At 36.0% G+C, this 144,179-nt stretch overlaps 4 protein-coding genes and 1 long non-coding RNA gene across 16 annotated transcripts in view; 2 read left to right on the plus strand and 3 right to left on the minus strand.

The window, feature by feature from the left end:
* Positions 1 to 240: 240 nt before the first annotated feature.
* On the minus strand, positions 241 to 6,529 carry cav4b (caveolin 4b). The gene is made up of 4 exons (NM_001080694.2): positions 6,296 to 6,529; positions 3,793 to 3,975; positions 3,513 to 3,700; positions 241 to 792 (listed from the first exon to the last, which is right to left on the minus strand). The coding sequence occupies exons 2-4, from the start codon at positions 3,967 to 3,969 to the stop codon at positions 642 to 644; spliced, it is 516 nt and encodes a 171-aa protein (NP_001074163.2). The 5' UTR covers positions 3,970 to 3,975; positions 6,296 to 6,529; the 3' UTR covers positions 241 to 641.
* A 5,766-nt stretch (positions 6,530 to 12,295) lies between these two features.
* On the minus strand, positions 12,296 to 85,523 carry arhgap4b (Rho GTPase activating protein 4b). Of its 8 annotated transcripts, none has more exons than XR_015523429.1 (25): positions 85,213 to 85,523; positions 66,665 to 67,186; positions 66,228 to 66,399; positions 60,121 to 60,283; positions 59,902 to 59,964; positions 56,755 to 56,928; positions 56,510 to 56,638; positions 53,291 to 53,512; positions 49,661 to 49,762; positions 49,392 to 49,577; positions 47,257 to 47,341; positions 43,841 to 43,868; positions 43,396 to 43,492; positions 31,884 to 31,911; positions 31,613 to 31,673; positions 31,342 to 31,419; positions 28,993 to 29,121; positions 26,178 to 26,283; positions 25,858 to 26,088; positions 25,659 to 25,714; positions 25,281 to 25,407; positions 19,747 to 19,845; positions 19,482 to 19,667; positions 16,748 to 16,826; positions 12,296 to 14,428 (listed from the first exon to the last, which is right to left on the minus strand). XR_015523429.1 is itself a non-coding variant. In XM_087306939.1 (24 exons), exons 2-24 carry the CDS (start codon positions 66,729 to 66,731, stop codon positions 14,213 to 14,215), a joined length of 2,787 nt encoding a protein of 928 aa, XP_087163065.1. In that variant the 5' UTR covers positions 66,732 to 67,186; positions 85,213 to 85,523; the 3' UTR covers positions 12,296 to 14,212. The 8 variants fall into 8 exon arrangements, 6 of the variants coding, with proteins under 6 accessions (XP_087163065.1, XP_087163064.1, XP_087163063.1 ...); XR_015523428.1 differs by having other exon boundaries at positions 25,281 to 25,452; XM_087306939.1 differs by lacking the exon at positions 43,396 to 43,492.
* A 307-nt stretch (positions 85,524 to 85,830) lies between these two features.
* Positions 85,831 to 90,379, plus strand: LOC137491296 (uncharacterized). The gene is made up of 5 exons (XR_015523441.1): positions 85,831 to 86,394; positions 86,676 to 86,756; positions 87,115 to 87,178; positions 87,457 to 87,584; positions 88,544 to 90,379. It is a non-coding gene; the product is annotated as an uncharacterized LOC137491296 (long non-coding RNA).
* A 10,120-nt stretch (positions 90,380 to 100,499) lies between these two features.
* zgc:103759 lies at positions 100,500 to 105,521 on the minus strand. 3 transcript variants are annotated; one of them, NM_001006008.3, is made up of 4 exons: positions 105,299 to 105,521; positions 105,118 to 105,158; positions 104,782 to 105,007; positions 100,500 to 101,197 (listed from the first exon to the last, which is right to left on the minus strand). In NM_001006008.3, the coding sequence occupies exons 1-4, from the start codon at positions 105,428 to 105,430 to the stop codon at positions 100,991 to 100,993; spliced, it is 606 nt and encodes a 201-aa protein (NP_001006008.2). In that variant the 5' UTR covers positions 105,431 to 105,521; the 3' UTR covers positions 100,500 to 100,990. The 3 variants fall into 3 exon arrangements, with proteins under 3 accessions (NP_001006008.2, XP_087161729.1, XP_087161728.1); XM_087305603.2 differs by having other exon boundaries at positions 100,502 to 101,197; positions 105,237 to 105,421; XM_087305602.2 differs by lacking the exon at positions 105,118 to 105,158 and having other exon boundaries at positions 100,502 to 101,197; positions 105,299 to 105,421.
* Positions 105,522 to 120,713: 15,192 nt separating this feature from the next.
* The window catches only part of myh7bb (myosin, heavy chain 7B, cardiac muscle, beta b), a 34,493-nt gene continuing 11,027 nt past the window's right edge, over positions 120,714 to 144,179 (plus strand). Inside the window, exons 1-31 of one of the 3 annotated variants that reach the window (XM_087306879.1) lie at positions 120,714 to 120,741; positions 120,862 to 120,998; positions 121,287 to 121,390; positions 122,139 to 122,282; positions 122,399 to 122,555; positions 122,639 to 122,666; positions 122,870 to 122,966; positions 123,477 to 123,569; positions 123,666 to 123,729; positions 123,917 to 124,015; positions 125,111 to 125,214; positions 125,313 to 125,451; positions 125,520 to 125,638; positions 125,729 to 125,878; positions 128,268 to 128,438; positions 128,522 to 128,701; positions 128,998 to 129,130; positions 129,210 to 129,286; positions 129,573 to 129,660; positions 129,753 to 129,870; positions 131,019 to 131,142; positions 131,229 to 131,365; positions 135,621 to 135,876; positions 135,984 to 136,226; positions 136,307 to 136,483; positions 137,216 to 137,361; positions 139,908 to 139,998; positions 140,079 to 140,468; positions 140,583 to 140,709; positions 140,854 to 140,972; positions 143,778 to 143,974. In XM_087306879.1, coding sequence (XP_087163005.1) covers positions 120,899 to 120,998; positions 121,287 to 121,390; positions 122,139 to 122,282; positions 122,399 to 122,555; positions 122,639 to 122,666; positions 122,870 to 122,966; positions 123,477 to 123,569; positions 123,666 to 123,729; positions 123,917 to 124,015; positions 125,111 to 125,214; positions 125,313 to 125,451; positions 125,520 to 125,638; positions 125,729 to 125,878; positions 128,268 to 128,438; positions 128,522 to 128,701; positions 128,998 to 129,130; positions 129,210 to 129,286; positions 129,573 to 129,660; positions 129,753 to 129,870; positions 131,019 to 131,142; positions 131,229 to 131,365; positions 135,621 to 135,876; positions 135,984 to 136,226; positions 136,307 to 136,483; positions 137,216 to 137,361; positions 139,908 to 139,998; positions 140,079 to 140,468; positions 140,583 to 140,709; positions 140,854 to 140,972; positions 143,778 to 143,974 — 4,172 coding nt within the window. In that variant the 5' untranslated portion in view covers positions 120,714 to 120,741; positions 120,862 to 120,898. Of the gene's footprint in view, positions 120,742 to 120,861; positions 120,999 to 121,286; positions 121,391 to 122,138; positions 122,283 to 122,398; positions 122,556 to 122,638; positions 122,667 to 122,869; positions 122,967 to 123,476; positions 123,570 to 123,665; positions 123,730 to 123,916; positions 124,016 to 125,110; positions 125,215 to 125,312; positions 125,452 to 125,519; positions 125,639 to 125,728; positions 125,879 to 128,267; positions 128,439 to 128,521; positions 128,702 to 128,997; positions 129,131 to 129,209; positions 129,287 to 129,572; positions 129,661 to 129,752; positions 129,871 to 131,018; positions 131,143 to 131,228; positions 131,366 to 135,620; positions 135,877 to 135,983; positions 136,227 to 136,306; positions 136,484 to 137,215; positions 137,362 to 139,907; positions 139,999 to 140,078; positions 140,469 to 140,582; positions 140,710 to 140,853; positions 140,973 to 143,777; positions 143,979 to 144,179 lie in introns of those variants that run through there. The other 2 variants (XM_087306881.1, XM_087306880.1) reach the window with 2 other exon arrangements.

The following is a 144,179-nucleotide window of genomic DNA, read 5'->3' on the forward strand; positions in this document are numbered from 1 at the left end:
CTAATTTGACATTCTGCACCTACATTTTGTAAAATTGTTAAGAATATCTAAAACAGAATTAAACTAAAAAAATATATATATATATATATATAAATATATATATTTTTTTTATTTATTTATTTTTTTTTTATTAAAACTGATTTTCATGGTTACATTATATTTCATAAATAAATATAAGAGCAATTTCAAAGAACTGTACAAATTTTTTGTTTCAATCTTTTAATCAAACTTGGGTCCAAATTATTTGGTGTTTAATCCCTCTTAGTGTTTATTGTAAATTTTGTAGATACAATACAAATGTGTGTTTGTTTCAAATAATCTGGATTCATATATAATCAATGAACATTTCACATATCAAACAGCAAAACAAAACAATCAGAACATATGAAAAAAGAGGCTGTTATTATCTGCATGTTGGACATACTTTAAAGCACATGCAAATTTTATCACACAAAAATGTGTACCAAAGATCATTTAACATGTAATAGATTATCAAAAACAAATCTATATAATAACATGTAATCCCCTTCTTTGAATGGTTTAAACAGTTGTTTTGTAACTTCACAAAAGCAGGGTTGATGTTTTGTTTGTTTTTAAGTGATGGACAGTTTTACAAGCTTCCCCAAACTCCTCGTGTTTGTTCACTCTTTGGAGAAAAGCACATAAACTCCACTGCAACAGTGAGCCACAGATGTTAAGAGCGGAGCGATGAAGATGTTTACTAAACTCATCCACAGTGACCTCACACAGGGCAGGCAGGAATGGCACACCTGAATACACGGCATTACACACCTGCAACAGACACAATTACACATTTTACACACATTATTCATCTGCACTATGATATATATCTATAAACAGATAGTTATAAACAGCTGATAGTATCCAATAGATCAGGGGTGCCTAAACTTTTGTCGATTATAGGGCCAAAAACCAAATATCATTATGAGCCATGGGCCGAAGGTAAATAAACCAATATATTACATTAAAGTTGCCATGGGTAATTTGCTAATTTATCATAAAATATTTTAAAATAAAATGAAAATGTTACTTTAAATCATATAAACTAATGCAGTATAACTTTTAAAATGATAACTTATTTCAACAAAAACAAACAATCACATTTATATCACAGTAAAGTTTAATGCTGAAATGCTGAATACACTAGTCAAGCAGAATCTGCCTTTGACTTGATTTGCTCACCGAAGTCTCCACACACCATTTAAATGAATCATTTAATTTCTGTTATCTTTTAACAATAAAACAAGCAATCAAATGGTTTCTTTACAGTTTAAATGACCATTTCAAAACCATCCCCATCATTCTCCCTCTCTTCTCAGATGGGATGGTGGGCTAAATCAAAGGTTACCACGGGTCAACTTTGGCCTGCGTGCCCAAGTTTGGGCATCTCTGCATTAGAGTAATCCATAAAACAGACAAAGGTGGGGGCAAACGGCAAAGAATCAATAATCCAAAAACAGTCCAAAGGTGCAAAACAAACAAGGCAATGACAAAAAAAGAGTACCGGGAGCATGGAGAAATGCTCAGAAATTTCCAAATATATGCAAACAAGACTTTGCATGATGTATGTGTTAAATGTGTGTGATGTGCTGCAGCTGTGTGTCTGTGTAATGTAACTGTGTGAACATAAACAGCATCTTTGAATGTAAAATGCTCAAAGTTCAATGCAAAGGGAGACCTTGGCTTGTACAGAGTTAGCTTAGCAAAGCCTACAATGAACGAACTTTGGGGACTACAAAAAAATACCTCTGGGCCAGTAAAATCACAAACATACTTTTGCACACACACTGCACAGCTAAGCTACATGGCCAGAGGCACTGTAATGTTACAGTGAACAGAGAAGGCTAAAATGCCATCCAAACGCTGCTTTTCCAGAGCTTCTTCTGTTTCTTTAATTAGGCTTCCAAATGACACGACACAAAGACAGAAGTTCTTACAGTTTAATATTAATTATGTTCCGGAGAATTATAAAATACATAGCAAGCATGACAAAACACAGCTTCCAAAATCTTCCAAACCTCCTAGTTCTGTGCTGGATTTGGTTAAAATGTCCTCAAAGAAGAAGCAACTCTATAAAGCAGCTAAGAAGCGTTTAACAGCTATGTAAGTGTTTTTATTAGTTAAAATTGATCATGACATGTACAGTGTCTAGTGTTAATGGTATGCTGTAGCAAAGATGTAAACAATGAGAAATGCTGTTTGGCACCGCTAACGATTTAGCTACAAGTTCATATCAGTCAAACCGCTGTTAACACACACACACACTCCTCACCAGCGCGTACAGCGTCTCTCTATAGGCAGCTTTTAAATGCGTTCTACATCTCAGATAATGAACTTGCAAAAGATACAGTATGTGGACGATTCATGTTACTTACACCTGCATATTCTAGATATATGTGAAAGACTTCGTGTAATGCGTTGAGTTATAAATAAATCCAGAAGAGCTCGCATAACTTGTGTAGCAGCAGAAAAATAAATCACACAGATCTCATCCCACATCTTGTGCTTTATTCTTCTGTCAGCAGTCTCACGATAAATTACAGAAAATAACTTAATTCGAGGGCGAGGCAGTGGCGCAGTAGGTAGTGCTGTCGCCTCACAGCAAGAAGGTTGCTGTGGTTCGAACTTCGGCTCAGTTGGAGTTACTGTGTGGAGTTTGCATGTTCTCTCTGCGTTCGCGTGGGTTTCCTCCGGGTGCTCCGGTTTCCCCCACAGTCCAAAGACATGCGGTACAGGTGAATTGGGTAGGCTAAATTGACCGTAGTGTATGAGTGTGTGTGTGAATGTGTGTGAGGATGTTTCCCAGAGATGGGTTGCGGCTGGAAGGGCATCTGTTGCGTTATAACTTGCTGGATAAGTTGGCGGTTCATTCCGCTGTGGCGACCCCGGATTAATAAAGGGACTAAGCCGACAACAAAATGAATGAATGAACTTAATTCGAGCATCAGAGAAAAATAAAAATCAGTCCCGCGCACATGCGCTTCTCGTGTTCCACGCGTCTATAGACTGACTCACTCACTCACTCACTCTCACACACACATACACAATGGCGATTTCTCTTAAAGGAGCCGCACCCCATTTTCACTCGTTACAGACACTTGTCAGATTTAGAGAGTGGGCATGAGGTTGACTGACTGTTTACACAGCACGAAAGCGTGTGCTTGTACGGGCGTGACGTGGAACCGATCCGCGAATCACAGCACATCATGATAGATGACCAATCAGAGCCTCTTGAGGCGGGCTTTTCAGAGGAACTAGGAAATATGACATTCATTTTCATGTTGGCAGATTAACTGTATATAATCAAAATAAGATTTATGAAAAAGTAACGTGATTTCCTTCAAGTGAAACATGAGCACACATTGCTTTGCATCTTTGCATCTGAGCCTTAAAAATACATTCTGGACCACCCCTTTAAAGTACAAACTTTTAGGTCCCATAGCTGGAATTGCTTAGAGCCCCCAAATCACTAAATCCACCTCTGGTCTTACCAGATGTGCATGCAGGCCAGCAGGGCGAACAGGCAGCCGCAGAGACAGGAGAGCGGAACCGCACAGATCGCGCTCAGGCAGCGGTAACTCCACAGCCGCGCGGACTCGAAGCCGATGCCACTGTAAACCCACACCCGGTCATAGCTGCGTGTGGATGCGGGCTCCGCCAAAACATCGCTGAACTCTACCTGGTTTCACAGTTTACAGAGTTAGCACCACAATTTTAATGTTAGAACCAACTGTAATTGTAAATATGTCCAGAATGAGAAGTGAGAGTCACCTTCAAGTGTTTGTTGATGCCGCACGGATCCCTGATGTCTACTGATGTGCTTGAGGAAAACTGTGGAGGAGGAGGAGGAGACTCGTAGATCTTCTTCACAACGTAATCTTCCTCTTCATCCTCCTCCTCATCGTCGTCATTAATGTTACATTCCACCAAATACTCGTCTGACATCATATTGGACTGCAAAGCAGATAAGCAACTTACATTAGTAACAAAAATGTATTTGCAGACATTGGAGTGGCTTATATTTATACTTTAGACATTGTTTTGGAGTCCAAATCCATAAGCCGTTAAACTTCACAGTTGCTCCACAGTTTATTTAGCTAGATATTGAGGGATCATCAAAATAAATTGTTAACAACCCTTATTATAACTATATATATTGAGCACTTTAAGATAATACATCCGGAAAGTATTCATAGCGCTTCAATTTTTCCACATTTTTTATGTTACAATCTTATTCCAAAATGGACTAAATTCATTTATTTCCTCAAAATTCTACACACAATACCCCATAATGACAATGTGAACAAAGATTTTTTGAAAGTGTTGCAAATTTATTAAAAATAAAAACCTGAAAAATCACATTTACATCAGTAGTCACAGTCTTTGCCGTGAAGCTCTAAATTGAGCTCAGGTACATTCTGTTTCTGCTGATCATTCTTGAGATATTTCAGCAGCTTAATTGGAGGTCAACTGTGGTAAATTCAGTTGATTGGACATGATTTGAAAAGGCCTGTCTATAAAAGGGTTGACAATGCATGTAAAAGCACAAACCAAGCATGAAGACAAAGAAATTGTCTGTAGACCTCCGAGACAGGATTGTCTGGAGGCACAAGGCTGGGGAAGGTTACAGAAAATTTCTGCTGCTCTGAAAGTTCCAATGAGCTCTTTCTCTGGTCTGATGAGACTAATATTGAACTCTTTGGAGTGAATGCCAGGCGTTATGTTTAGAGAAAACCAGGCACCGCTCATCAACAGGCTAATACCATCCTTACAGTGAAGCATGGTGGTAGCAGCATCATGCTGTGGGGATGTTTTTCAGCCGCAGGAACTGGAAGACTAGTCAGGATAGAGGGAAAGATGAATGCAGCAATGTACAGAGACATCCTGAATGAAAACCTGCTTCAGAGTGCTCTTGATATCAGACTTTTGACCCAAAGCACACTGCCAAAATATCAATGGAGTGGCTTCACAACAACAAGGTGAATGTCCTTAAGTGGCCCAGCCAGAGCCCAGACCTAAATCCTGTTGAACATCTCTGGCGAGATCTGAAAATGGCTGTACAGCATCGCTTTGTATCCTGATGGAGCTTGAGAGGTACTGCAAAGAGAAATGGGCAAAATATCCCAAAGACAGGTGTCCCAAACTTGTGGCATCATATTCAAAAAGACTTGAGGCTGTAATTGCTGCCAAAGGTTCATCAACAAGGTACTGAGCAAAGGCTGTGAATACGTATGTACATGTGATTTTTCAGGTTTTTTTTATTTTCAATAAATTTGCAACAATTAAAAAAATATCTTTTTTCACATTGTCATTATGGGGTATTGTGTGCAGAATTTTGAGAAAATAAATGAATTAAATCCCATTTTGGAGTAAGGCTGTAACATAAGAATAGAAAAAGAAAAGCGCTGCACTGTACCAGTACAAACCCCATTGGAATGAACGCCCTATAAGACGTTTAAGCAGTTGTTTATGGACTGGTAGTTACAGTTACAGGTTGGCAATTCACGATACATATCGCCATCTTGTGGACGTTTTGAGTCATTATTCCAGTGAAGCAATGTAATGTGTATTTTTTATATAGCGCATTTATTGTGGATGGCCATACACCCAAAGCGCTTTACAATCATGAGGGGCAGCTCAACCTTGCGACTTATTCAAGATGACAGCATTTCCTTCCCCGTTCACTCGACAGGTTAATAGCTATAATGATCCAGGTTGTAAATAAATAAATAAATAAATAAATAATAATAATAATAATAATAATAAACAGCAATAATGATTATATTAACTATTAGAAATTATAATAAAATAAAGACTTGCAGCCTCATTAAAAGTGTGCATAGAGCTCTATAGTGGGTCCTGAGCCACAGTTTATTAAAAACTGATGGGACAATGTGAGAGAAAAAGGCACATACTGTACTATATTTAGTCATTTTAGCCTACTGTACATCATACTGTAACACATGCTTGTATGCAGGAACCCATCGGGGCCTATTGTGGAGATGCAGATGTCTAAATCTGACACTTAATTAAATAGAAAAACAAATTCAGAAAAAAGCATATAGACAGGAAACAGAACGAACAAAAGGCACTGTGTTTAGATGACTATTACTATTAATTACACACACACACACACACACACACACACACACACACACACACACACACACACACACACACACACACACACATATATATAAATATATATATTAATATTACATTCAGGAATACTAATGCTAAATATTTCTTCAGCAATTTAATAATGAATACTTACCCTATCCAACAGCTCCGGTATACAAAACAAAAAGTAATCCTGTGCAAGTCAACAAAAGTAACTTCAGCAGCAATGTATGTCTATTCAGATCTATTTGGCAGACACCATCAAACGCCATAAACTGTCATGTCATCCACATCTAACAATTGAATATGTGCTCTGTATTAAAGTATTACTGGACATCAGAAAGCGTGAACGGGACGTCTGCACCTCACTCTGTGTCTGCACCAACAGAAGAATCAGTAGGCTGAGCACAGAGTTATTTTGGGGAGAGGAATGGAGAGGGAAACACTGATCGGGTTACTGGACAGAATGACCCTCTTCACGCACAGCTAATATTTTCACAGAGCATCTAAAATTTAAGTCAATTCGTTTGTAGATATTAGGAAACATAAATTCAAAGACATGTCGACCTCTGGGAGAAAAACTACTTTATATCACTGTTTTGCAATGATGGATGACTAAAGTAAACTGACTAGAATAATTTTATTTAAGGAATAATATTGATAATAAAATTGATATTTCCTAGCCATTCTTGAAGGATATGCCTTTTTTCTTTTAGATAAGCATATTCTGTCATAGAAATGAATTGTGCCTGAGTTTTCAAAGATTCAATAACTGAATCAATCTATTATAAAAGTAGTCCACATGACTCCAGAGATGCTGTCAGCAGGTATAAACAAAGCACACACAAGCACATGTTTCAACTTTGAAGTTATATAGCCTACCATATACTGAGAACCATAACTAACTTTCAAATATATCACTATTTACATTACATATATAGACTATTGCAACATGGTCATGCCATTGGCCCTTAAACAATTCCTGATGTTATCATACTATATCGGGGTCACCAATATGGTGCCCGTGGGCACCAGGTAGCCCGCCAGGTACACACAAGTTGCCCGCTGGCCTGTTCTAAAAATAGCTCACCAGAGCCCACATATGAGTAAGCTGCATCTAATATTTTCATAGGTATTCTTTTTTAATCACACTTGCATTGTTGTAAATTTAAAAACTAATTTAAGTTATAAAATAAAGAAACTTAAAAAAAAAAAAATCAGACAAATGAAGTTTTGCATATTGATATTTATCTACCTTGTAAAATCATTGTTGACAACTACTGTGAGAAATCATTAACATGATCAATGTCTTCACATAGATGAATATTATTAATTATTAAAAATAACATATAATTAAAAGTAAATTGAAAAAAAAAATTATTTAATACCTGGTAGCCCTTCACATTATTCGGTACCCAAGAAGTAGCTCTCAGTTTCCAAAAGGTTGGTGACCCCTGTACTATATCATAACTGTAACAAGTGGCAATTCAATCATATTTTCACGTTAAAACAGCTTTCATAATGTTATATAGAGGTCAAGTTGGTTTTATATTCGCACATTCAAACTTTTTACTTAGTAGTATAATTTCAGAAAAGTATTCTTTGCAAATTTTACATGGTGTAATTATATTATAAGTCAATGACTATCAAAGTACAGCATTGTTCACAGTTAATTACATAGTGCTAATATTGTTTTAAAGTCACTCTTGCATGCTATTTCAGACTTAATATTCAACTTAGTGTGGTAAACAGTGTATGGGCCATTAAATGAACAAATGTGTGAATATCAAACCTACTTTACCTCAATTAATGTTATTTATTAATATGTGGACCTTTTTGGATTCTCGGAAGCTATGGAAATTAAAAATGTAAAACAGGAACTACATTAGGACCATTGTTATTGTATACATTCCTTAAAATGGTCTAAATTACAATGTTTATTAGACACTCAGATTGTTTTTGCACACATATATGCTGCCTGAGCAGTCAAAACTTGTGTTTATTTTTTCAATACATATTTATTTACTATTTCTGTTTTTTTACAGGTCAGTTGCTTAAAGAAGCTGAGATAAAGGAAGACCCTAGCATTTTTGTGCATATTAAAGATGAAGACGGTGCATCAGGTTCTTGATAAAAGACTACTGGAACAGTTACACAGGCGTCAGAAGAACAGTAAGTTTTTTTTTGTTTTTTTTTTCAGTGTAAAACAATTTAATATTTAATTAAAACAAATGCTAATTTCAAAAGCTAAACATTAATCCAGTTGTTACAATAATTCAGCATAATATAATATCTAGTCATTTGTGAGGGTAAAAAAATGTTGAAATAATTTGTTAAAGTATTTTCCTTTTGAAGAATAAAAAAAACTCAATTTGCTTTGCCAGTTGCTTTTAGTTTGTACATGTACACAATATATGCATTCCAAATATAGAAGCCAGTGTAATATTTACAGAACAAAAAAAAATATTTATGTTTTTATTAGAAATGAGCCAACCTATGATGTAAGCTACAAGGTCTTCTCTGAGAGAGTCGTCCACCATCGAATGATTGTAAACCAAGGGGTGTCAACTATGACACGGCTAAGAAGAATATGGTAAAGAGCCATGAAGATCTTGATGCTTCAATCTACAGGTAATTGAAATACCCTAAGTTTATTTTGCAGCTTTGGAATGAACATTTATGCAACCTCTTTTTTCTCACAAAATAAGTAATCATCATATAATAACAATCCTCTTTTTATCATAAGTTGACAATGTGTTTTGATATTTTATGATTGTGATCAACATTTACTGTATTTTTTTTTTTTTTTATTTCAGGCAGGATAAATTAAAGTGGAGGCTGTCCCATGATTTCCCCCAGCTGGTGTTTTACTCTCCTAACCAGAGCAACATCAATGAATTGTTTTTCATTTCTGAAAAAACCCTTTCTGCAGATTGGTAGAACCAATACCTCATCTGGTAGAAAGAATACCTCATCCATCAGGTACAGAAACAACTGAGTCAACAGACATAACTAGTCAAAGTATTGGTGAAAGAACAGCAAGTAGAATAGCTGGTACTGCAGAGAACACAAGGACACTTCATAATGTGGCATTGATACTAAAGAGAATTGTGGATAACTCTCCTTGAATGACATGTCCATGGTCACCCACATCTAATGATTTAAATATTAGGGCAGCAAAATCTGTTGTGCCATTTGAACTGTTTAACCTACTTTCATGGATTATTGGTGCAACTGAAGAACCAACACTGGCCCATTGTGTTGATATTCCAGATGATTTGAACCTGAAAGTTATCTCCATTTGCCACAGCCATCGTTTATCTTGCTTCTAAGGGCCCGGAGGCAGACACCTAAATCATTGTTTCTGGGTGTAACTGTTTGGTAAGAAAGGATCATATAGTGCTAGTCTTTAATCAAGCTATATGCCAAAACTTGTAGTCATTGAATTAGGTGAATTTTCTGGGCATTCTGGGGAAAAGGTTTGGAGATGCAGCACTGCAAGATATACTCATTGATTCAGAAGTTGTTGATCTACCAATGGAGTGATGAGTGGTCATCCCTATAACCACAGCATGAGGGCACACAAACATCTGTATGAGAGTCTGCAGTTTCTTAGGCTCATTGCCACCAGAAGACTGAGATGAGTGTATGACTGTAATAAGTGAGATCACATGTGCATTCCAGAACAGGACAGTGGATATTTTGTATGAAAATGAAAAAATTGTCAAAATGTGTGTTTAAAATGTAGCTTTCAGATTCTGATTTTTGTGATAAGGATAGTAGTGATGAGTAAAAATGATATGTGTCACATGATAGTTCAATCTGAGCTGTTATAAAGTTTCTGTAAAATTTTTACATTTTTGGCGTTATTGAAAAATTTCTGCAGCAGACCAGCATTTCATGTCATTTTAGCCAACTTGGACCAAAATTGATTTTATTTTTTAACTTTGTGTGATACCTAAGTGCTTACTGAACATTTTTGAAAAATAAAACATAACAAACATGTTTAGGTTCAAATATCTTCTTTAGTTTTATTTGGTGCCAATCCGTGAAGTTATCCGGTGGGTTAATTGTAAAAAAAAAAAAAAAGCTTAATTTCATGGTCTTCATTTAAAATTGAGTAGATTAATGCACCAGTACTTGTCTCATATATGTAGCTACATGTATAAAAGTGGATTTGACACATATTGTGTGTTGCTAAAATGCATATTAATAAAGTTACAGGCCAAACTAGCAGCGTAAGATTTTCGTTTTTTGTAAATTCCTAATTAAACATATTTATGCATCTTGACAAAAAACTGCAGTATTTTTTTATGGAGAACTTTTAACATAACATCCATAAGGGTGCTGTCTATCCAGAAATGCATTAAAAAAGTAGTGCCCAGACGTGGGAACGAAAATCATTTTCTAGCCACTTTTTCTAGATTCCCCTTATGGCCTATTAGCATTCTTGTATTTTGAATAGTGTTATTCTCCAAAAAAGTAAATGTGTGTGTTTTAAACAGAACTCATCATAACTGCACTTAAATTAAGTTTAAACTGAAGTATTAAAGGGGACCTGTTACAAGATGTAAATACGTCTCTTATGTCCCTAGAGAGTCTATGTGACATTACAGCTCAAAATACCACACAAATAATGTTTTATAACTCTTTAAAACTGGCCTTTTAGGCTTTGTGCCATTTTGGTGACTGTCGCTTTAAGTTTCACAGAGGGTGGAGCTACGAATGCCTATGTGTCAGCATAGTGGCAAATACAAAATGTGCGTTGACTTCATGCAGCGCTGCACAGACTAATCGAAATCTGTCCTAAAGCAGTTCATGTGGGTTAGAAATTTTGTCCGACTTAACGCTGCACTGACGCCACATGACATCAAAGTACAACAACAGCACTCCGAGATGAGATGCCGGACTCAGCCAGAGCAGCTTCAGAAGAGCAACTGCAGGAGCTGCGATGACGACACAGATATTACACGATTGGCTGGATTCCCCGCATGACAACAGCCACGTGTGTTTTGGGTTTGTTATTGGACAACTTCCATCTAACAAATTTCCAAACAATTAACTTTTTATGCCATCACTATCTTGTACATATTATGTTTATTAAAAGATCACAAATATTTTACTGCAGTAATGATCTTTTTTTGTGGAATAATTTGTTTATAAAGGATACTATTTGCATAGGTTTATTTTCGACCTTGTTTTCACAGACCTACTGTATTCAGCGCCATAAGCTATTTAAATTACATTTTAAATGTAAACCTCGTTTAAACCAATCTTAATAGCCCAAGAGTGTTTTAAACTCTTTCGTTTTCCTCTTTATTCTCAAACTTTAGTTATAGGCTACTTAAATGTATTTAATAATTGCCTTGTTGTTGCAAATAAACTATTTGTTTGTATAAGATATTCCGTTTTATTTGTACTGTAACTCCTTTGTTGTTATTGCAGTAGATAAATAAATAATCACACCATGTGATCTCTCATGACTGCAGCAAACCATGAGCCCCGAATTGTCCGACCTGACGGCTCAACTCCGCCCCTATCTGCTCTAATCTCGTTGATCGCCAGCTGTAGCCGTGATTCATGTTGAACACACCTAAAAATAATGCCTATCAACATGTCAGTGTGCAGAGTGTCAAGTGTGATTATAAAAAATATTTTTTATAATCATTTTGACAATTAGAAGCTGGTTATATTCACAAACTGTTGCCACACAACTGTGTTTTTAACCCCTTATAAAAGTGATTTTTTTGCATTAATAGACCCACTTTAAATCACTAAATCAAAGTTAAAGCTAAATATAAACATAAAAAACTATAATACACTATTACAAAAGCACAAAACAGTCAACTAAAAGGTGACCACTGATATTTAGCTAATTGTTAGAAACACTGGCATATTGACTAGCACACCAAACCAGTAACATATACTGCTACTAATTACTATTATAAATAATTTGATTATTCTACAATTAACTAGCTAACATACAGTGATGATTATTAAAAAAAAACATTCATTTATTTTATTGACAATTTAAAAAAAAGTGAGAAAGTGACAAATATCTGGTATTCCGAACGCTGATATTATGAAACAAAACATCAAACCAACTAGCATTTGAATCATTAACCATGATGAAGTATTCCGCAGAGCGACAGTATTTCAGAATATAATTTATTTGGATAATATTGAAATCCACACATCAATGACATGATCTACCAGAGACACACACTGCTAAGGAATCTGAATAAGGGACGGGTGGAGGTCGAGGGACACCAGTGAACGAGGCGTTTATGTGCAGCGAAGAGGAAGTGAGAGCTATAGTACTTCCTGCGACTATGTGCAGATTCACAGTTTGATCGTTTCTGCCGTCAGTTCTCTGGCTTCTGTGTTGGACAGTTCCTGAGCTGCTCCGAGTGGCACTTATCTTCACAGTTGTCTTTACAGTTTTTGTATGTAGAGAAAATGGAGCCAGAGGGGTAAAAATGGCCACTGAGCTGTGCTTATTTTGGCCGCTCCACCTGTTCCCACGCGAGACCAACCATCCGCATCAGTGTTTGCATGCATGTGTGCTGGTTCCTTTCAGACTGAATGCTTTTAAAAAGAACAATCCAATGTTAAGCAAAGAGTTGGAAAATAATTCAATTAAAAAGTAAAAAAACAACATTAAATAGCAAATTATACCAAAAAAGTAATCTAAAAAATGAAAAACTAGAGCAATTTATTATTCATTGTGTTGTAGCTTGAACTACATTAGCTAGGCAAAATATCTAAAATGAAAAACAAGGAGCATTTATAGGTTAGTTCAGCAAATAAATGCTAAATTCTGTCATCAATTTCTCATCCTCATGTTAATAAAAATGGTTCATCTTCAAAACACAAATGCAGATATCTGATCTGAGAGAATTCTGTCCTTTTATTAAGTTCGTTCATTCAAAACGCCTCAAAATGTTTGTAAACAGATATAAAAAGAAATATTCTTGAGTCAAATCTTCAGAAAGAAACCAAATATAGCACATATTAACATTGATCAGTCAACATAAACAGAACATGCAAGCTCAGACCTTATTGGTCCTTGAGGAAGCTGAAATGTGCCATGTGAACAAGCAAGAACAAACCTTATTGGTTGTTATGGAAGATCAAAGGGGTGTGGCACACAGTACTGAACCTCATTGGCTGTTGTGGATAATTAAAACGAGTGTGATGCAAGAACAAACTTCATTGGATCTTGCAGAAGTTCAAAACTGCTATGTGGCACAGTCATTGGCTGTCACAGTTCAAGCAAGCACACTTAAGCTTCAATGACTTCTAATTCCTGTATACATCGTAACGGATCAATGTTTATTTATAAATAAATTCCTTGCATAAATCTGTTCTTCATATAAAGCGGTTGTCTTGTCTTAAAAAGCCTGGGATTAAAATGCTTGATTTAAATGGGTTTATTTTTTATTCCTTTGGGTGAACAACTTAAACAGAGAATCAGAAATCTCTGAGATCTTACTAAAAAAAACCTTCATGTGTTTTCTGAAGATGAATGAGGTAGGTGAGCACACAAGGACAGAATTTTGTGGTGAACTAACTGTTTAAAACTCCAAATGAAGTAGAAATCAGAGTGAGTGTGATGTCGGCCTTCATGAATCACTTGCTACATTCAGGGTGACACGTCTAGATCTAAAACAATAATGTGGACTCTGTCTGTCACGGACATCATTCCCACAATTCACTTGTCGATCAGAATCATCTGAGCTTTTGTGGGACTCGACACTTTGTCTTCCAGTACATCATCGGCAGATATTAAAACAGGGTCTACACACTACAGTCAAAAAACGACAGACACGTTGGACATCACTGCGATGGGAAGAATCTCGACTTGAGGACCTGAATAACTGTCAAAGCTAAAACACAAACACAACCGATAATAGGATCAACGACTTGGTCTCACGCGAAACAAAACCGAAATCAGTCACTGTCAACAGAAATCCATCGGTCAATAAGGCGCAAAAAGAGACAAATATATTGTATGTCTGGAAAAATAGATTCATATCTGTGATGAGCGTGCCGTTCCCACAACACTCCTTCAGTCCTGTTGGTCCTGGGGTTTGAAGAGGCCTCTGCTGCGCAGGCCAAAGCCTCCCTTCTTCACCGGAGGTCGAGCAGCAGCAGAGGAGACCGATGGGATGGATGGGACAGAAGCAGGAGGAGAGGATGGAGAAGCGCTCGAACCCAAGGCCTCTTGAGGAGGCTGACGAGACAACAGCTCCTTAAACACGGAGTTCATCTGACGACTGACCTCCTGTTAGAAAGAGAGAGAGATGTTCATCAGTACAGCAGGATGTGTCACCCAAAAAGGAAAATGCTGCTATTTATTACACATCGTTGTGCCATTCAATCCCCTGAGAAAGCATGTTCTGAACGCAAATTAAGATATTTTAGATAAAATAAGAGAGCTCAGCTACAGCAAGTGTCCAGAGATGTTCAAAGACCAGAAAAGGAACTTCAGTGGTTCAACTGCAATCATATGAAGCTCCAAGAACAATTTTGTGCACCAAAAAACATAAAAAACTGTAAATATGGCTCTGCTTGCTCTCCTGTGTCAGATAATAATGACTACACAGACTATCATGCAAATCTGCTCATAATAAATGCTCCAGTATTTTTAATTCCAACACATAATTTCTTATGTCTTTATGATTATTAACAGGGCTTTACATTAACACCCGCCAACCCGCCAAATGTGGGTAGATTTCAGCTCTGGCGGGTTAGACGGACTCCTCCACTAGCCACTTTGGCTGGTTGGTGATCTGGGACTTTAGGCCAGGACAGATTACTGTGCATATTTTAGACTTATGACAATAATTCTTTTTTTAAATGTAATGTTTTTTAAAGAAAAGTTTTGTTGAATTAAAAAGTGTACCTATAACGCTTTATTTTCCTTGTTTGGACACATTAAAAATTTGTGGCTAAGAAATACTTATTTGGTGTGGTCAGAGATAAATTTGGTAAATCCTTAATTTTGAGCCCTGAAAAGTCATGTGAAATAAAAACCGATTGCGTTGTGACACAACCCATTTGCTCATGCACACTGAGCAAGCTAATACACAATAGACACAAGAAGTTAAATGAATGAGAAGGCATGTGGACATAACACAACATCTAAATCAAGTCATTTTAGCATGTCAAAGTCAGATTTATGCATATAAAACTTATTTTCCCAACAAGAAAAGTGTGGCTAGTGAAAATGGCGAGTGGCTAGTAATGTTGGAAATCTACTAGCCACAGTCGCTGGTGATCAAAAAAGTTAACGTCAAGCCCTGATTATTAATAAAGTTGTGTGTTTAAGGGCCTAGATTGTATGATGACCGTAGTGTCATCCCTCTTCAGAGTAAATCTGGAATAATATGTGTGTCGCTGCTTTTTTTGTATGCCAAATGATTTGTTTTCTCAGGATCTACCAAGCTAGATGAGAGGTCATGGAGACCTTTTGTGTTGAACTGGAGTCATGAAGAATTGGAAACAACTGTTTCCTGAGTTATTTGCCATTTTGTGTGTTAAATCTTTAATTTCTTTTGTATGTAAGCCGCCAGTTTTAAATCCTGATTGTATCAGTTTTTAACCAGTGTGATAAAACGGCTGAGAGAACACAACACAGCCTTGAGTATTAAACAGATAGTACTTTATGTGTGTGTGTGTCCGGTGTGTGTGTGTGTTTGTGTGTTCTATAGATTTGTGGATCTGTATTATGATGCCTAAGTAATCATTGGAGAAATGGTTTGCCACAAACACACACACATGGAAATTTTCCAAGTCTGTTTGTGTTTTTAACCAATCAGATTAAACACCTATATGTATGACAGTTTATGACATTATACAAAAGTATAATTGTTGTTTTGTGATTGTAAGCAGAGCAGTCTACGAACTCTACAAGAGCATTGAAGTTGGCTTCTGTTGATGAAATCTTCAGTAAACGTCTTTCTTTTTACTGAATCTCCGACTCCAGCTCTTCTTCATTTAACTGACTGGTCATTTTTGGGTTCAAACTGTTGGTCTCCCCTACAACGCACACCCTGATCTGTCGTGAAAGACATGAACAAAATAATTTTTACAGTTTTTCGGTAAACAAAAGTGTTCTTGGAGCTTTGTGTGATTACAGTTGTACCACTGAAGTCACATGGAATGTTGTTATTGGTTCCTTTTCTAGACTTTGAATGTCTCAGCACCCCTGCTGACTACGGAGGGTCAGAGATCTCTCAGACTTCATCTAAAATATCTTAATTTTTGTTCTGAAGATAAACAAAAATCTTGGAGGATTTTATTAATATCAAATGCTACTTAAAATGAGTCTTACATTTCACTGAAACACTAATTTAACAAGTGGAAATGCATTATATTTTATATTATTAAGCTGTCATGTGACAACCTAGAACATCAATTTAGCCAACGAGTTACAAAACTGTGCTTTCATGGTTACTTTATGATTCATAATTTGTCAAGCCTTGTGCGTCACGAGGCTATGCTCATTTAATGCTTTTAGTTTCACATTAGTTTTTCAAACAAAATTTTAATCTCAGAGCAACATACTTCATTAACTGAAACATTAAAATGATGATCAGACCTTGTCGATATGTACTGTCTGTCTGTCTGGAGCTCCTACTGGCCTCAGAGAGTCTAAAGTGTGTCTGCGCTCCTGATGACTGAAGAGAAAGAACAAGAAAAAAGTAAAAAGCTGAAATAAAAACGGCCACACTTTACAATAAGGTTAATGTATTTACTAACATCAACTAATTATGAACAATATTTATCCAGTATTTATTAACCATAGTTCAACATTTTACTAATGCATTATTAAAATCTAAATTCATGCTTGTTAACATTAGTTAATGCACTGTGAGTTAACATGAACAATGAACTTATTTTCAATAACTAATGTTAACTAACACAGAAATATTGTAATAAATGAATTGTTCATTGTGTGTTCATGTTAGTAAATGCATTAACACAACCTTATTGTTAAGTTTTACAATAAAAACATACTTACAACAGCAGCATACATCTTTGTTGATGTTAATAATATGCTGCTATGTCTAATAAGCTTAATTGTAAATGTAGATTTCCCAATTGAACAGATATTTAGGAGTTATTAATGTTATTAATATTTACAAACTGTTGTCATTCTAGAAAGAAAAATGCTCTATTCTGTATCATTATTCCAGTGTTTAGTCTCACATGATTCTTCAGATATCCTTCTATGGCTGCATTTACACTGCAGATCTTGATGGTCAATTCAGATTTTGTGACTGTATCCGATTTTTTTGCTGACCTGCTCACATCATCTTTTAAAAGTGACTCGTATCCGATTGTCTGCATTTACACTGCACACAGCAAAGGCGCAATGACCAGGTAAAAAGAGCAGGTGCTGACTAACAGCTGATAATTTAAGAGTGCTCTTTTCTCTATTCCTGTATGTAATCTGTTCGCAGCTTTTGTCAAGCTGTTTTACTATAGTTTACGACAGAAAGGTTCTCGTTTGTCCATCTTTTTTTTATATATAGGCTTTTTGAAACCTTTAGGCATCTTAATGTAATGTCCATATCATTTTAGTAATCCAAAACACTTTCATTATCTGCTACCATTAAAACAAGTCCTCCTGTTTTCCCATTAAGGAAAACGTAATATAAAACGTACAAATAGCGGAAAGATGTGTTTATGGAATTTTTGTATTTGATATCTTTAATTTCTACAATATTCTAGATTCCTATGTTTGTTTGTTTTTGGATACCCAATGTGGAAAACTTGATGTACCATTCATCTGTATGGGTTAGGTCTAGGGTTAGGGTTATTTCTGAAGCAGGACCATACCTCAAAGTACATGTCTCAAAGTTGACTCTGATGTTGTGCTCTTTTAACAGTTGAACTTGTTTTTAAATTTATTCACAGTTTGTTCTGCAAATGTGCCCATATGCACTTACATGGAAAACATGATGTAATGTAATGTAAATCCAGTATTTAAAATATTTAAAACACTATAGGGTTTTTGAACAATACAATAGTGAAATAATACAAATACTTGCTTATATATCACCCTATATTGTTTTATATTTATATTTTTTCCCTTTTTTTTACTGTAGTAACATAGTAAAAGCTAAAGTACACTATGTTAATTACTATTAGTTTGCGATAATTATTAATAATACTATATTATGTAGTAGAATTCATAATTCATTAACAGATTTGTAAATCATATATTTATAGTGTATGTATGTGTATATATATACACACACAGTTGAAGTCAGAATTATTAGCCCCCCTTTGAATTTTTTTTTTCTTTTTTGAATATTTTCTAAACGATGTTAAACAGAGCAAGGAAATCTTCACAGTATGTCTGATAATATTTTTTCTTCTGGAGAAAGCTTTATTTGTTTTGTTTCTGCTAGAATAAAAGCAGTTTTTAATTTTTTAAACACCATTTTAGAGACAAAATTATTAGCCAAATATTAAGCAATTTTTTTTTTTCGATTGTCTACAGAACAAACCATCGTAATACAATAACTTGCCTAATTACTCTAACCTACCTAGTTAACCTTTTTAACCTAGTTAAGCCTTTAAATGTCACTTTAAGCTGTATAGAAGTGTCTTGAAAAAGATCTAGTAAAATATTATTTACTGTCATCATGACAAAGATAAAATAAATCAGTTATGAGAAATGAGTTCTTAAAACTATTATGTTCAGACGTGTTGAAAAAAATCTTCTCTCCATTAAACAGGGTGGCAAATAATTCAGTGGGGCTAATAATTCTGACTTCAACTATGTATGTATATATATATATATATATATATATATATATATATATATATATATATATATATATATATATATATATATATATATATATATATATGTGTGTGTGACACACACACACACACACACATAAACACACTATAATATATTCCCTTTTAATAAACATTACTATAGTTTTTTCAATGTGCAATACAGGATTTCTTGAATTTTTTTGCTGTCAAGTAAAATTTTTATATTATTTGCAGTAAATAACTGAACTTAACAATTACCCTGCAGTTGCTTTATTGGCACTAGTTGGTTTTATTGATCACTAAGACAGAACTAACTTGGATTGAAGTTGCTTCTATTAAAAAATAGCTTAGATGTAGCTAAGCTACTTTTGCCATGTAGCTTATAGCATAGCTTGCTACATTTCTTAGGGGGTAGCTTTTAAGGTAGTTAAGCTACATTTTAAGTTGAGTAATTAATTGCTTTGCTCACTACATTTTACAAATAGTTTGTGCAACACTGTGTGCATATTTGAAAACAGCAATAATGACTGTTGTCATACCCTGAGAATTGGCGTGCGACTGCAGTGGTCTGAGGAGGAAGCATGAGCCGTCCCTCAGGCACCTGCAGGGTGAGCTTTCGTACAGGGCTCATATTCCCACTGTTTCCTCCACCAATGCTGCCGCTGCTTCCACTGCCGGTCCTCTGCCGGCCGGGCAAAGATGCGCTGTCGCTGTTCACTCGCATACTGGGGGAACCACAGCAAAACATGTGAGATCTCATAAAGCCTGCATTGGACATTCATGATGCAATATAACCTGCGGTACCGAGTGCTGTGTTCAGACTGTTGCTGCTGCTCCTCTGCTAGGTTTCCTGTGCTTCCCCCTCTACTGTCCTCCTTCTTTCCCCGGTCCTTACGCTCCATCCTGTGGATGACCAGACATTGACATGAGGCTACAAGTAAGATTATTGATACTAAGATAATATTTACGAAATTAAGCAATGTTTCTGGAATGAAAGCAAACATTGGCACAAGCAACAAATAACTTCTACTCTACTGATTGATTGATTGATTGATTGATTGATTGTTAATAATTTTATTTATCTTTCACAATGAAGAAGGAAAAAAACTAAGCAAAATATTTAATGCAACAAGTAATGAGCCAATAAATGCTTTATAATATTTGCTGTTATATTTTTCTTCTGGAGAAAGTCTTATTTCTTTTAGTTTGACTGCAATAAAAATATATACATTATTTAAAAAAAAACTGCTAATGTCAATATTAATAGCACACTTAGATTTTTTTTTTCAATGGTCTACAGAACAAATCATCGTTGTCCAATGACTTGCCGGATTAATTTGAACTTAAGCCAAGTTAACTTTAGCCAAGTTAAACTAATGAAAATAAATGTAAGTAATTATTAATAAAGTTAAAAGTTCATCCTCAACACTGTACTTTGAGCTAATAATTCTTAATAATAATAATAATTCACAGACATGATTTTTTTTATTTATATAAAAACATTTTTTTATTAAACTATGTTTTAAATGGGCTGAAATATCTTTTCTCTGTTAAACAGCACATAAGACATTTTTGAAAAACAATTAATCTCATAGGAGTACTAATAATTAACAATGAATTTCATTGGAGGGCTACTAATTTGTACGAAATAATTTGTAATAAAATTGTACTTCAAGCGATAACATCATTTTGAAGAAAATTAGGCAGTTAACAAAGGTTGTTTGGAGTTCATTTTAAACAGTTGGCCATTAATTTCCAGACACTTGAACTGTGGCAATTATGCAATAGATGGGTGAGGCTCTGAAGCTCCACCTTCTTCAAATGAAAAATGCTCTCAAGGCAAATTTCTTGTTCAATTCATTGAATTCCAACATCCAGGAATTATATAAATGTTATTAATTACAGTAAAATCAAAGTGCAATTACAACTGGAAGCACTGTCAATTACACTGTTCGTGTTTAAAAATGTAAATCTGTTTGCTTAAAGTGCTATTTAAATAAACGTGGTGAAACTACAAAGATTGCGCAAATGCTGTCATCAGATGCTTTCCTAGGTGCTGTTTTTTTTTACCTCTGTCATTTTAGCTGTTAATTTACTTTTTATTGACCAGAAAAAAAGTACAACAGTAAACAATTTTTCATCTAAATGACAAGAATGCTGGTGTTTTTTTGTTTTTTTTTACTGCTTATTTAAGAACAGCTTACATGCTTGTGTAAACCGGCTTTAATCATTTGTCTACGGCATACAATGGCTTCCATAGAGTTTAGTCAGCTTAGACTCTGTATTTGTTTAGATGCATATAAAAACTGGGCTGTGAGAGATGTGTACAGTGCTCTCAATGAGTCTCATTCATAAATCTCAAGCAGAACAAATTTCGTTAATCTGTTTTTATATAAATGCTGCAGTGAAGAGAATGTGACGATTTAAGCAAGGAGATTTAAAAAATGTGTGATTCTTCCATTTCATGAATGAAGCCCATTATGTTTGCATACCTGGTGGCTAATTGTTCTCCTAACAGAGAAACATTAGATATGAACTTGGACTGTATTTTCAGCGTGGCAATGGAATGTACTTCTGTCCATCAAAACCTTGTTTCTGTTTAGTCAATTAAATAAAGCACCTACTCTAAGTCTATTAGTGACACAACTTTTTTTTTTTTTTTAATGATTCCGTTATTTTTGCAACATGGTGATATAAAAGTAAAGCAATTAGTGTTAAAATAATTAACAACAACTGTTCTGATTAGGAAATTATGCTCAACAGCTATGGTAATTCAATGCTGACAACACTGAAAACACAAAGATTTCACAATAACAGCTTATTTTATACAATGTTTGTGTATGTTTATGTATTTTAGCTTCATTAGAGACCGCAAAGTTATTCAAAACTATGAGTAATAAGCTAAAATCTAAAGCTATTGAAAACAATTAGGAGTAGACTACAGAGTAGAAGTGTGCGATAACCGACACTGAGCATTTTTCTGAGCACATATCACTCACAAAGCGCAAGTGTAGCCCAGCAGAATGCTGAAGACAGGATCAAAAATGGCCCTGTAAAATATATATACATATTAGGGGTGCCTAAATTAATTGTTTTTTCGATACACCGTGAGGCAGAGGCAGACGCGAACAATTCAGTATTAGTTTAGTAAAAATTACAACCAATTATTTTGTACTGACGTCATTTATCACATATGCGTTATATGGCGGTAGCTTATGGTGAGTGAGAAGACAGAGAGTAATTAAAACGCTCCAACTACTTTAAAAGCAGATAACTGTGTGCACAATTCACTACTTGTGAGATGTTGGACAGTTTTTCACTTACAGGGAAGTACATCAGAACCCAGCTAGAAAAAAATGACAGCTGTAAACTCCCTCCCTCCCTCCCTCTCTCCCTCCCTCCCTCTCTCCCTCCCTCCCTCCCTCCCTCTCTCCCTCCCTCCCTCCCTCTCTCCCTCCCTCCCTCCCTCCCTCTCTCCCTCCCTCCCTCCCTCCCTCCCTCTCTCCCTCCCTCCCTCCCTCTCTCCCTCCCTCCCTCCCTCCCTCTCTCCCTCCCTCCCTCCCTCCCTCCCTCCCTCTCTCCCTCCCTCCCTCCCTCCCTCCCTCTCTCCCTCCCTCCCTCCCTCCCTCCCTCCCTCCCTCCCTCCCTCCCTCCCTCTCTCCCTCCCTCCCTCCCTCCCTCTCTCCCTCTCTCCCTCCCTCCCTCCCTCTCTCCCTCCCTCCCTCCCTCTCTCTCTCTCTCTCTCTCTCATTCTTTCATTCTCATGTGTCTGCAGAGCAAGTTTTCTCCACCGCATCGCCGTCTATAATGGATCATCTGATCGCTGTGGCCGCTTAACATCAGTGTCCATGTCAGTGTTTGCTGAACAGCGCCAGAGCCGCGCTGACTTGCAGCCTTTCTGTTGAATGTGTGATCAATCATAGGCATTTAAGACTTAGCTCAACAAAGCTCAAAAAGCAAGTGGGATAATATTAACATTTGTTTATTTGCTATAAATGCTTATGTTGTTCTATACATGTACTTGAGTTTTTTATTATACATTCAAAAGAGTGTTTTCTTTAGAGGATAAAATTAAAGGTACAGTACATATATCTGACTGCTTGTATTAAAGGACAAATTTGTATTACACATAAAAATCTAATCCTAAATTATATATTTTAATACAAGAATTATTGTGTTGCTAAGTGAAATTTCAAATAGGAAATTAAAGAATCGAAAATGCACCGTGATGAACCTAGATATCGAATTGAACTGAATCGATGGCATGATAATCATAACCAACCTAAACCGTGAGACCACTGTATATATGTATATATACAGTTAAAGTCAGAATTATTATACACCCTGAATTATTAGCCAATAATCTGTTTAGCCAATTTATGTTTAACGGAGAGAAGCTTTTTTTTTTAACACATTTATGAACTTAATACTTTTAATAACTCATCTCTAATAACATCTCTAAGATTATTTTATCGCTGTCATGATGACAAAAAATAATAATTTAATAGATATTTTTTTCCAGACACTTAACACTTAACTAGGTTAATTAGGCTAACTAGGCCGGTTAAGGTAATTAGACAAGTTATTGTATAGCAATGGTTTGTTCTATAGACTATCAAAAAATATAGCTTAAAGGGGTGAATATTTTTGTCCTTAAAATGGGTTTTAAAATATTAAAAACTGCTTTTATTCTAGCTGAAATGAAACAAATAAGACTGTCTCCAGAAGAAAAAAATATTATCAAACATACTGTGAATTTTTTTTTTTGCTCTCTTAAACATCATTTGGGAAATATAAAAAAAAGAGAGAGAGAGAAAAATCAAATGGGGGCAAATAGTTCTGACTATATATATATAAATACAATCAAAAAATGGCATTTGCTGTTTGCCAACTATTTATATATATATATGTGTGTGTGTGTGTGTCATATGGTTAAGCAGTTAAGCAATACCACATGAGCAAGAGTGCATACAGCCATTCAATAAACAAAATATATATTCTGTTTGCTATATTTTGCCTGTGAGTCTGTGATTTAATGAAAACTGCTGAATTTAGAACTACTCTTACTAATTTTACTATATTTTTCTATTGCAGAAAGAACAAGAGAAGTAGGTTTCCTGAATGTGTAAAAGCCAAATAAATAAAGACCATGGGGTTTAAACAATGCTGCACAAAATGACATTTTTCATCTTTTTTTTTTTTTACATTTTCATACTAATTTAACAAAGAAAATTAGTAGCTAAAACAAATAACCAGAACAAAAAAAAATTATAAATCAATGTAAAAAATTCGTTTTACTCCATAGTGATCTGGGGTCTGTTCTTCGTACCACCTTTAAATGATCTAAGATGATTTGGCAGATCCTGAGTCTTTTAATCTTGATAACAGATTTCTGGTTAATTTGGTTCTTCAAATAACTTCACGAATCAGATTAAAATGTTTGGACGAACTGATCTGAGATCGCTGCATGTGCAGTGCAAGACAGATCTATCAATCCTCAAAATCATGATCAGCAATGCAACGATTGGCTGACGGCACAGCAGCGTAATGACATCATCTGATTAATATTCAATTATCCATGAATTACATAAAGTTATTAGGAAACAGTTTGTTAAATATGAAATGCAAAAACTTTTCAGCTTTGTTGTGAGCTGCAGGCTTTACACTTTTATCTGTCAATAGTATTTCGCAATTTATTTAGTTTTACAGTTAGAGCGGATTTTCTTTATTATTGTAGTCATAGTAGTATTCATAGCCAGTTTCCTTATCAGTGTAAAAAATAACTGGATGTTTAAATAAATTTTGCATCACAAAAAGCATTTTGATATTTGTAAAGGCGTCTGCAACTTTTGTGAAGCATCAAATCACCGTCATATTAACTGTCAAAACATGTTCATGGCAGCATAAATGTGTTATTCCTTAAAAAAAAAGTAGAATATCGTGCATGTCTATTATCAAACACAAATTGTACCAAAGCAATTGTACGTGTTTGTATCTAAAAATCCCATATCAATAAATTTACTCTTAAATTTTCTATAATTTCGGAGTGCAGATTGCATAAGTTTTGTTAATATATATTTTTAAACTTACATACTTTCAGTATTTGGTTTAAGCTACCAGAATTGTTGCTATGACAACAACTCTCTCATGAGTTTTGAAGAACGAAATGATCCTTGATCGTGTCAAACCGTCAATAACCAAATCCAGCAAATTGAGTAACCCATGTACGAAGAAGGACCCCAGAATACATTCTGTGCTTCAGTAAGCAATGAGGCAGTTCACTAGGTTTAAAACAGAGCTAGCATAACATCATGTAATTTATGCAAATAAGGTCTCACCCTTCTACCACACTGATGTACTTATGGGGGATCAAGCCTTTCATTCCTCCCACTTCCCCTCTCCACCAATCAGCTGAGGCCTTGCTGTGCAGTAGGAGGTGCTCACCCTGCTTGAATGACAGCTCGGCTGCAGAGCGTGCAACATAATCAAACATGGCCACAGCCTCCCACTCTACACACACACAAACCCACAGCACAAAATGCAAACACACAACACAAAGCATGGCAACACAAATGCCACATTGGCCAAAATCCAACATGAAAGATTGGAAAAGCACACAAAAACCCAACACAGAAGATAACATGAAAGGTTAGCAATACTCCAAACGTCTAAGGAATAAATGAAATTTGCATGATGTGATTTGGGTCTTTTCTTACCATCTTCACTGGGAAGATGTTCAGGGTCTCCTTCGCCCTCCTCTGTGATGGGTTCACTGAAAAAGAAAAAAAAAACAGATTTTGAAATTATTTATAAGACATTGCATTACAATCAATCTAGAAATCTCTAAAGGTTTTTTAAATGTGTTTTTACTCCCAAGCAATTTTTTTAATAGTATATCAAAGCTTTAAGACTCACCAGTACTCCTGCTCCAAAGTCATGCACTTCTCATAAACGGGGCCTGGAAGTTCAGAAGGTCCTGGGAAGATGTTCTCATGATGAAGGATCATGGTTTTGACCAGCTCATTGATCTGAGGAGCCAGGGTCACCTCGTCACCACCCATCTCTACGCCTCGGAGCAGACTGGGCCCGAAGCAGACAGCCAGATTATACGGCTGCATCATGTTCTCATCACTGTACTGAGAGACGCTGAACACACAAGCATACAAACAAAACAGGTCACACACTGGATCAATGTGGTTTGGAACGGTCTTTGAGAAAAGGAGAGCAGGACTCACTGATGAAGGAAGGCGAAGAGATACCGCATCACTATGATGACAGGTCTGGGATAGGACGACACTACTGACTTTATCTGCGCTACTTTTTCGGTCATGTTTTCCATTTCTGAGAGAAAGTACATAAGAAATTAGTCAGCACATTGTATTTAAAACTATTTTCATATAAGCAACTTATTAAATTTGCCATAAAAATTACATATATGGTAATTCTTAAAGGGAGAAATATCCTCATCATTTACTCACACTCGTGTGGTTATAAACTATAAATTACCCTCAAGGTGTTATAACACAGGGCTGTTCAAACTTATTCCTGAAGAATCGGTGTCCTGCAGACTTTAGTTCAAACTTGCTTCAACACACCTGCAAAGATGTTTAGCAAGCCTAGTAAGAGCTTGATTAGCTAGCCCAGGTGTGTCTAATTAGGGTTGGAACTAAATTTTGCAGGACACCAGCCCTCCAGGATCGCATTTGGGCACTCCTGGTATAACACAAATGAAGATATTCTTAAGAATTTCAGCCATTGACATCCACAATAGGAAAAACAAATACTTTGGGAGTCTGCATTCCAACATTCTTCAAAATATCTTCTTTTTCAGTCAACAGATAAAAGAAACTCTTTACGTTTTGAAAAAAGTGGAGGATAAGCAAATGATAATAATTTTCATTTTTGGGTGAACCATCCATTTACAGCAGGGTTCTGGAGGGCCAGTGTCCTGCAGATTTTAGCTTCAACTTGCCTCAACACCTGCAAGGATGTTTCTAGAAAGCCTAATAAGAGCATGATTAGCTAGCCCAGGTGTGTCTAATTGGGGTTGGAACTAAACTTTGCAGGACACCGGCCCTCCAGGACCGAGTTTGGACATGCCTGATTTAAAGGTATGGGGTCTGTACTATTTTGTCTGTTATGTTGCGTTAATATTTACAAATATAAAAATCAATATTAATAATCATTCATCAGTCATCATCGATACTCCAGTGACACGAGATGCTTTTCAAAACCTTCTAATATGCAAATTTGGTGCTCAAAAGGTATAAATTACTATCAATGTTGACTTAATTAATAAAGGAGTTGCTTCATTTGTTTGTGGAAACTGCATTTTTGCAGGATTCTTTCAAACTTTTCCTCATGGACATAATTGTTTCTTTTAAAATATTAATTAATTATTTTTATAATATTTATAATGATTACTGTACTGTAGAATAGTAAACACATTTGGAATAAGCGGAAGTGCACAGATCTTATGGACATTTTTGTCTTTTTAACTGTATTTTTTGAGATCTTTTTTAAATATTGGCAAAAAGATTCATTTTTATATAACTTCTAATATTTAATCCTCATTTCCTTTAATAAATCTATTATACCAGTGGTGTCAAACTCAGTTTCGGGACGGGGCAGTTTAGGTTCAACCCTGCTCCAACACACTTACTTACAACCAGTAAGTTTCAAACAAGCCTGAAGGAATCAATTAGTTTAATCAGGTGTGGTTAATTAGGGTTGGACACGGTGCAGATCTACGGCCTTCTAGAAGTTTGACACATGTGTATTATACACTCTGTACAAAAATAGTAAGCCTCAAGAGTTTCAGAAGAAAAACTGACTTGTTAAAAATGTTAACAAGTATAACCTTCAAGTATAAGATTAAAAATATTTAATCTCTTCAATTTTAATTTGTAAGCAATTAAAATTCCAAATTTTTCCTAAATATATGCAGTTGAAGTAAGTTATTAGCCCCTTTTCCCCCTTTTTTTTGAATTTCCCAAATTATGTTTAACAGAGCAAGGAAATTTTCACAGTATGTCTAATGATATTTTTTCTTCCGGAAAAAGTCTTATTTGTTTTATTTTGGCTAGAATAAAAACAGTTAAATTTTTTTAAATTCGAAATTATTAGCCTCTTAAAGCTATATATTTTTCGATAATCTACAGAACAAACCATCATTATACAATAACTTGCCTAATCACCCTAACCTGCCAAGTTAACTTAATTAACCTAGTTAAGCCTTTAAATGTCACTTTAAGTGTCTTGAAAAAATATTTAGTAAAATATTATTTACTGTCATCATGGCAAAGATAAAAAAGTCAGCGATTAGAAATGAGTTATTAAAACTATTATGTTTAGAAATTTGTTGAAAAAATCTTCTCTGTTACACAGAAATTGGGGAAAAAATAAACAGGGGGCTAATAATTCTGACTTCAACTGTATTTTTATATTTTTTTAAGGTTTGATAATAATCACTTTTTTTCCAGTTTTTGTTTTGAGGACTGCAGGCTAAATAAATGACAAATATATCATTATAATTATGTGGGTGTGCTGTTATGAATATTAGAGCCTGTTTTGTATGTATTTACAAAGAAATGTGTATGTGTAGTATGATCATAGTATGATTTTTGACAATAAACATAACATAATCCATTATCCAAAAAAAAATTCTGCTTCTAACTTATCCAAAGCATTATTAATGTTGGCAAAAAAATCTAAAATCTGTCATTGAAAGTGATTTTTTTTTTTTGTGAAAGTTTATTTGACTAATATTTAGTTAGCTAGAACAGCATTTATTTAAAAGTTATTTATTTACAGTATACATATCTTTATGGTTAATTATGATCAATTTAATGCACTCTTGCTGAATAAAAGATGCCAAATTTTTAAACAGTTTTACTTTGTGATCAGTTGATTAAAATGAATTGTAAAATGTAAAGTTCTAAGAAATGCATTAGCATCATTATTTATGTTGTTTTCTAATGCAGATGAAATGCTTTTCTTGGAGTCTGAATATGCACACAGTCACGTGGAAGCAGATGAAAGGCCTCTTACGGACACACTCCATGAGCTGGCTAAAGCTCTCCTCAGGGAACAGAGGTTTCTCCAGTCCTCTGAAATAGAGCTTCAGGACCCCCGCCACTGAATCAATGTCACTCTCGCTGTCAGTGAGTGGGTCTTCGCCTGCAAACCCAAAACACACAAACAAGAGCAGTTGGCGGGAGACTGTAAGAAAAGGCATATCTGAATATAAAATATACAATTGTATACACACTGCCATTTTACAACGGTATGGTACATTCTTATTCTTAATTCACCCGGGGTCTGTGGCATGAGCATGGCTAAAGAAATTAAAGTTAAAGGATTCGTTTTGAGCCGACAAAATCAATGCAATCATTCTTTACTTTACTATGGGATTCTTCAGCAAATCTCTCTGTTGACTTTGATCTTGAATTTATTTAAGTGTGAAAGCAAGATATCGGTAGCGGGCAGCCAATCATGTGACTTTCAACACCGAGTGACTGATTCATTTTTCAAGATTTACTACTTTATTGATCATAAGGAGATAAAAAAAATATGAAGAATATTCATTTACATGAATGAAATTCATTTACATGGCAAATTCAAACATGTTGCCATGTAAGCAGTGAATATTTGTACAGTGATATTTTTAGATAGCTTTATCCATTTTAAAGCTTTACCTGTTGAATCAGAAGTTTATTTGTATTACTCTTATCTATATAGTTTTCATAATTAATCATTTTAACCAAATGCTTAATTATGAAACTAAACTTACTCACAATTCATGTTTGTCCCCTTTAAATAGCTGAAAATAACTGAAAATAGTTTGACACTAATCATAAAAATGTAAAATAATAATAAAAAAATAAGTTAATATGAATTTGACTAACCCTATTATGGTTCATTACATTGCAGATGGATAATCACACCCTGCAGAGATCCAGGAAAATATTCGGCCTGAAACTGGCAGATCTAGTCTTCTACCAACTGAAGCCATAAGTGTTCAAAAGACACTTTAAGGCTATATGTAAATAAAACACTTATTTCATAAGAAAATGTAAGTCAATATTAGACTAAGATGGTTCTATTCTAACTAGGATTACAACTTTTGATACAAAAAAATAAGGGAGGCATACTGCAGCGGGGGCCATAACCCTTGGCGGCCTAGACCACAGTGATCACAGGCCCAATAGCATGCCAGTGGTGAATTTGATTCAGCTTAAACAAGTAAGGCAACCAGAATTTTTTTTCAGTGTCAGCCAAATCTAATTCTGAGATAAAGTTTTATTGTAGCCATTAATTTCCCTTTGATTTGAGTTGTTGACATTGTTTTACTCAGTTAATATTAAATACATATATTATTCATGTAGAAAACAGTAAATTACAAAATGACTCCAGCTATATTTTCACAAACTTAGTCACATTTTTAGCATTATTAAGCAATTACCCTAAATATTGTTGATAATGATTACACTGTCATTACCATTTCTGCTTCGGGAGAGACTTGGAGTACGAAGAACTGTCTGACTGCTTTGATTTTTGCAAGCTCTTTCATTGTGGGAATGCTGCTCTCAAGAGGCATGTTGTCCAACAGACCACCATGAACCACAGAGAACGCTCTCCGACAAATCGTGCAGTTGGCTTAATAAAAATGTCTAACACTCTGCAGCAAGGTATTTGTTTCCTCCCACTCTCTGCAGTATTTTTCAGTCGCTTGCTTTTAAGCTCTGAAAGATGCGGAGGGTTACCTGGGGAAGCATCTGCAATTACTCTCTGTCAAGACTTGACCGACTCTGCTTAGAAGACCTACCCTCAACAGTTAAAAAGTCCAATCAAACTAACGATGACATCAATTGACTAACGATTGCATGAAAAGCTACCTTAAAAATTTTTTAAAAATACGGGACAAAACCCATCCCGTAATGATTCAAAATGGGACAATTCAATATTTTAAAAGACAGATGTCAACCCTTATTTTAGAGTTATAGGTCCTGGCACATGGTCTAACAGGGCTGTGCTTATTCTCTTAACAAGTTATGGGTGTGTTTTGAACCAATTAGAGTCTCATCTCCCACTGCCTTTAAGAGTCAGTTGTGTCGCGCCATGGATATGTTATGCATTTACATGGTGGACTTTGTAAAAACTTAATATATCACTATTGAGAAATCAGTTAAACAGAGCATCTGCAGCGCCAGGATAAAGAATGAGCCTCCTCCATTTTGCCTCTTTACTTTCTTTTTACTTTACTTTGACTTTTTACTTTACTTTATTTGTTCCAAAACTATTCAGTTCCCAGGACTAGTGCAAACTTACTGAAATATGTACCTGATTAGACCAATATGGTACAAGCCCAGGTATTCATTGACTTAAATACACTCATACCTCTTTCAAAAGCATCCCTGATATGATTAACTTCAGTCTGTGATCCAGGAACCCTAAAAATGCCTTCATGATGAAGACCTGTAAAAAAAAACATTAGCATAAATAATTAGTTGTTTAATGTTAATTATGCTACTGGTATAATTGCAGTCTGAATTGCATGTTAACTGATCACACTTTAAAGCCAAATAATTGTGTACAGAACTAATTTAATAATTAAAAAAGCATCTATAATAATAATATGATAATGAAGTCTTTCAATTGTCATTTTTACCATGCAGGTTGATGAAGCGAATGCAGCTTTCAACCACCAGGGGGATCTGCTGCCCTGAGCTCTGACAGAAGGAAAATTGAATAAAAATAATTATGCACATCTGAAAGGGGATAGAATTGTATAAGAATCCCAAAAGTCAAAAAACAAACATATATAGTTAACATATTGTGCCAAGAAAGAGGAAGAAGTCACAAAAAAAGAGGACAGAAATACATTTACCCATACAAAGAGACGCAAACGGATGCATGCATGACAGGGGAAACAGCTGTACCTGCGTCCTGGACATCCGCCTTCTCCTTCTACAGTCACAGCCAGCCAAGCAAGGAAAGAAAGAGACAGGAGCCACGTATAAAAGGAAGAGAAGATCGTGTGGCATGACCAGAAAGGGGCATAACATGAAAAATGGGGAGAGGATGATGTAAAAGCAAACAAAAGCAAAAGCAGTCAGAAACGGGGAGAAAATTGGAGGTGAGGGAGAAAGACAAAAGCAGAGAACAAGGAGTTTAGATGAAAAGCAACACAGGGATGGTCTGATTGCATTTAGATCTGGCTAGACAAGAATAATGTGCTTAAACACTGGATAAAATGTCATTCTTTTAGTCCTTTTGTGAACACTTGGGGTACCCATTTGTGCACTCCCTCAATGGTTCAAAGTAGCACCTTAATGTACTTATATGCACCATTTAAGGATTAAAAAAAAAGGTACAAATATGCTTCCAGCTGTCAAAGGGTCTATGTTTGGACCATTTATTTTTTCATATATTTATATGTTTTTATATATTTACATATTTTATATATTTATATGTTAGTGCACTCCTAGATCAATAAACACTACCCTTCTAATGTTTGGACAAATTTTTTATGAAATTAACATTTTATTTTGCATGAATGCACTCCGTTGTTCCAAAGTGAAAGTAAAGACGCTTAAAATCAAATTTTAATTACCTAAAAATAAACGATGTTATTTATATTCCTCAAATAATCCTGTGTAAACGTATCACTGTATTGATGATTAAAAAAATCAGATGCCATTATCAAAATAAACGGAAACTCTTTACAATAAGGTTGCATTAGATAATGTTTAAATATGAACAATGCATTTATAATAGTATATATTCATCATTTTTAATAAGAATAAAACTGTTCATTGTTCATTTATGTTAACTCACACTGCTGTTTAACCTAAAACTTTCGATTTTAATAATGCAATGCTAAATGTTCAACTATGATTAATAAATGCTATATTGTTTAAAGTATGGTTCATTATTATTTCATGATAGAAAACACATTAAATAATGAAACTTTATTGTACTGTAAAGTAAAAAAGAATGAACAATTCAAAGGGCTAATAGTTCTGACTTCAACTGTATATCCATATGAAGTTAGAATTAATAGCCCCCCTTGAATGTTTTTTTTTTTATATTTCCCAAATGATGTTTAACAGAGCAAGGAAATTATCACAGTATGTCTGACAATATTTGTTTGTCTGGAGAAAGTCTTATTTATTTTATTTTGACTAGAATAAAAGCAGTTTTTAGTTTTTAAAAATCATTTTACGGTCAAAATTATTAGCCCTTTAAGCTATAAGCTTTTTCGATAGTCTACAGAACAAACATTCGTTATACAATAACTTGTCTAATTACCCAAGCCTGCCTAGTTAACCTAATTAACCTAGTTAAGCCTTTAAACGTCACTTTAAGCTGTATAGAGGTGTCTGAAAAAATATCTAGTCAAATATTATTTACTGTCATCATGTCAAAGATAAAATAAATCAGTTATTAGAAATGAGTTATTAAAACTTTTGTGTGACTATTGTGTGTGTGAGTGTGTGTGTGTGTGTGTGTGTGTATATATATATACATATATATATATATATGTATATATATGTATATATATATATATATATATATATATATATATATATATATATATATATATATATATATATATATATATATGTATATATATGTATATATATATATATATATATATATATATATATATATATATATATATATATATGTGTATGTATATATATATATATATATATACACATATATACATATATATATATACATATATATATATATATATATATATATATATATATATATATATATATACACATATATACATATATATATATACATATATATATATATATATATATATATACATATATATATATATATATATATATATATATATATACATATATATATATATATATATATATATATATATACATATATATATATATATATATATATATATATATATATATATATATATATATATATATATATATATATATATATATATATATATATATATATATATATATATATACTTTTGTTTTTTCGCACTTTGGAGAACAACATTTAAATGTAAGTAGCGCAGGATGAGTCATACTGCACTACCAAGAATTCTATCCAATCAATCCAACAATGCCCCTTTACCAAATCCACCTGCCATAAATTAGTAAACAGCCAAAAATAGTTCATGCCTGTTACACAACTAAAGCCCTAATCAAATCCACACAACCAATTTCAATAAAAATACATCAGCAAAGAACTATGCCTGTTAACAAATTAGGCATCTTTTAGTGTCAGAAACAATGTTAAAGTAGTACAGCTCGATCTCAACATTGCTCCTAAATCTCATTTCACCCCACTTAGACAAAAAAGTCCATTTTACAGGGCTACACGCATTGATCAATCAATCAAACAAAAGTATTGTTGGCAAAGCAGTTCTTTGGCACTGACTGCATTATCCAATTATTAGTGGTGTAATGAGAGTGCATGCCCAATAGATTTACTGTCCACTTAAGATGAAGAGATACACCAGCCATTGCTAATGCAGGATGCAGCAGACACTGTTAGACACTCCTCTACAACAAACAGAAGCTAGTGTGAGAGAATGGAGGTGAATGGACGGGGAAGTAGTTTACGGTGGCGTATAGAGAGAGCCAGATGGCAGAGCAGTGCTCTATAGGCCTGAGCTCCCAGGAATAGAGAGGGACAGAGAGCCTCACGGTGGGGATTTCAGAGAATAGAGACACCATGCGGAAACTACTAGCAGGACTGCTCACTAGCATATGCTGTCTGCTGGAGGCTGACATCCCTGTAGGCTTCCTAAACAGTTTAACTAGCAAGATTAGCATCCCTGAATAGCTTCAACATACTGGTTGATGGTTGACAATTTAACCATATATGCCTTTTGTCACGCTCAAACCAACATTAAATCACCCTTGACTTGAAATGGAAAGTATTGCTTTGAGTACAAGGTCGAACTGATGTTTGAAAATGATGGTTTGCTGTTGATTTACTCACCTCACCACTCATGATGTAGCAAGTGTTCATTTTGTCTTGCCTTTATGTGACCCTAGACCACAAACCAGTCTTATGTTTTGCAGATTTATTTGTGGCAAGAGCCAAAAATAGACTGTATGAATGAGATATTTTGTACATTTCCTACAGTAAATATATCAGAACATTTTTATCAGAAATATGCATTACTAAGAACTTAATTTAAAAGTTTATTTTCTCAATATTTAGTTGTTGTTTTTTATCTCTGACTCCAGATATTCAAATTGTTTAATCTCGGCCAAACATTATTCCAAAACATTAATGGAAAGCTTACATTCTCAGCTTTTAGATGATGTATACATCTCAATTCCTAAAACAAAACTTACCCTTATTAGTGGTTTTAATTTTATATTGGATTTAATGTGACTCCTTTAATACTCAACTGAATAAGAAAAATACATCTTGTATGGTCTGACGATGGTTAAAATAATAGCATATCTACATTTTAGGTTGGACTATTCTTTTTACTTGGAGACTAGGTGAATGTCTGAAAGCTTAAATTGATTTGCCACACTGCAATGAACACTAAAAATGTACAAATGATTATTGAAAAATGTGGAAAAGTGTCTATATGTGAAATGTTTTGAATGTTTATGAATTTTAAAACGTTTTAAATATAAATGAATAAATAAATGTAATGTCCAGTTTGCATGCTGAACAATAAGGAAATTACTGTCATTGTAAGACGAAATGGGCAAAGATGTTCGAGCACTAAATTCTTGACTGGATGACCATTACTGACTGATGAGGACACTACTATTGTGAACACTATATTTATATTTATATGATATATTTATATTTCAAAATTTAAATATTTTTGTAATATTGGTAAAAAAAAATGCTTTTCATTTTGAATAGTTTAAAATGCAGATTTTTTATCATGACTACAACAAACATCATTGTCACGTGATCACTGAGAAATCATTATAGTGGCTTGAGAAAGCCAACACACGGTCATACTACATAAACTTATTATTCTTCCATCTTCTTCTTCTTCTTAGACTATTTTAAGAACACATCTCCTCCAAGACCGTTCATACTACAACCACCAAAATAACACCAAACCTCCAAACTGGTCTGACTCATGTTGCTCTATCTTTTCCAACTGATCCAAAAACTGACCTGGAAAATTCAGAAAACTCCCATTGACTTAACATTAGACCAAACTTTATGACCTTATAACTTTCCGCCAGACTGTCATACAGACTAACTTAAAGTTGGGCTAATTTCACTCAGACTACCAATCTGTCAATCACTGATGACCTTTCAACTCACTAGCCACACCCTAGCAACCACTTACAGCACCTTAGCAACTGTCCTATAGACTTCCATTGTTAAAAAAAAAACCTGCCATTGACTTTACATTGAACAAACTAACAACATGCCAATTCATACTAACAATATAACCCGCATTAGAAACACACTAATCATACTAGCAGCATGCTAATTCATATTATAAACATACTAGCAACATACCAATTCATACTAACATACTAATCCATACTAGAAACATACTAACAAACATGCTACCATACTATTCCATACTGGAAACATACTAATCATACAAGCAGCATGCTAATTCATACTATAAACATACTAGCTACATACCAAATCAAACTAACAACATACTAATCATAGAAGCAACATACTAGCAAACCTGCTACCATACTAATCCATACTAGAAACATACTAACAACATGCTAATTCATACTATAAATATACTAGCAACATGCCAATTCATATTAAATTTATAACAACATGCTAATTTATACTAGAAACATGCTAGTGACATTAATCTATCCTAGAAACATGCTAACATATATGTAGCTATCTATCTATGCCAACTGTTTCAGTTATTTAAATTTTAAAACTACTCCAAACTTTCAGACTAGGCTTTCTCAAGACACCATAAAGTTTGTCTGTGAGCTAGTTCTGATATGCTATTTTGCTGCTCAAACTCATTTCTGATTATTATCAACTTTATTTTTGCCACATCACATTTGTACAAATTTCACACAATTATTATATTTCTCAACACAAAAATTGAGTTTTGTTGAGCATCAGTTTCAGAAACATCAATAAATCATTCCAACCTATTGAGCAGTAGTGTCTCTAAACCCTTAAACAACACATTAACTTAAATGCATCATGTTTAAAGCACATATAGTGTCACTGATCTGAAAGCATGCTGGTCTTTTCAGCAGGGTGTTGTAGAGTCTCTGCACTGCTAAGGACACTAATGAGCCAAGTACATCATAAGTGTAAATAAGGCAGACAGTTTAAGTAGCAGCTGATGCAGACTTTAGCAGTGCACCAACTCTTGATAATAGAAGCTCAACAGACTTGCTAGTTTGAAGTCCGGAGTTCCCCATGCAGTGCTATCAGAGTGCCAAATCTTGAAACCGCTCTGAGCCTTAATCTTAGTTTATTAAACACTAATGTCGGCAGAGCAATGGCTAAAAGAAGCCTCGTATGATTCTACAAAACTCATTGCCTTGCTCCAAAACGACATTTCCTTTACAAGACACAAGTTTAACTTTAATCATATGAAAATAAATGGAACAAAAAAAGCTCAATAACCAAAGACCATATAGCATAAATAAAGATGCACTTGGTCTTTGTATACTATATATATATATATATATATATATATATATATATATATATATATATATATATATATATATATATATATATATATATATATATATATATATATAGTTATGTTATATATGAAATATTTAGTTTATTCAAAGAGTGCACCTCAAAAAAAAGTAATTTTCTCCCCCTTTAAGTGGTTTCAAACTTTGAGTTTTTTTCTTCTATTGAAAAACAAATGAAGATATTTTAAAGAAAGCTGAAAACCAGTAATTACTGACTTCCATAGAAGTCAATGGTTACAGGTTTTCAGCATTCTTCAAAATATCTTCCTTTGTGTTCAACAGACAAAAGAAACTCATAAAGGTTTAGAAGAAGTAAAGTGTGAGTAAGTGATGACACAATTTTCTTTTTTAGGTAAACTATCCCTTTAATTATGTTACCATTATAAATTAAACGATACAATATATCAATACAATTTAATTTCATTCATTATTATCATATTACGTAATACATAAACAAAAGGTGGATGAATAAATAAAATCTATTTTAAAAAACTATAAATACTCATATATGTGCATGTCAGTATGTTATTATGATATTATTAATGCAGGTCTTTAAACACAGCTCCTCTGTAGTATAATTTATTTTAAAAAAAGAGTCTCCATAAGCTGCAGCTTGCATACAATTATTGTTTGAGGATTCTTCTTTAAAACACAGATGGTGTAGTGAAAGTTAATTATTTTGTCAGATAAGATCATTTTGTGCTTTGATGAGAAATTTGATCCATAAGTTTATCTGTCCATTAGAGAATTCTCAGAGTAGCATTTTAAAGTTGTTGATAAATCTTTACTGAGTTGCGTCATCAGTCACCTTTAATGAAACATTGGCATTACTGTCTTTTTTGAGGTATATTGTGTGGTTTGATATTGTTTTGTCTGTCTGTTGTACTATTGGAGCTAGTGTGGATTAAAGAGAATATATACTGTATTATTAGTATATTATTATGGTCACTTGAGAAAGCCAACATACTGTTATACTACATAAACGTATCATTCTTCCATCTTCTTAGACTATTTTAAGAACGCATCTCCTCCTACAAATAGACTTCCATTGTAAAAAAAACTGATATTTACTTTACATTGGACAAACTAACAACAAACCAACACATACTAGAAACATACCAACAAACATACTGATCATGCTAGCAACATGCTAATTCATACTATAAAATTACTAGCAATATGCGAATTCATACTAAATTAATGCTAACAACAAATAGTTTATACTAGAAACATGCAAATACCTAGCAACGACCAAGAACACCTTAGCAAACGCTGAGCAACACCTTAGCAAATACCTAGAACAGCTTAGCAACCACCTAGCAACACCTTAGCAACCAACTAGCAACACCATAGCAACCACCCAGCAACACATAAGCAACCACCTACAAACACCTAATGAATGACCTAGAACACCTTAGCGACCACCAAGCAACACCTTAGCAACCACCTAGCAACACCTTGGCAACCACCTAGAACCCTATCAGAACACCCTAGCAATCACCTAGCAACACCTTAGAAACTACGTAGAACACCTTAGCAACCACCTAGCAACACCTTAGCAACCACTTAGCAATGCCTTAGCAACCACCTAGCAACAATTCAGAACTCTTTAGCAACCGCACAGCAACACTTTAGCAACCACTCAGAACACCCTAGCAACCGCCTAGCAACCCCTCAGAACACCCTAGCAACACCTTACCAACCACTCAATACCATAGCAATGCCTTAGCAACCATTCAGAACACCCTAACAACCACTTAGCAACAACATAGCAAACACTTAGAACCTCCTATCAACCGTCTAAAGAGAAACATGCTAACATATGTGTTATTATCTCTCTATGCCAACGGTTTCAAACTTCTTAAAACTACTTCAGTTATTAAAACCTCAAAACTACTTCAAGCTTTCAGTCTAGGCTTTCTCAAGACACCATAAAGTTTGTCTTAAAATGTTACTTTTCTAGTTATATGCAATTTTTTTTTTTATCCAGTAAGCAACATTCAAAATGCTTCAAGTGACTGGATTTCTTCCCCAATGGAAAAAAAGAACACAGCAAAAAGCAATACCAAAGACTATTGAGAATCTGACCTGTCCCTATTGCTGACTTTTGGCAGTATTTTGAAAAGCACAACACGTTTTTTAACAAGTCATAAATTGAACGCAACATTAAATACAATCCTCACAGCATCGCATTGTCATGTAAGAGGCTTGGGTAGTGACGACTGCAGTATTCAGAAAACAGTACTATGACTCTCACAAACACACATGCACACAAAAATACGCATGCTTCTGCTTTCTCTCACACACAAACACACACAGGTGAGCACACATTCGTGTTGGCTAGAACATGGATTATTAGGCTGCACAGATGCCTGGAGAGAAATCTGTCTCCCCTGATTTAATAAGCAGCCATGTCACTTTATGGAAATAGCGTAGCATGTCATTTCAAATAAGAATCGTCACACCATCATGCAAACCGTGCCAGTGTCTCTAACCTCACAAGAGAAGCATGCAGAGTTCATATTATCTCCATACATGTTCTCATTATCTAACATTCCCATGAAGATTTACAAGCTACTGTAAATTAACGCACCAGAAGCGCCCCTGTTATGCATCTTTTATTTAAGGTGTTTGAGATTGTAAACGGTCTGCAAAGCCTCAGAGATCAAAATGAACGTCTCTCAAAAGAAAGAACTGAATCTGAACTGCTGAAATGAGTGGTTAGAACATTTTCAGTTTCATTTCCATAGCTGATCTATGTAGATCTATAATAACACATTTGCATGACGTCGTTCTGTGGTCTTCATTGGCTGCCCACAAACAGCGTCTACTTTGAGCCTCAAATACAGTATTCTGGAGGGGTGTGGCTTGTGAATTCATGACAGTCTCTATTCAACTGTGCTATAAACAGTACAGTGCACAGCATTGAGTTCACCCCATTTTGAAAATGAATATTTTTATCCATTTCTCAGTGAATACAGGTTATATATTTTGGTGCATTAGTACAAAACAGATTTATTAAATGGATATATTTATTAAAATAATTAGTCAATGAACATCTTTAGAAATAGAAGGATAATACAGTTAGATTTATGAGAAATATTGGGAAAAATTACAAACTATTTGAAAAAATTTCAACCAATTTTATATATACAGTTGAAGTCAAAATGTTTAGTCCCTCCTTTTTTCTTTCTTAAATATTTCATAAATGATGCTTAACAGATCAAGGAATTTTTTCACAGTATGTCTGATTATTTGTTTTATTTTAGATAGAATAAAAGCAGTTTTTAGTTTCTTAAAAACTATTTTTGGGACAAAAATAATATATATATTCAGTACTGTATGTCGGTGCCCTGACCACTAAGTTATCGGCAGCTATGACCAAAACATATCCTGATAACGGGTATAAACAAGGTCTCTGTTTAAGATTTTGGAGATGAAATTCAAATAAGACACTGAGTTTTTTTTTCTTTTCTGACAGGTAATGAAAGTCGTAGATCAATCGCAACACACTGGGCTATTGACCAATCAATTTTCACGTCCAAATATCTAAAAACTCTTAAATCAAGAAGCATTTACTAGACAAAATATTATCTTGTTTTCAGAAATAATTAGCCAGAATTAAGTGAGTTTTTCCTTAAAGCAAGCAAAATGGGGTAAGTAAATTAATCTTAAATCAAAATGAAATAGGAATACTACGATTATGTTTTTGTTTGTACAGTTATAGTCTGAGGAATAATCACGGTTTTAAGGTTATCACGATTATTATGTATTCATTAATTTTAAAACAATACTAATCACAAGAAAAACTTATATTTTAAAGTCTAATTAATTGCTGCTCAGTAATCAATTAACACAGCACATAACAAACAAACAATAGTCCAGTTCTCTTAGGACTTAAAAAAAGTGAAAAAGGTTTTGGTATTTAAAAATAAGTAATAATTTTACATTGAAAATAAATGACAGAACAATGAAAAAATAAGTGTATTTGTCTAATTAAAATCTAAGCTACATATTAGCTAAGTAGATAACCCTTTAACTGCCCCCCCCCACCAAGAAAACATTTGGATTGCTTTTTTTAACTCCTAATGTTGCTAAGCACTTGATGCATTCTTTTTCAACACATCCCATAATTTCTAAAAATATAAGCCTCTACCAAATGGTTGATATGTTGGTTTATGGTAAAAACACTCAAATTAATACATATACTATGAAAACGTCATCATTATTTTTTTAAGTATGCCATGAAATATTTCAGATTCTCATTTAACATGTTTTCTTGTTTTTTACAGTTAAACCAAAATCAAGTGTAGTAGAGCAACAGGTTCGATTATTTTGTAAACCAACAATGCAGTGTGTGTAAACCATTATTTAAAACAGTCATTCATCCTTTAAACATCTTTTTATTATTTTTTTATTGACTTTAAATGAATTTTTATTATTTAAAATGTCAACCATTTGGTATACCAGGCAGTTAAAGGGTTAGAGAAAACAAATAGTCAAAGGCTGCTGAACCTCTGTCTGAATGATACTTTTGATCAATTATATTACAAAATTGCTTAGTATTTTTCATTTTGTATTTTTGTTTTCTCTTTGAAATAGAAATGTGTATATTCCATACAAAATAGCTGATCGCTCCAGTTCTTGTAACTTGACTCGCAGTGTGCTCGCAGCATTCTTTTAACTAGGTGCACCTGGCAAATGTGAGCATGCTGATCCTAATATATGTACATAAGCCACGAGCCTCCATTAGAAATAACAAATTTGCAAAAATACTCAATATCTGCTTGCCCTTATTTATTTTCTGTAGTTTACCGCCTGTTATTTTACGGTAAATGTTTGTAATTTACCACTTGTTATTTTATAGTAAATTTCTGTAATTTAACAGCGTTATTTTACAGTAAATTTCTGTAATTTACTGCCAGTTATGTTACAGTAAAGTTCTGTAATTTACCGCCTGTTATTTTACGGTAAATTTCTGTCATTTACCGCCTGTTATTTTACGGTAAATTTCTGTCATTTAACTGCCATTATTTGACTTTTTCTACAGTTTAACTTTAAGTTGCAGCAGTTTTGTTCCGTGCAAAACACAGGGTTGAGAAGCCTTTACGATTTATTAACCGTGATGAATAAAAGCGTGATTAATAGTGAAATCAGTTCATCTTTGCATCCCTAAATCGAAAACCACACTAATTTTGCTCACCCCATCGCATTATTTAGCTTTTTTTAAAGGAAAAATGCTAAACTAATTCTGGTTATTTATTTAAAAAAACAAGACAATATTTTGTCTAGAAAATGCTTTTTGATTGAAGAATTTTTAGATATTTAGACAAGAAAAGCATTTTCTTCAGTGGCAGAAAGTTGGGAATTTAGAGAGACAATATTTTTTTAACTAACCATTTCAGAATATACTGTATACTATGACAAAAAAAAAACTTTTGTTTGTGAATGGATTTAATCCTACTACAGGACCACCCCAATATCATCAATAAAATAGCACAACATGAGCTATCAACCCACATTCTTACACCAGATGCATTAATGACTTCCGAGCAATAATCAGACAGAAGGACAGCCATGCTCAAAGCCATATCAAATTTAAACAAACGCAACACAGCAGAGCAAAAGCACAGTGAGAATGAGGCAGCAGTGTTAAGGAAGCCACGGAGGGAATGGAGTTAAAGGAAGACGGCAGGAGCATTACAGAAGTCTATCTGTGACATTGCAGGACCGTCAGCCCCAGGGGCTATACCTGAATGAAGGAGAGCATGTCTCCAGAGAAGAGTTTGTGGTTGTACTGGGAGCAGGGCCTGGCTTTCCGCACACGCACTGCCCTACCAGGCTGCATTCTGGGAAATATATACACCGGCACTCCACTGTGACACTATGGCATCAGTGAACTCATGCAAACATGCTAACATCACAGTAATTCACACAGAACAGACAACAACACTGTAGAACATGCAAACACAGTCAGCGCACACTCTGTTTATCTAATCCCGCACTGAGGCGTTTGTTCAAGGTGTTTAAACTGATCCCAACATTTCTCAATGGATCCGTCTCAATTTGTGCTGAGCACGCAAAGACCGCTGGCCAGGAAACAAGAGCAGATGTTTGCTGGATGGCGGCCAGTGTTGTCAGCACACGACTGTGAACAGCATATAGCTACAGAGAGACAGATGGGAAGGGAGACGTACCTGGAGGGGTCGCTATCAATGGCCTCAGCTGCGAAACAGAGAGAAAAAGAGAGGGGAAAATGAGTTGACTGTTAATCCATCAATCACTTTCTGCAGCATGCTATTCAGTAAAGATGCTACAATTAAAACGGTAGTAACTTTTTTTTGTGGCAAGTCAATTTAAACCATTTTTACACCTGGGCCTGTACCATAATGGTGGCTAAACAAGTTCTGGAATACAGGATTAGTTTTAAATTGACAAAACCAATCCTGTGCAATCAGGCTTTGTTGGTTCCATGATGCTAATCATCAGCTTTCTCTGTTAACTTTGATCCCGAGTTCATGGGCACTTGCAGATGAAGGCAGAGAGACAGCCAATGATTGAAAGACTGAACAATACAAAGCAATTTTTGAAAAAGCTGAAAGAGAAAAGCTTGTTTTATTAGAGTAACTGAAGGCAATTAGCATAGTTTATAATGTGTAGGTAGTGAAAGTCATGATATGTGGCCAAGTATGGTGACTCATACTTGAAAGTTTTGTGCTCTGCATTTCATTTAATCAATCCAAGTGCACACACACAACGTCAACATACACTCGGAGCAGTGGGGAACCTGTGCCTTGCTAAGGGACTCAACTTAGCCATGGTATTGAGGGTAGTGAGAGCGCTGGTTATTTACTCCCAACACATACAATCCCAGCCAGTACCAAGACTCAAACTTGTGACAGTTCCATCTGCCCTCAAGCTATAGAAAAACTCAAATATCTAAGCACACGGGTAATCCTTTTTTAAGCTTTATCTCATTATTTTTGTGGACTGCAATTCGTCATTATTAAGCTTTATGTGGACTTCAGTGTGGCCTTTAACCTTCCTGTCGTGGTATGGTCAAATCTGACCGATTTACAACTTAAATCACTCTTGAACTTTGTGTTTTACATCTGCTTTCCTCAAGGCATAATGATACCATCCACACTATATGCATTTGAACATATAAGAGTGATGATCATCTCTTTCATTGAAGTTTGAGTGTTTTAGTTCAATCTTGTTACACCTGCGAAGTTCCCGGTCAAAAGTGACCACCATAGGAAATGAATGAGTATCCTCACTATAATTCATCCATCAGACATAAAACATCCCCATTTACTGTACACCATGCCAACTCACTCACTATTTGTATAATTTCGCTGTAGTCTGCAGTTTATGACTAATTCTATAAATTCATGTTATACACTGCTTTGAGGCATTGATCACAGCTAAATTATGTGGAATAAAAATGTGGAATAAAAAATGCTTTAGTGCTAATATAACAGCAGTTAAAGCCATTGGTCAATTTTGACCGGGAACACTAAAGTAAGGGGCGGGAGGTGAACACGACAGGAGGGTTAATACCGTCTGTGGATTGCCAGCTTCCTGAAAGGCATGCATCAGCTAGTAAGGCTGGCTAAACTTGCACACAAACCCTCACTCTTTGTGATCACTAAACTAGAACATAACCTGCCACAGAGCTGGTTGTCTGCCCAGCAGAGAATACTATGGTGACTAAGGCCCAATCCCAATTCTATTTTTGTACTCCTAAAAATATACCCCTTAAAAATGGTACACCACAACAACACCGGCACACATCATCATATGTCATCATGATCTCTTGCTTCATATGAGTTCAACGATCGCGACTGCTGTAGTTATTCTAGTTTCATTCTTTTTTTGGTATTTATCTTCAGGAAATCACTGAAGGTAACGATATCATGTTATCATAACCATAAAATGCGGCAATAAGATCATAACTGTAACATTCCCAGCCACTAGACTTTTCTGACACGGTATTCCAGTGTCATCGAGTGTCAGATGTGAAAGTATGTTGTGGGACTGCTATACATGAGTTATTATGGATTATAGATAGCAAAATTTAGCATTTTTATGATGGTAAAACATAAACACTGTAATGAATGTATTAAAACAGTTGTAGCTGGTGTATTCTGGGAAATTTTCTTACCCCTTGATTTCGAGTGTGGTCCTAAAAAAATCTCAGTTTCAAGAGCTGTCTAGCCTCTTCCCCTTAGCCCTACGCCTTCAAGCTAAAGAGAACTGGGACACCCCTAACCCTTCATGTGAATGTGCAAAACGAGGAATAGGGGTAAGGGGAAGTGCTAAGGGGTAGAATTGGGATTGGGCCTAAGAGTGATTAAAGTAGAGCTTCTTCATGGCACCTAAATCCTAGAATTGGTGAAAACTAAACTGAAACTCAGCTGGCTAGCCAGCTAATATCCAACCTCATGGTACAGGCCCCTGGTACTAAATGAGATTTTGTCAATGGGATCACAAGTAGATGAGGTAGAAACATTATTGTGTTCATTTGAGTTCAGTCAACTTAAACCATTTACCGCAATCAGTTTCCAAATACCATTTTGGTAGCTCTACAGTTATTCAGACTTAATTCATTTAAGTTAGCTGAACTCATACAGATTTATTAACTGAATTTAAAATGTTTAAGTTACTTATACTCTAAATGTTTGACGATATCAACTCAAATAATATAAGTGAATCTGATTTAATATTTATAAGTTTACATTGCTCAAACCATTTGGTTTCGCAATTGGTTTGCTTTAATGGTTTAGGTTAATTTAACTCAATGGGTTTTACAGTGATTCTTGTTTATACTTGGTGTATTAATCCATCTCTTTTGTCAATTTTAGCCCAGTTCTCTATGGAGGGTGTATGTACAGTATAGGCCTTTTCAGATCTTTCAGTTTAATATTGTGAAATAAAACTTGTGCAATTTACATATGAACACAAAATGAGACGGCAGAAAACAATAGTGAGAGCAGAAGTTTCCATTTCTGCTTATAGAGCTGCAAAACAACACTGAGCACCTGTGGTTTTGTGCTAGAATCAGGACTTGTAAGATAACATTGCGCTTTTAACTTTTCATTTCTCGTTTAAATCAGACTTACTAGAGCGCCAAAAAAGAAAACTTACTGGCCCTTAAGGGATTTCAAGCCTTTATGAGTGGCTTTCTTCTGTTTAACATAAAAGAAGATATTTTGAAGAAAGTTGAAAAGCACTGACATCCAAACACATCCATTGTGTTGGACAAAAAAAAAACTTAACTACAACAAGTTTGGAACAAGTGTGGGGACAGAATATCCAGTTTTTAGTGAGCTGTCCCTTCAAGAAAAAGTCAGTGAGCAGAAGAGTATTTTGATGGTGTGTAGTCGATTTTAATGGACTAGCTCTAGAAATAGTTGAACATTGACACATCCAAATTATTAAAGATTTATTTTGCACCCCAATTTATCCACTTCTGATCAGTTAGAACAAAATATATCTCAATATTAAGTTAAAGCAATGTTTTATTAGGACAAAAGCCACTTTCACACATGCATGTATTTTCTTAGATTTCTATTTCTTAGCTGTGAGCTGATTAGCTGTGGTTACTTACCTTTCTGTATGGCCTCTTTAAGTAGGTCATGCTTGGCTTGGAGTTTCGAGATCAGAGAGCTGCCACTTACATGCTCCTTCACTTTCTGAAAACACAAACACATCCAATGAATGAATAAATGAATGAACATTCTATCTTCAGTCATTAGAGTACTTATTGTTTCTTGCTATTTGATTTCAATGATCACTATCTTGGCAAAAAGAGTTACTCAACCATATAAAAGTTCAGTTATTATTTTAATGGCTTTTTTTTTGTGATAAGCTATACTATTTAAATCATACATCTCAAACTCGATTTCTGGAGGGCCACAACTCTGTGCAAATTTCCTCCAAGACTAATCAAACTCAACTAATCAGGGTGTTCAAGACTACTAGAGTCTATTAAGCAGGTGGAATTGGAGGTGGTTGGAGCTAAGCTGTGCAGAGCTGTGGCCCTCCAGGAATTAAGTTTGAGATCTTTAATTTAAATGATTGTGGTAGCTTTAATAGTATTGTTACTGTTCAAAATGGTTTCGATGCTTTCAATATAACCATTTTACAGTAATACATTCTCATATTAACTAGGTGTACATTTATGAGCTCATCAGCCAGACTGCAGTGAAATGCAAAAAGGTTAAACATTTCATTAAATATATTAACTACAGTTCAAAAATATGAATAGATTTTTTATGTGTAAGGCTGTATGTCTTAACAAAAAAGCAATGATATTTATCATATACAGTAAAATTAAAACTAAATAAATTCTATTGTAATATATTTTATAATACAATTAATTCCTTATATGGTAAAAAGTGACATTTTTAGCAATTATTCTTCCAGTTTAAAACAGTTTCAGAATTCTCTAGCAAGTTCAAAAATGTTTAAAAGAACAACATTTATTTGAAATAGATACATGTTGTTAATTATAAATTTCTTTACTGTTACTTTTAATCAATTTAATGCATCCTTGCTGAATATAAGAGTGCTCACATATTTCTGGTACAAAACACACTGTTTATATACAGCTTGATTCTGCAGTCTGGTCATTTTTATAATATTATTTTAGGCAAGGCAAACTTTATTTATAGACCACAATTTTAACACAAACATAGCTCATCCAAAGCACTTTACAATCAATAATAAAAACGACAAATTCAATTAAAATTTGAAATAGAAGGGAAAAAACACAAGTAACATATGATTATTTTAATGTACTCTCATAATTATAAACACATAACTTTGTAGGACAAAGTTTTATTTTATTTAACAGCACTTTTCTATTGTTCTGGTTATTCACATACACTGGGGGAAAAAGACTGTAAAACTGTAAATAAAAACAAACACATACATACAGGGTTTCAAAGACCTAGATGGAAGACATTTTTATTTGCATCATCAAAACAAATATATAATTTAATACATTTGATAATGCAATGATAAACTAATAATAAAATATAGATATTTTAGATATTTCATAGCAAAATATTTTAAATACTGTGTAAAAACAAGCAAGCTCTACTTGTATCCATACACTTTTTTCCAACATAAACTTTCATTAAAATACATTTTAAACAATGAAAAATTTAGTAAAAATTTTAAAAACTATAAAAAGTAAATCTACTAAATCTATCTGTCTAGGTCCATGTTCTCAGACATGGAGCACTTTTTGAACAAATGTTACTGTAAGGAAAATAATTAAACCATTATAATAAATATTAAATTTAGGACTCAAAATTTAGGACTTTTTAAGGCATAAAATTTAGATTATGGGATTTAAGACCCCGCGGAAACCTTATATATAAAACCATTTCTATAAAAAGTCACATGCTGCAGACCTCTTGGACAGGTCACCCTTGTAAATAAGATCTAAATATCAATGTTTTTTAAACCTTGTTAAATAAAGAAACGTAATTGGAATTTTACAATTTTAGTTTTCACATTAAACATGATTAAATCTTCAGAATTAATTCAATATTTGCTTGCAGTTGCTTTGTAAGAGCTTGTAAAAATGTGTTTGCAATTTCTAAGTAAAAAAACGACTTTTTCTTCAATGCGGCAAATGAATGGGATGTCTTCAATATTAAAAAAAAAACAAAAAAAAACACACAGCTAACTTCCACATTGTTAAATGAGGTGGACAGTGCTTGAGTTCCTTACCGTGAAGTAGAAAGTCTCGGTGTCCTGCTGATTGGCTCTACGTTTGGCGAGACTGGGCTTTGTTCCTGTGCCGTCCGCAGTGCCCTCCACTGACGGGGTACTGGAGGCATCTGGAGCGGGGTTGCAGTCGTCATCACAGACGCTCTCCAGCAGGTTTGAGTGGGTTGCTTTAAGGGTCTTGCTGACCTGAAGGAAGTTCACAGGGATGGGATTTGCCACAAACATCCACTGCATAAATTGAGATAACAGTGTGAGGGGCACCGGTTTACCTCATCAGTTTCGAGGGTAACAGATGCCAGTCTGGACTGCAGCTGCTGGAACCTGGTATCGAGCTCATATCTCACCTGGCCTTCAGCGCTCACCTCACACACCTGGCGCACACACACACACACTCAGGATGAGGACATACACACAGAAGTGTTTTCTTTTGTAATATAACATAGCAAGCCATTTCCTCTTGTGATTCAAAGCTTTTTTTCATCAATTTGTAGCAATAGTATTCATTGTCCTATGACACTTCAGATGCGGATTGGATTGAGGAAGAATTCGATTCTGATGAATTTGTTGATCAATTGTGATACTTAATGGAAACATTTACTTCAGTTATTAAGTTATTAGATGAATAAAATTAAAACCAAATGAAAAGTAAATAAATTGCAACAAAAATCTTAGTAAAATAGTTAAATCAGTGGGGAAATATTAATCTAACTACTACAAATGTCAACAAAATGACTAACACATTGCTAAACGGTTTGATTTTAGTACAGTGTGCTCAATGTACTAATATTCAACAGAATACGGACTGACTAGCTAATCAGACATCTTTCCAAAACAATGTTTCTTCAGATAGAAACTAGGGCTGCACAATATTGGGAAAATCTGACATTGCAATATTTTGTTTTGCTGTGGTATATATATGCCTATATGAAAATAATATCACCAGATAACTTGAATAGCTATATTTTGGAAGGTTTCATTCATTTAGATCAACTGGGATAATTAAATCTTTTCTATGAAGTGGATTGGCATAAAATATAATAAATTACAAGCATGTATAAATACTAAAGAGCAATAATAAAAGTAAATAAACAGTGCTTTATGGTTTTCTGGGGAGTGTAACAGTAATCAAGTGCATTGAAATGTAAAATAACATGGTCACCATTGTATAAATAAAAAAAAAAAACCTTTAACCTTAAATCTTTATTATACATTCTAATTTTGAAATGCAACTAAATCACACATTGCGATATTGATACTAGAATTATATATTGTTCTGCCCTAATAGAAACCAGTGAAAGTTCATACAGTGGATATCATTGAAGTACTCTAATGCTCACACTAGATGCAGAATACGCCAATAAATAGCGCTATTTGTGCATAAATGGACACGTGAACATTTTGACTTTACTCACTCATTCATGTGACAAATTCACTTCACAATATACACAGATTCGCATCATGAGCAGGGCTTCTGTCATTGCTAAATGACTAACATGGAATTTGTTGAGAGAATAGCTGTGTTTATGAAGGCTGAAAAACAAAATGTTTGAAGTTAAAATGTTGTGTTAAAATGTTTGAAGCCGTGTCTGAGCCCACTAGATCCATTCAGAGGTGTACCCAATTCTAGGAGTTCATAAACTCCTCCAGAAACTGTTCCTGGATGATGGAAGCGTTCAGCGGTGTTTTCGACTGAGCCGAGCCCAGTTGAATGAACTGTTGTCGGTGTCGGCAGGAGGATTTTTCCCCAGGACACCAACAACAGGCGCTACATCATAATCACTACCCTACAAGAGAAAGCTCCTGATAGGTTAATGCAGTGCAAACGTCCGATGAAGTTCAGATTTTCAAATTTAGCACAAAATTGAGCACAAAACGCTCAACTCGCGCCACTTCATTTGCGTGAATTGCGTCATTCGCTCCACCTTATTCGCGCTTATCACACTACAGGATGTCTATTCACGTCTTTGCAGTGACTTAACATGTAAATCACTTGTGACTGATGTTTCTTCATCTGGTGTGAATGTGGCATAAGTCTTCCAGTCAGTTTTGATCACAGTAAATGCATTTTTCCTCAAACATCAGTAGTAACCATAGTAACTCCGTGACAGTTGTCGGAGCCTTCATTCATCTGTGTGATCTTGAGGACACTGCAAGCTCTACGCTAAAGATCTTTGCCCGAACCCGTCAGGTCCCGTCGGGTTCAGGCAAAGATGGGTTCGGGTTTAATTTCTATAATTTTAGACGGGGTCGGGTCGGGCTTGGCTTGCGCAGTAAATTAACATTCATGTGATGCATTTCGATTAGCGAGAGAAAGTAATCAAATCGCTTGTTACAACATTAAAATCCCTCCCTGCAAAGGTGAAACAAAAGATGACGGACAAGTCAAAAAGAGCGAATTTGGACTGCGATCAGGCCAGCCGCCAGTCCAAAAAGTACGGTCACAGTAGAGCGCTAAACAGTAATGTATGTACAATAAGCTGACAGGGAAGATGACGAGGTCACTCGCTACATTAAAACTGCTGTCATGGAAAAGTAAATGGATGTTCTTGGCTGGTAGAAGATGAACAAACAATCCTACCCAAAACTTGCAAAATTAGCCAGATCAGAATTCTGCATCTCGGCCTGTAGCTGCAGAAGTAAAAGTGTGTTCAGTGCTGCTGGACGCAACATCCTGAGCGCAGGACTGCGTTAAAGTCATTTACAGTGGATTTAACAATGTTCCTCCACAAAAAAACGTAGCCTAATTTTGGTGAGTAAGGGTTTTTAAATTATGAACAAATATTAATTAAACCATCAAATCATAATGTAGACAGAGTATTTAGGCTAATGTTGGCATTAGGCTATTCTTTTATTATTCAGCTTCGCTGTCGCCTTAAGGCCAGATTATGAAGAGACGTGGTGAAACAAATTTTACAAAGCCTTTATCTTAATTTCGATATTGCCAAATACCCATCATAATTGATCATTTATTTTAATTTAACTTGTTGAGAAAGACTTGTTTTAGTGGTGTGGTGGCCAATTTAAAGGCTAAGTGCATGCATCCAGGTCTATTTAGTGCTGAGATTTTACGATGTTACAGAGGACTTATTTTATTACTTGTTCCAACTTTCAAGTGGCCTACACCCTACATTTATTACAAATAAATTATGTTAAAACATATAAATGACTCAATCTTGAAAAGAGGCAAAAGAGCTGTGTGCCTGTGCACATTTGAATAATGTCGGGCTGTAAACGGGTTCGGGCTTTATAAAGCTATTAATCAAAATGTACCTCTCGAGCCTAATTTTTATGGCTCGATTTCAGCTCTAACTGCAAGTCCTTCACAAGGGAGGGGATTCTCCTACTTACAGATATGCTCAAAAATATTTGCAAAGAGGTAGTTACTATAAGCCATTCGATATGCCCCTGTCATTTACAACAATGTCGGTCAAATAATTCTGTCAAATATTGTGCTGCAATGAACAAAACTAATTTTAACTTGTCTATAACTTGGCAATTGACCATGGAATAAGTGGGATAATCAACAGCTTGCCATGCATTAAAGGATTTTGAGGCACTACAATCCAATGATTATTCCTTATAAAAATAATAATGGTATGGGGATTAAAGGAACAAAAAAAGTATTTTAAATAGAAATTTTAAAGGTACCAAATTTATTTGTAAAAGTTTTTCAGTAATTTTGCTTTTAATACATAAATTCATGACTAACCTTAGGCTAAATGCTTGTAAATATAAAACAGTTTCTTTTATTTGAAAACATATCAATCGTGTAATCATAAATTGTGTAATGTGTATGTGCATTATATTTCAACAATAGGCATTGCATCAGTAAAGAAATATTTCAAGGATTTCCTTCATTCAAGGCCTACTGCAACTATGCACTCCTTCTGGTCCATTACCTGATCTCCTTCATGGGGCTGGTACTGAAAGCGGAAGGGCAGGCAGAAAGCGATGTTGTGGGCCTGCAGCAGAGAGTCTCTATCCTGACCCTGGTTGAGTCCAGTCACCGCAGTGTCCAGCTGCTGAAGGCCATTCTTCATATTCTGGACGATTCGGTTTTTGTATGAGAGGTATCCGCGTATAACCCGCGTCACAGACAGGTGGTACCCCAGATCTGTGCACTGCGTTTGACATCAGCCAGACAAAAAGACAAAGAGAAGAGGAAAACACAGTCATTGTTGGAGCGATTCACACTCGCTGACTGAACCTGCTGTGATGATCTTCTTGACGTGACATGTTTCAACAATCAGCCTCAGGGCAACGGAAAATACAAACGCTTCTGAGAAATGAAGATATCAATGCCACAGAAGATACACAATACCAGTCAAGAAGCAGAAGTGCAAGTATGAAATGACAAAAGGGAGATATTATCTAATAGCTGTAGGGACAAACTCACTGAATTCTATCTGAAGGTACTGAATGAGTTTAAATGTATGAAAACATGAGTAGGGTCTTCTCCTTGACTTTTCCTTGGTAACATTCATAATGAACTGAACTGAATCAATTTTGAACTAGCTAGTACTACAACAGCACTTGATTTAGCTTTATTCTGAACACGCCGGGTCAAACCGGTTCTAGGTTTTCATCCCTCACTACTGTTGCTGATAACGCTAAATGTCTCCGTTTATTGAACATTATAGTCTTGTAAACAAAACAACAACAGCAAATCATTATATACATTCATTCATTTTCTTTTCGGCTTAGTCCCTTTATTAATCCAGGGTCGCCACAGCGGAATGAACCGCCAACTTATCCAGCACGTTTTTAAGCAGCAGATGCCCTTTAAGCCACAACCCATCTCTGGGAAACATCCACACACACTCATTCACACACATACACTACGGACAATTTAGCCAATCCAATTCACCTATACCCCATGTATTTGAAATGTGGAGAAAAGCGGAGCACCCGGAGGAAACCCACGCGAACACAGGGAGAACATGCAAACTCCACACAGAAATGCCAACTGACCCAGCCAAGGCTCGAACCAGCGACCTTCTTGCTGTGAGGCGACAGCACTACCATCTGCGCCATTGTGTCACGATTATTATATACATATTGTTTTAAATCATTTTTTTTTTTCATAAACAATGATTTCTTCATAAACTTCAGTGTTGTTTGAGGGAATTATGAGCAAAAAGAAAACTCCGGCCCCTGCTTAATATTCAGTTTTGGTTTGGTTACCTGTACATTAACATAACTGAAAGAAAAGTCTCAGCAACTTCCAGCTCACCCTGACTTTAAAACAGATGTTGCCAAAGTATTCCTTTGGTTATATAATTCAAAGCTGGAAAAAGGTAATAAATTGCAATACACGTATAACAAGATCATATCAAGGGGAAATTTCCAACCCCTAGCTAATAATATAGAAACATAAAGCTCTTGGTTGTGATATAACTTATACCATATCTTACAAATATAAAAACAAAAACTCCAATAGACTTTTAGCTTTCATATCTTGAATTAGGGGTGACACGGTGGCTCAGTTGGTAGCACTGTCGCCTCACAGGAAGAACGTCGCTGGTTCGTGTCCCAGCAAGTGGGCATTTCTGTGTAGAGTTTGCATGTTCACCCCATGTTCATGTGGGTGTCCACCGGGTGCTCCAGTTTCCCCCTCAGTCCAAAGACATGCGCTATAGGTGAATTGAAGAAACTAAATTGGCCGTTGTGTATGAGTGAGAGTGTGTATGGGTGTTTCCCGTTACTAGGTTGCGGCTGTAAAACATATGCTGGAATAGTTGGCGGTTCATTCCACTGTTGAAAACCCAAATAAAAAAGGGACTAAGCCAAAGGGAAATTAATAAATGAATGAATGAATATGTTGAATTACAGTTTAGGCTTCATCACACAGTCTCAAGAGGTTTGGACTCTGTGTTTTTGGTAAAGTTAGTGACATACTCAGATGGTGTATCAGTAAAACAACAATTACAAATTTAATGTAAATTTATAGATTAGATCTTGTAGCAAACTCATAGTATACACTCTCAGAAATAGAGGTACGTGAGCTGTCACTGGGGTGGTACCTTTTCAAAAGGTACACATTTGTACCTAAAGGGTCCATATTGGTACCTCAAAAGTATATATTAGTACCTAAAAAATTTAAGAGGAAAAGTTTTCTACTTTTTAGGTACTAATGTGTACCCTTTACATGACTATCAAAAGAATGTGAATAAAAGACTAAAGGCATTTACAATCTAACACTACATGGTTTTACACTTTGTTTGTTTGCCGCTGCAATGGGGCATCACTAAGGCAACATTACCACTGTTCTGGAGGAGGGTTTCATATCCCTGCCCTGAAGTTTTAAAGAGGAATTTAAAACAGCAACAATAACCTGAGGTTGAGTTAAGTCAGGGGTGGATTTACTGAATTGGGGGTCTTAAGCAATTCCAGTCAAGGTGCTCAAAAGTCCTAAAATGCACCCTTTCTACTTTTAATTTTTACTAATAGTAACTCAGGGGGGGCCCAAAACTATATGAGCCCTTGTCAATCATCCTAACCCATAACCCCCCAGCAGCACCCCTGTCTTAATGCAATCTACATTTTAATTTATTTGTTTCCTTAAAATGAATTCACAAGTAAAAATAAATAAACTTTTTCATTTTTAAAACAAGATTTTTATCTGGTTTGGCTGCTGGACTGCTCCATGATTGGGGATAGGGCACAAATTTGATGTAATAATTAAAGTTAAAAATGTATTTGTTAGACCCTCACCCTATAAAATATAATAGAAAACAATGCTTTGTATAATTTATAGGTACAATTTATACCTCTACACTTTTATTAATGCCCCCCTAGACTTCCTGGGGCCCCAAGAGGCCGCTTACCTCGCTTATTGTTTAAATCCGCCCTTGCAGTGTGAAAAGTCTATGAGAGTCTATTAAACACTATGAGAAGCATAAATCAGTCAAGGCTTTCCACCGGCAGTGTATCGCTTTCTGTGGTGTTCTCTCAATGGACACATTCTTTATGCAGTAAATACATTAGATAAAACGGTTTGTGTGTTTTGTTTTTTTTTGGTCAGAGGTCAATTCAAAATGAAAAGGGAACTAAAGCATAAGCACATCCTAGAGAGCGTCTAGACAGATGCTAATGGGACAGTGCTGTTTTAGACTCACATCAATCAGCGTGCAAATGTCCTGCAGATAGTATTTATTCATGGAGGCATTAGCTGCTGCCAAGTTGAGCAAGTAGTCGTTGCGAGCTTTAGTGCACTTCAGCTGGGTTTCCTGTACTTTGCCTTGTCTCTGTGAAGCAAGCACACGTACAGAGATAAAGTGAGATGTTGCTCTTCCTGTGCCATCTTCACAGAGCAGAGCTCCGGATGTTACCAGCTTTCATTCTCGCAAACTGATGCGTTTACCTTCTCCATCAGTCTCTCCATTTTTTTGACAGAACTGCGTCTTTGCCCTCCTGATTGGCTGAGGCCGAGATCAGCTGACTTGCCCGTCTGCTTCTCTTCTAGTCGCGTGGCTTCTTTGAGCTTGCCTTCTGCAGCCAGACAGTCGATGTGGTATTGATGATAAGTTTTCAAAGCCTGCAAAACATTCAACACTTTTACAACATGCAAGGCAAAAATTCTTTTTGATGCTAAAAATAAGCTTTTTTATAAAACAACAGAACTATCTGGCTAGGGAGAAAAAACAGATAAATGATTATATAAATGATTATTATGATTATTATTATACTAGTCATTATATAACAGATTTGTGGTAAAATAATTTCATTGTAGTTTAATGTAATAGCTTATTTTGCTAGATTAAAAATGACTTATTAGATAAAAATAACAATAATACTTTTATTATTGTCATTATTATTAACATCATCATCATCATCATTATGATTGTTATACTAGTTAACATTAGTTATTGTATAGTGATGGTTTGTTCTGTAGGTTATCAAGAAAAAAATATAGCTTAAAGGGGCTAATAATTTTGTCCCTAAAATGGTGTTTTAAAAATTAAAAACTGCTTTTATTCAAGCCGAAATAAAACAAATAAGACTTTTTCCAGAAAAAAAAATATTATCAGACATTCTGTGAAAATTTCCTTGCTCTGTTAAACACCATTTGGAATATATTTAAAAAAGAAGAAAAAAAATTGAAGGGGGCTAATAATTCTGACTTCAACTGTGTGTGTGTGTGTGTGTGTGTGTGTGTGTGTGTGTGTGTGTGTGTGTGTGTGTGTGTGTGTGTGTGTGTGTGTGTGTGTGTATATATATATATATATATATATATATATATATATATATATATATATATATATACGTTATGGTATAACAGTGGTTTGCTACAGTATGTAGACTATCGAGAAAAAAATAGCTTAAAGGGGCTAATAATTTTGACCTTAAATTGTTTTTAAAAAAATTAATAACTGCTTTTATTTTAGCTGAAATAAAACAAATAAGACTTTCTCCAGAAAATAAATATATTATCAGACATATTGTGAAAATTTCCTTGCTGTTAAACATCATTTAGGGAATATATATACATATACATATATACATATATATATACATATATATATATATATATATATATATATATATATATATATATATATATATATATATATATATATATATATATATATATATATATATACACACACACACATATATATACATATATATATATATATATATATATATATATATACATATATACATATATATATATATATATATATATATATATACACACATACATATATATACATATATATATATATATATATATATATGTATATATGTATATATATATATATATATATGTATATATATGTGTGTGTGTGTGTATATATATATATATATATATATATATATAAAATTTCAAAGGTCGGCCAATAATTCTAAATTTAACTGTATTTACAATTTATTAATTACATTAAGAATAATTTTAGTGATTTTTAAAGACATTATATGAGCAATATCACATGAGTAGCAGGCTGTATGGCTGTATTTCTGCACTGGTGGGAGGTGTGCGTTGGCAAGAAGTGTCCCAACAGTGACACGATAGAGCTGTATCGCACTGCTATGAATGCAATATTGTGTTTATACAACAGTTTAATAGTATAATCGTGTATATAAAAACTTAAATAAAAACATCAAACTTTCTTTCGTCATTCATTCACATCTGCAGCTGACATCAGAACAGCAGAATCCGTTGCTACTTTACAAAAGTCATTTAAGAGTTAGTATCTGAATGATCCTCTAGCGCAGGGGTGCTAAATCCTGTTCCTGGAGAGCTACCTTCCTGCAGATTTTACTTGCTACCCATATCAAACACACCTGCCTGTAATTATCAAGTGGTGTTCAGGTCCTAATTAATTGGTTCAGGTGTGTTTGATATGAATAGCAACTAAAATCTGCAGGAAGGTAGCTCTCCAGGAACAGGATTGAGCACCCCTGCTCTAGCGTAATGCCTAAAGTGATGGCAAAACAGGTGATTTTGCTCCCATGTTAAGATTATAAGGCTGAACAGTATGAAATGCCATCAGTCTAGAGACATTTCCCAGTATTTCTCTGTTGCAGTCAGGACATCGCAATAATTAACCTCAAAAAGCCAAAGCAAAGCAAACACTATTATTTTAATATGGTATAAATACAGCACTACAATATGGAAAAAGAGAGAGATCGACTTAGAAAGTCATTTACCAGATTAATAATGATTTGATCAGCTGCAGTTAGAAATTACGCTGTTTTTTCTCCTCTAAGGGCTTATTATACAGTTTCTGTTGCCATCTTGTGGAGGAACGTCAACCAGCTTTGCTCTACTCAGTATGACAGGCTAATGGATTCCGACGCGTATGCCGATACTTGAAATAGGCACTATTCTTATAAATAAACTGCATAGTTGCAAGTTAAACAACTACATTTTTACCTTAAAAAAAGCCTCAAAAGTACATTATGTTGTCCAACAGCTGCAATATTTGTCAAACTATAGAGAGTTTATTGATCTGTTGTCACTCTATGTAGACCTAGTAATCCAGAAGAGTGAGGAGGCTGTACGAGCACTGTTATCACACAGCTATCAGCCAATCATTTTCGAGTACCAGACAGAACAGTTGCATAAATTTATTTAAAGAACACACCCACACACTCCCACGCGCACACACAAATGCTTGAGCCAAGACACTTAGACGGTAGGCAAGCTGTTTGTTTACTGGAGGGTAGAGAGCACGCAGCTGCTGTGGGCCAGGGTCAGTGGGCTTGATCTCACAGCTCTGCAAAGCTGGAGCGTCGTGTAGGCTTATTTTGTGTGCTAGATGATGGACCAAAAAACGTTCTGAAACCTAAGACTCTATAGAAGGCCACGCAAACACAATCAGCTGTGGATGCATGAGCAAATACGTGCATGGTGAGGTATTTAGTCAAGTTTAATCATGCTTTCTCTGACCGCAGTGAGATGATGCAACTCGAAGCTGATGCCATTTGGACTATTTCAGTTCACTAGAGCGTGTTCTTCTGTGTAAATTTAGCACGTTCGCAGCAAGACAGCCTTTCCACTTACCGTCTGCAGCTCTGTGGTGATTTTCAAAAGCTCATCCTGCATCTGGAGTCCAACCTCCTTGCTCTGAAACAGAGAATACGAGTCAGTTTGAAAGGAGGAAGATGGTTTGGCTGTGTTTTGTGTGGGAGTGTGTTATGTCGGTAAATAAGAGAGGAAGAGAAGGAGGAGGGGGAGAATTAACTGTCGGAGCTGGTAATAGAGTGGGAGAGATTTGTATACCCGCTTTGCCAGGCGGTGTGTGTCCTCTATGCAGTGTGAGAGGCGCTGCGTGAGTGTGTTGCCACAGAGCTCACTGAGTGAACTGTGATCTCGGCTCTCCTGCCTGGTTTGGGTCAGAAGAACAGACCAGCACTGAGCCACCGACAGGTCCAACTGCTCCTTTCTAAAGATAGAGCAGAGTAAAGGAGAAACTGGGTTAAAGATGTGAAGTAAAAGGAAGTACAGACAGATCTTTACTGTATTGTGATGTACATTCAAGTTAAAGAGATTATCTAATCTTTCTCACTTGCAGTGCATCCGGAAAGTATTCATAGCGCTTGACTTTTTTCTGCATTTTTTTTTTTGTTACAGCCTTATTAAATTCATTTATTTCTTCAAAATTCTACTCACAATACCCCCTAATGACAATGTGAAAAAAGATTTTTTTTTTAATTGTTGCGAATTTATTAAAAATTAAAGCTGAAAAATCACATTTACATCAGTATTGACAGCCTTTGCCGTGAAGCTCTAAATTGAGCTCAGGTACATTCTTTTTCCGCTGATCATTCTTGAGATATTTCAGCAGCTTAATTGGAGTTCACCTATGGTAAATTCAGTTGATTGAACATGATTTAAAAAGGCATACACCTGTCTATATAAGGGTTGACAGTGGGTTTCAAAGCATAAACCAAGCATGAAAACTAAGGAATTGTCTGTAGACCTCCGAGACAGGATTGTGTCTAAGCACAAGGCTGTGGAAGGTTACAGAAAAAATTTCTGCTGCTCTAAAAGTTGCAATGAGCACAGTGGCCTCCATCATCTCTAAGTGGAAGATGTTTGGAACCACCAGGACTCTTCCTAGAGCTGGCCGGCCATGTATGCTGAGGGAGGAGATCAAAACCTTGATGGTCACTCTGTCTGAGCTCCAGCGTTCTACTGTGGAGAGACGAGAACCTTAAAGAAGGACAACCATCTGTGCAGCAATCCACCAATCAGGCCTGTATCGTCGAGAGGCCAGAAGGAAGCCACTCTCCGCCTGAAATTTGCCAAAATGCTCTGAAGGACTCTCAGGCCAAAAGAAACAAAATTCTCTGGCCTGATGGTGGTGGCAGCATCATGCTGTGGGGATGTTTTTCAGCAGCAGAAACTGGAGTACTAGTCGGGATAGAGGCAAAGATGAATGTACAATGTACAGAGACATCCTGAATGAAAACCTGCTTTAGAATGCTCTTGACCTCAGACAGGGGCGACGCTTCATCTTCCAGCAGAACAGACCCAAAGCGCACTGCCAAAATATCAATGGAGTGGCTTCACAACAACTCGGTGAATGTCCTTGAGTGGTCCAGCCAGAGCCCAGACCTAAATCCTATTGAACATCTTTGGAGAGATCTGAAAATGGCTGTACACTGCACTTCCCATGCAACCTGATAGAGTTTGAGGGGTACTGCAAAGAGGAATGGGCAAAATTTCCCAAAGATGGGTGTGCCAAGCTTGTGGCTTCATATTCAAAAAGACTCTAGGCTGTAATTGCTGTCAAAGGTGCATTAACAAAGTATTGAGCAAAGGCTACAAATACGTATGTACATGTGATTATTCAGGTTTTTATATTTAATAAATTTGCAACAATTAAAAAAAAAATTTTGTTCACATTATATTTTGTTGTCATTATGGGGTATTGTTTGTAGAATTTTAAGGAAATAAATGAATTTAATACACTTTGGAATAAGGCTGTAACATAAAAAAAAATGTGGAAAAAGTGAATACTTTAAATATGAATACTTTCTGGATGCACTGTATATATTTTGTCTTGTTTTGAGTCCAATTATCTAAAAAATCTTAAATCAAGAAGCATTTTCTAGACAAGTAAAGCATATGTCATGTTTTCAGAAATAATATGCCAAAATTAAGTGAGTTTTTACTTAAAATAAGCAAATAAATCTGCCAATGAGGTGAGCAAAGTAATCTTCGTTTTTTGTTTTAACATAAGATTAGTTTGCTTACCTTACTGGCAGATTGTTTTGCCTGTTTTAAGGAAAAACTTACTTAATTTTGGCATATTATTTCTGAAAACATGAAAGTTTTTCTTGCTTGTCAAGAAAATGTTTGTTTGATTTAAGAATTTTCAGAAAATTGGACTAGAAAAGTAAAAAAAAATCTAAGTAATAAAAGCATTTTTGCAATGCATTGTGCATTAAAATACAAGCTTATGATCGATTTTAAGAAAGAGACAGAGTTCATGTAGACTAAATGATTGGAAAAGGTCTGGACACATGAACTTTTGTTTCAGCAGATGGTGATGAAAAACAATATGCATGGATGAATCAATCCTTAAGAGGTGGAAAAGTTGTTCATGAAGCACATTCACATGAGAAAAATCAAACAAACATTTATTAACTGAGCTCCATGTAATAAAATAATTCTGAATAAAGCCCGAGCTGTTGCATATCTCTGAGGCTGTGTTTACACTATTGCTTTTTCATTTTAAAATGGCGAGAATAATAACTCTCCTCATCCAGACTGGCATTTCAGAAAAACCACCTCGATCAAACCTATACAGCAGAAAACCATTATATGTGATCATTGATACTTATGCATATTTTACCAGCATCCACACTTACAGTCTACTGGTTGTTTAATGGTCACATGAGAGGGGTTTAACGAATCACAAACAATATGCAATAGTCCAGAACACCAGTGAGACAACTATTGTGGACAGCGGAGTCTCCATTTTTAAAAGATTGCATTTCAGTCCACTTATACTTAAACTAAACATCTGTATTTACAATCATAAAATGAGGACTTTAGCATTTTCAAAACAACCTGCTTTCACGGGTGGAAGATGTCAGAGTAGTGTAAATGCCAGGCGTAACTGTAACAAAACTTCAATCATTCATTTGCTTAGTCCCTTTATTAATCTGATGTCGCCACAGCGGAATGAACCGCCAACTTATCCAGCATATGTTTTACGCCGCGAATTTAACAAAACTTGTGTTCTAAAACAAAAATGTACTAGTGTGAAGAGCAGCTGGAAAACAACACAGAGTTCCTGAGTGAATGAATGCTTTGAACAATTTATTCAATAAGTCACACAACGGCAATCACATATTTGGTTACTTGAACATACACTGCCTGACAAAAGTCTTTTCACCTTTACAAGTTTTAGGAACAAGAAATAATAACTTGACTTCTAGTTGATCATTTGGTATCAGAAGTGGCTTATATGAAAGACAAAGGCCTCTAAATTATGGTTATTTGATCATGCCTTGAATGTTAATTATTTAATTAGGACAGTAAGGTCAGACTTTGCTTAGACAAAAGTCTTGTCACTTAATAGAAATAATGTACAATATAGAATATAAAGTCATGGTGCAGTGAAAAAAAAATTAATATTGTGTGTGACTCCCATGAGCTTGGACGTTCCTGCAGAAAGAAAGCGTTCCTGCAGGATTCCCAGACTTCATCAAGATTATTAGGATTTATCTTCAATGCCTCCTCCTGCCATCTTACTCCAGATATGCTTAATAATGTTTATATTTGGTAAATGGGCTGGCCAATCCTCGAGCACCTTGACCTTCTTTGCTTTCAGGAACTTTGATGTGAAGGCGGAAGCATGAGAAGGAGCGCTATCCTGCTGTGGAATTTTCTCTCTTCTATGGTTTGTAAAGTAATGGGCAACACAAATGTCTAGAAACCTCAGGCTGTTGAAGTTGCCATCCACTCTGCAGATCTCTTGCATGTTCCCATACTGAATGTAACCCCAAACCATGATTTTTCCTTCACCAAACTTGACTGATTTCTGTAATAATCTTAGGTCCTTGTAGACTCCAACAGGTCTTCTGCAGTATTTGTGATGATTGGGATGCAGTTCAACAGATGATTCATCTGGAAAAATTTACTTTCTGCCACTTTACCAAATGATTAACATTAAGTTATTATTTGTTGCTCTTACAACTGGGATAAACGACAATAATTGTGTCAAGTAGTGTATGCTTAAATGTTTAGATTAAGTAATTTATTCACATATTTACTACTAGAGTCTTTCTTATAAACACTCCACGTTCTCGGGAAAACACTATGCAATAGGTTGCTTTAGTTAAATGTCTGCAAAATTAATATTCATAAATGTGAAAGATAAAGATATAATCATATTAAAATAATCTGTTTCAACAAGACGGTTAAGTGAATGATTCAATGACTTAGTCAAGAGAGTTATATATTTACTAGTGGTGGGCCGTTATCGGTGTACTTATTGCGCGATAAAAAATATCGCCATTAATCTATTCTCAAAGTTGGGTTGTGAGCTTAGTCTATTCTACACAAGCTATGATGACTTTCACCTTGATACTTTAGTGAGGATGTAAACCTGACCGGAGAGCCATTTGACAAAACAAAGTGCCCTTCTGAATCAAATGAGCAGGATGCCTGACTTTAACTGCAGGTATTAGACTCAAATAATGAGTAAGGACTGGTGAGAGTGTTATGTAATTTAATAACGCACGGCAAATAAAAAGAAAAAAAAATTTGCATTTCGTGATGTGTGTGTGTGTGTGTGTGTGTGTGTGTGTGTGCAGTCCTTTACTGACAGCCACGTGTGTGGATCTTGTTGGAAAATATGGCAACAAGTCCTACATGAAGGTAATAGTTTGATTGCTGTGTTTAATTCAGGAATGATAGTAATGTGAGCATACTCCATGTCTTAATTTCATTTCTGTTTAGTTCGGTTATGACATTAGTCGGATTAAGGTAATCAAAAATCAATGTTTACATGGTAGATTCTTAATCAGAGTATTGTTTTAATCATATTAAAATCGTATTAAAGTATTGTTGCCCATGAAAACATAATAAATGTTTGACACACCGCCATGGCTCTGTGAACTTGGCTTTGCGAAGCAGCATTTTCTGTATCTACGTACATCAAAAGTAGTATGAAATCGCTGTTTTGAGCTTATGTCGGCCAACAGTTCAAATCTCTTGTTAAACTGAATAAACAATTAGTAAACGCAAGTACATCTTATTGAACATCATTTATTTTCATCACCAATTATCATAGTAGAACAGTTTCTCGAGCAGTTTGTGATGCATTTTGGAAACAGGAGATGAGCCCCTCGTCTGATGCGCCACCTGGCTTGAGAAACTCATTCTCAAAGACTTATTATTTGGGTAGCACACATATTCTGAATGCCTTCGGCAGAAATCAAATGAGCCATTTTAATCTAGATTAATCTAGATTTAAAAAATAATCTATGCCCACCTATTATTTTTACCTATTAAATTATCAGTATGTTTGACAAATGGGCTGCACGGTGGTGCAGTGGGTAGCACGTTCACCTCACAGCAAGAAGGTCGCTGGTACGAGCCTCGGCTGGGTCAATTGACGTTTCTGTGTGGAGTTTGCATGTTCTAGCCGTGTTCGCGTGGGTTTCCTCCGGGTGCTCTGGTTTCCCCCACAAGCCCAAAAACATGTGGTATAGGTGAATTGGGCAGGCTAAACTGTCCGTAGTATACGTGTGTGGAGGAGTGTGTGTGAATGTTTCCAAGTGATGGGTTGCAGCTAGAAGGGCATCTACAGCGTAAAACATATGCTGGATAAGTTGGCGGTTCATTCTGCTGTGGCGACCCCAGATTAATAAAGGGACTAACCGAAAAGAAAATGAATGAATGAACCACTTATTCAATCAGAGTGTTTAAACAAATCAGTTGAGTAAATGATTCAATGATTTGGTCACAGAGAAAAGCTGCATTGTAAATACTCTTTTTAAGAAATTTCTTTGTGACTGCTAAAGATATCTTCTGCATGGTATGAATGTGTACAGTATGATTGTAACACATTACCTGTGTTGTGGAGATTACCAGAGAGGCCTAAATGATTCATTGAGGCAAATTAAGTCTAAAGGAGTCAAATGACAACCTGTTTCACTCAATCACCTTTTTGTTTACTAAATGAAGCAGTGTGTTTGAACATATCGATTGAGTGTATGATTCAATATCTCACTCACAGAGAAAGTCACTTTTTTGGTTACTAAACTGAACTATTCTGCTGCATGAACGATTCACCGATTCATTCTTACAACAAAGTCCATTAACAGGTCACATCTCAGTTTATCTTCATGAATGCTAAAAAGAGGTACCTCTTGGTCTTCACTGTGAACTTCTCACTCAGTTTCTCCAGAGATCGGGCATATTCAGCCTCAATCTCTCCTCGTCTGCGCAGGTACTCGCTCATATCCTGCAGCTGTTGTGTCTTGACCTCCAGCTGCGCGTCTAGGATCTTAAGCTGCTCTGAGAGCTGACCACGCACCTCTAGGCAAAGAAACAGAAGCAAAGAGATCATGTCTAGGTGGTTTTTAGCACAAAAGTGGCATAAACTGAAGACTTTGTATCCCCCCGCACTAGTGTCCCTGGCCTGAGGCTGAGAGCTGATTGGATGAGGGAAGACAGCATCCCTAATCCTGCCTATAAATACATCACAGAGCAGGCCCACATCTCACACATTCCATCCAGAAATGCACATTCTGCTACCACTACCTCATGAAGTGAACATGAGAACAAGGGATCAAGTATTTACCTTTGATTTGAGTCTCATACTCCGCCAGACTCCCCTTTTCCTTTCTCAGTTTTCCATGTGAAGTCATGGTCTCCTCCGCTGGTGTAGAGCTCCTGTTGACTTGTTCAGTCTGAAATGACCAGTCACACACTTTCCTCCTCTTCACAAAAACACTATTTCAATTCCTGTTTCAATGTGTTGGTGTTTTTATTTCACCAAACAAGTTCTACGTCCATTAGAGTGCAGAAAGTAAGGAGGGCGTTGAGTCTGGAGTTCATACTGGGCTACTGAAGAAAACCCTTTTCAGTTATTCAATCTGTGCTCTCAGCAGAAACGGAACAGGGAAGTCTCTGTATGCACGTGTGTATGTTTGTGTGTCCGTGTGTGTGTGTGAACAGGGAGGGAGTTCCAATCCAAGCAATCTGCTGTCAGCACTGAGCTTGTGCATTTAAAGACTCGTTTTCAGAGCAGGGAACGTTGCAGGGGCCTGACGGTTTTCTAGTTCTATTTCCTGAGACGCTGGCTAAATGTGATTGTCCTTGCCTGCAAAAAAAACACACACACAAACAAACACACAGGAAGATAATTTTGGTAAGAGGTGTGACGAAGATAAATGTGCAAGACAGAATCAAACCATAAATGGAACGTGGAAGTAAGTGAGAGAGAGAGGAAGAGAGATGCAAAAAATGTAACTTCAGTATGACGTGTTTTGGGCACTTCCAGAAGACGAAAACGGTTAAGCGAACAGAGCACACCTGCCCACATCCTGTTTGTCTTCTCTGTTGCGTGTTCATGATTCTGAAAGATTGTCGCATGAAGACATCTTGTCAATCCTAAATTGACTATCGACTATTTCACATTGAATATCATGCAGCAACCTAATACTGTAGTTAAATGATTACAAAATACATTTTGGCAGAAGTTTCTACACATTTTGGCAGCTTAAACTAAGTGACAGATGAATTTGCATAATAAATAGAGCCTGACTGGACACACAACCTTTTTAAAAAAACAATAAAGAAACTGTTATTTTGTTATTTTTAGTTACCCCATGCTCAATAATGTTCATTTCTGCTGACTGGGCTGGCCAATCCCAGAGCACCTTGACCTTCTTTGCTTTAATTAAAGCAAGACCTTTTTAGCTCAAATGTGTTGATACCTCAGGCTGTTGATGTTGCCATTCACTCTGCAGATCTCTCACTCGCCCCCAAACTGAATGTAACCCCAAACCATTTTTTTTCCTTCATCAAACTTTCTGTAAAAGTCTTGGGTCCATGTGAGTTCCAGTATGTCTTCTGCAGTATTTGTGATGGTTGGGATGCAACTCAACAGCTGATTCATCAGAAAAATCTACCTTCTGCCACTTCAACAAATGATCAACTAGAAGTCAAGATATTATTAGTTGTCTCACAACTGAGATCAGCGACAAGACTTTTGTCAGGTAGTGTATGCTTAAATGTTCAAGTTGAGTAATTTATTCACATATTTACTACTAGAGTCTTTCTTATAAACACTCCATGTTCCCGGGAAAACATTAAGCAATAGGTGGCTTTAGATAAAATGTCTGCTAAATTATAATTTATAAATGTGAAATAATCAATTATGTGAACAAATATAGAAATAGTCATTTAACTGGCTTCTTAAGAAAATGCTTTGCTTTAACTAGACCAGTGGTTCTCAAAAAATGTTCATTAAGTACCACCTCAGAAAAAAACTGTCTCTCCAAGTACCACCAAAATGAGCAGTATTGAAATACAGTAGCGCAGTAGACCCAGTAAAGCAGCTATAACTCTGCACAGTAAAACAAACGTGACAGATTACCTCAGAAATATAGGCTATATGTCATATATGGCACATTATATACATAATTTTTAATGCATTTTGAAATATATGTAGCATGTACATGACATTTTTCATTCCTCCGCGTACCACTAGAAGGAAGCCCGCGTACCACTAGTGGTACACGTACCACAGTTTGAGAACCACTGAACTAGACGATTAAGTGAATTATTCAATTACTCAAAGAGAGTGCCGATTTACATATTTGCCTACTAAATGAATCGGTATTCATTCATGAATTCTTGGCACTTCTGGCAGACGAAAATGGTTAAGTGAAGAAAGCACACCTGCCCACATCTTGTTTGTCTTCCATGTTGTGTGTACATGGTTCTGAAAGATTGTCGCATGAAGATATCTTATAAATCCACGTAATTTTCACGTTAAATATCATGCGGCAACCCAAGACTGTAGCTAAATGATAGATCTTTTTACAAAATGCATTTTGGCAGAAGTATCTGCACAATTTGGCAGCTTCCACCAAGTAACAGATGAATTTGCATCATAAATAGAGCCTGACTGGACACACAACCTTTTAAAAACACAATAAAGGAACTGTTTTCTTCTTCTTTTGAGTTACTGATACCGCCTATAGTTAGTTGGATCTGTATTATTGTCATTTAGTATCTTCAACGCTGCTTGCAATCCAGTCAGACATCCTGTGACCCAATTTCTGGTCGTGACCCACCAGCTGAGAGCCACTGTTCTGAAGAAGCATGAGTTAATAACTCAAATTAAAGGCCTTAAACACATCAGACAGGGGAAGAGGGGGATTTTTAAGAAGCTCTGACTCTGCAAGCTGTATGACTGGATGTTTGTTGCAGGATGGAAAGCTCAACTGTGCTGGAGTTCCTGTGAGTTGCGCCACTGACAGCCGTTGGTCTTATGAGAGGGTGGAGGGACCTGAGTCATCACGACTCTCGGAGCCCAGACACACACAATCAAACACACAACCTGAGACTGTGAGAGCTGCTCTGGCACTGTGCATTAAGAATTTACGACACCACACATGTACAGTCAGTGGGTGCTTATGCAGAAATGTTTTATGCAATTGCATAGTGTTTTCTATTACAAGGTGACACTAGCTATGTTTCAGTCCACCTCTTTTTATGTGCATTTTGGAATTTTGTGTAATAAATGCTTAATGAAAATGTCAAGATGTACATATATTAAAAAAATGCACATAAACAGTTATAAACATAATTGAGAAGGATAATTTTTTAAATAAAAATGTGTATAAACAATGATGGAAACACATTTACAGAACAAATTCCAGCATATGCATGAAAAAAGTCATGTGATTTTGTTTTAACAGATCATGTGATGATAAAAATGGGCATGATGGGTCGGGGCATTAGAGGACAATCCGGTAGACTGACCATATTGTAAAACATCTAAAATGTTGTTTTGGATATTCTAAAATCCCATGTCCATCATCAGAAATGGTTTGGTATCATTACAGTACCTACCAAAATTGATCTCTCTAACTCATTAGATGGAAACGGTGCTTTTATTGCAAATGTTTTATGCAATATTTTAGTTCTGTACACAAATTTAATTAGCATCTTTGGATGTAGACATAGACTACTGCTCTGACATTCATTATTCAGCTTTTTTGTCATTTTTAAAGATGTGTCAATTTAAAAAGAAAATATATTACCGTAGAAATGTATACAGAAATCTACTGCACAGTCACTACATTTACATTTATGCACCTAGCAGATGTATTTATGCACGGTGACATTATATTGAAGGTACAGCTGAAGTCAGATTTATTAGCCCTCCTGAATTATAAGCCCCCTTGTTTATTTTTTTCCCCAATTTCTGTTTAACGGAAAAAAACTTTTTTTTTTCCAACACATTTCTAAACATAATAGTTTTAATAACTTATTTTTAATAACTGAATTATTTTATCTTTGCCATGATGACTGTAAATTATATTTTACTAGAATTTTTTCAAGCTACTTCTATACAGCTTAAAGTAAAATTTAAAGGTTTAACTAGGTTAATTAAGTTAACTAGGCAGGTTAGGGTAATAAGGCAAGTTATTGTATAACAATGGTTTGTTCTGTAGACTATCGAAAAAAAAAAACTATAGCTTAAAGGGGCTAATAATTTGACCTTAAAGTGGTGTTTAAAAAATTAAAAACTGCTTTTATTCTAGCTGAAATAAAACAAATAAGACTTTCCCCAGAAGAAAACATATTAGCAGACATACTGTGAAAATTTTCTTGCTCTGTTGAACATCATTTGGGAAATATTTAAACTGTATATATTTAATTAGTTCTTGCTTTGCCTTGGAATCAAACCCACAACACGTGTATTGTCAGTAGGGCTGGCCGATTAATCGAAATCGACATTCAGAACCTATAATCAATAAAAAATTTTCCAGGACAATTTTTTTCATTTGCTTTGCCTACATGTCACATGAGCCCACTCTGGTAAAGGCTGTGGCTGAGTTCTACTTCTGCGGATACTTTGCAGCCACATCTGACCTCTGGTCAAGTAGGACAATGCACTCATTTTTGAGCCTTATTTTGCTCTACATTAACGATGATTGGAAGCTGCGCCAGAGATGCCTTTTGACATCATAGAAACCTTGTCAGTGAACTATGAGGGCAAAATTTTTTTTATAAATCAATCAAATAATCGTTCATTAAATCGTAAACGAGTTAAAATGTTGAATTAATCAAGATTTTGACTTTAGGTTAAATCGCCCTGTCCCACTTGTCAGTGCCATGCTCTATTATATCTACATACAGAAAGACAGAAAGCAACAGAAAGGCATTTTACATACTTTTGCCAAGCATTCACATGGATAATAATTATAATGACAATTTGTCTATGTATTTAAATATGTTAGTTTAGGTCAGAGACTCAATGATGTAAGCCAGATCAGTCTGACAGAAAACCATGGTTGGTTCTTACATACAACAATTTTTATTTTCTTTAAATAAACTTATTTTATTTAATTTAAATATTTTAAATTAATATTTCAAACTTTTTAATTGCTTACTTTAAATGTCTAATAACGCCATGGTTCTAAATATCTGTTATATCTCAAGATCACATGACCTTCAAGTACTTTATTTACAATAATTCACATACTATGATACACAATTACTTAATTATTATGTTAAAAAAATAAATATTTACCAAAGACATATCTATAATACATTATGAAGCCTAATATTGTATAAGAGTGGCATGATGGCGCAATAGGCAGCGCTGTCACCTCACAACAAGAAGTTTGTTGGTTCACGCCCCGGTTGGGTCAGTTGGAATTTGTGTAGTGTTTGCATGTTCTCCCAGTGTTTGCGTGTATTTCCTCCAGGTGCTCCGGTTTTCCCCCACAAGTCCAAATACATGCTCTACAGGTGAATTTGGTACGCTAAATTGCGTGTAGTGTGTGTTTGTATGTCCTGGTACTCCAGATTGGGATTTGAGCGTTGGGCTAACGAACCCAACTTGTAAAAATTAGATGTTACGAAACACCAACACGGTGCGGCTAAATATCAACTTCAATATAAACAACCCAGGGAGTCAGTCAGTTATATTGTCAATAAAAATAAGAATAGAATTGCAGTAGACTGTAAACATTGGTTTTCCTAAATGTTAAAAAACAAACTATTTACAAAAAACAAAACCTGAATTTCAGCCATTCTACTTTACATTTTTTTTTAAGTCAATTATTATAACTGCAATTATTTTCTAGTAAAAAAAAAAGTGCAACAGTAACTTCGTTTACTGAAAGCCATGTGTTCAGCCCTGAGGTCTGCATGGACTAAGCACAAAGCTTTCCGGGCAACAATGGCATAACAAATATTGTTGCATAATTCCAATGATTTAAACGTTACTTTGAGGCAACACATTTTCTTGTCGACAGATTCCAGGCAAAGAGCACATCATCACCACACTCCCAGTCATTGAGCGGTCATGACGGTCTGCACTTCACTTCCTCCATCTCCACGGCTAGAGGTCAAAAGCCCGAGCCAGCCAATCAGAACTCAGCAGAGACTTCATTATGATAATGCTATTATTGATTCGCATGAGTTGAATCGGATTTGTGCACAATGGGCTAGAATTCTATTGCATTAGTGTGTGCCAGCACTGCTGCATCATGTCAGTGCTTTTATTTTTTTAAATATATACACGCTTGGCAGTGCTTTCTTCATTCTGCATAAAAGATCAAAGCATTTTAAGGAAAAACCTGCTATTTCAGACCAAAAACAAATGCTATGTGACCAAAAACACAGTGTCCAGTCAGCTAACTGCACAGTCGATTTAGCAATTATCAAAATCCGCATAATGGAGGCGCATTCATTTCATTTTTATATAGACTGCCAGTATATCAGCCACACATAAGCACATAAGCAAGCTGATATATTGATCCAGCAGTGGAATGCCTGTGTGAAACCACTCCGGTGTCCTGTTTAAACTTGATCTGTCTGCTGTATTGAGTTCAGATACTGAGAGGAATTGGAGATCCATGGGATCAATCCTGTTTTACGCTCCCGGTGGAGGCTGGGAAGAAGCTGAGCTGTGGTCTTATCTCTCAGAGCAGAGGACCAGAGGGACCCCTAACACACACACATACACGTTTAGCCACCGCCGCTGAGATCACGCTTCTCTCATTGCCATGGAGTGTTTCTCCCCCCGCACAAACAAAGGCACAAACATTAAAGGCTGAATGTGATGCATCACTAGATGTTTATTTAAAAGGAGAGCCCAGCCAAATATGAAAGTTCAAGTCCTTTTACTCGGCTTCATGCAAATTCCAAACATTTATGACTCTTTTTATTTTTTTCAGAGGAACACAAAAGAAAACACAGAAATTAGGCAAATGTCTAAGATGTGTGTTTGTTGCAAATGGTAAGCACATCAGTGGTACTGTTCAGTAAATAATGACTTCAACTTTGATCTTATCTTCACACAAAGCTATTGGACTGATTTCAAATCTTCTTTACAGCTTGTACGCATAAAAAAAGCACTGCTAAACATGCTGATAAAAGTCTTTTATTGTATTCCAAGGACAAAAACTAGGTTTTGGGAAATGCTAATGAGTTGGAGTGACAACAAAACTATATTTTACATATAAATCTCTTCAAATTTCATAAAGCTATAAGCACTGCACTTTAAAAATGGCTATGATTGAAAAACGGTAAAACTTAAAACTTTAAAATGATATAGTAAAAATCTGTTTTACCAAACTGGTTAATAATAAGTTTCTTTGATATTTACAGTAAATAACTACAAGCACTTTTTGTTTTTTGCAGACATTAGTAAAGTATTCTCATTAGTGGTGTAACATCACAAATGTCATGGTTCAGATCATACAGTTCACGGTTCAGACCTTTTTTTGAATCAGCAAAAAAGGGAGAAGACAAATCGTCACCTTAGAATTATAAGGTTTCATCTGACATTTTTGTCAAATTTTAGTTATTTACATATTATTAGTAATTGACAACTTATTTACATTATGTGATTTTTTTTTATAAGCTGTTTACATTTTAAGATTTTTTTTTATTTGAAAGAAAAAAAACAGTTTATCTACAAAGTCGAACTCTAGCTTGGCTCTATAAAGTTCTTTCTGTGAGCCAATCAGCATTTTTTAAATGCACGCACGAGGACCAATCAGGATCAGCTTTCTTTGTCATTTCGCCGGACTGCTCCATTGACAGTGGGAAAGACCAGAAAGACAACATCACACAAAATCAGAGTCGACTAAATAATGCCGCACCACACAAAATTGAGAAGCAACCTGAAACTTTTTTTTTACATTAAGATTAAATGTTAAATTTTACATTGTGGAAAAAAACTGTTATTTAAAAAAGTCATATATTAAATGTAAAATATTTTTATTTGTGTACTGTATATATAGTCAGTCAAACATTTTTCAGTGTTTAATAAACTCTTATGCTCATTGTTTTCTTTTAATGTCATTAAATTTGATAGTGAGCCATGAAAGGCAAATACTTAATTTAACTCATGGGACATATAACTCAATAAATATAATTCAATAATTTATATATCATTTAATAAATATTACCCTATTAATTACATAAAAGTAACAGCTGCACTATACAATATTAAATATTTAGCACAGCCTTGTATGCTTAATTTAAACAAGAAAAAAATATTCATCCTAAAACATTAAATAAATGTTACAGAAAGCAAAAGTTTACTTTGCAACATATTGTTACAACACCAGTTTATATATATGGTTGCTTTTATCATTTCAAAAATACAATAAAAATTTATTATTATATTATACTGTATTATTATAAAAAAAATAAAAAATAATCAATGTTTTTTTTAGATAGCTGTGCTATTGGGTTAAAACCAAAGACTGTAAAAATAAAAATGATCCCTGTGATGATAAAAATAGAATATTCATAGAAATAACTTCAATGTAAATCCCTTTGAAAGATTGCACAGCCAATAAATCACGCCAAAAAAAAAAAACAGTTTTAGTTACTATAACTTAAAAAAAGCATTTCTTCGACTTTGTTGTCTTCATGATGTTTTAAGTAATTAAGGCTTCATGATGTTTTAGGTTTGTTTTATGTAATTAATTTATTAATTTTCTTGTCTGCTTAGTCCCTTTATTAATCTGGGGTCACCACAGCGGAATGAACCGCCAACTTATCCAGCACGCTTTTACTCAGCGGATGCCCTTCCAGCCGCAACCCATCTCTGGGAAAAGTTTTATGTAATATATATTGAAATTATTCATTCATTTGTTTAACTCAAAGTTATTTGATTCTGCAACCACAAACTCTGAATATCATCTACTCAAAGTCGTGCAAAACCATGTTATATTATAATTTGCAACAAAGTCATACTATAAAATGAAACAAAAAATGGAAACATACTAATTACACAACAGTAAACCACAACATTACTACTAACAAAGCAGCACAGAAACTCATGTGATGTGACCACAGATAATGGCTACCACATCCGTGGCACTGTTAGCCCTCACGCTCACGATTGCTCATTTTTATAGAAAGCTTTAGACAAGGCTGTCCACAAACCTTTTTAATGTTAATGATATGTTAATTTTCCACAAAAAATAATGAGATCACAAATGCACCAATCTGCAATAAAGTTAGCCAAATTCTGGGCACGCATTATGGACTATGATGAAGTGCATTTTTGCAAAGGCAATTAGCTTGAGACTAATCATTTAATTAAGATATGCCTTGCTCTGACGGCTGCCCATAGGGATGAAACATCACAAATGAGATCTTTGTAGCATCTCAGTGATTTCTGCTAGTCAGCAATGTGATTAAGTCTCCTGCTTCTCAAAATTGTTTTCCCCTGAGGTATGGCTACAGTAATCTCACTTAGAGTTTCAGAAGAGAGATCTCATCTGTGTCTCAGCTAATACACATTACATTCTGATTTAGGTAAAGATGACTACTATCCTCACGAAGGCTGCATTTACTTGACTAAAAAGTCAACAAACAGCGTTATTATTATAATTATGAAATTATTTCGGTTTTAAAACATTTGAAATTTTTGTTTATTTCTGTGATTAAGCTGAATTATCTTTGATGAAGCTGAAACATGTCTCTTTTTTAGAAATTTTACAAAGAAATAGGCTCATTTTTTGCAGAAGTACTATTAGCTTTGCTTAGCTTAGCTTAGCATAGTTCTTTGAATTGGATTAGACCACTAGAATCTCGATCAAAATTTTTTAAAAATATTTAGATTACTTTTTTATTTAAAGCCTGACTTTTCTATCGCTACACTGTGTACTAAGACAAAAGCAAAATGAAAAGAATTATATTATCATTCCCGTGTTTGCGTGGGTTTCCTCCGGGTACCGGTTTCCCCACAAGTCAAAAGACATGCGGTATAGGTGAGTTAGGTAAGCTAAATGTGCGTGAATGAGTGTGTATGGATGTTTCCCAGTGCTGGGTTGCAGCTGGAAAGGCATGCGCTACATAAAATATATGTTGGATAAGTTAGCGGTTCATTCCACTGTGGCGAACCCAGATTAATAAAAGGACTAAGCCAAAAAGAAAATGATGAATATTATACTGGTGTAAAAATCAAGGAATTTTGCTGCCATATAATGGCTGAGCAGGCACAGTGATTTTATGCAGCATCATTACCTTGTCACCTAGATGGGGATTATTTTTAGTTGCTGCGTAATATATTATTCCTGCTGCAGCCATAGAATAAAAGTATAATTCCTAGCCATATTAGCATAAAAAAGCACACTAAATTTGGTCATTTTGAGCTAATGGTATAATCTGATGATCTATTCTAAGCTAATCTAAATGTTCTCCCACTGGACCTAGAGATTGCTGGACGGATACAAAAGTGGTAAAACATAACTGTTTAACTCTAGGTGACTTGTAAAATGAGTCTATTTAAAAAAGGTGCAGTGTTCCTTTAAAGCAGGGGTCACCAAACTTGTTTCTGGAGGGTCGGTGTCCTGCAGATTTTAGCTTTAACCCTAATCAAACACAAATGAACAAGCTAATCAAGCTCTTACTTTGTATACTTGAAACATCCAGGCAGGTGTGTTGAGGCAAGTTGGAGATAAACCCTGCAAGGACACCGGCCCTCCAGGACCAGGATTGGTGAACCCTGCTTTAAAGCTTCGATAAAATTCAAGTGAAATCAAAGCATGTGTGACAAAAACAGGACTAAAGAAGCTTGTTTTATTAGCGTTAAAGGCTGTTTTCTGATAAGTTTACCTCAGCTTGTAAGGACCCCCAAACTACAATGTCTCTGGTTTGGGTGGGTTTGGCTCTGAGGCCCTACCTATTTGTCACAAAAAAATTTTGTTTTTGTTTTGCTGTTCAGCTTATTAAGGTCAAATATTTGTACCAGATCAAATTGAAAGCAACATTGTTTGACACTTGCGAGGCTTCCATCATAATTTTAAGTAAATCATTAATTAATTCCTAAAGAGGCATATGGGCATTAGGTGCTTTTCCATCACATTATTATAGCATCTGATTAGTATTGGTAACCTAGTAACCAACAGTAAACAAGGCAAGCATACTAAATTACAGAGGTACTCAAGCAGAAATAGGGACAGTTCATCCAAAAAGAATATGAAGAGTTCATATGTAAAAACCTTTAAATTCCATCTGAAATGTTCTCCTAAAATGAGTGTTTATCTTAGCCTCCTATGTTTATGTTCAGTTATTTAACTTTATATATAAAAAAATAACTTATTCGTCACTATAAAAGTAAAATTACTGAGCCCACACAGTCTAAGAAAAACGCTTATTTTAGAAGAAATTTCCATCTAAACTCTTCATATTTATTTACCCTCAAGTGGTTTCAAACCTTTATGGGATTATTTATTCTCGAGAACACGAAGGCCCAGTTTCACAAACAGGGCTTAGGTTAAGCCAGGACTAGGCCTTATTTAAATCAGGCTATTTAAGACACATTTATAAAAATGGCCTTAGAAAAATATTACTGGTGTGCACCTGGAGACAAAAAAATGACACTGACATATTTTAAGACATCTCTTATTTGAGTTATTTTGAGTTGAGAAAGCTCAAGCATGCAATTTAATCTTGACTAGCCTGAAACCTTGTTTGTGAAACCGGGGGTAAAAGAGATATTTTGTGCCTTCCATATGATGACTATGTGAAAGTAAACAATACTATGGGGGTCAACGGTTACAGGTTTTTTCCAGCTTACTTCAAACTATCTTCCTTTGTGTTCATCAGAAAAAGAAAACTCAAACAGTTTGGAACAAGTGAAAGGAAATGAAATTACAGCATTTCTTTTTTAGGATGAACTATCACTTTAAATCATTAAACCAATAAATCGTTAGTCAAAATTTAAACTTGCTCATACTGACAAAAAAAACTCCAACGCAATATTTGAAGAACTCTGTAATCTACCATGGAGCCTCTTTTGATTGTTGCTCCAAAATAGTCATTTTCATTAGCAAAATGCTAAATATGTCAACTTTAACGCAATGCTAAACACACCTACTCTACATCCTGTCACCAACAGTCTCTGTTCCTCGTTTCACAGTAAACTGTCAGCTCTACATTTAAATGAATGGGATCATTTACATACTTCAAACTAGATTTAGCCCTAAACAATGAACGGAAAAAAGGGTCTTTACTCGTCTTTAGCTTCATGTGATTCTTCAGAAATGAGCTAATATGCTAGCTAACAACAGATAAACAGATAAAACAACTTGAGCTAATTAATGTTTTGGGATATCATGACACTTTTTTAAACATTAAAAATGTTTTCAAAAACATCACAGAGAAATTCACTAACTCACTTGAGCTATGAAAGAGCATCTTCTGAGCACTAAGGATAGAATGGACAGTCCCACAGATATGACAGACAGTAAATGCAGGAGCTGCGTAGAGGTCATACTGAAATGAGACTGCTTATCTGACAATCACGATTCCCTTTGCTGCACCATCGCTCCTTTTCAGCATGTGTACACGAAAACGGACACACTCTCTCACACAAACTCTAATCCTATATTAAGCAGCTTGAGTCACTGTAGTGTTTCGTGCACTTCTTCCCCCGAAATCTGACATTGTGACGTGATCTGTGGGTATAAGGAACACATCGCTCCACTCCCGCCTTTCATCCTGGCTTATCTGCCAAGTTTGGCCTCTGAACACTCATACATCTATCCGTGAATCCCTCTTTCACGGGAGCATCTGTCCCAACTGCAACCCAAAAATGACAATTCTGCCGTTGTTTAGTCATCCTCTAAGACACTGCTTTGAATATGTCATTCCATGGAGCACACTTGGAGACATTTAGCAGAATGATGATACTTTTTTCTCTATTGAATGAAAGGGATTTTCTCAGCTTCAAAAATTATAAAGAGCAACAAAAGACTTGCCAACATGATTTTAAACAAATTATTTTAAGCTATACAATCCCTTATTGTGAGTAAAGGACTGATATCTGAATAATTATTGAGCTCTTAATGTGACAGTTCACTCAAAGGTAAAATTAAGTAATTTTTTCCTCATTCTCATGTTGTTTCAAATCAGATATATGATTTTCATATTGATGTGCAAAATGCCTTAGAGTTGGTGCTGGTCTGGACCCCACTAGTCTCAGCCTCAGAGGTCAAATGAAGCAACACCCACAGACCTCTAGCTAAACATCTGATGGATATGGCTAGGGCTGCATGATTTGGAGAAAACATCTAGGTGTGATTTATCTGTTTAGAATTGCAATTTAAAATGTGATTTATACTATTTAATAAAACAGCTACAGGTTTACATAATAAACATAATCCCAAAGTTTTATTTAAAACCTCTTAAACATCGTTGCCATTTTTTCCAATTAAGTCGTCAGTTGTCATGACAAATTAAGAAAATGACGACTTTATTTTAAATTAAATTATACATATACATACATATATATATATATATATATATATATATATATATATATATATATATACATACATATATATACACATATATATATATATATATATATATATATATATATATATATATATATATATATATATATATATATATATATATATATATATATATATATATATATATATATATATATATATATATATATATTAGGGCTGTAATGATACACCAAACCCACGATTCGGTTCGTATCATGATTTTTGACCCATGATTCGGTTCGTATCACGATTTTTTTTTCATGTGGGGTGGAAAAAAAAAGATTTTTAAAACAATTTTTATTAAATAACATTTGAAAAATCTTTAGAAACTAAACATCAAAGAACAATATTAACTATGCAAATTATTAACAATATAAATAGCCATATATAAAATAAATAAATAGCCAAAGCTATCACTTTTGTTTTCTTTGTAACAAAATACTGTTGAAAAACCAAACAGATCTAAACTCCATTGTGTAGATGCTTCAAGCATGTTGAAAATTATTTTTCAATCAAGTTCTCTTACATAGAAAAAGTAAATTAAATGGCTACTAGGGATGCTCATTTCGGTTAATTTTGCTAACCGACAACCGCCGCTCATTAATCGGTTATTAACGGTTAACTGGTCAGATTACTATAAATTTGATATTAAACAAATTGATGTGTCTATTTTGTGTCTGACACATTAAATATTGCATTTTAAAATACAGATTTTTTATATGCATATTAATAACAGAACAGAACAACAGAGCATCTTGTAGTGTTTGGCACAGAAGAGCAGAATAATCTAAATAAAATGAATAAAATAAATAGGACTGCCCTAAATTATTTTCATTTAAATAATTAATTTATATTACAAAACGAAAATACTGACTGATTCTTTTTAATAACCGGCATAGGCTGTTTTTTTTTTCCAATCATATGTTTTTTCTTCCGTCAAATAAATATCGCAGACTTCCTCAAATTGCCCGCTCCATGGAAAAAATGCATTTATTTAATGCCCCGCTGTTATTATTATAATAACAAAACTTTTTACATTTAATAGAAATCATTATTTTAAAGATTATGTCTTGCTATGGTATCCTCTCTCTCCCTCGCGGTTCAAGTGCGCGCTGCGTGATGAAAAGACAGCAACAACGCGGGCATATGTTGACTTTTTGTAAACAGTTTTGTTGTTTAAATATGATATTGCATTAATGTGCATACATGCTTTATAAGCTGTAAAATAAAAAGTAAAGCCTATTTGTTGCGTTTATGACGCAGATATAGGTCAACATCAGCGCTGGTTTGGCATCAACACGTCTGTATTAAACAGCAATATTCTTCTTTTATTTTTCTTCATTGGAAAATGTGTCTGTAGGCACGGGTTATACGTTATCATCCTGCATGTTATGCCTTGCAGTTGAACAAGGGTCCGAAAGCAAGGCGCACCTCACTGCCTTTATGTTGAAAAGGAAAAAAGAAGAGAAGAAGCGCGGCCATCTTATGAAACGACTGAATCAGCTGGGTATCGATTGTGCAAAAGTGTTGCTGTATATGTTGTTACAATTGTAATATTTAATACTATTGTGATATTCAAGATTTGTACATTCATCCAGCTCTGAATAACTTAAAACAGCGATTAGACCTTCAGAGCGGCATTAATGCTTCCTGAAGTAAAGCAAAACGGCTATAAACTCCAGCAAGATAGAGTGATTATATACAGAGCCATATACCTTTATCTATAAACAAAGTATAATTATAGAAACTGTGTTCATCTTGACTGAAAGCTTCGTCCTGTTTCCTGGCCTCACGCATCACGCACCTGTCAGTCAGCACGTAACGTTAACTCTCAAAGGGTTAAACAGAAAGCGCACAGCACGGTTACAGAAAAGTTTCCTCTGCAGAGGAGTCGGGGCATCTGGTGAAAGCCCATCCCTCTCTGCGCAGCCACATTAACAACAATGCTTTGACAGCATTGGCAATATTTCTGCCGTTGTCTGTTGTCAAGCGGGGTTACGTTGGTTTTGCTTTTGATATTCCTGACACATTCAGACGGTCCCTTACTAAGAGCTCCGTGCGAGCTCTCCCGGTTAAACACATATTGCGAGGGCTTAAACGGAGCAGTGCTCGTAATGTCGAGCGAAAAAAAAGTGTTTCCTCACGTTCTTCTTCAACTAGCTCAACTTTTGCAGGCACGCGTGACGTTATTGGAAAGGTAGTCATGGGGTGTGTCACGATTCTCCTTTATCACACCGCAACACAGGATCGTAGATCTGAGTGTCACGATTTCGATTTCATATCGTGTATCGTTACAGCCCTAATATATATATATATATATATATATATATATATATATATATATATATATATATATATATATATATATATATATATTCTTAAATATAAAGATATTTAAAATCTTTACATTTAGATTTTGTTACATTTTTCATATTGTTCAGGAGATTGTGCTTACAAACTGTCAGAACTTTCAAAAACTGTATGCCTGTATACCATATATTAGCATATATGATATAGCGCATGGAAATAATTGTAGTTTCTGCAATTTGAAAATCACACCTTTTCAAATCGTGATTTCAGTTCTAAAATAATTAATAGAGCAGGCCTAGATATGATGAAACACTTTAGCAGATCCTCAGTCATTCTCTGACTGGTTAAAATACACATAATTTTCAGGAGTCGAGTGTGCAGCAACCTTAACCAGTCCACCTGGAAACAAGTCTGAGCACATAAAAAAGCTGCAATGTTTATATTGATGACAGTGCTCATTAATTCACTTTCTGAGACATTCATGAGTCTGTGATTTACTGCCTGCACAACTGTCTGTTATTGAGAGGATAAAATGCTGGACTATTAGAAGTATGCAATACTTCATAAAAGCTACAACACTTGATGTCGACAAACACACGGGTATGCTTAGTCAAGTTTTTTTTAATGGCTGCGAAACTCCTCAAATATTCTGCTATTTTGGTTTTAATGATAAAAGAAAAACACTGTTCAAAACAGTAACGTTTTTAATCATGGATCCTCACAAAAACAATAAAATCTTGCTTTTACAGAACAAACGATACTAAAACAATATTGCCTATGATAATTTCCCAACAACAGTCAAATTATGTGTCCATCTTTTTGAATGTGTACTTGTCTACATGTGTGTAATGTGTTTATCTTAACGTATTTCCTGTCTTTCACGTATTTATTGTCTTTTATGTATTTTTTGTCATCATTGCTAATAATATATTGTTTTTAATTTTGGAGTATGTTGATGTATTTTGCACTGTCTGAAGCCAGCACCTAAGCTTATCACTCCTCATGGCACATGTGCTGCTGATGAGGTGACATAAAAGTGATTTGATTTGACAAAGAAAACTTTCACCCAGTCATCTCATCTTTATGTAGAAATGCATCACCAAAATAATGAATTAATCTCAGAACAAAGTCTATATACAGTACATGTCCTACTGATTTCTTTTATGTTTTGCTGACAGATCATTTAGAGTTTTGATGCGTTGTTGTTGTTGTTTTGTTACATTCGTGAATGAATGATGCACAGTTGCGTGTTAATCTCAGGACATTTCCACCCCAACAAACATGGTGTGGAACAAATAACGAAACATGATTGGTTGGTTAACCTGTCAGTCAAATAACATAGTGGGTAGTCTTTGATCATTCAAAGCAGCCAAAGTTCCCAGACCTTCAGCCATCAGTCTGGGGTCTGACTACACGAGACTAGGACCCCACTGACTTTCCTGATTCCAAAAAAAACATTGTCTCCCCCAATAAAAGTATCCCTAAATGTTTTATTGAGTATAGTTATTAGTTGTGGGTTCATAATGACATAAGGAAGAGTAAATAAAGACTGAACTGTATTCAGTCTCAACCTGCTTGACATCTGTGATGCAAAAATTAACCAAATCTTAAATCTTTTATAACAATGAGAAAAATGTAAATTAATACATATCTGAATGTAATATATTATTAATATAGTTATTTAATTAAATACACAATATGTATGATTTTGTCATTAAAATATTCAAAAACCACTAGAACAAATACATTTTGCTTACTACATATTTAGCTGACACTATTCCAAATGTTTCGAAGAATGTTCAATATATAATCCAGTAAAACACTAAAGAAGCTTTATTATGTTGTGTTTTATTAGACTGCATAGAGCAGCATTATAAGTAAATCCTTAAATGTATTTAGTATGATAAAACAGTGCTGCTTCTTCCCCCCATGATCATAAGTGATCATAAGCAGTAAACTTTGGCAAAACAAAAGCTCTGCTGCTTTTGTGCCACGTTGCACATGTCTCATATCAGTAACTGCTACAGTTATGTTTCAAATCCTTGTTTCACATCTATGGCTTTCAGTCTTCCTCTGCTTTGTACCATCAAATTAAATGTTGAATACTTTAGCACATCCATGAAGATTATTTCGGCAGAAGTCCCATAGGATGCAATGAAGATGACAACTCACACTCTGTTACACTGCTATAAAACTATGCTTTGTTGGTTGTGAATACACGCCATCTAGTGGTAAAAAATTACATACTGTTCATTTAATATAGACATTTTACATGTCATACATGAGAACAGAAAAAAAAGAGAATTCAAGCTATAGATTGACATGTGCACTGCTATTACAATACTTTTTGTTATACTTGAAGCATTTACAACCCCGAGACACTATTTCCTTTCAAATAATGGAAAAGAGCAGCATGAACACTCTACCAAACATCTTAAGACAGACAAAAGACATGTCATACAAATTTAGAATGACACAAGGCTGCACAAACATTAACAAGTGCTAACCAAAAGGGGTAATATCTCTTTAAGAATGATTTGAGATCTGAAAACAAGAGACAAGGGATTGTATAAGAGGTGGAGAGAAAGAGACACACAGAGGGAAACCCTCAGCCAAATGACAACACCACAGAGGTAGAGGAGGTGAAAGGGGAGGTGATGGGTTGGAAGGCTGAAGCATAAAGGTGGGATGGACAGCCTGATATCAATCAATGCTTGAGACACACTGAAAGGGAAAGCCAGTTAGAGTCTTTCTCTCACTGTGTGGCATTCATGCGCACAATCTGACATGCATGCAAAAGCACGTAGGCTAGCTTATGTGTGGACGTGATGGACGGATCTGCCAAAAACACACACACACACACACACACAAAAACACACACTCATCCTATTGCACTCTGAAAATGAAAGCCATTAACATGTCAGAGAGCCTGTGTGAGGAGGTGGAGGGAGAACACATAAACACACAAGCGCTCCTGCTGACAGTGAATTTAAAGTCATAAATAATAAAGAAAGCCCTGTCTTACCTCATTCTCCTAGGTTCTGTCTCTCCTTCCCTCTCGCTGGACACAGAGAACACTGTGTTTGAGTCACACAGATTTCATGCAGACCGTTTGATTTCACCCCCTCTGACACATTCTACACACATGACTCTCTCCCTTTCGGGCGTGCATTCAAAATAAGGTAGAGGCGTACAGACACACACACACAAACACAGACATGCATGCATGCTAGAAAACAGCACCCTTCTTTGGTTCACACACTCATGCACACATACACACGCGCGCACACACACACCACGCGCATGCTGAAGCACAGCCTCTCTCTCTCTGTCTCCTCGCTCTCAGGCAATCAGAGAGAATGTCACAAACGAAGCCACGCCCCTTTCACCCCCCTCCCCGCAGGCTTACTATAAATACAGAGATGGATATGAATATGCTGTCTTGTTCTCTTAGACTTTCCCCCTCCCGATTTGCTCCATCTCTCATTCCTAATATTCCCTCTCTGTGGCCGTGAAATGCTTCTCTTATGACCTTGCATTGTGCTCGCGGACATAAGCCCCCCTTTTCCCTGCGCGCACACACACACATACATACATATGTACAGGATTAATATGCAGTCATTAATCTATTTAATGCTCTTGCAGATGAGCTATAAAGCTGATAATAATGCCAAACCAAAGGGGACTGATTAGGTATAGCAGTATCTTGGTGATAAACAAACAATAGACGACGCGCCTGTACACACGCGCAGGCACAAAAACATACACCTGCTGTCTGTGTAATGGCCGGTCCTGTTCACACACACACACACACACACACACACACACACACACACACACACATAACGCGTTTTTCTATCCAAACATAGACTGTAGTCTGTAATTGACTGTGTCAGCGTCGATGATAAGCTTATAAACACGTCGTTATTTTCCTTTCAATTGCGCTGCGTTTTGTTTTAAAACGCAACATGTTCTGTCTGGCCGCGCGCGCAGTCATGTGTTAATGACTTTATGTGTCAGATCTACTATGCACCGGATGTACAAATACTTGTTTAAACCATTGAGTCCATTATTGTTATGCAAACAATGAGAGCAGGGTATAAAAGTTTTTAGTTCGCACTTCACAGGAAATGCTGCCCACAAAACCGCCAATTTATCCCAGCCGGCACACGACCGACCTTCAACGTTGAAATATGGTTGAAATAAGGTCAGTTGTGTTTTGAAAGTTGAAATAATGTTGATAGAACGTTTAATGTTGAATGGTTGAAAAACAGCCTGCATATGACAAGGCTTCAACGTTGAAATGTGGTTGAAAATATGTCAGTTGTTGCTTTCATGTTGAAACAATGTTAAATGATAAATGGTTGAAAAAAGTTACAGAAATCCTTGTACAAATCAACGTTGACATTTTTTATCATGATCTGTATGTTGAATTAACGTCATGGCTTCACCCAACATTCAACATGTTTGGTTACCATGGTATTGGAGGACTCCGCGCACGCGGCCACGCGCAGCGCTTCACTTCACTTAATTACGAACACCTGACCTGCAGTGCAGCAGAATTCAGAGGTAAGCGTGTTTTTAGATGCTTTAACGTTTTATTTACCCCCCGATTTTGTCAGTGTATCTTAAACGTGACTTTTGAGGTGTAGTGTTTCGAATTTTGAAGCATTTAAAACTTTCCAGTTTGTTTTTAGTCTTGTTTGCGCTCCAGTGACGCGCAGCTAACCTCGAGGTAATGTCACATGTTTAACGTTAATCTAAATGAGCGTTTTTATGGCAAATTCAAAGCGATAAACTCCAAACGCAGTTTAAAGTTACTGAGCAACGTTATAAAACAATATCCATTTTATACGCTGTATTATTAGTGTTATTATTACAAAGTTAACTGCTGTCGTTTCACTGTTGTTGTTGTTTTTGCTTTTAGACATGTAACTTACTCCAGAGACGCACTAACTTGCACAGCATTGAATGGAAAAGGCTTTGTCCATGTAAGTTTACTTTACCTTTAACTATCTGTTAAATCTTCTTGGTGCTTTGGTTGGTGATATTCTCTTTCTAATCTGTTTGTTTATTGATTGTTAGGCTATGTTGTGATATTATATTGTTATATTGATATTATTATTGTGAAATCATGTTGTGATGTTATACTATGTGACAGTATTGGGGAACAAATATGTATTTAGTGAGAAATTAATGCTTAAATTACACTTTGTATAGTAGCAGATAAAAGGTGTAATGGGTTTTAACTTTCTGAGTTTTCTGGAAGGTCCAGTTGAGGGGCATCAAGAACACGCAGATAGCCTAAACCTGTGTCAGCCTGGACAGACTGCAGTTCTGCTACTCCACACCAAGGCTTTTGTATGGATGTCTTGACTGCTACTGTGTTCTCTAAAGGTATTACTGGAGCAAAACAACAGCACCTGTTACAGTGAAATTTGTATTCAAAAAAATAGTGATACATGTGTAGCAGGTCCAGTACATGTGATGTCATTGAGAAGTTGTTTTATTAAATGTCATTAAAACAAATAAATAAACATGCTATTTAAATAAATCTAAATATTAAAAACTTGAGGATTAAGATGACAAATGAAATGCATCATCTGTCTTGCGAAAAGGGTCTACTTAAGAATTCTGGTGTTTTCCAACTGAAAGGGATAGTTCACCCAAGAATGAAAATTGACTCACATTTTACTCCCCAAATGGTTTAAAACCATTATGAGTTTATTTTGTTGAACACAAGAGGCTATTCTGAAAAAAAAACTAAAAACCTGTAAACATTGACCTCCATAGTAGAAAAAAATACTATAGAAGTCAATGGTTAAATAGATTTGCAGCTTTCTTCAAAATATCTTCTTTTGTGTTCAATGTGGTCAGTAAATGACGACAGAATACAAATTTTTAACTATCCTTTTTATTCTCTGTCCTACATGCAGACTTTTACAGAAGTGCTACTCCTTCTAGAGTTTTTCTCAACCATGTCTAAAAAGCTTTAAACAGCTTTTACAGTACATGTAATGGTTTACAACAACTTGTAATTATTAGATGTGTTGAATGTTTCATGATTCTTTACTGCAGCCTTGGTTAAAAAAAAAAAAAAAAAAGCAATTTTTTCGAGAATCTGAAATTTGAATTCTGGAAATGCTGGCACCGGTGGTGGCGAAGGGCTTCCTGACGACATCACACCTAATTCTTCACTTCTCTTAGTTAGGAATATTCAGATGGATGAGTCAAAATTATTGAGTGTGGCGATTTTATAGGACAAATTTGGATTCAATAAAAATAAATATTTGAATTTCACTTTGTATAATAGCTGATACCAACTTAGTTGTAACCTCGTATTTCATTTATTGCAGGTTTTCTGGAAGCTCCATTTGAGGGCATCAAGGACATACTGATGGCCTAAACCAGTGTCAGCCTAGACAGACAGACATCTATTGCAGTTCTGCTACACAAGACCAAACTCTCTGCTTTTGTATGGATGTCTGACTAGTACCGTGTTCTCTAAAGGTGTAACTGGAGCAAAACAACAGCACCCGTTACAGTGAAATTTGCATTCATAAAAGATAGTGATATATCAGGTATAGTAACAGGTCCAGTACATTTGTCATAAAGGTTAAATCACAGTAAGTACTGTAAAAATAACTTGTTTGCCTTTGCCACAACAGGTCATGGTGTGTGCATACTGCTCGTAGTAAACACACACGCTGATCTGATGCGGGAGAGATATATGCAAACACATTTGTATTTACTGTTTTGTTTTGCCTCACTAAAGTGTTGTTGGAGCTTGGTATGTTCACAGTGGAAATCACTGAAGTCACATGGAACGTTTTGACAATGTGTTTTGTGCCTTATCTTGACAATGACTATCTTGGGACCATTGCTGTCTGTAGAGGATGAGGAGCATTTAATCTAACATATTTTAGTTTGTGTTCTGAAGATTAACAAGTATCTGGGATGACACAAGTAATTAATAACAGAACCTATATGAACAGTTAATGTGACATGTAATAGTGAAATAGTGGTCCTACATTCACAAATGTGAGCCATTATTATAAGACCCATGTGAACATGCAATTTTTATGATACTAATAATAATAATGGAATAACAAATTGCTTTTACTGTTGTCTTTGTGAGAGAGAATCAAACCATATATTCTACACATTTTCTTGATGATTTACTGAAATATTTGTCTATGTTCCACTGTCACAGGTGCTCAGTTTTGCTGCAGTAATGCTAAACACAATAGATGTACTTTAAACAAAAAAAAAAAAACAACTACTAAATATTTAGCATGTAGACCTGCAAAGTGAAGGAGTAATGTCAGGTTTAGATTATAGCATGAGTTTTCACTATTGTGAAAGTAAAGCCATTCATTTACAATGAATTGGAATAGCAAACCTCATTGTTGATTTTGTAGGAAACTCACCTGGTGTTTGAGAAATAAATGTATTTAAGTGCTAGACTGATATAGATGTTTTAGTGTTTTACACTTGATTCTTTGATTCTTTGAGGTAAAAGATTCCAGTGCCATCTTTTACCTCAAGTGTTTCTCTCAACCTATAAAACCTCAAACAGATGTAATGTATTTCACTTTCACTTATGATTCTTAGTTGTGAGTGATGTTTTTTATTTTATTTTTTTACTGCAGCCACTTTAAAAATGGGTATTTTGTAAACTTTGTAAACAGAATTGTATTTTGGAGACTGTGATGGTTGAAGCGTAGTTTAGTTACTTAGTTTAATTTAGTTAGTATCTGTCTTTCTGAAGACGGTAACACTTTACAATATGGTTGTATTAGTAAGTGTTAATGTATTTACTAACATGAACAAAGAGCAATGAAGCATCTTTCATATAAAGAAAGTACAGTTCATGTCAGCTCAGTGCATTAATGTTAACAAGCATACATTTTGATTTTAATAGCATCGGGACATATTTCAATTAATTAAATGATTAATAAATGCTGTACAAGTATTTGTTCTTTGTTCATGTTAGTAAACATTAACTTTAATTCATGAAACCTAATTAAAAAGTGACTATTTAATTGTATGCCTTTTTTCTGTATTTGAGTGTACAGCATGTATAGTAACCTGCATGGTTTTAATGAACTATGTATGCTGTAAATGTTGCTGTATATTTAGAATAAATGAAATAATGAGGTGTGTATTAAATAAATTGACACACAGACTAAGTTGTGTATTTGTGTCGTGTATTTTTTATTAGTAAAAATTTCTTTGCTATATTTATGGACTTTGCGTTGTATGTAATTTCTATTTAACTTACGTTGAAATGTATGACGGTGAAACAACGTCACGGTATCAACGTTGATCCAATTTGCAAAATCGAAAGGTAATTCAACCTTCATTCAACGTCTACAAAACGACCACAATTCACCCATGAAGAAGGTAAGAGTGAAACAACGTTGTGATTTCAACGGTGAATCACCGGTGGTGGTCCGACGGTGAAACAACGTCACTATATAAACGTTGATCCAATTTGCAAAATCGAAAGGTAATTCAACGTTGATCCAACCATAGACCTGACGTTGATTCAACGTTGAATCACCGTTGAAATGCCGGCTGGGTAGTCACACACTCATCACAGCTTTAGATGCTCAAGTAGGCTATACCGAGAATAAGTGCCTATGTGTGGGTCGTGACTTGTGAATGTGCCAGCAGCATTAAATTTGTTTTTGAAACATTAATACGCATGGCTAATGAATTTAGAAGCTGCAGCTATTTCTTCAAATTTCTGCTAAAGTTAAAAGATTTGCATATGCATGTTGAACAATGTTAAAGAAGTCCACCCATATTGAGCACAGATTTTCTTTCATCTGAAGAACACAAAGTAGGGTATTTTGAAGATTGTCACAGTTGGCGCCCATAGTATGGAGAAGTCACAAGGGAATTTCATAAAAAAGGACTGAAGAAGCAAAGGAGCATGAGCGCACTTACATTGTAGTTTGTCTGTTTGATGCTTGTGATTACATTTGGAAAACATATATTTTGAGTGTTTGCTTAACTGCAATACATCTATAATGAAACATCTGACAGATGTTAAACAGACCTTTATGATATGTCTTTAAGATGTTTATGATTTAGACTTTCAGACCTTTTAAAGACATTTTCTTGCGGACAAAGACAAATTCTTCTTGCAGATATGCTATCTGGGAAGGGCTTTGTTTTCAAACTTTAACGATAACCCTGAATCTTTAAATCTACAAAACAAACAATATCATGGGCTTCCTTGCTCTTTTATTTCTCACTGCTATGATTTACCCAAGGGGTAACAATTAATCCAAGTTTCATTAACTGCTGTTTCACAAATTACACGTTTAAACCCTGGGTCAACTGCCTTGTTTGAAACATCAGCATCATTGACTGGGAACACATTGCCGTTTACATGAAAGTTCTAGCCTTGTGCAACCTCCTGTTTTGTGATGCCAACTGTATTGGACACACACCCTGACCACAGATTCAGCATATTTAATCAGTAAATTGGCTTACACAGACACCAACAGGAGTAACTAATCCAATAAAACTAAACAAAGTGTCGGATGTTGTCTCTTAGTATTTGTCAATGCATGTGAATTGGTCTTACAACATGTGGTGTTTTCTTTGCTGTACCAAAGTCCCTTTAGGGCACGTCATTTCACTTGGCGGCCATCTTTGAAACGCCTTTTAGGCAGTGTGCTTGGGCATTCTGCCTGAATGGGGAAATGTCCAATTCTTCAAGTTTGCCAAGCTTACATTGCATTTTGGAATTTAAACAACAATTACCTCGTAAGTTTCAGTTCCCAGTTATCGTTTCAGCATTTTTTTCAGGTTGCCCAAGCTAATGCGTATGCGCACTTGAAAGAAACAAGATCACGACACCAACCTCATTTATGACCATTCTACACATTATCATCCTCTGGATAATGATCATCTGATCACGCAGGTCTTCTGAAGTAATCTATAACTTGGCCTTGATGGTGAATCCCCTCCAGAAATAACAGCGACTCTTTGTTTACAAGTTCGTGGGTGTTTGAGTAGTTGCTGTCATGTGATGTGCTTTTTACAGGGAGGATTGTGCTTCGTGTTCGTTTCAAACACATTACAAAACCAAAAAAAAAATTTTGCTTTAGAGTGCACTTGGTTCATTTTAAAGTGCAGATTTCAAGCTTAAAGTGGATATACTTCTTATATCTGTGAAGCAAGTGTTCACTTAGATTGCAATGTGTTTGTTGAACCAAACCAAACCACCAAACTGTCCTAAAGCACACATCTGGTCCGGTCTGGTCTGAGTTTCTTCCCCAGAGAATCATCAGTCTATAGAGATCAATGATTGGCTCTTGTACCAGTAGGCGGGGCTTCATTAAACATATTGACGGTTGCACTTTTCCCCGTTTAAAACTGTACAAGTGACACGTCTTTTGTATTCTATAGTCTTTGGCTATATATAGCATGTGACAAGTACAGTCACACTTTCTCTTTGACAATATGCTCATTTTACAACTCCCCTAGAGATAAACACTTGAATTTTTGAATCCATTCAGCTGATTTAGTGGGAGACGTTTAGCTTAGATTAGCTTAGCATAGATCATTGAGTCGGATTAGACCATTAGCATCTTGCTCAAAAACAACTAAAGAGTTGTTATAATTTTCCTTTACTCCCATTCCAGCATAATAATCAAGGAATTTTGTGGCCATACCATGGCGGCAGCAAGTAGTGATATTATAGTGCCTGAAACATCTATATTTTCTGGTTCAAATGGATCATTCAGGTTTTGCACCAAATGAAATATGTTCTGGATCATCTCACAAATGTCTCCATGGTTGCAAGACACGCTCCCTGTGCAGGCAATTGCTTAATTTAATAATAATGACAGAAGCTAGGCAATTTTTAGGTGCTGTTTAATATCACTAAGCCTGTTACAGACATGCTACAGCAGCAAAATTCCTTGATTATTACTCCGAAATGAGAGTTTCCAGATATATCAGGCTAGAAAATACCAACTTTTTATTTCCTGTCAGTCTTAGCACGTGATGTAACTACAGAAGAGTCAAGCTCAGGTCATTTTTGAGCGAGATGCTAATGCACTAATCTGATTCAATGATTTATACTTATCTAAGCTAAAAGTGCTTCCGCAAAAAAAAAAAAAAAAAAAAAAGCAAAAATGTCAAATGAGTCTATATTTCCACAAAAAGTTAAGTGTTCCTTTAATGCAAATGATGCTAACCCTGCTTCCTAAAAAAGGCATACAATCTTCCTTTATATTAGAATTAAAAGCAGAGTTTAGACTGACAATTCCCCAGTATTAAAAGGTCTAGAAAGTCATAAGAACAGAAAAGAGTTTTTGATTTAATGATCAACATAAGCAGTGAATTGCAGTGGATTGTAGCTTTTCTGGTTTTAATTATTAATAATTAACTTTGAATTAAACATTTTTATAACCATCTGTATTACTGTTTTGTACGGTGCAGAGAGAAGTTGAACTCCTTCACCTCCCCCATCTTTCCTGTGCTTGTTTCCTTCCTCTCTTGGGTTAAGCTTATGTTCGCTGCTAATTTTTCGCTGCTAAAATCCTGGGGATGTGACAAATAAAGAAAAATTAAGCCCACTAAATCCTATAATGTGAAACACACACACATTATATATATATATATATATATATATATATATATATATATATATATATATATTTACACACAAAACGGGATGGAAACACACAGAGCTGAGCGAAACATCTACAGCTGCAATGCCGCCCAGTCTCCCTAGATATAAAAAGATTGATGATTATTGATCCCTAAAGAGAAATTCAGCACGGCAGCAGCGATATTAAACAGAGTGCACATATAACACAACTATACACATGAGCATAAGCGTTATATATGTGTTGCGGTGTGCAGCTGCTCGAGAAGGGCTTATAAAATCATGGATATAATAGCCATGACAAGGATTGTTGCACATGCTCCAGTTCCCTTGTGGCAAAAAAATGGTCTACGGGAACCATCACCCCACCCATGAGTGCTTGGAAAGGCGACTCCACTGTGAGGGTGGCTGGGGGGATGCCATGATGTGACTTGAACATCACTGTGACATGAACATTATAACAGGTTGTCAGATATGTGCAATTCGAGATGCAATTTATAGGGCCCGACAGGTAGCAAGCATACAGTATATGCAGTTTAACAGCATCGGTGCTGCCTCTGATACCACTGGCTCTGCACTTGCCCCTCTTCCCCGCATCAACCCTTACTACCCCGGCCGGTCCTCCCTAGGGACAGTTCAGTTTCCACTTGGTCAGTCAGTCCTCACAGCTTTGACCTACTTCATGTCTCTGGCTTTAAGCACATACACATAGGCTGACACACTCAAAAGTGCACATGCAGCAAGCAAACGAATGCTAGGGGTTTTTGCACTTGAAAGACTTAACCCTGGGTCAATCTAAACCCATGTAAATGGTATCCTGGGCTATGTTTTTCAATTCACAATGCTTAGAATTTATCCAGGGTTAGGGATTGATTTAAAAATGGGTAATTTTAACCCTTGTGAGCTGTTGATGATGATTTCGTCCATTCTGGGGTTATTTTGAGGCTTAATTTGGCCAAAACTTTCTCTGTGTTGCAGCAAATGGAATTAATTTTGGTGACACCTTATTCTGACACATATTTTGGGAATAGTTTAAACACTTTAATTCAACAATACTCACTGGGCAAATTTACTACCCTTTTGTCATGTCCGAGGTTGTTTTTGCCCTATATTGCCTTCCATTATGACCAATTTTTTTGATTGCAGAGCCATGACACCATATAATCATGCAATCTTGATTGCTGCTTGTATCCCTGTTAGGAAGAGGTAACAGGTAGAGGTTATTTTTACTGTTGATTATCAGTTGCAGTGCAAACAAAGCATAGTTTCTGCTTTCTATATGGAGTACAGCCTATATTTCTATATGGAGTATATGTGTGTGAGACCTTAGCGCACTTATCTTGATATGTCTGAGAAAATCAAAAGAAGCAGCTCAGCTCATAGAACAGTAAACATGGTAAGTGTATTTATGCACACACACTATAATCTGCTGTTTTACTCTATAAAGCTAAGCCAGAAAACTTTTTGCACAGGCCTATCTAAAGGGTTAATGCTGCCAATTGATGATCAACATTAAAAATTACACATTTAACCTATTCCCAATAGGGAAACCTAACTATAATCAATAACAAATGGTTATTTGCTGTCAATGGGGCAAAAAAAAGCCACTAACATAATGAAAGAGTAGTCAATTTGAACAGTTCACAGGTGTGAATCCAAGTCTGGTTAAAAATTCAGACAAGCCAAACAATTGGGCCTAAATTTAAGTTGAAACTAATTTTTTTGAGTAGCATTTGGGTATCCATAAGCTGATTTTTACACTGCAACTTTTTTGAAACCCTGGGTTATTGTACTTGCTTACATATTTTAAATACTGTCACTTCAAAAACACAGCACTTACATAATCATTCTAGTTTACATACTTGTTATATCGACTAGGTGAGCTCATGCTATATCGCATAACGTAACTGAGCGATTTGTACTGTACTAACAAAAGGTTTCTGTCAACACCATCAACACTGAGACCAAACTGAAAATCTGTGATGCAACATGTTTGTTGTAATTTAAAGCAGGTAAGTGAATTAACAAGAAACAGTTTAGTTTTGAGCACATTTGTGTTGGGTTTAACATGTGACTCAACAGATTTGAAGATATTCATGTTTACATTGAAGTTTTCTTGATCATTTTCAAATCATTCTTGAGAAAATGATCATCAGGTTTACCACAAACTCGTGGAGCTCATGCAGCATTTTACTCAAGGTTTTTGTTAATGTACTTTATCACTAAACTAAATTGGATAAATGTAAAGCATGCATTTTCCTTAGTGAAATGGTCTGAAATATTTAGACCCCGACGTCTCTGAACACTATTTAGCAGTAGCATGTTTTCCAGAATATGTCAAATGGTATAATAGTTGATTTGTTGGTATAATTTAATGTGCACTTTGATAGATACACCTGTCCAACTGCTCGTTAATGCAAATTTCTAATCAGCCTATCACATGACAGCAACTCAAATTACATGATCAAGATGATCTGCTGCAGCCAAGCTTCAGAATGGGGAAGAAAGTTGATTTAAGTGACTTTAAACATGATATGGTTGTTGGAGCAAGACAGGCTGGTCTAAGTATTTCAGAAACTGCTGATCTTCTAGGATTTTTACACACAACCATCTCAAAGGTTTACAGAGAATAGTCTGAATGAGTCTCGATTTCTGCTGTGACATTATTGTAGGATAACGCACCCTGTCATAAAGCGTGTATCATATCAGACTGGTTGTTTGAACTTGACAATGTGTTCACTGTACTCAAATGGCCTCCACAGTCACCAGAACTCAATCCAATAGAGCATCTTTGCAATATTTTCAGTACCTTGTTGAATCTATGCCATGAAGGATTAGGCAGTTCTGATGGCCAAAGTGTGTCCAACCTGGTACTAGTAGGGTGTACCTAATAAAGTGGCCAGGGAATCAATTTCTGGCTTGAAAAAAACATTTAGTTTAGACCATTTCTAGGTAACATTTTTCGGTGTGGCATGTTCACAGGAAGCGGGATAACAGGAAACTCAGTTCCATGCAACAAGAAATTGCTACATCATAACATAGAATTTTCTGACTAATACAGTGTCTGTCTGAACCATAACGAGAGTCCTGAAAGTCACACATTCTGTTGAACTGTTCCTTAGAAGAAAGGGGAAGCTAAAGTGAACTGTACTTGCATTTCATTACTGATGGGTGTTAAGCAACATTTTCTGCATCTCATGCTAATTTTTTTTTTAATGTGTAATAATGAGTAGGCATTTGTAAATCAATCCAAAAAAACTATATGTTGCCATTTGTTGCGTAGCCTACAACACTGGTGCAAAAGCAACAGGTCCTCACTCCTCATTCGTCTAAAGCCGCAGTCACACTGCACTTTTCGCCCCATAGACTTCCATTTATACGTATGCATATGCAGCAGTCCAGAACCTGGTTTGAAAGTTCAAGCTTGGTGAACTCTGACCTGCGAAATCGTATCACATGATTGTGTGAGACCAATAGAATCTCTGTACCTAAATTTAAAATATGGAGAAATTGCTCACTTCATCAATCTCTTATTGTTTTATACCACTCTTTCCCGCAGTGCCATACAATCGTGGCTTTAACCTTGACTGTCCACAAACCAACAGCAGAGAACTTCTGCTTTTTACCTGTTGAGTTAATAAAATCAACTGTTCCCAATGCATCCGGATAATTTGGGAATTATCATTTTTTGATAAAGCTGCCGTCACACTGCACTTTCCCCCATAGACTTCCATTCATACACACGTGAATGCGTCAGACCAGAAACGCAAGGTTGGCAGCAGGTTTTGCAGTTCGCTGCGTTGGAAAGTTCAAGCTTGGTGAACTCTGACCTGCAAAATCGCATCACATGATTGCGTGAGACCAATCGAAGATCAAAACATGTCCTCTCTGGACACGAATTTAAAACATGGACCAATTGTTCACTTTTTAAATGTCTAATCATCTTGTTTAATATCGCCCCTTTTCGCAGCACTGTGCAACAGAATTTTGCACGCACAAACTCTAGTGTGACCGCAGCATAATTTGGGATGCCAGATTACACTGATTCATTAGGGTAATCAACTCAACAGGTGGAAAGCACCTTTTTGCTGTTGGTTTGTGGACAGTCATGGCTCAAGGCTGATTGATACTTCTGCGTCAAGCCCACACTTATAGTACGGAGCAGCTGACGCGCACCTCTCAAAAGATGTAACTACACTGGCAAGGACACGTAGAACAAGCTCTGTGATTGGTTGGCTTGGTAGCACTGATGAGTCTAGGCGGGACCAATGGAGCGATAGTTTACATTGTGGAGTCTCGTGAAGGACCTCCGGATGGAAAGTTTTGTTTTGTGTTTACCTCATGGTTAAAGTTGTTGCACGTCTGCCAGTTCCTGCCACAAAATGAGCGAGTTTGAGCCACTTGTACATTCAGGAGGCATTCAGAAAAAACAAAACACCAACAAAAAAAATCGACACAGAGGAACATAAACACCTCACTGCCATCTAGCGTTTCGGAAGTGTTAATGTAGACCAAAATAAACAGCATGCAGAAGTATAAATGCACAGCCACGCGCGTTACAGGCACCGTGGGTCACGCCGATAACTTGACGCAGAAGTATAAACCAGGCTTAAAGCCACAATCGTACCACACTGCGGACATCTCTGTTTATAAATGTAATATATGAAGCAATCGCTTGCTTCGTCAGCCTCTATCACATTGTTTTATCCCACCCTTTTCTGCAGTGCCATACAATCGTGGCTTTAACCATGAATATCCACAAACCAACTGCAGAGAGCTTCTGTTTTTCACCTGGTGAGTTGATTAAAACAGCTGTTTCAATGAATTAGGGTAAGTGGGATGTTTTAGAACAGCTTTACAGAATTTTCCTATAGATTGTGACAGTTTGCAATGGGTATGAATCATTTTGGATATTCCACATTTTATTCAAATGTAAATAAAAGCTTAGAAATATTAGTTTTTTTTACCACAATGATGCCTCTTGTACATTGTCTTATTATCTTTTGGGAGAAGCCTGTGTCATTTCCCATAAAAAAAAACCTGCTGGATGAATAAAACTGAGCCAAGGGAGTTATGGAGTCAGCTACTCATGTATTAACTTAGCTACAATGTTTAGTAGCTTGACAGTTGCTCAGCTATATCTGATACAATGTAGCTTCTTTTCCAGAGGCTAGCTACTTTTTCCAGCAAGTAGCAAAGTAGCTTGACAACAGCTACAGTTCATTTAGTGATCCTGCAACCTTCTACAGCAGTGGTTCCCAAAGTGGGGGTTAGGCCCTTTTAGAGGGTTGCTTGGTGATTTCCAAAAATCTAATTCATTTTAATAAACTATTAGAATTACCATATTTTATCCATAATGTCCAGAAGAAAAAAAATACTTTATAGTTACATAAAAAAACAATAAAAAAAACAAGCCATCAGCCTTTTGATTTTTTTTGTGACCTCTGGGGTGATTATGTTATATTAAAGACAGCACACTAATTGTATGGCACCACGTTAAACTTTCTGAAACCTTTACGGCACTCATGTACATTTAAAATAAATTCAGGCCACTACTGAACATGGAGGATAGTCTCCGAGTGGTGCTCTCCAAAATTAAATGATTAGACTTGGGCCTGTTTGGTATGTGTGCACCATTATGTGCAAGGTATATATATTTATAACCACCTCAGAGAATATTGGGGGTCACGAGTCACTGGCATTGATATTTTGGGGTCGCGGGCTGAAAAGTTTGGAAACCCCTGATCTAAAGCAGCACAGCATCATCTTACAAAATCACATACTACCATAGTGTATTGAAGCCATTCCTTTATGAATCACGCATCTCATGGATTTACATTTATTACTGTTATTTAGAAAATAATATTTTTCATGAACCAAGAGTTGAAATTCAACCCATAATTTTTTTGTAACAATTCACAATTAACATGAAGGACGTTGTGTGATGGCTTCAATAGTGTCTTACCAAAATGTCACTTTTGTTACAATTAAGTTATTTTGTTATTGTAATGTTTCAGTTGTTGCAGTTTTTCAGTCTGACTCTTGACAGTCGTAAGAGATTTTAAAACTGTGCAAGAATACATAAAGCTTTGAAATCATAATTGTATTGTACTGTTTTACGTACCATTTTTAAGTATTTTACTTTTAAACTACACTTGTTCATGTTTTTTTTTTTGTAATACACACCAGTGTTTCTCAACCACATTCCGGGGGGACCACCAGCTCTGCCTATTTACATGTCCCCTTAACCAAACACCTGATTCAGATCATCAGCAGACACTAAAAGACCTGTGGTAGGTGTGACAGACAAAGGAGACATCCAAAACATGCAGTGTTGGTGGTCTTTCAGGAACGTGGTTGAGAAACACTGTTATATGCCGTTGTTGATGTATATTTCAATATAACAAGCTACTTTCAGGAAGTAACTTGTAGTGTAGTTAGTTACTTTTTTAGTAGCGTAGTTTGACAGTAGCTTGGCTAATTTTACTGATGAGTAGCTTCCCCAAAACATGACACACTGCAGCTTTAAGCTACAGACTTGCATGTAAAAGTGCCTAATAGTGAAAGTTGAAAATGCCAAATATGGCAGCCTAGGAGCGCTACCCAGTGGCCATTATCATTACTGCACATGTGATGTGCTCCAGCTTTGATTCAGATATAAAAAACAAAAACTAACAAATCTTATATGCTGTTTATTAGCCCAACCAGCTTGCTCAATTCTTCATGCACATATCTCTCATAAACAGAACTAATTTAAATAGCAAACATGAGAATAACAATCAGGTAACTCATATGCATCTACATAAATAATAAATCACACATGCACACACAAATCATACGCATTATTAACAATTTAACTAGTAAATGAGGTGTAATTACAACATCGCAGAGTCGTATTTGTTTTCACTAGTGATTCACTAGTAGCGTAAAGCAGGAAATATTGTCAAATAAGTCAAACGTTATTAAACAAAACGATCTACCAAGTGAATGTGGGGTCTTGAAATGTTAGGATATCTACAGAGAAGACACACTGTACATGCCCGGATGAGGAACTGAGGGCAGTGTGAGGACAGGAGGGAGTTTCTAGCAGCTCTGGTGGGGTTGGGCTAATGTGATGTAGCTGTAATAATGGCCACGGGGTGAAAAGGCACTGCTGTGTAAACTGATGTCAGCGAGGATCATCGCTGTGTGTGCGTCTCATCTGCTCCGCTTGCCTCACAGCCTCCTTCAGCTCCCCTTGAGACAGCAGCCTGCAGTGGCGCAGGGCAGAGAGCAGCTGCGCCCGAGAGTTACTGATGAACGAGTGGGAAAGGAAGTAGGGGAGACCACCTCCCTTCTTCAGGAAGTAGAGCGGCACACGCACCATACCCAATACCTGGTGACACACGAGAAAGTTCATAACAGTCAGGGTTCTGGAAATTAAAAATATATTGATAGATTTTATTCATCAACAGCCCTTAAAAAATGTTACATGGCCTAAATATTTAACAGTTTTACTAACATTTAAAACTTTTTAAAAAGGATATTGCTCATCACATCTCTGCCCATAATCTGCACCAACATTAAGCAGCTGCTGAAAACCAGCGCTACTTGGGGAAAAGATAACCAAATCATCAGCATACATGTCATGATTTATTATAGTATCACCAAGCACACAGCCAGTCCTACAATCACTTAATTCCCCAGAAAACTCGTTCATGTAAACATTAAAAAGAGCAGGTGAAAGTAAACCTCCTAATCGTACTCGAATGCATCCTTTAAATGTATAAGATACAGCATTGCCCCACTTAATCCGCATACTTTGATTAGTATACCAGTAAGTAAAATTCTTAAAATACTATTGGGTATTCCTCTTTGTTTCTATTGTTTCATAGGAATTCTTTGTTGGAGCGTTATAAGTTTTGAACTCAATCAAAATAACTGAAGCAAATGATTTGAAGCAAAGGTGTTTTTTGACAAAAAGACAAAGCAACAAGACTGTGTACTTAATGGCGGTAACCAAAAAAATCCTTGCGTGTGTTTATGCAAAATTGCTCTATATTACATTATAATAAAGCTCATTTCGATTCTAATGAGGGAAAAAAATACAATCCCTTGAAAAATGGCAAATGACCCTGCTTAAAAATCCAGTTTAAACCAGCCTAGGCTGGTGGGCTGGTTTTAGCTGGTCAATCGGCCTGGTTTTAGAGGGGTTTTAGCCGCTTCCAGGCTGGTTTCCAGCCATTTCCAGGCTGGACTTAGCTGGTCAGGCTGGAAAGTAACCAGCTAAAACCAGCTTGACCAGCCTAGCCAAGCTGGGAGTCCAGCCAAAACCAGCTATATCCAGCTTAAACCAGGCTGGTCAAGCTGATTTTAGCTGGATTTGGCTGGTCATTTTCCAGTCTGACCAGCTAAGACCAGGCTGGAAAGGGCTGGAAACCAGCCTGGAAGCGGCCAAAACCCCTCTAAAACCAGGCTGGTCAACCAGCTAAAACCAGTCTAGGCTGGTTTAAGCTGGATTTTTCAGCGGGGGACAAAATTGAATTAAAGATTATGTAGGAATTCACTAACCAATATAAATTTTTGAAGTTCTGGTTACAATATTTATAATATATATTATAAAAATGTATATCCTACAAGTCAGCCTACACGGAATCTGCACGCACAGAAATCCACAGATGTTTAGCCCATCATTGAATCTATTTATTGACTTCTGTAAATTTATATTTATTCAGTTTTTCTGTTAATTTCAGTAATAATATTGACTAATATGGAAATGTTGATGACTTATTTTTCCAGAGATGGGTTGCGGCAGGAAGGGCATCCGCTGCGTAAAAACATGCTGGATAAGATGGCTGTGTATTCCGTTGTGGCAAGCCCGGATTAATAAAGGGACTAAGCCGAAAAGAAAATGAATGAATGAATGAAATGATATGATTTATTTACAAAACAGTTTGTAAAGTCATGTTTTCTGCCTTTTAGTAGATATATTACATGAGAGACTTGCTTTGCTCATTAAGTGAATCAAATTAGATTTGCGGGTGAGGCAGTGGCGCAGTAGGTAGTGCTGTCGCCTCACAGCAAGAAGGTCGCTGGGTTGAACCTCGGCTCAGTTGGTGTTTCTGTGTGGAGTTTGCATGTTCTCCCTGCGTTCGCGTGGGTTTCCTCCGGGTGCTCTGGTTTCCCCCCACAATCCAAAGACATGCGGTTCAGGTGAATTGGGTGGGCTAAATTGTCCGTAGTGTATGAGTGTGTGTGTGAAAGTGTGTGTGGATGTTTCCCAGAGATGGGTTGTGGCTGGAAGGGCATCTGCTGCGTAAAAACTTGCTGGATAAGTTGGCGGTTCATTCCGCTGTGGCGACCCTGAATTAATAAAGGGACTAAGCCGACAAATGAATGAATGAATGAATTAGATTTGCATCTTAAGCATTAAATAAAAGTTTAAAGGTATTATCTGTTTTTTTATATATTACCTTTTTAAAGTTACAATACTCCCAAAATAATTCTGCATAAATCTGCAGATTTCCACAAAATTCTGCACTGCAATAGCAAAAAAATGTCTGCAGATTCTGTCTGGCCCTGCTGATAAGTAATTGTGAGCATAGCATGTGAGGCTGCATTAATTACATCATTTGTGAATGAAAGGTGGAATTGTCTGTACAGCATAACATGGTAATGCAGCTTTTCTACATGAATTCTTCTGTTAAACATGATTATTCAAAAACAAGTTGAGCTAATGTGAGCCAATGGGTTCAAAAAAAGCATGTACAATCGATTAACAGCCTCAGAGTTCTGCCTTTCAGGTTTTTCAATTATCCTTAAAATTAAGTTCCCTAAGGAGTAGGCTTTTCCCAAAAGAGAAAATCAATTAAGTTTTTACTTACAGTATTTATTTACAGACTCAGCACCCACCATGACTGAGCACATCCTCTCAATTATGAATTTCTCAGTGAAACTTAATATATTACTGCATTTTTCTTAACTTCTTTTAGGATAAGACAAATTTGAAATTTACATCTAAATGTAATATTTTGTATGTCCTCATTAAGTTCAACTGTTAATTAAAACTTTATTCAGGTTTTCTCTGAATGCATCCATTTGAAAAAAAAGTTGTTTCTATAAATATATTAAACCAAATAAATTGTTTTGTATTTCTCCATCATTTTTATTTTTCTTCCTACTGACTCAGTATTGTGACTTTCCAGATGAAATTAAATCTTGAATAGAACAGTTTTGTTTCAGGACTTATGAAACTATTAGATCTTTTAAATTAATTTTTAAATCCCTATAGAACAAATAAAAGAAAAAATTACATGAGGAACTAACACTGCTGAAACGCAGACAGTTTTGAAACTTGTTTACACACAAAAAAAAAAGCTTTAAAGGGAAAATTAACCCCCCCCCCCTCCCCCCCAAAAATTTACTCTCCCTCAAGTGCTTCCCTACCTTTATTCATTCATTTTCCTTCGGATTTGTCCCTTATTTATCAGGGGTCGCCACAACGGAATGAACTGCCAACTAGTTCAGCATATGTTTTCACAAGCGCATGTCCTTCCAGCTACAAGCCATCACACACAGAGCCAACACCCAGAGGAAACCCATGCCATCACGAAAACATGCAAACTCTACACAGAAATGCCAACTTGTCCAGCCGGGACTTGAACCAGTGACCTTGTAGCTGTGAGGCGACAGTGCTAACCACTGAGCAACTGTGCCTCCCAACCTTTATGACTTTCTTCATTTTGTTAAACACAAAAGAAGACATTTTGAAGCACGCTCAAAACCTGTAACCACTGACTAAAATAATAAGGAAAATCAAATAATACTGAAGTCTACATGTTTCCAGATTTACACAATTTTTTTTCTTTTGTGAAAGTCGAACAGGTTTAAAATCAGTGAAGGAAGAGTATTGATGATCAAATAAAATTTTTAGGTGAACTGTCCCTTTAAAAAGACAGATAAAGAAGACAGAGAGTTAACCTCTAAACCGTGGTCAGTGGCGGAGGCTACAGCCGCTCTCTCTATCTCTTTCAGCTCTGCCTCTGTCATCTTCTTGATGTAGAAGTGTGTGATGAGACGAGGGCATGATGAAGATACACAGGAGGACATGTGATCGTCCACGCCCACCGGCACAGCCACGCCCACTTCTTCGTGTAGCTCTCTGCTAAGCCCCGCCTCCAGCGTTTCCTCGGACGGGTTCACTAACCTATAAAACAAAATACAAATGATTATAAAAGTAAAGCGCAGCTTCCACGAAGAATATATGTGCATTTACAAACAAGAAGTATTCAGAGCAGACCAGAAAGAAACCCTCACCCCCCTGGAAAGCCCAGCAAGCCATCAAAGCGCATCTGCATCTGAATGACAGTAATGTGAATTCAGGTTCATAACTTCAGGACATTCATGCAAATAGGACGACTGTTTTAGTAGCGCACCTGTCGTAGTCACTCAAGAACAGTCACAGTAGGTTACAGTTAGTGCACTAGCTCATCCTTACCAAAACAATATGTTTGATTGGGATTTTCCCGAAGAGTTTGGCACTGGAGTCTCCATACAGCATGACATGACACGCGTGTCTGTAGCCCTGACGGGCCAACGCTTCGTCCCTCGTCATCTTCTCTTCCGCCATTACAGGACTAGCGATAAATAAACAAATAAACCTGACGCTTTCTGATAAGGAAGAAACAACTCTGATAACATTTGCGTTTGCGAGCAGTAGTAACGTGCTACTATAATCACCTGACTTTATTTCAAAATAATAGTCCATTGAAAACGCAGCTCTATTCATTTTAATAGTGTTTAAGGGAGAAACTATTATTAAAATGCAATTGTTGAATGGATGGATCTTTTACGACAAACGGAAGGCATGTTTATAACAATATTTAATACTTTTTAAAACAGAATTATGGATATTAAGAATTAATTAAGCAGCTAATAGCACGTTTAATTAATTTCGAGAAGCCTTCTTAAGTAGTCTTGTGTGTGCCAGTAAATAAAAAAATAATAATTTAATGTAATTTAACAACAACCTTACTCTCATTATTATTTATTGGCCAATTTTCAATAATTAAGTTAAATTAAATCAAACGAAATTAATTAATTTATCAGTATTTAATAAATAGGTGAAATTTAATTATGCTACATTAAATACTTTATTGTCTAATAATCCATAATTAAGCAAAAGTAAAATATATAAAACTCCAAAAACTTGTAAGATAAAATTTTATAATTAATTTAAACTTAAGGTAAATATATATTTTTTTATTTTGTCAATATTTAATCATTTAATCACATAAGATTTAAGAATTCTGGAACTTATTAACTAATTAAGTGCCTACTTTTTCCCTATTCTCAAACTACATAAGTCGTCCAATAGATGGCAGTAGCAACTAAACTGTGCTGAAGATGTTATCACTAGAAAACAACATTAAGAACAGAACAGTTAGAAAGGATTTGAACATGAAAGTGTCTATGCTGAAAGAAGTGGATAAAGATTTAGTGCTTGTCTATTGTCAGTCTGAATGTATACCACCTGTTCACAGCACCGGAAATAACCTCTAATATCTAAAAAGAGTGACTTCAAAAGCAGAACCAGTTCATCTGATATAACTTTTAATACCTCCAACATGACTGTCCGTTGTTCCCTATTTTGAAATAGCTGTGGCAAAAACATAGTGTATCAGATAGAGGATTCCAAATTACTTTGCTTGAGATATTAACAGGAAAAATGGTCTATAAACGTTTACAAATACTCTTTAAAATAAACTCAATATTCTCATGTCAAACCAGGCACCATTTACTTAAGGCTGTCATTTCAGAAGTTCTGTATCAAAATATAGTGTGACATCATTTTATTCTGTTCTTTTCTATTATTGTCTATTTTATGCTACAGGGCTGTTCTGTTGTATGGTTGAATTATTTTAGTATCTGCACAGCCTACAACGCTCAAAAAATCAAAACAAAATGAACTAAAATGTTTTGGATGAGACGTGTATGAAACTAATCTTACAGACAGCAATGGTTTGAGGACCCAAATAAATAAATAAATAAAAGAAAAATACAACACCTGTACAATGTCTTAAGGTGAAGTAACCATAAGCTGAATAATTGACTCTGGTCTGTTGAATTTTTAGAAAATAATGCACACTGAGGTATCACAGCCACTTCATTTTGTTTTGCGGTGGGTGTGCATTATTTTCCAACAATTCAATATTTAGTCGAACATCATTTCTTATATATTCTATGGTGGTTTCTCAGGAAAGCACAGCAATGCATATCTGCCGAAAAATTACAAACACAATGTTAGATCAAAGGCTGCAGCTCAAACACTAAACTCAGACAAAGGTCACCTTTATTCATGGTGAAACATGTCCTATTGCGGAACATAATGAAGTAATTTAATTGTCTAAAAGGGCTTTTCTCTGTAATTATTGCACACTCACAACCCTGTTCGTGTACTCACCGGCCACTTTATTAGGTACAACTGTCCAACTGCTTTTTAACACAAATTTCTAACCAGCCAATCAAATGGCAGCAACTCAATGCATTCAGGCATGTAGACATGGTCAAGACGATGAGCTGCAGTTCAAACCGAGCATCAGAATGGAGAAGAAAGGTGATTTCAGAAAATGCTAATCTACTGGAATTTTCACACACAACTATTTCTAAGATTTGCAGAGACTGGTCCGAAAAAGAGAAAATATCTATTAAGCAGCAGTTCTGTGGGTGCAAATGCCTTGTTGATGCCAGAGGTCAGAGGAGAATGGCCAGACTGGTTCGTGTTAACAGCAGCTCAAATAACCACTTGTTACAACCGAGGTATGCAGAAGAGCATCTCTGAAGGCACAACACATCGATCCTTAAAGTGGATGGGCTACAGCAGCAGAAGACTACACTGGGTGCCACTCCTGTAAGCTAAGAACAGGAAACTGAGGCTACAACTCGCACAGGCTCAGAATTTGGTAGGGTCAGAATTTGGCATCAACAACATTACAACCTAGATCCATCCTTCCTTGTATCAACGGTTCAGGTTGGTGGTGGTGGTGTAATGGTGTGGGGGATTTATTATTTTTTTGGCTCACATTGACCCCATTAGTATCAATTGAGCACAGTGTCAACGCCACAGCCTACCTGAGTATTGTTGCTGATCATGTCCATCCCTTTATGACCACAGTGTAGCCATCTTCTGATGGCTACTTCCAGCAAGATGACGCGCCATGTCATAAAGCACGACTCATCTCAGACTGGTTTCTTAAACATGACAATGAGTTCACTGTACTCAAATGTCCTCCAAGGTCATTAGAACTCAATCCAATAGAACACTTTTGGGATGTGGTGAAATGGTAGATTCACATCATGGATGTGCAGCCGACAAATCTGCAGCAACTGCGTGACACTATCATGTCAATATGGACCAAAATCTCTGAGGAATATTTCCAGTACCTTGCTGAATCAATGCCATAAAGGATTAGGGCAGTTCTGAAGGCAAACCAGGCACTAGTAAGGTGTCCCTACTAAATTGGCCGGTGACTGTATGCTAAACAGATGCCTATTGGTGAAACCCGGGTATTACATGTAATTTGATTGACTTCCTTCCTCACTTGTTTCCAAACAAACTTCCTTTTCTTCTTCAAGAAGCATAATTTGTTTTGTCTGGTTCAACTGGACAGTGCAATCATGATGGATTAATAAATTCCTAAACAAATAAACTGTCGAAAGTATATAGATTTATTCCAAATACACTACAATAAAAATAGCAACAGATCCAACTGTAAATATGGTACTAACACGTGTCTGTTCTTCCGCAGTGTTGGATGTGGCTAATGTGGGTTTTCTGAGTCAGTCGTGTGGATGCTTCCATCAATAACTGGGCCTCGAATTGTTAAGAGGTTTTACATAGCAATATGTATGAGAGACTGACTGAATTAACCCATATACACGTCCCATCCCAATCTTTCAAATCTCTCATCGTCCCATACTAGGAGACAGTAAGTGAACATGGAGATGTGCAGGTTTATGTAAGTGGGACTGAGAATTTTAATTGTACTATTTTAATAGTAAAAATGATAGCATAAGCATATGCTGGGAATGTTAAGAGAAAACAAGACAGGTGGAGAGATAAAGTTTTAAGGTTGTAAGAGTTCGTACATGATCACCATTCAGTCACTTCAGAATGGCATTTCAGTCACTTCAATTTCATTCATTTAAAAAATAATCATGAAGTATGAGTGCTATTATGATTTTAACATAAATGAGATGAAATGAACAGTATTATGTTGGTAAATTAAATGAAACGATCTTGTTATTATTGTTTTTGGCAAATATTCAATGATTAAATTTGCTAGCTCCCATTGCTACTCATAAGGTGCACAATTAATAATTGCAAGTTAATCCACTAAAAATTTTGTTCGGATTGGTAATCTTCAGTCTTTCAGTAGTGAAATTTAAACCACAGTGAACTGAACTAACCTGAACTTAATTTCTGAAAACTGGACTGACACAGTTTCAATTTATTAGAACTTTTATGTTAAGCTGCTTTGACAATCTACATTGTAAAAGCGCTAAATGAATTAACATGAATTGAATTTAATGAATTGAATTGAATAATCTTCAATCAACTATTTTGCTTTAAGGTTTAAAATCCTTAACTTGATTTTACCAAGTAGGACATGTTCAACATCTATGTTGATCCTGAAAAAACATTTCAATCAGCCAATCAGAATTAAGGGATATGTTTACAGTTTATGTTAAGTTTAAACTTATGGTCATGCACTTTTACATGATTGTTATCCAACTATTATTCCCCTCTGATTTAGGGAATAATTTACAATTATGGTTGGGTTTAGGAGTAGGTAATGGGTTAGAATTACATTTTCCAACAAAAAATTATGTTCCAGGATCAACATAGAATCCAGGATCGCATCACACTTGGCAAAAGCATGACGTGCGTTCAAAATGGTGGAACTTTTGTGATGATGTCACTTTGACAGCTTCAGTCACAATATTTTTAACCAGACCCCTCTGACTGTTAGTTTGCTAATAGAGAATGATGGACAAAAAGAATTCCGAGCCCCTACTAAATATTCAGTTTCAGTTGGAAGGACATCAGCAAACTGAAATAAGTCTCAGCCATTTCTGCAATATTAATAATGCCAAAAAAACTTTCAACAATTAGTTTTAATTTAAATGTGTGCTTTTTCAAAAATCCGCTTTGGCTGCGTCAGATAAACAGCACAGTGACAGACATGAAGGAAGCAGATCTCACGTAACATTTTTGAGAAATACTACAGTAAAAAAATTTCCCAATTATTATTTGATGTATTTGTTGTTGAGTTTATTCAAGCCTTTCTGCAACCATGAGTCACACAAAATGTCGTTACAAAGTTCACGTTTCCACACATACACAGCGCTCACATTTAACTTTGACTGTTTTTGCGTGCAAATGTGACAGGATACGGTTTAATATCCACTGCTGTATGGATATCTGTTATGTTAATGTACAAAATAAACCTGATTTAACGTCCACAAACTGAGATTGAAGTGTATTCTTTTATATCTGTACTGACATGCGGCTGTGATGATGAAGTAAAGATGGTAAAATCGCTGTAATTCATTACAAACATGCACTGATTTAAAAACGTTTTAAACTTGTAAAACTCATTCTTGATCCCATTTGATAAGGATTGATGATCACAGCGAGCTGAACGGATATTTTAATCCTATAGTTTCTTTATGCACTTCCTGTTATGTTGATATGATTATGTGCTTTACTATAGAGACATGCTAATACATGGCTGTCAATCAATTCGGTGGGCAGGGAAACCGCACTCCTACGTCAGGTTGTGGTGGGCCTTAAACTGGGAGGGATTTGGATCCTATGTTAACATCAGAAAATTAAGACTTAATTTCTTTACTATATCACTCCAATATGACTGTGGACACACTATTCCTACACACAGTTCTGTCCAAACAGCTTTCAAAAGATGATTTTCATCATAGGCGCCCTTTAAAAGTTTCAGCAAACCAGAATTTAAGTCAAGAGTCAAATTTTTGGTTTTATAAAACCTAAATGAAACCTAACCCATCTGCGCACATACTGTAGACTTAAAATGTGCATCTAGGACTGTTGAAGTCAGCATTGACCCCAAAGCCTTGTTAACTCTGTCCGTCCTCTCTGGGCTTACAGTGTGGCAGGGGCTTGCGCCAGAATGGCTGGGCTATTCTTGATCCTGAGCGCTTTCTAAGTTTAAAAGGTTTATGTGAGCTGCTGGCTATTGTTCTGGTGAAGGCGTCAGGGATTGTTACGGGGGATCTTAGGGGCAGGGGGGAGAGATATACTGCTGTCAAAATCCAGACCAAAATAGACAGACAGCTGTGGGTGCTCATATCTAGGCTATCTGTTTGAGTGTGTGTGAGACTGACGGTGGAGTCCTGACACAATGGAACTGGATGGGGGAGAACAGCTCTGGTTGACTCCATCCATTGAGTCACTTCTAAAAGATTAGCTGATTACTGATTAGCTTACATTATTGCCAAATTGTAATAAAGGCTGGTTGGTAATCCTGAGATCAGGGCATCTAGCGTTTCTCAAACTCTCCTTCTCTTCATTCTGGCTCTCAATCGCACACAGGTGCAGGGGAGGGGGTCGCTGTGAGCGAGGGTCTTACATTGCTGTCAGAGGCAGATCAGAGGGAAAAATTAATGTGGAAGCCTGAATTGTGGGGGATCTGGTTCACAGGTCTGTGCTTGGTAAAAAGATCACAGATAGGATTTAGAAGATTGGGAGATACTGTATGTTATGATTGGCAAGAGGAAAACATTTATTTAGAGGCAGTTTATCTGTATTTTCATTGCCTCCATTGTGTGTGGGTATACAGAATGCGACCTCCCTCCTCCACCTCTGACATTTTAGCATTTGTGGTAGAGAGAACGAGAGCTGATAATCTGTAACAACTGCTCACCATCTGTAGAACTTCAAACCCTGGTTCCTGGAAGCTTTGTTCAGGTGTGCCATTTCAGTCGCTCTGTTGTGGCAAATGACATTGTAATGAATTGGACAATGTTGGAGAGCAACTACATTAAAGACAAGTGCTGAATTGCTGCATTTAATAACAGAGCTAAGAACTTGCCCAAGTGAGCTACACTTTTCAAGTCGGAAAGTCCTATCAATTCTGGTCAATGAATCACCTTAATGGTTCTCGTTGTTGTACTCTTAACGGGCACTTATGGTGAAAAATCTACTTTTCAAGCTGTTTGGACAGACATGTGTGTAAGTATAGCGTATAGACCGTCATATTGAGGTGATATAAACACACCCAGTCCTTTTTTTAAAATTTAACAACATAAAAATGGTGGACCAATTAGAGCGGTCTTTAGATCGACCGCAACTTGACGTAGGAGTGCGTTCACCCCGCCCACCAATATTGATTGACAGGCACGCGTCACCTAATCCTCGGTTTGGCGTTTCATGTCCACCATTTTCAGCGTGTGAGTCAAAGCGATGTCACTAAAGGAACACGCTTGCTCTATTTTTTAGATGCAAGGCTCATTGGGCTCAACACAAGATCAGCATGCACCACATGATCGCTCTAATCAGAATTATTGTTTCTAACTTAGTTTGTTTATAGGTGGGTTTGCAAACTAGTGTACTTTTCATTGCATCTATCATAAACTTCAGTGGTTTGCATTTCTAGCGGTCACAGAAGCTCCCTGTGAGTGTGATCTTAACAAGGTGCAACTGTAAAGTGCGAGCGCCTTTGCCTCACGTGAGTGTCGTTCCATTAGAAATAAAATAACACACTTGCCTGCAGGTTGCACACCATATGCGCAGCGCTGCGCCACGCAGCGCCATGCATTTTAGAATTCTAAACATAGATTTCTGTCAGGGTACACGCAACGGCGCTTCAAGTCGATGACTTGAAGTCGGCGGCCAGCCAGGATTCGGGACACTTCATGTATCCACAGAGCGCTATCTGAATAGTTCATTTTAAATAACATGCGAATATGCGTGTCTAAGTGTGGCGTCTTGCGGCTCTAATCGGGTCATCTGGTTTCTCAGTCAAATTAAATTCAGTGTGCGTGGTTATTAGTCTTGGTGTACAAGCTCGGCACTTGAAACTAGCTCACAGTTGCCTGTAAAACTACACAAAGACACAAACTTACACAAATCGTGTACTCTCTGCTTGGTCTGTGTCCGAGGCACACATATAAGGCTGAATACTGATCCTTTCATGCTGCTTGTCTCTGTCTGCCTGTTTGTTGCCAAACACAAAACGGGAGAGCTCTTGGTTCCGCCCCCTTGTTACGTTGGGCGGGAATTCGAAACTAATTTTCATGTGAAGCAACACACCCCTAAAACAGCGAGCTGTGTACTCGCCCCCAAAATGACACTTTTTAACACATTATCAAAAAAAAATCTGAGTTGTGTTTTAAATTGAACCTAGACTGGTACACTCAAAATACCCATAATATTAATATCAAATAATTAAAAGGGGTAAACTATGTGCTCTTTAAATGACACAGGTAACTCTCAAAGACTTCTTCTGAGTGTACACTTTCATGTAATGCCACTTTAACCTTTTAATAGGCAAGATTAGTCCTGAAAAACGGCAAACATGTACAGTTGCACTCCAACACTAATCAAACACACCAAAACAAAAACAAAAAAATCAAGGTCCAAGAGTTACTATAAAGCTACAGGCAGCTGAGATTTTTCAAGGCTGGATCAAATGGACTGCACGGCTGTTGCTCTCAATGACTGTTTTACATGGACATCAGTAATCAAATGATTTGCCTCAATCTGAATAAGACAATAGCATGATTAAGGCATTTACATGAGTTGCTTTTTTAATTTTTCTTTCATGATCCCGTTATACATGTTATAAGACATAATTCCATTCATTGTATCACAGTGCTATCCACATTTCCTCCGGAGATCCATGTAATTTTGAGAGTTTCATTTTTAATTTTAGGGGCAATGCAGTGGCACAGTAGGTTGTCGCCTCACAGCAAGAAGGTCGCTGGTTGGAGCCTCAGCTGGGCCAATTGGCATTTCTGTGTGGAGTTTGCATGTTCTCTTTGTGTTTGCGTGGGTTTCCTCCAGGTGCTCCGGTTTCCCCCACAGTCAAAAGACATGCAGGTGAATTGGTAAGGCTAAATTGTCCATAGAGTATGTATGTGTGCGAATGGAAGTGTATGGGTTTCCCAGTGATTGGTTGAGGCTGGAAGGGCATCTGCTGAGTAAAACATATGCTGGATAAATTGGCGGTTCATTCCGCGGTGGCAACCCTAGATTAATAAAGTGACTAAGCCGAAAAGTAAATGAATAAATGAATTTTTTAATTTTAACGACAGTTTGGCAGTTTCACTTTCATTCAGGAACCCTTCATGCATGCCCCCGTGACAAACAAGATATTGGATGCGAGTATGAACTGTTGGAAGAGTATTGTTTTAATGGAATATGATACTGCACACCGCATGGCAAAGAAAACCCTCCGCATTTCATGATGCAGGAGTCTGTGGTCCTTCACTGACTCGGTGGGTGCATAAAATAGCGTCAAACAGCCGTGTGTGTATAGACTATCCTGTCGCAAAATGCAGCGAAAATCCTACATGACTGTATTAGTCTGATTGCTGTGTTCACATGTCTGTACTGCACTTCAGTAATGCCACTAAAATCAGCATACTCCACATGTCCTAATTTGATTTCTTTTTAGTTCGATTATGACCTTAATCGGATTAAATTAATCAAAAATCACTGTTTACATGGTAGACTCTTAATCAGAGTATTGTCTTAATCCTATTAAAATCAGATTATTGGTTTCCATGTAAACGTAGTCAATGTCTGAACTTGTCTGAACCACCCCTGGTCCAGGAGAGACTGTAAGGATCTAGCTTCGTTCCATGGCAGTGAGTGCAAATAGAGGCCTCACAGGACATGCATGCAGGTCTAATAAGGTGCCCATAGGGTGTCCCATGCATCATTTAAAATTTCCACTATCTGTCCTCGATAAACACTTCTGCCAATCCAACACTGAGATGAGTTCTGACAGTCAAAGCTGCACTAATAATTGGATTTACACGCAAAAAATAAAGGTTCCAAAGTATGGTTTTCACAGGGATGCCATAGAAAAACAAATTTTGGCTTCCAAAAGAACCTTTTAGAATCCAGTTCTTATTTTTATTTAATTTTTTTTTAATCTGAAGAACCTTTTACTAAAATTAAAAATAATAATAAAAATGTTTAAAGGATTGTTCATGGAACTATAGGGACTTTCACAACAGAGGGATGCATAAACTGGGTAATTTGAGCCCCGTTTCGGGAAACTACATTACTTTCTCCTTTAGGATGTCAGTGTATGCTGATTGGGCCATACAAAACATGGCATGGTATTTTACAGATTAACGAGACACGTTCAGAAACTAATGTTAGCGGCATTCAGCTATTCTCGTTATATATATGCTGCCCTTAGGAACTTTGAGAAAGTTTGGAGTTATGCATCACTGCTATGCAGATGATACACTGCTTTATATCCAATGAATAATAGCTTAACCCTCAAGAGATTTGAAGATTGTCTTCGCGAAACCAAACTCTGGCTTATTGATAACTTTATGCTTTTGAATAGAGATTGTTACCTCACCTCTGAAGTTATGAACCTTGGGTTTCTACAAGACAGTAGTCTAAAACTTGACAAACAAATAAGTAAAATACTATGTTCAAGTTTTTATCATCTACGACGACTAGCCACAGTGAAACCCTTCCTAAGCAGTAAGGGCTTTAAAAGGATTATTCATGCTTTTTTCACATGATTAGATTATTTTTATTCTTTATATCTACCTTCATCTTCTATTTCAAGACTTTAAGTGGGCCAAAATGCGTCCGTTATTGCGATCCCTACATTGGTTGCTGGTTCATTTCCGAATAGACTATAAAATTTTACTCTTTGTTTATAAAACCTTGCATAACCTAGCGCCACTGCGTCTTTCTGATCTGATCACTAGTAAGGCCCAAACCGTTTGGATTAAATTCCGACTGCTTTCTAATGCAAATACCTGAATCTCGTCTCAAATGTAGGGACGATAGAGCCTTTGTAGCTGATTCCAAAACTATGGAATAAGTTACCATTAAAAATTAGAATAGCAATCACTCTATCTATTTTAAAATCGATGTTAAAGACTCGTCTTTTTTCAAATGCATTTAATATTCCCTTATGGCAGTTCCAAACTATATTAAATCGCTTCTTTCTCAGAAACTTTTACTGTTGTTACTATTGATTTAATGTGTTTTTATTGTAGTGTATTGCTTTTTTAACTGCTACTGCTATTGTACAGCACCTTGGTCAACCAAAGGTATAATTAAATGTGCTCTAGAAATAAACTTGATTTGATTTCACCTGTTTCACCTTTGCCTTCAGCTTTGTGTTTTTTTTTTTTTGCTTAGCCTGGATGATATGTAGCACCACAAGTTGTCATTAGTCCTTCTTTTTGCTGTTTCCGTTCCATAAATTACAAGTCTAGACTCCACCTCCATTATCGCACAACACACAATGAAAACAAAGCTTCAATCCCAGCATCCTGCAGTTGTCAACTTTGTTGAATGCAGCACTTGCTGTTATTGTCAGCCAAATAACATCACTTCAGAATTCCTACTGATGCTGTGAATTCAACCAGGAAAATGCTCCAGGAAAAAAATATTCTTGGGGAGTCCAGGGCCTGGTGGATAGTTTTTATCACAGACTTCCTGTAATTACCAAGTGCAAACGCCCCGACTGATTGTAATATAGAACCACTCGTATTAAGAGTCTAGAGCAGGGGTGGGCAACTCTACTGCTGGACGGCCATTATGCTTTAGAGTTTGGCTAAAAACAGCTTGCCATAATTTTGAAACAATCCTGAAGGCTCACCATGCAATTTTGTGTTTAAAAGCATCTAACAGATGTCTAAACATTGACGTCTTGACAAAAACAAGGCTAAATTTGGGCTGTCGGTGAACATCTAATAGACAACAATAGTCCAAAAATAGACTAGTCATCAAATGCACAGATCAGACAGACTTCACATGGGCAGTCGTTTATTCCTGTCGATTTGATGACTGGTCTAATTTTAGACTATTGTTAGACGTCTATTAGATTTTCAACAACAGCCCAAATTCAGCCTTGTTTTAAACACAAAATATCTTTGTTTTATTTTTCAGGTCTGCTTGGTTAGAAAATGAGCTTCAAGGATGTGGGTATCAATTTGAGATTGGCAAAAAAGAAGAGTGGGACACCTTACGGATTTGATGGACATACACAACACTGTTAATGCACACGAAGTGTGCCACTTGGGACTGGGCCTACAATGCAATGTTGGAAAGTCTGATTCATTCTAGTCAATCGGTGCTTAATAAATGGTTCACTCTGCTTTAGAAAGTCACAGTAGTGAATCGGTTTCTCAGAAAGTCCTTGCAATATGCTTTATTTTAAGGTGTTTTGTAGGTGGATATAGTGCACTGGGTCGCTCAATTTTTATACTGACACCCAAATCCTTTAAAATCACCCATTGATTTGTGTAAACAATAATACTGTACCTATTGCTAAATATGTTTTATATATATATATGTTTTTATATATATAAATATGTTTTTATGTATGTATATATATATATATATATATATATATATATATATATATATATATATATATATATATACAGGTATATATGTTTGCTGTATGCATATAGCACAAATATATAGAATTAAACCTAAATAATATGATATAATCTAAATAAAAGTCCCTCAGGATGCAGAGTTTGACAGCACATGCAATATAAACACACAACAAACATAAATGTGGACATCTGTGTACCCCTGTGAGTATTTATAGGAGTGAGCTAGTGGACGTTCTCTCAGTGTTTGAACGCTGGCTGATCACTCTCAATAATTTCTAAGGGAAACAAAACAGAGCACCGCCTCTTTAACCACAAACCCATGCCAGACAGCACGGCTATCTCTGCATGGAATGCCGGCTATTGGGAACAGGAGTTGTATTCTCTTCTATTTTCGGACGACATAGTGGGCTCTGGATTCTGCTAGAGGACACTTATCTCAGCTTTACCCCTCAAGGTCGACAGCTTCGGAGGCGCCTATTTGCTGAGGAGGATCTGATTGTATCAGTAACATAGTATGAACGTTATGCAGATCTTGTGTGTTATATTGAACATGCCATGGTGTCTTTCAACTAGTCTGTCAAATGAGGCAAAGATAGATACCCAACAGCAAAGTACTGCATCAGTTTTTTTTAAAACTGTTCTTATCTCAGTTGAGTTTGTTATAGGAAGCCTGCTGTTGTAGACAGAGTATGCCATCCCTTTTAAATACCACATTTTATCCTTTCATTACACACTTAAAGCCTACTCTTAAAATCCCCTGATAGTTCTCTGAATTGCTTGAGTTAGTTGGTCCATGTATTTAAACTGGTATGCTGTTATTGTGTACATTTACCAAGTAATTATTACATAAAAACAAAGCAATAAATATTTTTCACGGTACTTATTTATTATTAATATTAATAATTATTAGTATTATTAAATATTTGACAGTATTATTTATAAAGTAAAATTATGTTTAATTCAGCCTTTTACTTGACTTGATTTGCTTTGCAGTTAATTTACTATTTTCCAAGTAAAAATAGGTTTAATACGATATTTTTTTAGTGTGTATTTTGTATTTATTGGCAAATAAACACATTTAAGTGTGTGTAATAGCACAAAATAAATAGATGACTACAAATATTATGGGATTTTAAGGTCTTTGGTTCTAAAGATCTTAAATATAGCAAATGCAATTTCCGTTTTTAATTTGTTTCCTAAATAAATAAACGTTGGTCAATTGCTAATAAAACAACCATTATCAAAGTGCATTTTAGAGAGAAAAAAATCTGTCAATAATTCAGTAATAATCTGTCAATGTTACTTGCTATTTCGTTGTTTTTAAAATATATATATATATATGTGATTTATATTATTATTTAATTATTAGAGTGGGTTATTCTTGTGCATAAGCACATAAACTAATTACTCTGTGTCTGTGTGTTGTAATTTTAAAATAATTAAATATATTTATTATAATAAATTCATTATAATTATATTTTAAGTTATACAAATAAAGATATTCTTAAAGATACATTCTTAATTTTAAATGTGAATTATCTTATATTGTTTCCCTAATTCTGTTTAAAGGAGAGCAGACTTTTTCAACACATTTCTAAACATAATAGTTTTAATAACTCATTTCTCATTACTGATTTATTTTATCTTTGCCATGATGACAGTACATAATATTTAACTAGATATTTTAAAGATAATACTAATCAGCTTAAAATGTAACTTAAAGGCTTAACTAGGTTAATTAGTTTAACTATAGGCAGGGGCATAGCGGACATTTTAAAAGTATGGGGAAAGACAGCTGTATAAGATCTAAAAGCTTACGTTCATAATTATTCTAAATGGTATGTCTATAAAAGTGAGGGGGACGTATCCTCCATCCTCTCCACTTGCTACACCCCTGACTAGGAAAGTTAGTTTAATTAGGTAAATTATTGTATATTAATGGTTTGTTACAACTGGAAAATATATGATTAAAGGGGCTGATAATATTGACCTTAAAATTGTTTAAAAAAACTGTATTAATAAAAACTGCTTTCATTTTAGCTGAAATAAAACAAAATAAGACTTTCTTTAGAAGAAAAACAAATATGTAGGAACACTGTGAAAAATCATTAAACATCATTTGGAAAATATTTTTCAAATAAAAATAAAAAAGTCAACTGTATATCATTAAATAATAGTGATTTTCTTTGTTATTTCTTTTGTTATTTTTTTAAACAATCTTTTTATTGAGATGTAATAAAAATATGACAATAGATCCCAATATTCACACATTTGTTAAATATAGAGGAAAAACAACTATAATATAACATAGAAAACTTAAGAAAATGGATTAAAATGAAAATAAAGAACTAAGGAGGAAGGCTGCAGGTTGTTTAAATTAGTAACAGATTATTCTAGATAAAACATTAGGAAGAAGTTGAGAATCAAAATCATCTATAGAAGGCATGCACCAGATAGTCTATATGGCAATGGTTTGTTTAAATAAATCTTTGGAAATATGAGGAGATATGTAGATAGGCCAACTCAGTTTATTTTGTCATTTCCTGTTTCATTTATTAAATTACTGTAATTTGAAATTGAAAAAGATATATAAAGGGCGTTGACATTTTCTCAAAAATAGCATTTTTTTTGTAACTTTCATTTCTTTAATTCTCTATAGACAGGAAATAAAATACCCACTAAATCCATTATTAATTTCGTACGTTTCTTATTGTAATGAATAGATCGATTTATAAATAAATAAATGTTCCCATATAAGTTAAATAAGTGTTTTGTCATGATGCCTGAAGAAAAGTCTCCTGTTTTTGTTTTCAAGTTGCACTTTGATACGTTGTTTGGTTGAATTATGACCCAGCCTACGTTTGTGGTTTCAGAAATATTGTTAGTAGCCTATATTGTATCCATAAATAGATATTTTTCTTTTCACTCTATTATGGCTGGGTTTAAACCCTAACGCGTTTTACCGTTGTACTCAGATAACTGTTTTGCCCATCATATCAGTCTTTAAACAAATAGAAAGGGGTCATGCATTTAACCTCTGGACAGCAGTGCACAAATCACAACCAAACAACAATGTCGTTTTAAAAATAACTCTTACAGTACGGTTCCGTCAAACCTGTTTGCCTTTTGTGATCGCGCAGGGCCGGGCCGCGCATCCACACAGCCAATGAGCACCCGAACACACACGGACACATGGGGATATCTGACATATCTCCAAAACTCTGACCTTGAGGGGAACAATAAAAGAGCACCGGAACACTTGTTTCGAGTCCAACGCTTTTAGACGTTACTGAGGTTAGTGCTCAAATGCATGCGCTGTTTGGATATTTGCTTTTTTTCCTTCTTCTTTTGTGGATTAGAGAAACAAAACAAAGCAGGAAAAGGTCTTCTAACCAAGTTTCTACGACGTTGCAGGTGCTTGAGTGCAGGTCCGGGACCGGAAGAGTTAATCATGTCCCGTTTTATGGAACTGAGGGAGTTTGGAGAGGCGGCCACATTTCTGCGTAAAACCAACCTGGAGCAACTCGCCGCGCAGTCCCATGCGTTTGATGGTACTGTCGCCGTCCTGTGTACAAAAATAACATTTTTATTGGTGCACAAAACTATCAGAATATTTTAATCACAATCGATTATGAACGAGTCACATGAGATGAACATAAAACCGGCTCAGTTTTTTTCTTTCTTTATAATCTACTGTATATGCAAGTCAGTACATTTTAGAGGCCTATTTATGTTATAGCCTACATGACAGAAGATGTATAATATGTAGCATTCACATATAAGGGAATCTACCATAGCATGAAATGTTATTATTTACCTGGCAGTTGATTTCTGTGCAGGGAAGAAGCGTGTTTGGATTCCAGATGAGAAGGAAGCATACATTGAGGTGGAGATCAAAGATACAGATGGAGACAAAGTCATGGTGGAGACCAAAGATGGAAGGGTCAGTAACGCTGAAATCACTCTTGTGCATTTCTGAGACTACAAAATTATATATATATATATATATATATATATATATATATATATATATATATATATATAGAGAGAGAGAGAGAGAGAGAGAGAGAGAGAGAGAGAGAGAGAGAGAGAGAGAGAGAATAATTAGTTTACACTATATATGCTTCAGAAGACTGAATTACATAAGACTTGCTTTAAAGAAAAAAATTAATCTTTCTTACTTCCTGTCTTACAATTTAGTAATTTCTTCTTAAGCAACCATGTAATAATATCTATTATAGTTTGATTAAAATGCAAACAAAAAAGTACTGTAACACAATGTTCTAATGTGGATAACATTAATTTAGAATTCTCAAAACATTTGTTAAAATATTTAAAAATCTCAATTGTTTCATTACATACAATTTACAAATACATAAAAAGTTGCCTTTGATAATGTTAAAAACAACATTAAATCTTTTTTGATAAATAATAACACTAACTAATGTAAAAAAGTAACCTTATTGTAAAATGTTATTAAAAATACAGATTAAATAATTTGTGAATACAGATTAAAGGTAATTTACTTAATTATTAGTGAATATGAAAATATTAATGTTACCTTGTAAGATTTATTATATTGTACTGCATTTATATTCAGACTTTACAAGCAGACTTGAATGTACAATCATTCTGTGGCTGAAAAGCACATCATGAAGTAGTCATTCAATTCTTTAATCTAATCCTGACAGATGTTAACAGTGAAAGAGGAAGATATTCAGCAGATGAATCCGCCAAAGTTTGACTTGATGGAAGACATGGCCATGCTCACGCACCTCAATGAGGCCTCGGTTCTTTTCAACCTCAGCCGTCGCTACAGTTTTTGGATGATCTATGTGAGACTCTGCAGTATTGTTTACTGAATCCAGGGGCTTCAAAATAACTCAGTTTATTTTTTATAATTTCAGGGTTACTTAAGTCATTATGCATGCTCTTATCTCTCTGTCCACAGACATATTCAGGGTTGTTTTGTGTGACAGTAAACCCGTATAAATGGCTTCCCGTCTACTCTTCTGAAGTGGTTGCAGCATATAAGGGAAAGCGTCGCTCAGATGTTCCACCTCACATCTATTCCATAGCAGACAATGCCTACAATGACATGCTAAAAAGTACTGAAGCACCAGCATTATATAACAAGCTTTATTAAGTATTTGATTTGCACTACTTACCGTATTAATCTTCTCCCCTGTAGATCGTGAAAACCAGTCAATGCTTATCACGTAAGTGACCATCCAAGTCATTCTAATGTTTTATTATTGCAGAATGATCTGAAATCCTACTCTTTGCTCATTATTTAATCATGAAGCGGTATAAAAAATGGGTTTTAACCCTTTTGAAGATATTTCTTTTTCCCTTTTTTGTCTTGCTTCTTGGATTTAATATTGTTTCATGTTTATTTCACATAAATTTTGTCCATGCCTAGCGGAGAATCCGGTGCTGGCAAAACTGTCAACACGAAACGTGTAATTCAGTATTTTGCCATTATAGCTGCTCTTGGCGAAGCAGGGGGCAAAAAAGGAGTAAGAGCAGAAACTTCACTTCTGTGCTTTTTTGTCATCACCCATCCTTTTCCCTTGTTTTTTGTTTCCCCATGAGTCTTTCTTTTGATCCTCTACATCTTGTTTTTGGGGATTTTTAATCATGTCTGAATGTTTATATATTCCTTTTGGATTTACAGACATCCTTTTAACCAATAAGGAGTGACCCTCAGAGTTTTGTTACCCTACGTTTTGTATTCCCGTTCCAGTATGTTTTTATAAACCCTTTTTTATACCACTCTTTACATTGCTCAATCCCTTTTTTGCAATGTCTTCCATTTTGCCTCTTGTTTTTAACATTTTAAGCTCCTTTTTAATTCTTGTCTATTTTTTTTTTTTTTTTTTTGGGAAAACTGCTTGATTTCATCTACTTTCCCCTCAATCATGATAGATAATATTTCATTTCCATTAGCTTGTTCCACCCAACTCATAGATATCAATGTTGGTGTTTGATTGCAAACTTACACATTTCTTGGTTCTCAACATAAACAGGGTACATTAGAAGATCAGATCATTGAGGCCAACCCGGCTATGGAAGCTTTTGGCAATGCAAAAACCCTGAGGAATGACAACTCATCCCGCTTTGTGAGTGTGGACATTACAGAGGAGCACAACCTCTTACTCTTTTTGTTATTTAGTGTATAGAGTCGTGTTTCACTGTTTTCCCTTTCTTCAACACAGGGAAAATTCATACGCATCCATTTTGGTCCTACAGGGAAGCTTGCATCTGCTGACATTGACATCTGTAAGCTGATTTAAAAATATTATTATATATATTATTTAAAAATCAGGCATTTTGATATGAAATAAGATTTAAAAGAATGATTTAATGTATGAATTTGTCAAAATGTAACATTTATTTTGTTTGTGCTGAATAAATGTATTGTTATTACTTTAAATATCATTTCGTTTTACATTTGCTTTTTTTTTAGACCTTCTGGAAAAATCCAGAGTGATTTTTCAGCAAACAGGAGAGAGAAGCTACCACATCTATTACCAGATCCTCTCGCACAGGAAACCAGAACTCCAAGGTATACTGAGAAAACACCTATAATATATACTAGAAGTCCCCAGTCCCACTCCTAGTTCAAAGTGTAAAGTTTCGATTTCTGCAGTTTCAAAACACTTGCCAGCAAATGTCTGGTAAGACCCAATTCAAATGGCTCCACTAAACCCTTGAGGTCTTCCTCTGAGTCTGCACATTCCTGATGTAATGGCGCTTTGACTGTCACATGGGTGTTTGCTTGGAGCTCATCTTAATACGACTTGGCAGAAGTGTTTGCCAAGTTTGCATAATGGCTGCAGAGAAATCTTTTGGTCTCGTAGATTTAACAGACATACTGATTCGGCGACCCCTGAAAGTCTGGTAAGCCATTTGACATTGGGAATAACTTTTACAATCTTAATTTGCTTGTTCAAGTGTCTTTGGCTGATGTAATTATGGCATAAGTAATTTTGGCATAAGTAATTATGACTGAATCTAAAATTTGTAGGATAGTAATACCACAGGACCAAATTTGGACACTATAAGCATATACTGTAGTTGACAAATAAGCAGTAAAATTATTATTATTATTTTTTGTAAAACAACATTTTTGAAGGACAAAGTAGATATATTTATCTGATGTTTAACAATAATATGGAAAATAATCTGATGTGTGACAAAATCCAGTATAAAGGGTCACTAATTTAATTCTTTCAGGGTTTTTACACCGTTTTACATTTTTACTGAACTGTGCCATCATGATGTGACAGAGCAAAAATGAAGAAAAGCAAATATTAATAATAGATCTTTTTTATATATATGTGTAAAGTTTGGCCTGACATATTTATTATTTTCTTTTTAATTTCCAAGAGTTGTGATTTATTGGACTTTTGCTTGATTTTGATTGCTTGAGATTTATAACAAGAGATCCATTGAAAACAAACTAAATGAACCATTTACTGCAATTTAAATGATATATATATATATATATATATATATATATATATATATATATATATATATATATATATATATATATATATATATATATATATATATATATATTAATAATAATTATTATTATTATATTATTTGTGTCATGTGTGACTTAAAAACCAAACCTTATCCATCTGTTAAACAGACATGCTGCTGGTGTCATCAAATCCCTTCGATTACCACTTCTGCTCGCAGGGTGTTATAACTGTGGACAACATGGATGACGGCGATGAGCTGCTCGCGACTGATGTAAGCACTGATTGTATGATGAATAATCCTATAAAGAGATTCTTAAAGTTCCACATTAAATACTCACAAATAGGCAACTTGCTTACCTTGCCTTCTAGCATGCGATGGACACTCTTGGATTCACTCCTGAGGAGAAGTATGGCTGCTACAAGATAGTCGGTGGCATCATGCACTTTGGCAACATGAAGTTCAAAGTGAAGCAGAGAGAGGAGCAAGCAGAAGCAGACGGCACTGAAAGTAAGAAGGATCCTGTCATAAGCAGCTAGTGACTTGGATTGACTAAACAAAGTGATTTTGTTACACAGGTGCGGACAAAGCATCCTATCTCATGGGGATCAGTTCAGCTGACCTCATAAAGGGACTGCTTCACCCTCGAGTGAAAGTGGGCAATGAGTACATTGTCAGAGGACAGACAGTTGAACAGGTCAGTTTGTAAAGTAAATGATGCATTGGTATATCTGCTGTATAATTCTGCCAAGTAGTGAGTGGTATTTGTGCGTTCGTGTCATGATAGGTGACCTATGCTGTTGGTGCTTTGGCGAAAGCTACATATGACCGCATGTTTAAATGGCTGGTGGGCAGAATTAATAAAACTCTGTATACGGCCATCCCACGTCAGTTCTTCATAGGAGTGCTGGACATAGCAGGCTTTGAGATCTTTGAGGTAGGTTGTTTGGTGACCGTCAATAAAAATGTCTTGTACGTTGCTCTATATTACAGTGGAAGTCAGAATTATTAGCCCCCTTTGCATTTTTTTCTTTGTTAAATATTTCCTAAATTATGTTTAAAAGAGCAAGGAAATTTTCACAGTACTGTATGTCTGATAATGTTATTTTCCTTTAGGGGAAAGTCCTATTTGTTTTATTTTGGCAAGAATAAAAGCTGTTTTTAATTTTTTAAGAACCATTTAAGGTCAAAATTATTAGTCCCTTTAAGCTATATTTGATTTTGAGTCTACAGAACAAACCATCGTAATACAATAACTTGCCTATTTACCCTCACCTGCCTAGTTAACCTGATTAACCTAGTTAAGCCTTTAAATTTCACTTTAAGCTGTATAGAAGTGTCTTAAAAAATGTCTAGTCAAATATTATTTAATGTCATCATGGCAAAGATAAAATAAATCAGTTATTGAAAATGAGTTTTTAAAACGTATGTTTAGAAATGTGTTGAAAAAAATCTCTCTGTTAAACAGAAATTGGGGAAAATAAACAGGGGGGCTAATAATTCAGGGAGCTAATAATTCTGACTTCAACTGTACACCTTACCTATGATTTGCACATTACATCTTGATGCTAAAGTTAAAAGACACAAAAGTTGACATGTAAAAACGTGGATTTCCCATTGTTACTGTCATGACTTGTATTTATAAAATCGCCTCAGTTTTTAGGAATAGCCACGTCAATAAAAGCTTTTTAATATTTTTTTTCCACATTTTTCGAGTGCCTTGGACTGATTTTTGCTGTTTATTCTGATGAATACCTTACCCAAATGGCACTGACACATTATTTAAACTACCCCTGAGCACTTTTTGTTTGATTTAGTATTTTTTTAAATTAATAAATAATATGCATTAATATGCTATAAAAAGATGCATTGCAAAAATCTTGCACAATTCTTCAACAACTCTTCTGTTTTATCGGTTTAAAAAAATCCTGACATATAACGGATATCACAAGAGAAATATTACTTAAATGAGTTGCAAAACAATAAAATGTACTCAATATGTTTGCAACTGGTAGCTAAGTTTATTAAGATGCTTTTCTGTCAATCCAATCACCAATGTTCAATGCTAAATAATGCTAATAGTGTCTAAAATGTTTTGAGCTTTTCAACTTTCAATCTTCAAGAGGTGGTCAAAAACACATTAGAAGGAATTGATTTCACAGATTATGTGGACAAATGTATCAACCGCTTCGAATGTTGTCACTCGATTGAATGGACATTATCTGTAATTATCAGCTGATAGATATGGGCCTTCTGCGCCTACTGAAGATTCCAGCTCCAAATCTGTTTTACATTACTGTGACAGTTGGGTTTAGGGTTGGGAAAGGGGTAGACGTTAATAAAATACAATTAATTAGAAATTTAATAAATAACATATAAAAAGTAATTTCTGTTAACTTCTTGCCGCAGCCGTATGTGATCTATAGCTGATTAACCATGTGGATGGACCATAACAGCCCTCTGAGCCTACCAGTAGTGGCCATATCTATCAGCTGATAACCACTGATAACACCCATTCAATCGAGTAATAACATTCAAATCGGCTGAAATGTATTCAGTAACAAAAAAGCAACAGATGTTTAGAAGATAGAGAAACCTTGTTTCACTGTATTTAGCAGCGAACAGAGATATAATTATTTTGGGAAGAGATAAGAGTCATAAGTGAAAAGAAAAAAACTTTTTTTTTTGCTGAGCTTATACCAAGAGAACTCTTTTTTTTACTATAGTAAAAGCAAACAAGTATTTATAGACCTCAGCTTACTTTATGCCAAAAAATATGTAGCATTTCTATGGACAAAGACCAAACACTACTCAATGGATAAGACAGATGTTCTCAAGCCTGCCATTAGAAAAAATAACTTACAAACTAAAAACATAAAACATATGGAGTTTTTTTATCAGATATATTGAATGTTGTTATATATGTTTTTATTTTGTATAAATTGCAAACGTAGCAAGGTTGTTGTAGTAAAAAATGCATGTAAAGTGTTGTACTGTATTTCAATATGTACAAACTGAACATTAAGATAAATGTATATTCTGGCAAAAAAAAAAAAAAGCAACAGAGAACCGCCAAACTGAAGCAAAGGACAAACCTAACATGTGATTTTTACTGGACACGTTTTAATAAATCACACCACAATGAAGTATTTGCTGTGCTGTATAAAAACACAAAGATGACGATAAAAATCAGAGTCATGGGTTAATGTGTTTGTTCATTCAGTAGAACAGTAAAAGCGATGCACATGGGGAAAAAACAGTATCCAGAAACACACTATACATTATTCAGTGTCTAAAACAGCTCTTTCTTTCCGTTCTCTGAACAGTTCAACAACTTTGAGCAGATGTGTATCAACTTCACCAATGAAAAACTGCAACAGTTTTTCAACCATCACATGTTTATCCTCGAGCAAGAAGAGTACAAAACAGAGGGCATTGAATGGACTTTCATAGACTTCGGATTAGACCTGCAGGCCTGCATTGACCTCATTGAGAAGGTTGATATATATAGAATGACATATAATGATTTGAAAGCATGTAAGTAAACCTAGCCGTAACATCCCTCTTGCTTTGTTTGCAGCCATTGGGAATACTGTCTATTCTGGAGGAGGAGTGCATGTTCCCTAAAGCCACGGAGAGCAGCTTCAAAGCGAAACTCTATGATAATCTCCTCGGCAAGTCTCCCAATTTCCTGAAACCGAGGCCAGACAAAAAACGCAAATACGACACACACTTTGAGCTGGTGCATTACGCTGGAGTGGTGAGTGGAAATAATGTCATATTTACACACATATTTTCTGGCTATTTTTACCACAGCATACAATAGACTCGTTATAAGCCACATTGCTGGAGCCAGTGGAATTTGTTAAGGCTACTTACAGTATGCAATGTCGCCGTAGAGTGGCACCGTTTAAGTATAGGGATAGTCTAGAGCAAGCTAAGGTCAAATGCTTTGCTCAATAGCACAACTGTGAAAGCTCAAGTGTAGATAAAATCCTTGATTACTATAATTCATTTAATATATAATATGTCAGCTCACATAATGTATGTTGTCAGGTGCCGTACAACATCAATGGGTGGCTCGACAAGAACCGAGATCCTCTGAATGAAACAGTGGTTGGGATCTTTCAGAGGTCGTCCAACAAGTTAATGTCAAGCCTGTTCGAGAACTTCATCAGCTTAGATTCAGGTGCATACGGTAACAGATATTAAAGAGTTGATTCGTATGAACCTGATTGTACTGAGATGCTTTACATGTACTGCTACAGGTTCAGAAGCAAAGCCTGGGAGCAAAGAGAAGAGGAAGAAAGGAGCATCATTCCAAACAGTGTCCCAGCTGCACAAGGTGAGTAAAAGTGAGGAGGCACAAACTTTTTTCAGCTTGAAATATCTGCAAATGTTGAGAGAGAATGAGAAGAGAGTGAGCCAGTTAAGACTTGCAGTGATGTTTAGGTAATCTGACCCATGAACATCACTTTAAGTCTGTGCTGGCTCAGCTTTCACCATCTACTGATGCAGAGACGCAGGTAAGATCGCATGCAGTAGTTAACAGAACGAGTTGGAAAATGTAAACTGCTTTAAAATCTGCATTATTTACTGCATGTTAAATTGTTCTTTTGACATCTTTTTAGGAGAATCTAAACAAGCTGATGACTAATTTGAGAAGCACTCAGCCTCATTTTGTGCGATGCATTATTCCCAATGAAGCCAAGAACCCAGGTACAAAAAATATTCAGTGTAGAGGATTAACCATATTTACCGTTAACATCACACCATTAGTCTTCAGTTTCTGTTGTAACTGTCTTTGATAGGCATGATGGAGCCATTTTTGGTTTTGCACCAGCTTCGTTGCAATGGAGTTCTGGAAGGGATCCGCATTTGCAGAAAAGGATTTCCAAACCGCATTCTCTATGCAGAGTTTAAACAACGGTGAGTTTTTTTCCATGTCACAGACACCTGTGCATTTTAAGATGAAGTGGTTATATGCAAAATCTGTTTGATCAATTAATCAATCAACCAATCAAACAATCATCTATTGTGATCTGACTGACCAAACTGAATCATCATCTGTCCCTCAGTCTAAAGATCTACACGAGACAAATTTTTTAGTTTTAGTCTGCACCTGTCTGCTCCTGCCATATATTCAGCCTTTGTTCACCCGCTGCCCGACCCGACCCACCCTGTTTTCTACTTGACCCAACCGTTCCTACTAAATTTAGACCTGGTTTCCAAAATCTCAGGTTTAGAGCACGTTAGGTTTTGGGCACTACCAAAAGAGAGAAATAACAGATAAAAGTGTAGCTTGTGTAAGTATTGTAGGGTAAACGTCCGTCTTGTTTGCCCCTTTGTAATGAGGCATTGGTGCCACCTTAAACCTGAGGTTCCAGTCTTGTGACTGCTAAAGTTCTCAAAAGAACTTTGAGGTATTGTCACATTGCGCAAATGGTAATTTTTTTTCCATTTGCATCTATGACGCATGAAAAAGACTCCCATACAACAGACTTGCCTGATGTGGGTTTCCTAACTGTAAACTGACCGTTTTCTACCGTCACATTGCTCTTCCATGTTGGTAAAGCCTGCTCTGAGCAACGTTATGCACATAATGCTCACACAGACTGTGCATATAAAATGCATGTGCAGAAAGCACTGGTCATGCATTCATCATTGGTAATAGTTGTGAGTACTGGCTGTAAAGATACTCAATAAGAATGAGGAATTCACAGATATGCTGTTCCGAAATAACATAGGAACTCGGGAGCGCTATATTGTTCAAAGTTCAAATTTCACCACAGTTACCGACTGCTACTGCGTTTTATTCAGAAATTTATTCCTGCGCCGCAAGAAATTTGGTCGGGTCCCATGGCTTCACGGTACAGCCGCGGAAATGCAGACCTCTACTTCAGTCTATTTTGGCTTTTAACTTAATATTATTTCTGGCTTCAAATGTTCAGATTTGGCTTGCAATAATTGTTTTGTTTCAATGTTGCAATTTAAAGACTATTCCATTCTAAAGTAACTTCTAAATGGTGCACAACTCCAATTGAAAAATATAAAACTAAACACACATGATTTACCAGCTACCGTATCCTGAACCCATTGGCCATCCCAGAGGACACGTATGTGGACAGCAGGAAAGCTGTGGAGAAATTGCTTGGGTCTCTGGATATTGACCACACGCAGTACAAGTTTGGCCACAGCAAGGTTCACAAATTTGTCCTTTCTTGCATCCTTCCTGTATTTGCAACCACTAAAAACTTATCACAGGCTATCATTCTGCTCACCTTCAGGTCTTCTTCAAAGCTGGACTACTTGGACAGCTGGAGGACATGAGGGATGAACGGCTTTCTAAAGTGCTCACCTTGTTGCAGGCCTTCTGCAGGGGCAAACTCATGCGGATGGAGCGCAAGAGGATGATGAAGGAGAAGTATGTCCAAACCATGACAATATCTAAATAACTTTACACAAATAGTTTTGCTGTTACTCACAATCTCAAGAGTCAGATTGCAGATCTAATTTCCTTGAGCCTGTTCAAAGCATGCTGATAAACTGTTGAGCGCGTGCACGGGCATACGAGCCTGCAAATCTATGGGAGGAATGTCAGAAGTGTATGTGGACTATGTTGTGGCGTGTGTCTGGCGTGCGTCTGTATGTTTTGTGTGTATGTGTGGTCACTACAAAAAAAGCCAGTTAAACCCCCTCCGCCCCAAATAGCATTTACAAAAGCAGGTGTGGAGGTCATATATCCCACAAACAGCGCACATACCAGTTGGTTCCTTACCAGAGTCCCTCCTCCCGTCTTCACTATAAATAACCTTCTTTTGTCCAGAATGGATAGGGCTGGAAGCAGGCTGAAAGTTGTTGAAATGCCATCCCAGGTGACAGGGGATTAAGTCCTCTTGTTTCTTCAGATGGGTTCAGCTTTAGATAATCAACAACCTCTGCCTGACCCTTTGACTGTTCCTGATTGTGTTGCCGCTCCAGCAATGCGGAATTGATTTACTCTTTAGGCATGTTCAGTGTCACAGTGGGATTACTGATATAGAACACACCAAACAATGGCGTGTGGCAGCCTGGCCCTATTTGGTGCTAGACATACTGAGCTAATTTAGAACAACAAGGGCAGAGAGCAAAATGGACAAGGGATCTTTGATGCACTTAAAAGGCAAAATTTTGAAGGAGTTTTGAGAGAGTGGGAAAGCGTTCTTTTTGATCCGCTTGATTATATTCTGTTGGAATATTTTTACCTGATGATCAAGTTAGGGCGGCGCAGTGGGTAAAGCCTAGGCTTGTTTAAGCCTAGGCTGGGTCAGTTGGCATTTCTGTGTGCAGTTTGCATACTCGCCCCTGTGTTGGCGTGGGCTTCCTCCAGGTGCTCCGGTTTCCCCTACAAGACCAATGACATGCGCTATATTTGAATTGGGTAAGCTAAATTGTCAGTAGTGTGTGTGTGTGTATGTGTGAATAAGAGTGTATGGGTGTTTCCCAGTGATGGGATGCAGCTTTAAGGGCATCCACTGTATAAAACATGCTGGATAGGTTGGCTGTTCATTCCACTGTGGCGACCCCAGATTAATAAAGGGACGAAGGAAAATTAATGATTGAATGATTAAGACGCATAAACAATTTGTAAATGGAGGCAACAATCATACCTGCCAACACTCACAATTTTCCCTGGGAGTCTACCGTATTTCAGACCCATCTCTTGCCGCCCTCCCGTTTTGCTATTTCTCCCGGAAAACTCACGTAATTTTAAACCGCACCCCCCGGTCCAATCGCATCGGCCACCTGAAACACGAACTATAGTACAGTTACTAACACCACAGTACACAGTACCCGGTTCTGAACCGTGTTATTCAGACACCTCACCCCCAGATTTTCAGGGACAAATGTTGGCAGGTATGGCAGCTGTTATATTTTACTTTGTTTATTTTGTATCACCTAAGAATGTAAATAAAAAGCTATACAAAGTAATTATTTAACACGTGGGAATCATGACCTTTTGAATAATAATATTGACTAGATTAACAAATGTAAAAAATGTAAAAACCGGAAGCCCGCAGTGCAAACTACTTTATTGAACGTTGATTATAAGTTTCTCAAAACCAACATCAACAGGATGTACATTTCTGAAAACTAGTCAAATGTATATCAACCTTATCTTTGGCTGCATACATACTATAAAGTGGAACAATTAAAGCACACTGTGTTGCCATGTCCTTGTAAAAGACATTTATTTTGTTTATTTGGGCATGTTTGGAATTGACCTCATAAAACCAATTCAGTTTAGGAAGTTAATAAAACATGTAGCATTTGGTTTATGACATGTCCCCAAAAAGTATTTGGGATAAAATTTTCTTTCACCTTATGATTTGAATAATTTTTCCAATCCAAGATTTGGCAACACAATTATTTTGCATCTCTGCAACTCTGATGCTTTAAAATCCACCATGAACAACTAGTTAAAGAGCCCCTATTATACATTGTAAAAGGTCATATTTTGGTTTTGGGGGTCTCCAACAACAGACTGATATGCATGCAAGGTCAAAAAAAACACTTTTAATAGCCCCTTTCACACAGTGATACCGGTAAATATCTGGAAAATTTCCGGAAAGACTTTACCGGTATATTGAAAAAAGCGCTGTTTACACAGGCGAGGACGTTACGGAAATTTTCCGGAAAAGAGCATTCACACATCCATTCCAAAATACCGGTAAATTCTGACATCATTCACCACAAATGAGCTTTAAACGGCTGCGCTTGTATTTGTAAACATTTGATTAAATTACAAACTTTGTGGATGATCAATATTGTGAACAACTTTCGCAGGATCGAGATGTTCATAATATGTGCGTGTGCTGGCGCTCATAGGCGCACGCAAAGCTTGAAGGTAAACAAACAACGGCTTATCATAAGCATCTCATCGATGATTATTTACACAGTTGGCATCAAGAAGAACATATAAACGTGATCTGACTAACTTCTAGCAGCTAAATGTGTCTGGAAAAATATTCAAAGGCTTTTATCCTCACAAACCACGCGGACGTAAATGCGTCTGACTGTTTTGATTGGCTAAAGCAGACGTCTCACGTCAGCACGTTCTAGACGTGCACGCGCTTATTACGGGAATCTTCCTTCTGCATTCACACAGCGCAGCATTCCGGCAAATTGCCGGTAATGTTACAACTTCTCTTTCCGGAAAAAAGCCAGAACGAATTTACCGGTATTTTCAAAAAGGACCTGTTCACACATACAACCTTTCCGGAAAATTGCCGGCAATTTTCCGGAAAGGTCTGTATGTGTGAAAGGGGCTATTGTCTTGTAATTGGCATTTATTTTTACGTAGTTATCCCAGCGGCTCGTTCAGTATGATTTGTTCAGTGATTAATTTGTTCCCAAACCCCTCCTTAGAGCGATGCTAATCTGCACTGATCCGATGACCAAGTCTGTTGTGATTAGTCGACTGCATTTAGTGTGAGAAAGAGAGAAATGCCCACCACGGCTTATCAACAATTTTGAAGTAGTCAGAGTACAGAGTGTAGGTGTGAGCCCAATGCAGGAGTGCATTAAAGCAATGCAGTTTAATGCACGTGTGTAGGAACAGCTGATGGTGGCCATAGCATCGACAAACGGCAAGGGATCGCCAGCTCACAAATGCATTTAAATCCGTAAACAAAGCGGCACTCGTCGCATTTTCAACGTGGTTTTAGCTGCGATATGAAATTGTAAAGAGTTAACCAGATACACTACAAGCGGTAACAAGTAACAAAACACAATTCAATACATCATTTGCAAGCTAGAAAAAACAAGGAGGCAACCATTTTAATCATATTTACTTACACTTGTGAAATGGAGGAAGGAACTGATCCATGAACTATGTACTGTAAAGTTCCTGTCAAGCTCTCATTCAAGCTCAATTCATCAATAGTCTTTTCTGATCCTTCCTTTAACAAACAGCCGATAAATCCTCCGTAGAAAGCGTGTAGATTGCTGAAGCACTCGTCAGAAAAATGACAAAAACGCAGTACAAGGCTGGGGCTATAATGCTGAGGTATTTTTGCAAAAATAAACTTTAACCATTGACTCTTTACAGCCTTGTCTTTAAATAGGGAAAATAACACTAATTTTCTTTCACACTTCAGAGCACAGCGTCTACACAACCGGGATCTGCTACAGTGTTTTTCTTTATCTTCTTCTTTCTACAGTGTTTGTGGGCAGGGCCAGGGGTTTCAATTTTCCCGGGTCTGCACGCGCAACAAATGGGCGGGGCTTAAGTTCTATATCGACATCACAGCAACACGGCTAAAGACTCGTTACAACGGCGATATATTCGAACCACTATGGGTGGGCTCTTATATTGATGAAACAAAAGTTTTAAACACAGTTCACTTTCAGACTTAAACATCACCTGGATACTTCACTTCACTTAGAGCTGTACTACACACTGCATGGAAGGTCATATTCAAAAACCCGTTATAGGGGCTCTTTAATGCTCATTATTTGTAAATACATGTTGCTACTCGAATGATTTTTACTGTTAATTTGGTTGTACTACTGTCAAAAATGACTTAACTGTGTGGACCACACAGAAGTTGGCACTAAAAGATGAAACGACAACTGACGTTGTATGTGATAGTCACTGTAGTATGCCGCTTATCCATCATCTGATTATTTTTACTCAGGGAAGCTCTAATGGTGATTCAATGGAACATTCGGGCCTTTTATGCAGTGAAGAACTGGCCGTGGATGTGTCTGTTCTTCAAGATCAAGCCACTGTTGAGGAGCGCAGCTACAGAAAAGGAGCTTGCAACACTGAAGGAGGAGTTTCAGAAGCTAAAGGAGGCTCTGGAGAGATCTGAGGTGAAGAGGAAGGAGTTAGAGGAGAAACAGGTGTCTTTGGTACAAGAGAAAAATGACCTGTCATTACAACTTCAAGCTGTGAGTGTCAGAATGCAATTTATATCAACAAAACAACTTAAAGATCCAAAATATATTACGAAATGACTCAAAAGCAAAAGAGTGACTTTTTAACATTCTAACCCCAGGAGCAGGATAACCTGGCTGACGCTGAGGATCGTTGTAACCTGCTGATCAAGGCTAAGATCCAGATGGAGGGGAAAATTAAGGAGCTGATGGAGAGGCTGGAGGATGAAGAGGAGATGAACGCCACCATCCTAGCCAAGAAACGCAAACTTGAGGATGAGTGTATCGAGCTGAAGAAAGACCTGGATGATCTGGAGATTACTCTGGCCAAGGTGGAGAAGGAAAAGCATGCTACTGAGAACAAGGTAACCTCGATATATTCACAGAATGGGGGCAAGTGGTATGCTCTAAGGAATGGATGAGCAAGTTTTGATTTGAATCTTAGGTGAAAAACTTAGTGGAGGAAATGGCAGCATTGGATGAAACCATCTCCAGGCTAAGTAAAGAGAAGAAAGCCCTCCAGGATGCCCACCAGCAGGCTCTGGAAGACCTGCAGTCTGAGGAGAACAAAGTGAACATGCTGTCAAAGGCCAAGATCAAGCTGGAGCAGCAGGTGGATGATGTGAGTATGAAATTTACAGTACGCTTGACACATGCATATTACAGATTCATCGTTGTCCAGTCTAGTGACAAAAATGTCTGTATGTTTTGCAGACATTTTAAATCAGGGGTCACCAAACTTGTTCCTGGAGGGCCGGTGTCCTGCAGATTTTAGCTCCAACCCTAATTAAACACACCTGAACAAGCTAATCAAGGTCTTACTAGGTATACTTGAAACACCCAGGCAGGTGTGTTGAGGCAAGTTAAAGCTAAACCCTACAGCAGGGGTCACCAACCCTGTTCCTGGAGAGCTACCTTCTTGCAGAATTCAGTCCCAACCCTGATCAAACACACCTGAACCAATTAAAAGTACCTAAAGCAGCACTTGATAATTACAAACAGGTGTGTTTGGTCAGGGTTACAACTGAAATGTGCAGAAAGGTAGCTCTCCAGGAACAGGGTTGGTGACCCCTGCCCTACAGGTACACCGGCCCTCCTGAACCGAGATGGGTGACCTCTGTTTTAAATCCTCTTACAGTAATTTGTTCAGACACTGATATAGCTGCTAATATAGTGTGCACATACTGTTTTGATTTTAAAAACCGGCACTGCACATCGACCATCACACATCACATAATCTTAAAAACTGATTATATTGCCATCTGTACTTCTACACAACAATCTAACCTAGCACAAAAGCGAAGTAAAAGATTTTTTAGATCTCACTGTTTACTATTGTTTCCTTACTCAACAGTTAGAGGGCTCATTGGAGCAAGAGAAGAAAGTGCGTATGGATCTGGAACGAGTAAAGCGAAAGCTTGAGGGAGATCTGAAGCTTTCCGTTGAGTCATCCATGGATTTAGATAACAGCAAACAGCAGCTGGAGGAAAGACTGAAGAAGTAAGCATTGTTTACTGTGACACAAAAATGCAGTATGATCCAGTATTGGTTGTAATTAGTTAAAAAGTATGTAGTTACAATAATTCGGTTACATTTCTGCTAAAAAAGTAAAGTAGCACTTTTCATTCATAGGTACTTCAATTATACTGACTTAACAATTACTTAAATACAAATTAAATACAGTACATGAGCAATTCCAGATTTATGAATGTGACATTTGCAGTAACAATTCAAAACATACATTCACAGAGAAAGTATATGTTAATTAGTAAATCAAATGTAATAGTGTGATTATTACTTGCTTACACAAAAAATTTAGAAAAATTTCTGCTTTTTTGGTGAAAACTTGTTTTTCATGGCAAAGTTAACGTTTACACATTTTTTTATTAATTGTTTCTATTGTTTATCAAGGCAATTGCATATGTTTAAGAAATAAAATAAGTAAAAGTAGCGGTATTTGGCTAATAAAGTGGTTTGGGCGCCAGGGGTTAAAAAAACCCCACTACAGTTAATTCAATTAAAGAAAAAAATTAAGCTTCAACAAATGCATGGTTTAATCAGGTAAACCAAATTAAATATTCAATCAACAAACAAATCAATATATTAATAAAGAAGAAAACAAAAACAAAAAGGACAAGATTTAGGGCTCCAACCCTACTCCTTCCCCATTTTTCTTGATTTGGTGGCACGATGGCCCAATGGTTAGCACTGTTGCCTCACAGCAAGAATGTCACTGGTTCAAGTCCTTACCAGCCCAGTTGAGATTTTTGTGCAGAGTTTACATGTTCTTCCTGTGCTTGAGTGAGTTTCTCCCGGATTCTCCGGTTTCCTCCCACAGTCCAAAGACATGCGACATAGCTAAATTTACTGAACCACTATAGATGAGCTCTTAATCAGCAGTATATCTCTCCATAGCACTCCCTAATTTGTAATTAGCCATAAATAAACAGGGGAGTTCTTGAGACCTACCTGAGGCTAAACCAGCCCTCTCGCCCTGCTAACAGGAGGAGGCCCCGAGTCTTACAAGCTCAGGGCTCTCTCCCAGGACAGCATGCCAAACAAACTTTACAATCAATCATCATGTGATTGATTCATCATGTGAACTCTTAAAAATGTGCATGTATGCCAATATATGATATGCATGAAATATGATGAAATTTTAATTGTTTTGATACATTTACTGTTTAAAATGTAAGTGTTAATAGTTTTTTAACACAACTAAAAGCTCCTGTTTGACTAAATTAATTACTCTGTTACTTTTAGAACCAAATAATTATGAAAGTAATTTGGTAACTCTTTATTTTGATGGTCCATTTGAGTATTAGTAGACTGTCTGCTTAAAGGTTCAGTAGGTGATCTGCCACAATGCTAGCCTGTTAGCATAAATCTCTGAAACATCGTCCCTCCCCTGCCGTCCAAAGCCACACCTCCTGAAAACACAAGCACACGTGCCGCATGACAGCAGAACCCTCTCTCATGTGTTGAGCTAAAGCTTGGCTGGAATTACATTCATTATTACACTCATTTCTAAGCCATACTTACATGCTATTTTTGACCGAATATTCAGAGTAGCGGTAAACACCATAGGGAGCGCATTGCAGGTTGTCATTTTTCAAAAATGAACCAATATGAATATAAAACCATCTTAATCTCATTAAAGTAGGCTAGGCGGAATAGCGCTATTTACTGATGTTTTGTTGTTAAACTAAAACATTATCGATGCTGTAAAAGGTCCTTATGAAACTGAAAATAGTGACATCAATCGTTCACCAGAAGATTTCAGTTTCTGAACAACACTTCCAAGCTTATAACCCATTCATAACAGCCCAGTCTACATCAGCTCTGCGTAACAAAAATAGTTTCAAAACAGAACATTACCTGTCTAAGAGAAATATTTCAAATATGGTGTCGTCCTTCCTCCAGCGTGCAAAAGTAACTCCAATATTGATTCAGGATTTTAATAAAGTTTCGATTCAGCATGTTTTTATCGCTAGCTCTCTATCACTCTCGTAAACGTGCAAGCACAGTAGAGCTGTGTACAAACAGGTGCGCAGTAGCTCAAATTTGCATTTGCTGACAGACAGTTTGAGCTCCGTATCAGAATTATGGGAATTATCGGCCTGACATTTTAATTGGACAAACTTTTTTTAGTCTTTAGTCCCTACCCAGAATATAAAAATATATAAAAATGCATTTAGATCACTTACTTTAATCTGTACTATTGGAATGTGAAGAGACGTTCAACCAGCACAACAAAAAATGTTGATGAAGACAACCACCTACTGCACCTTTAATATCTGCTGATACTGCTCCTTCAACAGACATTTAACTGACTATAAGAAACTTTGCTAATGCATATCATCTTACACTAACCCTAACCCCAGCCTAACAGTCTACTAATAATCTGATGAGAATTAGTTGGCACGCAAAATATATTGTGACTAGTAAGTAAAATACAATTGTAATGATGTGATTAGTAATGAATTACTCAACACCGGTATGATCATATGAGTGCTAAAGAAATCTGCACTTGTTCCTTTCTCCAGGAAAGACCATGAAATGGTTCAAATAGGTGCAAAGATCGAAGAGGAGCAAGCCTTGGTTATTCAACTACATAAGAAAATAAAAGAATTACAGGTAAAGTTATTATTTGGCTATAGAAGAAACATCATGTGTTCTGATAATCTGTTATTAATTTTATGGTCAACTCTTTGTAGACACGTATAGAAGAGCTAGAGGAGGAACTTGAGGCTGAGAGAGCAGCTCGATCAAAGTCAGAAAAGCAGCGCAGTGATGTGTCCAGAGAACTGGAAGAGCTAAGTGAACGTCTGGAGGAAGCAGGAGGTGCTACTACTGCTCAGATCGAGATGAACAAGAAGCGCGAGGCTGACTTTATAAAGCTGCGCAGAGACCTGGAAGAAGCCTCGCTGCATCATGAAACCACTATAGCCATGCTACGGAGAAAGCATGCAGACACGGTGGCTGAGATGGGGGAGCAACTGGACAACCTGCAGAGGGTCAAACAGAAGCTGGAGAAGGAAAAGGCAGAAACCAGAATGGAGTGTGAAGATCTGGCATCTAATGTGGAACATCTCTCCAGAGCCAAAGTAAGACATCTCCGTGTGCTTAATGTTCATGATACTTACATGCTTAGGATCTGTGGAGCTTGTGGTTAAGACATATATGATATACATAGACACCTATGATTGTTATGTTTGCAGACTACAACAGAGAAGATGTGCAGGATGTATGAGGATCAGTTAAATGAGTCTAAAACCAAGATTGAGGAACTGCAGAGGCAGCTAATGGATGTCACTTCTCAAAAGGCACGGGCCCAGACAGAGAGTGGTCAGTGTCCTGCACTTAAAAAAAAGAAAACTTTAAATAATATGATTGTAATTCTGCAATATATACTCTAAGAGCTCGGAGATGAGATAATGTAAGAACTAAGGACATGGAAGCACCAATTGTTTTTTTGCTTTCTTTTAACAGCTGAGGTCAGTCGCAGGCTGGAAGAGAAAGAGGTTCTGGTCATGCAACTGCAGAGGACGAAGATCGCTTTCAGCCAAACTGTGGAAGAGCTGAAGAAACAGCTAGAGGAGGAATCCAAAGTGAGCCTTGATTTTTTTTTTTATTGAAAAATTCTAACCACAATTAATTACTATTATTATGTTTGCTGAAGAAATGCAAAAACCTTGAACTCGTCCACCCAAAAGTTTGGGATCAAAAAATTTTTTAAAGAAGAAGAAATATATGCTTTTTCTCAGCTAGGAGGCATTAAATTGATACAAAAGGGTTAGAAAATCCAAATATTAGTATGATTTTGAAAAGACCAGTAAAGACTTAAGTAATGTCTCCTGAAACATCAGCGTGACATATTTCAGTTTCCATGTTTGACTGTATTTTTGATCAAACAAATGCAGATTGGGTGAGATTAGGACACTGCAAACTTTGAATACTAGTGCTTTTAGTAGCTCAGCTAAAGTCAGAAATATTAGCTCCCCTGAATTATTAGCCTCCCTGTTTGTTTATTTTTTTCCAATTTCTGTTTAATGGAGAGATGATTTTTAAAAAACATTTTTAAATATAATAGTTTTAATAACTGAATTATTTTATCTTTGCCATGATGACAGTAAATAATATTTGACTAGATGGTTTTCAAGACACTTCTATTCAGCTTAAAGTGACATAAAAGCTTAAAGGCTTAACTAGGTTAATAAGGTTAACTAGGCAGGTTATTGTATAACGATGGTTTGTTCTGTAGACTATCGAAATTAAATATAGCTTAAAGAGGCTTATAATTTTGACCTCAAAATGTTTTTTAAAAAATTAAAACTGCTTTTATTCTAGCGAAATAAAAACAAATAAACATAAAAACTTAAACATCATTAGGGAAATATATAAAAAGGAAGGAAAATTTAAAGGGGGCTAATAATACTGACTTCCACTGTATATTGAGTGTAGTGATACTAACAAACATTTGAAAGCGCAAAACATAAAAACATAAATCAAGTGAATTAAATCCTTAAATGAGAAACAAGTTTTCTAAAAAGTTAAAATGTTATTTATATATATATATATATATATTTATTTATTTATATATATATATATATATATATATATATATATATATATATATATATATATATATATATATATATATATATATATACACACACAGTTAAAGATTATCCCCCTTTTCATTTTTTCTTCTTTTTCAAATATTTTCCAAATGATTTTTAACAGAGCAAGGAAATTTTCACAGTATGTCTGATAATATTTTTTCTTCTGGAAAAAGTCTTTTTTGTTTTACTTTGGCTAGAATAAAAACAGTTATTAATTTTTTAAAAAACATTTTTGGGCCCCTTCAAGCAAATTTTTTTTTTCGATAGTCTACAGAACAAATCATCATTTTACAATAACTTGCCTAATTACCCTAACCTGCGTAGTTCACCTAATTAACCTAGTTAAGCCTTTAAATGTCACTTTAAGCTGCTTAGAAGTGTCTAGAAAAATATCAAGTAAATTATTATTTACTGTCATCATAAGATAAAATAAATCAGTTATTAGAAATAAGTTTTTAAAACTATTATGCTTAGAAATGTGCTGAAACTATCTTCCCTTCATTAAACAGAAATTGGGGAAAAAAATAAACAGGCGCAAATAATTCAGGGGGCTAATAATTCTAACTTAAACTATATATATATATAACATAAACTAAGATAGCTAGACAGGGGTGTGTTTCCAAAAACCATCCTTAGCCAACTAAGGTCGCAATTTGCATCGTTACAAACAGTTTATTGATTTGGCATTTCCCAAATCCATCGTTCCAATGAATCCATCAGTCCAATGAACATTCGCAAACTGCGTCGCAAACTTGTACACTTGCAACTACACCTCTAGAGTTGTAGTTAGAAGCATAGTTCCTGGTTGTGTTCCATTCCCAGTTATCCCCCCTATGCCCTATTCATTTAGAATGTTCCATTTAAACTTGGAATGTTTAACAAAAAAAAACATTAAAGTCATCTTTCTTATGTGTATTTTTCTTTCAAAGTATTTTTACATTTCAGTTTTAGCAATCTTCATATTGACAATTGCGCTGCCTCCGCAGTGCACTTTGAAAACATTTATGCCATTTTGACACAGCCATGGCTCATGACGAAAGCTATAGGAGACCTAAAAAATAAATTTAATAAATAAATAAACAATATCCTACTTAATAATAATAACAATAATAATAACAACAAATTAATAACCATACATTAATAATAAAAAACTACTACTAACAATACATTTTTATTAAGTAGATTTTTTTTTTCATTTCTGAATAAATAACCTACTGTAAATTACAACTATTAATGATTTATATATGATATAAGATTAGGATACTTGTTAGCTTTTTGTAAGTGGTTTTATGTTTTAGAATAGAATATGGAATATTTATAATATTTGTATATTTTTCAGTTATTATGAAGAGTGCATGTTTTTATTAAAACTAGCTAATATTGGTTTTGGGAAACACTCGTCACTACATCGTTCTTTTCCCAAACGATGCATCGTACTATGATAATTCAGCCGCGAGTTATGCCAATGTATGGGAAATGCACCCCAGGTTAATAACAATCTAGCAAAAATTTATAATTGTTTAATGGTTAAAGTGTTGCTGGTATGCTAAACACTCGAATTATGTAGTTATATAATGTACATTTAAAACTTCATCAAATTATTATTATTTCTTTGGTTTTAAAAATCTAGTTTTAATGATGTACAACGCCAACGTTCTTATGCCACACTCAGAGTCCAAATGTGTAGTAAACCAGGCTCCTAGACTGTACTAACTGTACTGTACACTAGGGAACTGATTGAGATGCACCCAGTGTAATATAATGAACTCAGGCTCTTTGTCTGTGTACCAGGCAAAGAACAGTTTAGCTCATGCGGTACAGTCATCAAGGCATGACTGTGATCTCCTGAGAGAGCAGTTCGAGGAGGAGCAGGAGGCCAAATCCGAGTTGCAGCGTGCTCTGTCGAAAGCCAACATTGAGATCGCACAGTGGAGGACAAAGTATGAGACTGATGCCATTCAGAGGACTGATGAACTAGAGGACGCCAAGTAAGAAGCCACTCTACTGTCGGTGCAACACAGTAGCTATGATTCCGTCCACCTATTTTATGCACATTTTGGAAAATGCCAAGGGAAATGCCAAGATGTGCATCAATTTTGAAAATGTGCATAAAACACTTAAGCACACAACTGAGGCTAAGATAAACTAAATGAAAATAATGTGCATAGACCAGGGGTCTCAAACTCAATTTAC

The sequence above is a fragment of the Danio rerio genome, chromosome 23 (genome assembly GCF_052040795.2).
Source record: "Danio rerio strain M-AB ecotype USA chromosome 23, GRCz13ab, whole genome shotgun sequence".
NCBI classification, from domain to species: domain Eukaryota; kingdom Metazoa; phylum Chordata; class Actinopteri; order Cypriniformes; family Danionidae; genus Danio; species Danio rerio.

Bases quoted from the DNA above. Each gene is read 5' to 3' on its own strand.
- cav4b (NM_001080694.2), bottom strand. From the start codon at position 3,969: ATGATGTCAGACGAGTATTTGGTGGAATGTAACATTAATGACGACGAT. The intron at 3,701-3,792 runs GTGACTCTCACT...CTGTGAAACCAG, and splicing joins GCATCAACAAACACTTGAAG to GTAGAGTTCAGCGATGTTTT. The intron at 793-3,512 runs GTAAGACCAGAG...TGTCTGTTGCAG, and splicing joins CTGGCCTGCATGCACATCTG to GTGTGTAATGCCGTGTATTC.
- arhgap4b (XM_087306936.1), bottom strand. From the start codon at position 66,731: ATGACTTCACATGGAAAACTGAGAAAGGAAAAGGGGAGTCTGGCGGAG. The intron at 43,869-47,256 runs GTAAGTAACCAC...TCTGTTTCGCAG, and splicing joins TAAAGAGGCCATACAGAAAG to CTGAGGCCATTGATAGCGAC. The intron at 26,089-26,177 runs GTGAGTCCTGCT...TTGTGTGTTCAG, and splicing joins CTCTTCGCCTTCCTTCATCA to CGTCTCTCAGTACAGTGATG.
- zgc:103759 (NM_001006008.3), bottom strand. From the start codon at position 105,430: ATGGCGGAAGAGAAGATGACGAGGGACGAAGCGTTGGCCCGTCAGGGC. The intron at 105,008-105,117 runs GTGAGGGTTTCT...TTTGTTTTATAG, and splicing joins TTGCTGGGCTTTCCAGGGGG to GTTAGTGAACCCGTCCGAGG. The intron at 101,198-104,781 runs GTTAACTCTCTG...GTGTGTCACCAG, and splicing joins CCACTGACCACGGTTTAGAG to GTATTGGGTATGGTGCGTGT.